This window comes from Corylus avellana, chromosome 11, assembly GCF_965113065.1.
Source record: "Corylus avellana chromosome 11, dhCorAvel1.hap1.2, whole genome shotgun sequence".
Taxonomy (NCBI): domain Eukaryota; kingdom Viridiplantae; phylum Streptophyta; class Magnoliopsida; order Fagales; family Betulaceae; genus Corylus; species Corylus avellana.
In genome coordinates, this window is record NC_142500.1 from 14,771,154 (window position 1) to 14,915,332 (window position 144,179).

At 35.5% G+C, this 144,179-nt stretch overlaps 8 protein-coding genes, 1 long non-coding RNA gene and 1 pseudogene across 19 annotated transcripts in view; 5 read left to right on the forward strand and 5 right to left on the reverse strand.

Annotated features, from left to right (window-relative positions):
• The first annotated feature begins 11,196 nt into the window (after window positions 1-11,196).
• Window positions 11,197-23,093, forward strand: LOC132166022 (crossover junction endonuclease EME1B). Of its 4 annotated transcripts, XR_009438534.2 has the most exons (13): window positions 11,197-11,591; window positions 11,758-11,913; window positions 12,075-12,148; window positions 12,558-12,740; window positions 12,812-12,965; window positions 13,092-13,201; window positions 14,906-15,081; window positions 18,655-18,718; window positions 18,845-18,963; window positions 19,347-19,436; window positions 21,736-21,850; window positions 22,373-22,609; window positions 22,714-23,093. XR_009438534.2 is itself a non-coding variant. In XM_059576758.2 (12 exons), the coding sequence occupies exons 1-12, from the start codon at window positions 11,309-11,311 to the stop codon at window positions 22,550-22,552; spliced, it is 1,704 nt and encodes a 567-aa protein (XP_059432741.2). In that variant the 5' UTR covers window positions 11,197-11,308; the 3' UTR covers window positions 22,553-23,093. The 4 variants fall into 4 exon arrangements, 3 of the variants coding, with proteins under 3 accessions (XP_059432741.2, XP_059432742.2, XP_059432743.2); XM_059576758.2 differs by having other exon boundaries at window positions 22,373-23,093; XM_059576759.2 differs by having other exon boundaries at window positions 12,597-12,740; window positions 22,373-23,093.
• A 2,343-nt stretch (window positions 23,094-25,436) lies between these two features.
• On the forward strand, window positions 25,437-56,545 carry LOC132165258 (uncharacterized). Its single transcript, XR_009438476.2, has 3 exons — window positions 25,437-25,490; window positions 25,676-25,750; window positions 56,310-56,545. It is a non-coding gene; the product is annotated as an uncharacterized LOC132165258 (long non-coding RNA).
• Window positions 56,546-57,367: 822 nt separating this feature from the next.
• On the forward strand, window positions 57,368-58,273 carry LOC148583143 (uncharacterized). Its single transcript, XM_088511959.1, has one exon. The coding sequence runs from the start codon at window positions 57,841-57,843 to the stop codon at window positions 58,114-58,116; it is 276 nt and encodes a 91-aa protein (XP_088368085.1). The 5' UTR covers window positions 57,368-57,840; the 3' UTR covers window positions 58,117-58,273.
• Window positions 58,274-58,366: 93 nt separating this feature from the next.
• LOC132166325 (putative serine/threonine-protein kinase At1g54610) lies at window positions 58,367-65,479 on the reverse strand (annotated as a pseudogene). The gene is made up of 7 exons (XR_015909456.1): window positions 65,069-65,479; window positions 64,058-64,318; window positions 63,124-63,435; window positions 62,668-62,892; window positions 61,617-61,708; window positions 59,363-59,465; window positions 58,367-58,614 (listed from the first exon to the last, which is right to left on the reverse strand). The product of XR_015909456.1 is annotated as a putative serine/threonine-protein kinase At1g54610 (transcript).
• Window positions 65,480-66,617: 1,138 nt separating this feature from the next.
• LOC132166716 (TSL-kinase interacting-like protein) lies at window positions 66,618-72,644 on the reverse strand. 4 transcript variants are annotated; one of them, XR_009438593.2, is made up of 9 exons: window positions 72,345-72,644; window positions 71,046-71,187; window positions 70,015-70,238; window positions 69,693-69,931; window positions 69,374-69,614; window positions 68,591-69,088; window positions 67,657-67,776; window positions 67,295-67,565; window positions 66,618-67,197 (listed from the first exon to the last, which is right to left on the reverse strand). XR_009438593.2 is itself a non-coding variant. In XM_088511995.1 (9 exons), the coding sequence occupies exons 3-9, from the start codon at window positions 71,170-71,172 to the stop codon at window positions 67,473-67,475; spliced, it is 1,542 nt and encodes a 513-aa protein (XP_088368121.1). In that variant the 5' UTR covers window positions 71,173-71,187; window positions 71,807-71,893; window positions 72,345-72,644; the 3' UTR covers window positions 66,618-67,472. The 4 variants fall into 4 exon arrangements, 2 of the variants coding, with proteins under 2 accessions (XP_088368121.1, XP_059433568.2); XR_009438594.2 differs by having other exon boundaries at window positions 66,618-67,213; XM_088511995.1 differs by adding an exon at window positions 71,807-71,893 and having other exon boundaries at window positions 66,618-67,565.
• Window positions 72,645-74,684: 2,040 nt separating this feature from the next.
• LOC132165922 (uncharacterized) lies at window positions 74,685-84,563 on the reverse strand. Its single transcript, XM_059576634.2, has 3 exons — window positions 84,183-84,563; window positions 79,687-79,767; window positions 74,685-75,260 (listed from the first exon to the last, which is right to left on the reverse strand). The coding sequence occupies exons 1-3, from the start codon at window positions 84,339-84,341 to the stop codon at window positions 74,847-74,849; spliced, it is 654 nt and encodes a 217-aa protein (XP_059432617.1). The 5' UTR covers window positions 84,342-84,563; the 3' UTR covers window positions 74,685-74,846.
• A 4,558-nt stretch (window positions 84,564-89,121) lies between these two features.
• On the forward strand, window positions 89,122-97,254 carry NST-K1 (nucleotide sugar transporter-KT 1). Of its 4 annotated transcripts, none has more exons than XM_059576252.2 (6): window positions 89,122-89,274; window positions 90,275-90,493; window positions 92,730-92,914; window positions 93,006-93,206; window positions 93,958-94,119; window positions 96,597-97,254. In XM_059576252.2, the coding sequence occupies exons 2-6, from the start codon at window positions 90,319-90,321 to the stop codon at window positions 96,924-96,926; spliced, it is 1,053 nt and encodes a 350-aa protein (XP_059432235.1). In that variant the 5' UTR covers window positions 89,122-89,274; window positions 90,275-90,318; the 3' UTR covers window positions 96,927-97,254. The 4 variants fall into 4 exon arrangements, with proteins under 4 accessions (XP_059432235.1, XP_059432234.1, XP_059432236.1 ...); XM_059576251.2 differs by having other exon boundaries at window positions 90,302-90,493; XM_059576253.2 differs by having other exon boundaries at window positions 89,122-89,224.
• A 9,400-nt stretch (window positions 97,255-106,654) lies between these two features.
• On the forward strand, window positions 106,655-110,638 carry BRI1 (Leucine-rich receptor-like protein kinase family protein). Its single transcript, XM_059576015.2, has one exon. It carries the CDS (start codon window positions 106,797-106,799, stop codon window positions 110,394-110,396), a length of 3,600 nt encoding a protein of 1,199 aa, XP_059431998.2. The 5' UTR covers window positions 106,655-106,796; the 3' UTR covers window positions 110,397-110,638.
• A 23,873-nt stretch (window positions 110,639-134,511) lies between these two features.
• On the reverse strand, window positions 134,512-135,087 carry LOC132164942 (uncharacterized). Its single transcript, XM_088511581.1, has one exon. The coding sequence runs from the start codon at window positions 135,085-135,087 to the stop codon at window positions 134,512-134,514; it is 576 nt and encodes a 191-aa protein (XP_088367707.1).
• Window positions 135,088-141,157: 6,070 nt separating this feature from the next.
• WRKY13 (WRKY DNA-binding protein 13) overlaps window positions 141,158-144,179 on the reverse strand; it is a 4,097-nt gene continuing 1,075 nt past the window's right edge. Inside the window, exons 2-3 of the mRNA XM_059576916.2 lie at window positions 143,906-144,133; window positions 141,158-141,552 (exon numbers count right to left, since the gene is read on the reverse strand). Of these exons, the coding sequence (XP_059432899.1) occupies window positions 141,381-141,552; window positions 143,906-144,133 (400 nt within the window). The 3' untranslated portion in view covers window positions 141,158-141,380. The remainder of the gene's footprint in view (window positions 141,553-143,905; window positions 144,134-144,179) is intronic.

Genomic DNA, 144,179 nt, shown 5'->3' on the forward strand with positions numbered 1-144,179 from the left:
CATATATACTAGCTAGTTAGCTAGAAAAGTTACCAAAGCATATATATATAAAATGACATACATATATGGCAGTTTTTCAGGCTTTACAAAATTGTCATATATATATATATATATAAATATATATATATATATATATGTGTGTGTGTGTGTCTTAAAAAAAAAATTCAAGTGTTTGAAATGTACTTATTTCCATGGTCTTACGATAGAAAATCTCATACCTTGTATAATATTATAGCATTCCTCAATACTAGGCCTATTATCTGCTTTCAAAACCACCTCCTTGAGTACTCTAATGTCACTCGGCCACTACTTGTGAGACTCCAGAAATTTATCATACAATTGTGCATGATTTATTATTATTTTTTTTTTGGAAAAAAAAAATATTTTAGCTCCATAACAAAAAGGTCACTCTGTTAGGAAAAATCGTTAAAATGGATAGAAAGTTATTACGTGCCCATCAGGTGACCTCACATTGGTGTCTTTATTTATTAAAAAAACCCTTCAAATTAAATTAATTAAAACTAAAATAAAGAAGTAAACAAAACTAAAGTGTGGGGTGGTTCGGCCACCACTTATATTTTTTTTTTCTAATTTTTTAATATATATATATTTTTTTTTTCAATTTTATTTTAAGTTTTCAATAATTATAAGGGTAATTCATTTTCAAGGGCAATTATGGTATTTTATAGTAAAAGTCAGGGTATTTTGAAAAGATAGAGTTAAAGGCCTCACATGACCACTTTTCCATCAATTTTAAATCCTTACTAATATAGTGACTTTTTTAATAACAGAATGATGGTTTGAGGTATCCAAATGTCATTTTTTAAAGTTGAAGGTGCAAGTCAAAGTGTATTTTTTCCTTTATCTTTTTATTCCACCGTTGTTAATGACCGCATTGAGGTGATATTATTAAGTCATGATTATGATGCTTTAAGTTATTTATGGGTTAGTAGTTAGTTGCTACTCTGGTTTATATTCGTGATTTAGAATTGTTTTATTGTGGTTGTAAAAGAAAAGAAAAAAAAGAAACAGGAAAAAAAAAAAAAAGAAGAAAAAAAAAAAAAGGAGTATACCTTTCTGTTGCATAATTACCTAACTATTGAGGAGTTATAAGTAACATTTCGGGTTGTTCCCAAGAAATAGCTCAATCGGTATAGGACCACGCCTTATAAAGTGGAAGTTACTAGTTCGCCTTTCATGTAGACATATGAAAAAAAAAAAAAAAAAAATGGTAACACTCCGAGTTATTTCTTGTTATATAATTGGGTGCATTGCTATAACACTCCAAACTATAGGTTGGTCCATCTCTCCAATGAACTTGCATGATTTGGTGCCTTCCCCCTGCCCCTGTTGTAATTCTGATTTTTTGTTTTTTTTTTTGAAAAAAAAAAGAAACTTGCATGATTCGGTAACTAGCATTTGTCCACAAGATCACTTCTGAAAAGCTCTCTTCTCTCTCCATAGAAAAATCCTTCTCCTTCTTTGTAGGGGTGTAAACCCGGTTCCGATTAAAAGTTATTGGCTAAAACCGTTAACTGGACTTGGGGTCATTGGTTGGTCAATTTTAAAAATGGGAACCAGTAACCAGCTACCGGTTACCCAGTCATGTAATAACCACCGGTTACCAGTTCATAGCCGGTTATCCGGACCGGTAATTGGGTCTTTAAAAAATTGGGTATTTTCAGCCTATTTTGGGTATTGTACCTATTTTTTGGGCTTAATTTAGCATTTTTTGGGCTTTTTTTTTTTTTTTTTTTTAAAAAAAAAAAAAAAATCCGAAAGTAAATTACGTCATTTTACATTTAAAAATAAATAAAATTTTATATATATAGACACACCCAGTTATCGATAACCAGGTGTATATAAATGCAAAAACCGGTAACTAGACCGGTAGGGTCGGTTACAGGTTATTTCCAACTGCTTTTAAAAGCGATTTGTTGGTTACTAGTTGGTGGCCAATTATAACTGGCTGGATCTACGAGTAATGTTAGGTAGCATCTTTTTATTTTCCTAAAATCCTCCTAAAGCTGATGTGGCTTTTAAAATCACAATTAAATTTTAGATGAATCATACTTGAATTTTGATCCAATGGTGATTTAAAAGCCACATCAGCTTTAGAAGGATTTTAGGAGGATAAAAAGATGGTACCTAGCATTACTCCGGATCTACACCTCTACCTCTTTGAGTCTTGTAGGATTCTAACCGTAGGATCTTGTAAACATTCTTCATAAAGGATTTCTCCCATTAGGATGGAAATTCGGTGGAGAAAAAGAGACTTTAGAATGCAGAAAACCAGATAGAAAGCTTAAGATAAAAAATAACATAAAAATGGAATAGGAATATCTGCATTCTCATGTGACTCTATTTATAAATAGAGTCCCAATACAACTCTTGGTCAAGAGTTGTTACTCTTGACCTGCTACCTCTACCTGGAAGTGATTTTACCTTCTTGTAAAACTCTGGTATGGGGATGACCACACTAATAATAGTGTGATCATCTTGTGCACCATCATCTCCCACTTGATCATACTATTATAATTAGTAATGAAACCTTAGTTGTACATGTTTACCTTTGGTACCACAAAACCATGTCAACTCCTTATCTGCTAATGCTTGAAGACAATAATCAGATCATAACATTTTCTTATGTGTGCGCACTTATGTTATTTAATCTGATTGAACCTTTTTACCATACGTGTCTAACTGACAACATACTAGTGGTGAATTTACTTGTCATATAATCTAGGCAATTAACATTAATTATCCATAGTTGGGAATACAGTCTACACCTAATGCTATAATTAATGATTTTTACATAATAACCATATGTAAATTGAATTGAATCTTTTATTCAATTTCTTATCTCCAAGGTCATCCTTATTTGAGATAAACATTGACACTTCTTTTCAATGATTTGTTACACTATTGGTATACAGATATTGTACCAAACTTTAACATAATGTCTTTGAGTGGACTTTACATTTATGTCAGTTTATAATATCTGTTATTTACAAGTGTCATTCACCTGAAAAATATTTTAATGAGACGAAGAAACACATACCATCATTCACTCAGGTGTCCCTGAATCCTTCTGATTATGCTATTCTTACCATGTAGCCTTTTCTTAAGTTTTCCTTAATTCTATTTTTGCTACATGCTCTCTAAATTTATCTAGAGTTAACCCTTTGGTTATGGGATCAGCTACCATCTGTGTTGAGGGAATAAATTCAACTTTTATTTCACTTCTCTCTACTATATCTTGAATATAGTGATAACTTATGTCAATGTGTTTGCATTTGGAAGTTTGAGCTCCACTTTTTATTAAAGAGATGACAAACTTATTATCACAAACTACATTGACAAGTCCATCTTGCATTTCAAGATTTAAACTTTTAATGAAACGCTTAATCCAAACAGCATTGCTTATCGTTGTGCTGCATGATATATATTCATCTTCCATTGTGGATTTTGCAACACAATTTTGTTTTTTACTTAACCAAGAAACAACTGTTCCCCCAAATAAGAATATATAACCGCTTGTAGATTTTCTGTCATCTACATCTCCTGCAAAATCTGTGTTAGTGTATCTTGCAATGTTTAGATCTTCTAATCCAAAACATAAACCAATGCTTTTAGTTCCTTGCAGATACATAAATATTCTTTTAACTGCTTGCCATTTGCCAATGCTCTTTCCAGGATTGGATTGATACTTACTAATCAATCCTACAACATGACAAATGTCAGGTCTTGTACTTGTCATAGTATACATAAGACTATGCACAGCTTGGGCATAGGGGATGGTTTCCATTTCAAGAATTTCTGTTTGGTCTCAAGGACACATTGTTTTGCTCAAATCTTGACCTTTTGAAACGGGTGTATTCAGAGGTTTACATTTATCCATATTAAACCTTCTAAGTACCTTTTCTATATATATTTCTCATGATCTAAGTATAACAATTTCGATGTCCTATCCCTTGAAATTTTTATTCCCAAGACATAAGTTGTTTCACCCATGTCTTTCACTTCAAACTTAGATGCTAAGAAATTCTTTGTTTTTTGAATCATTTACGAGCAATTTCCAGTTAATAATATGTCATCTACATATAATGATAATATAGTCAACTTGTCATTATCATTATATATGTAAAGACAATGATCTAGTGGACTTACCTCGAAACCGATCTCCATGATAGCCTCATGAAATTTTAAGTACCATTGTCTTGAGGATTGCTTTAGCCCATACAATGACCTCTTCAATTTATAAACCTTTTCTTCATGTCCATTCACATTGAATCCTTCAGGTTGAACCATATAAATGTCTTCTTTTAATTCTCCATTTAGAAATGCTATTTTTACATTTAATTGGTTCAACTCTAAATCCATCTTAGCTACTATGGACATGATTATTCTTACTGAGATAAATTTTGCTACGGGCGAATAAGTATCAACAAAGTCCACACCTGGATGTTGAGTGAATCCTTTGGCTACCAACCTAGCCTTGTATTTATCAAGACTTCCATCTGCTTTGAATTTCTTCTTCAGTACCCATTTACATTCAATAGCTTTTATTTGATGTGGTAGATTCGTGAGTTCCCAGACGTCATTTTTGTTGATAGAGTCTAGTTCATCATTCATTGCATCATTACCTTTTACAGCTTCTTTGAAATTAGTAGGATCATCTTGAAGATTTATGTCATCTATACTTAGTACATAATGATCTTTAAGTATGATTGATGGTCGTCTTTGTCTTTTAACTCTCCCACTGTTTTCATGATTAGGGCTATTGAGATCCAATCTCCTTTTACTTCCATTGTCTTGGAGATTCGTAATGTCTTCATTTTCGAGTGAGCTTTCCATAGGTACTGGTTGTGTAGATTTTTCATCTTCTGATAGTCTGATATCTTTCATAGGAGTGATTTGATCTGAATTTTTTTGTGTGTAGATTGTCCATCTTCTAATAGTCTGATATCTTCCATAGGAGTTATTTGATCTGAATTTTCAAGAAAAACAGCATCTCCACTTTCTATTAATCCCTTTTTCAGAATGGTAGAATCGATATCCACTACCATTCTCAACATATCCTATGAACTTGCATTTCTATGTTTTATCTTTTAATTTTTCCCTTAAAAGTTTTGGGATAAGTACATGGGCTTTGCATCCCCATACTTTTAGATTTTCTAAGTTGAGTTTCAAACCTGTCCAAATCTCATAAGGGGTTAAAGGTTTAAATTTTGTCTTAACCCTGTTGAGTATATAAGCTGATGTGGATAAGGCTTCTCCTAAAAAATGGATAGGCAAATCAGCAAATGCCATCATTGACCTTGTCATTTCCATTAAAGTTCTATTTCTTATTTTTGCAATACCATTTTGTTGAAGCTTATATGGCATTGTGTACAAATGTTTTATACCATTTTCTTTGCAGAAATTATCCATAGCTTCATATTCTCTCCTATCATTATTCAAGGTTTTTATAGATCTCCTTAACTGTTTTTCTACCTCTAATTTGAATTCTTTGAACTTATCAATAGCTTCAAATTTGTTTTTAATGAGGTAGATATATCCATTCCTAATCATCGATGAAGGTAATAAAGTATTCTATTCCTTTATGTGTCTTAGTTCTGAATGGTCCACAAATATTTGAGTGAATTCCTTCTAATAATTTCGTTGATTTTCAGCATTTTGAAAAAGACTTGTTAGTCATTTTTCCTTTAATACATGACTCACACTCACACACACACACACACACACACACACACACACACACACACATATATATATATATATATATATATATATATATATATATATATATATATATTAAAATATCCAAAATTAATATGAGGTAGTAATCCACTTTTGTTCATTCTTATCAATTTATTTTTGTTAATATGGCCTAATCTTAAATGCCATAAATAAGAACTACTTTTAGACACATGTGAGTAATGTGAAATGTAAACTTTAGTAATAACTTTAATTAAATACATATTATCCACTTTTGTACCCATTACAGAAGTATTCATTTTCCTAATATAGACCTTCCCAGATTTGAATTTAATCTCGTATCCTTTGTTATCTAATTCAGGAACTGATATTAGATTTCTTCGGATATTGAGAACATACAAAACATCATGCAAAATAATACTGAACCTTTGACAGAAATCTTACACTTTCCTTCTCCTAACACGTCACTATAGATGTTATTGCCCATGTAAACTTTATACTCTCTAGCACCTTTCTCTTTGAAGTCCATAATTTTTTTTTTTACTTCTTGTGATGTATTTTGTTGCTGTTGAATCTATCCACCATGAGCTTGAAGTTGGTTCTGCCATTATTGCTTCAGTAATCGTCATTGTAATCTCCTTTTGTCTTTTATCGCCATTAAGTTTTGGACAATTTGCTTTGAAGTGTCCAACTTTTCCACATTTGAAGCATGCTCCTTTAGGTTTAACCTTACTTTTTGGTTTACCCTTCCATTTTCTTTTGAACTTTTTGGGCTTGCTTTTGAATGTAGGAGCTCCAACGGTCTAAGGTATAGTTAGGGGTGTCAAAAATTACCGAGAAACTGGAAACTAGGAACCCGGTTCCGGTTTGAAAAATCCAAAAACCGGGTACCCCGGTTCTAGTACCCGGTTTTACCGGGAATACTGGAACCGGGTTTATATATATATATATATATATATATATAAAATTTTACGCTTAGGTTTAGGTCTCCGGTTCTCACTTCTCCTCTAAGTCCCCTAATGTTTGTGAACTATTTTTATTGTGAGTATATTTCTTTTGGTTGGTAGATTATTTAAATACTTGTTTTATTTTTTATTTTTTTGGGTTTTGAATTGTTGTAGAAAGGTGGTATTTATTTCTTGTGCATGTTGGTTTGTTTACATACTTGTTTTTACTTTTTATTGTTTTAATGTTTTCTTTATGTACCTAATTTAAAATGATTTTTAGGGTATTTTAAAAAATTGAATTTTTATTTCTAAGGCCCATATAGGCAAAAACATTGATTTTTTTAGGATTTTTGGGCTTTTTTAGGTTTATTTTTTAATTATTTGGAACAATCACAACAAAGCCTCTTTAATTTAGACAAAAAGATTAATAGATTTTTTTTTTAAAATGAGCTAACTTATGAAAAAAAAAATTGGCTTATTTTAGGCCAAATACCTAAAATAAGCCCAAAAACTAATTTTCTTCAAAAACCGGTTACCAGACCGGGTAAAACCGGAACCGGCCGGTAACCGGGACCCCGATTCGGTTCCGGTTTCCCAAAACCGAGAACCGGGGTACCCCGGTTCCGGTTTTGGCCAAAAACCGGGAAACCGAACCGAGTTGACACCCTTAAGTATAGTATGAGCCATCATCAAATTGCTTAATGTTCCGTCTCACCTTCTTCTTTTCATCGCTATTCTTCAAGTACGAGTAGCACTGGCAGAGAAATCATGGAGACTTCTTTTCCACCAAGTGTTAAAGAAGTCACCACATGTTCCCATGATAAAAGTATGGCGGTCACCTGCATTTTATTTGATACAGGATGACTAGCATTTGCAAGCTCCTTTGCAATTAATTCCATTTGATTAACAAATTCGCTCACATGATCATTTTCACTCATACGTACACAGTTGTATTTATCTAAAAACAACTGTACGTGTGTATCAGATCTTGGGGCATATTTTGCCTTCAGTGCTTCCATCATTTCGTTAGCAGACTCGTGACTTTCAAATAGAGGAATGATATTGTCCTTTATGTTGTGAAAAAGTGTGGCTCTCGTCATTAAGTCGTCTTCCGTCCATTTTTCATGCTTCTTTTTGGCTTCTCCATCATTTAGGTCAGCTGGATCGGGCTTCCCAAATGTAAGGGTGTATTGTGTTTTGTCATGTGTGAGTACATGAGTAATGTGTCGTTTCCACATTCTAAAATTCTTCTCATTGAGATTTTCTACTCTAGAGGAATCAATGCCACCTTTAATAGCCATTTTTAGAAAGTAGATATAACAACACAATAATAATAATATTTACTTTTATTATTTTTCAGTATAATTTTTACAATTGTCTGAATAACTGTACTAATTATTACAAACTAAATAATTTGTCTGCGGTTCTAATTATTATTACAAACTAATATTGTTTGTAAAAATAAAAATAACAATAATAACAATACTAATAACAGCAGCTCAATAATCTTCAGGATAAGTCAGACACGCCTTGTATTTGTTAGGGTGACCCCTATAATATCCAATAGTTGGATCTGGTGAACTGACCCGTTCACCCGTCCTCGGAAGAGTGTATTGGTGCATGCCTGTAGGCCACGGGTCCTTGGGGCTCTGCTCAACGGTCCTAACAATCCATAAAAGATGTGGACCCCTTAGGCGTCTGTCAGATGAGATCTTTGCTCTAGCCAAATCTTGAACAATGAACGCAACCTACTTCCATTGACTTAGAGCCAACCAACAAGGTCGAATGAACCTCTGGTTCACAATTCGATGGCTTTGATTAGAAAACTCACCTTTATCCCAATTATTTCTATGATTATAATGCTGAAAATTATTGTAAACAGAACCTGTAGAGTTGTCGCCCTTCGAATCTGATTTCCAATGGTTTTTGAATGGACAAAATCGGGGTTGAAACGAGCCAAAACGGTCGAAATGACTGAAATTGCCTTGAACTGAGCGGTCTACTGGTGCTGGACCGGGTCTGGTGAAACCAGATCTGTTGAACCGCAGGTTGAAGCCCAGGCCGGTATTTAGATACAGGCAGAATGGCGGATCGGGTTTTAGCGGTCTAGATTGTGGTGCAATGACTCGGACTTCAGCGGGTCGGGTTGCATTGGGTCGGGCTTCAACGTTGACTTGTTTCTAGGCTTTTTTAATCTGTGCTTGGGCTCGCAACATAGACTTTCGAGCCATGTGTTTCCACTTTAGGTCGAAGCGGAACGACTGACGAATTAGGTCATGATAAGCTTTTCAGGCGTGCTCCAGAAGGTGTCGACCCGATCTAGCACTGAAACGGCGTCGTTCTTGTCTATTGGAACGGTGTTGTTTGTATAATAGGCGCTGGAAGGCACTTGTTCTATGATACCCGAAACGGCGTTGTTTCGTTTACATGGAACATCGTCGTTTTTAATTACTTCGAATTCACTCGTTACTTGGCAACGCTGAACGGCGTCATTTGGTGTAATTGTCTTCTTACTTTGTAAAACGGTGTCGTCTGGGGCTGGGGAATTGTTAATTTTCTTCAACCCGTCGTCTTCTTCCTCCAAATTTCCTCTTTTCTCTGAGTTTTCTTCCTCTGCTTTAGGATGTGAGGTTTGGTCTTCTGGATCTTATTCCTCTAAATCTTCTTCTTCCCATGGAGCAGGATATGTGTAGAGATCTTCAGATGAAGACACATACGAAGTTCCTTCTTTTTCCTCACACTTTCCCGAAGCAAAATTTGCAGATGGAGATGCATTGTCAGAAACATCCAAAGTAGATTTTTGGGGAAAATTTTTCTTAGAAAATTTTTCTCGTCTATAGGGAGACTAAGAAATTTTCTCCAGTATTTTTGTTCTAAAAATACGTTCTCCTCAAAGCATTAATGTTGCTTGTATATCGCAATCCACCGATAGTAATGACAAGGGGTTTTTCCTCTGGCTTTTGCAAAGACTGATGCAAATTGTAGAAAGCCACAGAAGAGGCTAAACCAATGATTTGTTTGTGGATTGTCTGATAAATTTCTGACAAAAGAGTGTGAGGATCTTCTATAATTTCTTCTCGTTCTTCAATCTTCTCTTTTTCTTCCATAACCTGGCTCTGATACCACTGTAGGATTCTAATGGTAGGATCTTGTAAATATTCTTCAGAAAGGATTTCTCCCGTTAGGGTGGAAATCCGGTGGAGAACAAGAGACTTTTGAATGCAGAAAACCAAACAGAAAGCTTAAGATAAAAACTAACGTAAAAATGGAATAGGAATATCTACATTCTCATGGCACTCTATAAACTATTTATAGAGTCCCAATACAACTCTTGGTCAAGAGTTGTTACTCTTGACCTGCTACCTCAACCTGAAAGCCATTTTACCTTCCTGTAAAACTTACATAATCTGGTGTGGGTATGACCACACTAATAATAGTGTGATCATCTTGTGCACCATCAAGTCTCTGACTGCTAGGGGAGGAACCCCTCCTCCCCCACCTTTCCCCTCTACTCCCCCCTTCCTCCTTTCCCCACCCTTTCGCGCCTCTTTGGAGGCTTTATACACCTCTTCAGAGGCTTTATCCACTTCTTCGGAGGCCTATCTATTGCCTATGACGAGCTTTCTTGGTTTAGTAACTCCGTCGGCATCTCCCTTACCGCAGAATGCCCGATTTCAGCTCCTTTCCACCGTCCACAACCTTGGTTTCACCCTCTTCTTAAAGTTTTTGGATTTTTTCTTTTTCTTTTCAAAATCAAATCTATGAACTTCAGGAAGCTCCATCCCCTCACATGCGCCACTCCACAGTGATCCTGGGTCCCTCCGCTTCGATCCGCCGTCATTTGTGTTACCGTCCAACTAGCACGTGGACCACACGGGCAAACGCGTGGGTAGCCTTACGTCGTATTTGATAGCCTCTCTATTGTCTCTGGTCTCCTGTGGTGTTGCTCTGCCTCCTGGCTCCCACTAGTATTGGCGTGTGGTTTACACGTGCCAATCCTTCACCGTGTCCTCATTGCCTTCCTTTGCCATGCCGTCCGCTGGAGCTATTGTTTTGGGATTTTTTTTTTTTTTTTTCTATGACTTTCTATTCTTTGTTTTTCTTTTTCTAGCTAGTTTGTTGTGTTGCCTTTTTTTTTTTTTCTTCTTCTTTTGATAGAGTTTTCCATTTTTCTTTTGATCACTGATGGTCTTGTTTGGTTTCTTTAGTTGACTAGTGATGGTGCAACAAACCATTTTAGGTTTTGTTCTGTTTACGAAACTTTGCCTTTTATTACAACCTCTTTTGGTGATTTTAATTCATTTGGTGGGTTTGGTCATTTATTTGACCCATTCCCAACGGTTTTTAGAAAAACTATGTGTTTTTTTTTTTTTTATTATTATTATTTTTTTATTTTAAAAAAAAAACTAGCATTTTTCCACAAATCAAATGCCTGGATAGGGTCCTCCTTTGATCCAGACATGATATTTTCACTCTCCTAACCAAACACAACCTATCCTCGTTCCCAAACACAACGCTTTGCCCCAACCATCCCGCGCTTATTCGAAGAAGAAGAAGAAAAAAACTCACCACTGCCACCACCACTGAATCCACTCTCTCCTCCTATTCGCTTCCCTACAGTTCCTCCTCCAGTTCCCAAAATGCCCCAGCCAATCCTCCTCTCCGACGACGAAGAAGAAAATGGGCTCTCAACCCCAGTCCATATCTCCTCCAAGAAACAACGCCGATTCGAACCGGACAACCCTGCGGTTCTGGTCCTTCTCGACGATCCGACCCCGAAGAAACCGGGCCCTGCCTCCACGCCTTCCTTCGTTCCCGAGACCCCTATGTCCGCCTCAAGTTCCGGGGTCGCAATCGTCAAATGCACAACGGGCTCATCCCATCCCCAAATTAGGGTTTCAGATTCTCAGAACAAGTTCTCCGGTTAGTTCGATTATTTATGCATTTCAGCATTGTATGAACTGTTGAAAATTCTCTGTTTTATTAGCTGATTCGTTCAAAATTTTATTTTGACTGTTAGAGATTTGTGCATAGTTTTGGGTTTATATCGTTTTTGGACTGGTTTTAGCTCTGTTTGCTTGATTCTCAGGAATTTGCGGATTGATTTGCTTGGAGTCTGACAATGAGTCTGAAAGTGGTTCTGGAAGGGAAAAGTGGAAGGAGAATGAAACGATGGGCTCCGATTTTGACGTGGCGAGGGAGTCGGATTGGAGTTCTAGGATTAACGAGTCCACGAGTTCTCTCGGTATGCTAATATCGAATATGTATTTGATTTGTTTATGGTTGTTTTATGTGGAAGAAATACATTAGCTGTGGTCTTTTAAAATGCTAAAAAGTAAGTGAAAAGAATTTCGATCACATGGACTTTTTTTTTTGTTAATGGAAGTTACGGCAAATGTTCGTCAGGGAATGATAATACAATGCGAATGTTTGGGGACAGCTCTTTGCATTCGTACTCATTGCGAGATGATGTTGATCAGGTACTTCTTCTTGATGCATGGTTACAGGAATTTCATATTCTGTTGTGCATTTGTGTCGATGGCAATCAATTGACATCAAAAGCGGGGTAGGGTAAACATGTAAATTAATTTGCACTAATATGTTATTTTTTGACAAATTAGTGCAACTGACCACCTCACCTGTCCACTAATTTGTTAATTTTTACAATAACTTGGACAGTGACATGGGAATTGGAAGTTAATCTCGAATTAGGATGTTCATTGTAGAGTTTTGTAGTTTATGGGGACATTGCAAAGGACTCATATATAGGGTAGATAGCTACAATTAATCCTAACACCTTGATTTTTCTAATTATGGTGTTGTTGCACCTCCGATTTGATGTATCTTTCACTTTATAGGACATTCAATGACTTGATGACCCATTAGCAGGTCTATGATCATCTTGACAAAGATAATGTTAGTATGCAGCAGATCAATAACAATGTAAATCAGAAAAAGAGAACTGAAGTTGAGGCCGACAAGAAAAGTACTATGGACAGAGCTATGGGAAGGAAGAAGATGACGAAAGAGGAAAGGATTCACTTAATGGAAGAGAAGAAACTAAAGAAGGAAGTAAGTTTTAATGATGTGAATTACTGTTTTGTTTTAACATGCAAGTAGCTGACAGGGAATCCATTGTAAAGCAAGAGAAGTTGCAAAAAGCAGCCCAGAAGGCTGAAGCTGCAGAGATGAAAAAATTGCAGAAAGAAAAGCAAAAGTGGGAGAAAGGGAAGTTTGCTCTAAAATCCATTGTGGCTGAAATTGATGCTAAAGCAGTTGAACTGGGGTCAGTTGGGGGTGAGCTTTTTTCCCCACTTTCCAATATTCTTCTTATTATTCCCAAGTAGGTGATTGTGTTAAACTGTTAAGACATCTCAGTTAATCTTCAAACATCTTGTGCTGAGTTTTACCTCCTTACTTTAGGACATCTGCTTACAAGGTTCGCTGAAAAGGGGCTTACATACCGTATAACTTCGAATCCAATTGAAAGATCAATTGTGTGGACTATGACCGTTCCAGAACATATCTCACAGGTACAAATTTTCTGGAGTCCCCAAAATCATAATGTTTGGAGAGAGAAGACAGTAGTAAGTTCTTAGCATAGTTCTTACCAAAAGAACAGGGCCTTTACTCTTTTCCTCTGTTTAATCCTCTCTTCCATATCTGACTCTGCAAAGCTGAGAAGCCATTCCACCTTTTTGGGTTGGATTAGCCAAATCATGGGTTCACTGCGAGTTAAAATTGTGTTCAAGAGGAAAATAAGAGAATTAGAAAAGAGTCCTCTCACCTGAATAATATTTTAACCCCCATTATTTACTGACAACATAGTCAATCAAGGTGCAGTGATGTTGATTGTACTGGTTGAACCCACGGTCACATTGATAGTAAAATGAGAATCCCCCCCGCGCCCTCCCCCCTCCTGTGGGGACGGTGCAAGTATGATTCAGTCTTGAGTCTAGTTGGCTCCCACATCTATGATGATTTGGACAAGGGTAGTTCTCTGTTGTGTTTTATTTGATAGTTGTAAAGGGTCAATTGATTGGAGCCCACAAAATCTTCCTAGCATAGAATGTTGTCTTCTCTCTCTCTCTCTCTCTTTTTTTTTTTTTTAAATTTATTTTTTATTTTAAAACTATTGTAGAGGTGAACAGTGATGTTATCTCATTCTTCTGGGTCTGCAATTGAGAAAGCTGGTTTTAGGATTAGTGAGAGACATTCAATAGTCGATATTTTACTTACTGATCAGCAATAGGAATCATCAACAAGGGAACATTATCAGAACTTAGGGAAGAATGGGTTGGTTGTTGAGGTATCTAGATGTCTCCTAATGCGTACAAGCAGTTCCATTTTCTTATCAGCATTATTTTTCAAGGTGAGTGGTGCCTTTAGAGTTTACAGTCAAACATCAGTGAAAAAACAATTTAGTGGTGTCTGATTTGCATATTCTGATATATGGATTGACAACTGGCTGAAGATTATGTATGATAAAGGCATTTGAGAAATTCTGCAATTGTTGCTTCTATACATATTAAATTGGGCTTTGTGAGATTTTACCCTTCCTGGCATTGATTTGAGATAATTTTTCTTTTAAACTGCTAGATCTTCTATAAGTGTGCATATGTTCTTATTTCTTACTCCTCTTCCTTTAATAATATGATCTTATCAGAGTAGCAATGGTTAATGGTCAAAGGCTAGCTTAGATTGGGATTCTGAACTCCAGAATAGATTTGAAAGCTTATCAAGCATGTCAGCTTCTAGTTGCTATAATTTAGGAGTTTAATTTGCATACAGAACACTTCATATACAAGCATTCTCTTCATGAAAATGTAGCTGGATTCAATTGTTTTATTCCTGAATGTTCTTTCGCTGCTCATAATTCATCTTTGAAGATTGACTTCTGAAATTATCCCTATTTCTATTATGTAGAACTGCATTTTGTTAGAGTTTTCTCTATATATTTCTTGCTATTTCCTGCAAGTGTTACAAGAGTTGGCAGTGGTTATTTTAAATGGTTATCTTGTTTATCTGTTTTCTTTCCAGAAGGCTCTGATTAGAGACATTAACATATATTAATTACTCTGCTAATCAGAGTTTACTCTGTATCTATATTGGCCTGTTATAGATAATGTTTGCTACAGTGCACCTATATCCTGCACATAGTTGCTGTGGCAATTTTTATTTTTTATTATTATTTTTTTAAAATTTTTAACATAATTTAACCTTGTTGATTATTACAGATTTCTTCTAATGGAATGGAGATTCCCTACATATTGTTCGTATATGAAGCCGAAGAATTCTGCAAGCTTGTCATCAATGAAACTCTTCTCGATCATGTTTCCAGTGTTCGAAGTCGTTACCCATGCTACACAATTTGCTACCTCACCAGTAGGTTAATGGCATATATTAAGAAAAGGTGCGATTGAATTCTGCTCTAGTTTAGCAGTTCTCTTTTCTCTTCAAGAATATGATATGTATTATATTGGAGGGATTTTGGGTCCTTCACGACCTATAATTATGATCAATAGTTTTAAGAGATGAGGTAGTGCAGTATGTGCAATGCTTTTATATGATCACATTGAGATATTTATGATGGACAGAGGAAGAACACTTCAATAGTTTTATGACAAAATTAAATGCCACTATAAGTTATTTAGAGATGTAAAACTAGCCAGTTTTATATCACGTCTAATCTGATTTTGACCCTTAAAGCACAATGAATCCAAGTACTGGTAATTCTATTCTTCTTCAATTATTAATTGCATCTTGAATTTCAAGCTCACTCTTTATCTATAAGCTTTGAGCATTTGTATTTTAGGATAATATACGTCTATGAAATATCAACAGTTTTTTTTTTTTTTTTGATTTGGCACCGGGTGTCCGGAGCTTCGCTCTGACTAATCCCGGGGGTGCACAGGCGCTCGGTAAGGAAAATTCTTTTTCTTAAAAATAAAATAAAGCATTTTCCTTAATCAAAATATTATTTGAATGTATTAAGCTATTGTCAATCAGTATAAAATTATACTCTTTGGAGGATCTCAAGGCGTTTTTCTTCCACACGCTTTTCACTTGGACAGGAGCTTTTGGCTTGCCCCTGTAGTAATTAGCTATCTTGATTTCCTTGTTCTTTTTTCTTCTCCTAATTAGGCATTTTCTCTTGTATACTCCTTGTGTACTTGGGTTGCGCCCTTCTGCGCTTTTGATATATAAACTTTACTTATATAAAAAAAAAAGATCTCTCTATAATGCCCTTATCCCTCATGACAATGTCCCCTTCCCCTAGAGAAGTATTTGGCGGAATAAGGATAAGGTTCATTTGAGAGTGGCTTTCTTTGCTTGGTCGGCCACTTTAGGGAAGATCATAACTATGGACAATTTAAGAAAGTGGAATCTCATAGTGGTAGATTGTTGTTGCATTTGTAAGTAGAGTGAGGAGTCTGTAGATCACTTTTTGCTTCACTGTGAGGTTGCTAGGGCCCTATGAATTTTGTCTTCGGTCTTTGTGGATAGAGTGGGTTATGTCTCGATGGGTGGTAGATCTCTATGCAAGTTCGAGAGGGCCATTTGGTAGTTGTCAGAGTGTAGTAGTATGGAAGATGATTTTGCCATGCTAATGTGGTGCATATGGAGAGAAAAAAATGATATATGTTTTGAAGATTGTGGGAGGACGGTGGTGGATCTAAAGGCCTTCTTCTTCAAAACCCTTTACCTATGGATAACTGCCTTTGATGGTATACATATTACTAATTTTCTTGATTTTCTTAATCTTTTTTCTGATTAAGTGTGGGTAGTGCCCTTTCACTCTTAGTAAATTTCAATTACTTATAAAATAAAGTCATGTTTGAAATATCAATGTATTTTAACAGTTCTGGTTTATTATGGTTTTTCAAAAATAAGCTCTGAACAAATGTTTTGATTTGATAAAATTTTTGGAATATAAAAAAAAAATGATGATCACCTTGCTCTTAAGATAATATGCAAGGCAATCTTGTGATAGAATGCAAGGTAGAGTGTAATAATGGAATAGTAATTTTGCATGTAAAGGTTAAGAAATTGAAATTATACAACTAGTTTTACCAGTTTTGTATTTATTCGTTGGAAAATCATATGAAGGAACAAGCATCAAAGAAAATCTTGTTATTTTTCTGTTCATAAGAAAATGTTGTTATTTTTCTGTCAGCCATTTTTTGTTTCCCATGAATTTACTATCTTCATGAATACTTCTAAAAAAAAAAAAACCTATCTTCATGAATGGGTGTAAAGTCTAATGTTTCTAATCAAGTTCTGATTGAAATGTATGACATAATTTATCCTATATATATATATATATATATATTTTTTGTTTTCTATTTTTATTTCTATATAGGGAAATTATACTTTACCATTCTAGACTACCACCCCCTTTACAATCTTCCTTCTAAACTTTATATTTCTGTAATGAACTCCCTACTATATTGAAGAATTTGTTTCAATGTATTCCTTCATCAAAATCAGGTTTTACGAAAAATGCAACTTGTGCACTATATGTGCATCCTTTCTACAAAATCAATGAAATTACCCATGGTCAATTGGTGTAAACCAAGAATTAAATAAAGGCACATTAAATCTGACATCCATAACAGAGAAAATTGAGAATTTTGAATATCATATTCAGGCTTGAAAGAAACATGACTTTTTGGGGAATAACATTTCTCACACACCATAATTTCAGTTTCAACCACACTCTTCATGCTATTGTGTGCCGAGTCCATGGTTCCCATCCTCACTGCCTTGATGAGTAAGATGTTGTTCCAAGTCGATCTTGGACCTCATTAGAGCCATGAAGTAATTGGAGAAGGTAATCTCAAGGTCAACTCCGTTCATGTAAAACATGCCTTTATTGTGTCTCATAAGGACGTAGTCATGGTTGAGCATGAGGATGAACTTGGCAGTGGTGGCATGGCTAGCGAAGACCTGAGATTGTGGGAATTGCGAGGGAGAGAAGTGCAGCGACGACTGCCTAAAGGACTCGACCATGTGGCAGGGCTGCTCATGAGCATTGGAGGCGGAGCCAGTGGCTTGGGCCTTGGCAATCTCCTAGCCACTGGATAAGAACTTGCTGTGGGTGGTGGTTATAAGAGCCTAGCTGCAGCCAGCTTGGGATTTGGCTTAGGCAGGAGCCAAGATGAAGGGAATTGATGACAGTTGGACTGAGCTGTTTCTCGTTGTCTCCTGTCAGTATTGGGAAAAAGTGGTCACGTTTCTTTAATGTGCATGCGGTGGTGGTTAGCTGGTGATGATTGGGGCTTGAAAATTGTCTATAGTCAATTCCGTGATCACAATGTGTAAGTTGTCCAGGGCTTGTTCTTGTACTATGAGGCCTCGACAATAAAGGTTCTGCTCAGTTTTGAGATTGACTTTTTGTTATGTTGAGTTAGGCATGAATTTGTATATATAATCGTAGGATAATTGTATAACAACTTACTGTATGTGGTGAAATTACTAGTGGATAGAACAGAATCATACAATTATGTCCAGAGGGTTAATTTTGTAACTTTATTTACCACGGATGCACGTGTAGCGCATATGTTGTATTTTTCATCCAAATTTAATGTTTGATTTTGATGGAGAGAAGACATTAAACGAAATACTTTGAAAATTGGGGTTTGCTTGTAAAAATTTAAAATTCCCGCAAATGGGGTGGGAAACCCTTTTATATGTTTTCCTGTCTTTTCAGTTGTCAATTAGAGCTTGTTATCCTCAAAACCTATTTGGCTCATTTGTAACTAGTTGCATTATCTTGGGTGTAAGCTTTCAAATAAGGATATGCAACAATTCCTGAATTTGGATAGACTGGAGTTTTATTATCCTACTGCAGTACATTCTTTATTTTTCGTTATAGTATCTTGTGCTATATATATATATATATTTTTCATGGGTTTGTGCTTGATAATGCTGTAATACTAATTTCGTATTACTAATTGAAACATTGATCTTGGCACTACTTTAGGGAACAAGAACAGTACAAGAACCCGTCAAATAATAATGGTTGGAGACGTCCACCTGTTGAGGAGGTTGAATTGCTACCCCAAGTTTTACATGATTATGATACATATCTTTAATTTTAGATTTTCATAGGTCTTTTTTTTTTACCCTCAAATGTTTTGATATTTATTTGTTTTCCAAAAATTTTCTTACAGGTGATGGCAAAATTAACCACTCATTTCAGTAAGGTTCACTCCAGGCAATGCATGGATGAAGCTGAACTAGCTGAACATGTTGTTGGTTTGACCTCCAGCCTGGCATCTTGCCAATATAGGTAGTAAGTGCCTGTGTGTATTTTTTGTGTTGCATTTGGAACCTTATTATGGTTTCAATTATTGATTGAAAAGAAAACAATTTAATGATGTGCCACCGCATGGGATATAAGCATCAATCTAAGATTATCTACGTAACAGTTATTTTGGACGATTAATTACATTTTTGTAGATGTACTATATAAAGTGATGGATTACTAATTTTACATGGTTCTTTTATTGATATTTTTCTAAGATTCTACTATAGTTTTCACCTCCTAGATCCCATTCTTTTCAAATTTATTGACATGTAATCTCCCCTCCCCCTCCCACCCTCTCTCTCAGACTTATGAATATTTTGGCTGATCAATATTCTGAATGTACCTTTTGCTTTAATAAACTGCAGAAAGAAGTTGACGCGCCTATCTGTAAATGCTAATGGATCCCTGATTCCTAAGGATGCTATTGACCGGAATCTAATTAAAAAGAACTTATGGTGAGCATTTGTTTTCTCCAAATTGTATTAATCATCAATTTATTCCAACAAAAAGCTAAGTTAACATTTCAAATGTTGCATATCATTGATTTCATTCATATTGATGTGTTATCATTTTTTTTCTTCAAATTTTAGTTGTGGTTCAGCATTCAACTTCACTTGCCTTTTTGTTTTCACTGTCCAACAGTTGGTGCTAAGAACTTATAATGTGACTTTGTAACATGTGTTCGATTTTCTTTGCAGTAAAAATGTGTTGTCTTCATTGCGAATATATAATTTATGATATATTAAAGCAACACTTAATTGTTTGACCACAGTAGTTGCGGCATGTGTCTGACAAATTATGTTGTAGAAGCTGTAGTTTAAATTCCTCAAAACAGTGTGCGTATTAAGATCATTTTAACAGATCACCTAAGTTGCTTGGAATAGGAGGTTTGAATGGCACAGGAGTTGTGTGGTTTGAAAAGTGGTCTTTGTGCCCTATGTGGTGTGTATTGTATGGTGGAGATGGAAATGTTATATGTTTAAAGCTGTTCAGCTCCCAATTCATTGTCCCATGCTCTAATTTTCAGGATGAATTTGATACTCATTACTTCTAATTTTATTTTTGGATTTGTTTTGGGACAGTTTGACTTTTTAGACATTAAGCTTGTTTGTGTTTTCTTTTTGGTGGTTTCCTGGTATACCTTTCATGTTCTTGAGGCAGTCATTTGTTTTATGAAAATTGAACATTAGTAGTTTTTGAAGGTTCAAAACCACTTATCAAATCACTTTTATTATTATTATTATTACTGATAATAAATTGATTTGCATGGGCTATATTGCATAGGTTTGCTCCTTTTTGTTAGCTTTTATTTTATCAATATGTTGCCATTTTGAACACTCGTTTTATTTTAAATAGTAATGGCTATACGTTTTAGTTTTGTGGTGCCTATGATCTGTATGCATTTTTTCGGGGAAAGCCCGAACAGCAGCCTGTCTACTGTTTGCTTCTTTCTATTATTGATTATGTCTTTGAGATGTGGAATATTTGATTCATGGTTCAGAGATTTTGGTTTCATTTGTTTCGGCATTAATTTTCTTTTTTGAAAATGTTTTTCGCATTTTCCTATATTTGGTGCAACCGTGCAATTGGAGAATGATAGTCAACAAAAAAACACTTGTATGGTTATCCAAAAAACACTATTGGGGGAATGATTTATACCTAGGCGAAAAGAAAACGGCACCTTTCTTTGCTCTGCTCTCCTCTCTCTTATCTCTCATCACTGCCATTAACTACTGCATCTCTTGTCATGGATGGGCTGCGGCATCCTTCCTAATGGTTTGTCATTGATCCCCAGCCTCAATGACAATGAATCTCACTGGAAATCTCAATGGTCCTAATTATGTTGAGTTTGTCTCAGCCACACTAGCATTTCCTTGTTGAGTTGAGGCCTTCTGAGGCTGGAGTGACCCTCTCTGGCCTTAATCAATCCTGCTCTTGTCCTTTCCAGGCCGTCTCAAACCCGAATCTGGTGTTTCTCTCCAAAAATTGCAGGTTCACTACACCTGATCTAGTGCACCACACGCTCTACATCATCCGATATCTTCTTCAACCCTTCTCAAACCTGGGTTGCTATGGTCATTGGATGAATGGACTAATTGAATTTCTGCCCCTTATCTTTTCAATATTTGTTGTACAGAGATGCAGGAGATTGGGATGTTCTAGATTGTCTCTAGGAAGAGTGATTTGAAATGATTTTGGGATTCAGTGATTTTTTTTTTCCTTTCTTTGGATAAGTGATTCTGTGAAAATTTACTAACAAGGAAGTGGAAAAAGTCTTGGGGAAGTTAAGACTCTATTCTCTTGTATTGGTTGTACAAAGGTGAAGCTTCTAACTTTAAGAGGGGAGGGATGTCCCATGAGTAAAGCGTGCTAGGCTTTTTTTGTGTAGGGGTTTCTAAGGAGTGGATAAAAGGCTATATTAAGGTCTTTAACAGATGTAATATTCTTTTGCATATATGCGTGATGCTTGCATCTTGTTTATAATGCGGTCTTTTGATACTCCATCTGTATTTGTAGATTTAAACTTACTGAGTTGCAAAAATGTATTGGGTGTTCCACAGTTTGTGTACTTAGCCAAGAATTTGAAGCTGATTTTTAAGAAGTCAATGCCATAGAAAGAGGAGTATCATTATGTGGAGTTTAATCATTCCTCTATGCACTATTAATTTGCTTGTCTATATATTTTGATGCCTTTATTTATTGTATATGCAAAAATCAATTATATGTGTTTCTGAATTTGCTTTAAACATCCAGGTTGAAAGCTTTGATATCAATTCCAAAGGTTCAGCCACGATTTGCTACTGCTATTTGGAAGAAGTACCCCACCATGAAATCTCTTCTAAGTGTCTACATGGACCCAAGTAAATCAGTGAGTATTAGCAACTCCATTTTATCTTGAGCCCTTTGATTGATGTGACACTAGTCACACTACAAAGTGGAGAGGCCTTGAGTTCAACCACTGTTTCTTACCATGGGGGTGGGGAAGGGTGTGTTGATCTGAGGAGGGGAGAGCTCTACATTGTGCAGTTTTACCATACTAGACAAGAAAAAGAAAAAGAAAAGGAGGGCAAGTCTATTTTAATATTTACTGAAGTAATGAAATTTTTTACATGTTCTTAACAATAATATATAAAATAGAAAGAAATAGAATTATAAGTTTGCCAGGATACTGATATATCTTTCCACATTTCCTAGACATCTTGCAACCAGAACATAGAACAACATTGATATGAATTCTGATTGCTTCCATTAGGGCTATGGATGCTTCCTACTTGATAATTTAACTTTTGTGTTCTGTTGGCTGCCAAGAAATGACCCTCAAATCCTAGTTTGTTTTCCTCTATTTAAAGAAAAATTAACATCTTTAGTTGGATCTTGTATCAACTGACAGGTGCATGAAAAGGAATTTCTCCTCAAGGACTTGACAACTGAAGGGCTGCTGGGTGAGGACAGAAGATTAGGTGAGGTTTGTTCAAAGAGAGTGTACAGAATACTTATGGCACAAAGCGGAAGCATCAAAACTGATGATGTTGAGAATGGTGCTGATTTCTTCAGAAGTCGATCATCATAAAATCTCTACATTCTATTCCTTGCCAATCCTCTATAATTATATGTACAAATATTAGAGGTTTATATATGCCCCATCATCATGTTCATCATTTGCAGTTTCTCCGCGATAGTATTTTCCCCTCTGAGTAACTTTGTTGAATTCCCGAATTCCTGGATTTCTAGGAGCTGCAGCTGGAATTCACTCTTGCTGGTGGTCCTCAACCTCATTAGATAGGCCTGTTGACGAGTTGATTTGAATCAAATGCATTACCAGAATATATATATGAGAGTTGTACTTCAATGTATATGCAGGGATATTTTATTGAGTAATTGTACATATCATACAAACAGCTCACAAATATTCTACAAAGTTGATGTGGCAGGGAACGTGATATGCCACAAATATCCCACAAAGCTAATGTGGCAGTGAACTTCTTGTTACGTTCCCTGCCACATCAACTTTGTAGAATATTTGTGAGATGTTTGTATGATATGTACAAGTAATGTGCACAACAATGTAAATGATCTTTGTGATACAATTAACAAATATTCAGGATTTTTTTTTGGCATAGTTTTTCCAACGTGAATTGGATACTTGTTGATCAACCTGAAATAAAAAATCATTCTTAAACATTCTTAGGTTTGGGAGCACGTTTCATTCAGACTTGAGACTTGACGTTATTTAAAAATCAAACAAAAAAATGTAACTTTTATGGGCGCATTTCTTCAAATCGGGTTCTTTTATGACTATTGGCTGTGAAATTTTGAATTTAAAACGGTCATAAAGGCGTTCTAGGTTCAAATTCCACCCTATTGTCAAGAGAAAGAATTTAAAACGGTCATAAAGGCGTTCTAGGTTCAAATTCCACCCTATCAAGAGAAAGAATTTAAAACGGTCATAAAGGCGTTCTAGGTTCAAATTCCACCCTATCAAGAGAAAGAATTTAAAACGGTCATAAAGGCGTTCTAGGTTCAAATTCCACCCTATCAAGAGAAAGAATTTAAAACGGTTATAAAGGCGTTCTAGGTTCAAATTCCACCCTATCAAGAGAAAGAATTTAAAACGGTCATAAAGGCTTTCTAGGTTCAAATACCGTGGCGTCCTCGCTCTCTCTCTCTCTCTCTCTCTCTCTTTATATGAATATGAGAAAGCGTCCTAAACGATTAGCTCTTTCAATCCCGACTCTCACTCTCTCTCTCTCTCTCTCTACTCCAGTTTCTCGCAAGGCTCTTCCTCTCTCTCTCTCTATTAATCTGGGAAAGCGTCGTGAACGATCGGCTCTATCAATTCCGACTCTCTCTTTCTCTCTTCATAAGCGTACAACGTGAGTACTAAATGTGTTACCCATATAACGCAATCCTCTCATGTATTGCTTGAATTTTGGTTTGGTTGGGGTTTGAAAGTGATGCATGGAAAAGCAGATGATCCAATTGGGTTAGTTTTTCTTTTCTTTTCTTTTTGGGTATTTTAGATTTGTCTATGTGAACGATCGTCGTCATGGCAGCGATTTTTCAGGACCATTTGATATCTCATACTTTTGGAAAAAAATTACTAGATCAAAAGGCACTTGCCAGCTTCACCCATTTGATATCTCATGGTGAGTTTTTTAGTTAGAGTGGAATGGAACCTGTCGGTCTTGCTTTTCTGTACTAAATGGTTTGATATTGACTTTCAATGGGTAGAGAACAACTGTATGAATACATTTGGTTTTTAGGTTCTTGATTTTCCGATGCCTTGTATTTTATGATCGTCTGCAAAATCTTTGTCTAGGGGCTTGATTTTCTGATGGGTTCTGCTTTATATTTACAAATATTGCCGGTTGAGAGATTAGGTAAGATATGCAAAGAAGCTGCTATATAATATTATTGTGATGTTAGTTACTGAAGTAATATTTTTACTAATTCCACCTCGGATCACTTGAGCTTTAACATCTTTTTTTCATTCATTCATTAATTGTCTCATTCATATATTTGTCTTCCAACTGAATAGTCTCTCTCTCTCTCTCTATTTTTTTTTTTTTTTTGGGTTGTTGAATTAGTTTTCAGAATACAGATAATTCTTGCTAGGTTTGTGGCCCAGAAAAGAATATGGGGTAGCCAGAAATTCTCGGTAACCATTCATTTATTTTTATAATTGTTAATTTCTCAATTATGGTTTACATTCTTGAAATGGAGGAACCAACATACCCCAGATAACACGTTAGCATTTGTTTCAATTCCAAATGGAATGTCTATCTCAAGCATTACACTATCTGCCACCTTTTCCAATGTACTTTTGACTTTCCCTCTTCTTTAATAGCACATTAGGACAAGTAAACAATCAAACTGAATAAATCTTCTACTTGTTTTTTTAAGAGTCTCTACCGAGTCTACCCTATTTAATATTCTACTTTGGTTTTGATATATTCTTATGGATGGAAAAAGTTGCAGAGAAGCCCTTTCACGAAAAGGGTCTCAGCATGACAGTGAGAAAAATATTAGTCCTAGTGTTAATCTTTGACATGATATCTGAAATCAGTAGGTGTGTCAGCTCAAGTTGGGGGAAATAGTTACCACCATCCCTACCATTGGTATGTTTTCTTTGACATGAAATCTCAAATCACTAGAAAAAAAAATCTATATTTTTTCTTCTTTTCTTGTTTGTGATTAGTTCCTTAAAAGAAAGAAAGAAATTATTTAGCATAACAAGATGAAAATTGGGGTTTTTCTGTTCATTGGTACTCTGTCAATCTGGGTTGTTATAATTCTAATACCTTTGAAGACCACAAATATTTGGGGATTGTTTATTAATAATGTCCATTGATTAGTTCGATATTTGGTCAATATTCTCTAAAATGATTGGTGCATATACTTTAACACCGTTGTTTTCTGCAATGATATATTGTTTCTTTTCATTTTTTATTTCAGGATTTAATGAAAATATTAGCTTCACTGTATGGGACGTTGGTGGTCAAGATAAGGTGAGCAATATCCCGTTGGAAGATAGCATGTCTTAGTTATGCATCTTTGACTTTAGATTATAAATATTTGACTTGATTTTAACCAACTTGAGCAGTCTTGCTTATTCTCTCTTTTCAACTGCATATAAGGCTTTCAAATCATGGCTGGCATTAGTCCAATTTATTCTAGATTGTTATATATGTAGAGCCTAGCCATAACTTCTGGTTCTTGAAGAAGAAAATCAAAGAGAAAGTGAAATCTCCTAGCTGCCTACTTCAAGGTAAATTTCTTTTCCAATCTTTTCAATTCCTTTTAATGAAAGTAAGTCTTCTTTTCTATAATTCTTTCAAGGTTTTGAATATTTTTATAGGATTTTAAATTATAGAATATAAACTAGGTTTACTTAGAATAGAATTTAAATTCTATGGAATATTTTAGAGATTAGTTCTCTTTTCAAAATAAGGCTCAAATTCATTTGAGAATTTAGATATTCATTGTTTAGTTATTGGATTTAGGGAGATTACAATCAAAGAAAATAGGTCATTTCCCTAGCCTAAGAAATTCGGCCAGCCCAAGAATGGGCTAGATCTAAACTTTTGAAATCGGTTTTTCGGCTTGTTATCGAAGAATTCAGAAAGTAGAAGAAACTAGGATGTGTCCTTGTTGTGTTTTGGGCCAGATTTAGGGCCTTTGGGCTGAGTAAAAAGCCTGTTTTCTACCAAACTGGGCCAATCCGTAATTTGACAGATTTTTGCCCTTGAATAAGGGGAAATTTTGAGCCTATGTGTTTCTGACCCAATCCAAAGATAGGTACTCTTTATTTTTGAGTAAACTTCCCGACGGCGCAAACCGTTTGTCGCTTGAAGCTGTGATGAGTTCACAATGAGCCGAAAATCGAGCAGACGTTGCTGGATTTCTGGAAATTCCAGAACAGGGGCATTTTGGTTTGAGCCCAAATATGAGGCCATTGAGGCCCACTTCTTGGGTCAAGGCCAGGTCCATTTGAAAGGCCTTAGATGGGCCTAGAACCCATAGAAAGGATCAGCCTTTTGGGCTGTACGTAGCCCAATAGGATCCCCAAAGTTGAGGTGACACTTGTTGGACTAACTCAAGTGTGACTTGAATTAGTCCTTCAAAAAATATTTTTAGCTCAATGGGTCAGATATCATTAAACATGATAATCAATTTTACCACGTTTTATTAATATGAGATCTTTCTTAAAACTTCATGAATTCTATTTAAATTTCATATACGAATGATATACAATGAAAATCCTATTTTAAACCCTTTACTACCCTCAAAATTAATTTTTAGTATGGTACTATTGATAGGTAAATATTTTAAATGATATTTTAAAGCTAAATAAGCAGTAAACACTCCTTAAGAGACCCATTTTTGTCCAGGTTTTCCAAAATTTTTGCAAATTAGTTTTTAATTCTTTTTAGTCTCCTATACCTAGTAATGAAGACAAGGAAAGGACCCTAAACCTATAAAAGTCCCCTTGTAGCTTTGTGCCTCCATAGCCCCATTCTCTCAATTTTTCACAACTTTCTCAAGATCACACACACCCTTTTGCCCTCTATACCATTCAGCTGCCCCTTAGACTGGGGAAAACTCAACTTCTCTTCTCATCACACGACCAAGGAGGAGGTTGAACAACAACTTCTCATCAAGTTTTTCAATCTCAAATTGAGCTTTCAACATCCTTTGATCTCAATTCAATGATCTATGCATGATTATGATTATAGCTTTTGGTGTTTACTTAGGTGACATTGATCTCAAGGTTTCTTTTTTATTTCATAAACCATGTATTTGGAATGTAAATTTTATGTAAACAAAATTTTCCATGCATGGTGATACATTAGATACATAATGATTTATCAAAGATTAGAACCATACAATATAGTTTTCAAAATAGTCACGTATCAATTTTCATAAAGCATGAAATTTGTTTTGATAAATCATAGTAAAGCATGTAGTTGTGTTTGTTTTTCAATTAGGATCCATGAACTCATGATGTCTACGATAGTAGCAAATACATATGACGTCAAAAGTTTTCATGATTTCTCAATGATTTACATCATATAAACCAAGTTTTTACGTATTGTTATATGTTAACTAACCATTTACAAACTAGAAGTTGTTTTGTATCACCTTATGAAAAACCTTATTTCATGTTTTGTTTTCAAATTGATCTTATGTATATGAATTAAAATCATTATGTATCACTTGGCCATTGGCCTGGTTCATCCATATGGGTCCCTAAACTTGAGAAACAATGTTTCTCAAGTCTAGGATTAACTACATGTATTATAAATATTTGAATCACTAAAAAGAAGTTTCAAAAACTGTTTTAAAGGGTGATTTAATTGAGCAACAACTTCTCATCAAGTTTTTCAATCACAAAGTGAGTTTTCAACATCCTTTGATCTCAATTCAATGTTCTATGCATGATTATGATTATAGCTTTTTTACTTCATATATTGTTAGATTGATCTCAATTGATTTTTTTTATTTTTTTTTATTTCATAAACAATGTATTTGGAATGTAAATTTTATGTAAACAAATTTTTCCATGCATGATGATCATACAACTCATGATGTGTACGATAGTAGCATATACAAAATAACATGTGACATCAAAAGTTTTCATCAAGAGTTTTTACGATTTCTCAATGATTTACATCATATAAACCGAGTTTTTACATTTTGTTAAATGTTAAGCATATTCAAACTAGAAGTTGTTTTGTATCACCTTATGAAAGCGTTATTTCATGTTTTGTTTTCAAATTGATCTTATGTATATGAATTAAAAACATTATGTAATACTTGGCCATAGGGCTGGCTGATCCATATGGTGCCCAAAATTGATGTTTTTCAAGTCTAGGATTGACTACATGTTTTATAAATATTTGAATCACCAAAAAGAATTTTTAAAAACTGTTTTGAAGGGTGATTTAGTGGTCTGGACAGAACCTCCAGAGGCTAAGAAATCATTCCCCAAGTCCTCTATTGAATTTTAAGTCAAGGTAACTGATTTCTACATGTTCTATGCAATCTTTGGGTTCATATTGCATTGATGTTTCATGAAAAATCACACACATAGTTACTGATTTAATTAAATTGAACGAATTTCATATAAAGATTTATGATGTGTGTGAATATTTTTAAAGGAAGCTGTTTGGCTCTTACTACATTATGAAGAAAATATTTTTCTTTAGTTCCATTTAAGAAGAAATTAATTTTGAGTTTCTCTTTTTGCCTTAGTAGTCAATGTTTTCAAATATAGTTTCAAAGAATAATTTAAAAATCTTCCTTATTGTGTGTTGTATTGGGTATTTTCAAGGAAAAGGTTTTAAAGAAAATATTTTTAACCAACCGGTTTTAAATTGGTTGGGAGTATTACTTATTGGGCATTTTCGCTCATTAGTTTTGCTTTCATGATGGGAGATTTCATTTCATTTCATGTTTCATGATTTAAGATTAACCTATTTTTCAATACGTGCCTAAAGGTGTAAGAAAGAAAACTTTTCAAACACTTTTATGCCATGTTTAGTAGACCTCTGCATTTCCGCATTTATGTTTAGTAAAGGCTTGTAAATAGGCCCAAGGCTCTGAGGCGTCAAGTAGGGATTTGGTTTGTCCAAACATGTAGTGGTTTCGGAGCTCCACACCAAGTTTTGTATAAAGAGGGGTTAGAGCATTGGAGCTTGAAGCCTTACATCTTTGGTTTTTTGTCTAGGTGCTTTTGGTTTGTCGTGCTCCCTTTTGGTTCTTTGTTTACCAAGCTTCGAATGGTGCATGGCAATAGCATAGTCAATTTTCTTGGTCGCTTGTGAAGGTCCAAAGTGCAGACGGGTGAACCTACCGACCCTTCGATGGGCCTTCCACCTCTTGAAGGATGTGGGTGCCGTGAGGTGGTGAGGGGGTGATAGGTTATATTTGCTCCATTGAAGTTTGCATATCGAAGGCCATTATGCAAGTGAGCATCCCACTTCTCCAATCCTTGCGCAAGGTGGTTGCCTTCCTCATTTTGGCACCCTCATAACTTACCCCCAATTCATCGCAAATTCTCATGGTCGCTCTAAGCTCTCGATGCTAGAGTTCCTGTACTTGTATTAGCTGCATGCAATCCGCAACGGCATCTGGAGCTTCCATTGTCGCCATGGCCAATGGATTGTAGACAACATCTGTTGGGTCTCTAGTGTAAAGAAGTGGGATAGGAAGTTCTTTGTCTGCTGTAGGTTGGAATTTTTAGATCGGGAAGCGAATCCTATGTTCTCTCCTTAAGACGCAATGGGTGGGGGGCCGACGGAGGCACTTAGAAGAGTCCTTGCGAATTGGGACGTTGAGGACACACGTGGAGAGAATGATTAAATAGGAACATTGAGCGACCGATGCGAATTGGGTCTTTCGAAATGAGCACTTAGAAGAGTCCTTGCATATCGTGGGCAAAGTACCCGTTCCGCCGAGGAGTGAGCAGGAATGAAGGGGAGTGTCGGGTACGCTGTTGAGCATGCTGACGAAAGGATGCAGAGGTGCACGCGGTCTTGAGTGAGAACTGCAGACAACCCATGGGCCCCTATTGCTTTGATGGAGAGTTCTAAGGGCGAGACATCCAGGGTTCGTCAGGGGACTATGGAGCGGTACCTTTTCTGGATGCAACGTGGGGCCATCGATGTGACTTGCTCTGCGAAGATGGTCAAAGTTTGTTTTGGCCGCGATGTAGGGCGTTCTGAAATGAGCAAGCCAGGCCTGATGTTAAGCTACATTGCTGCCTGTGGTTCGGAAGAAGTTTTGGACATTACCCATTGTTGGTGCAGCATCGGAGGGGTTCTAGCAGCTCATGTTGTGGAGTTCTCCGATGATTCAGACGATCAACAACCCTTTGCTACGAGTTCATATGCATCAGGAGCAAGCGGACTGGGCCTTCTGAAGCCATTGCAAGCCAGATGGTGGTAATGCAATAGTTGTGAGCTCCAAAGGTTTCGCCATGGTGGGAGCGTACATGGCGAGAGTCTGTTTGGATGCTTATAGCTTAATGCGAATTGTCTCGGCTCTAAGGCAAACCACTTTTCTGGCCTTATGAAGCCTTCGACGCTACTTCTTTGACGGAGAGTTCTACTAATGGCAAGGACTCTGGAGTGGTACCTTTTCTCGATGTACCGAGAACCTTTTCTCGATGTACCTTTCTCGGTACATCGAGAAAAGGCAGAGCACCCATGCTGGGCCGTCGATGTTACTCACTTTGTGAAGATGGTCAAAGTTTGTTTTAGCCAACATGTAGAGCGTTTTGAAATGAGCAACCTAATGTTAAGTCGTACCCTTGCTTGTTCGGTAGAAGTTTAAGACGTTACCCGTTGTTGATGCAACATTCGAGGCCTCTAACGGCTTATGTTGTCGAGTCCTTAGATGATTTGGACGATCAACCACCCTTTGCTATGAGTTTGTCCGCATTGGGAGCAAGCTGCTTGTGCCCTCTGTTGTTGCAAATCTAGTGATGGTAGTTTGATTGTTGCGAGTTCCAAAGGTTTAGCTATCATGGGAGCATTCGTGGCGAGAGTCTGTTCAAATGTTGAGAAGTCTTCTACTTAAATGTTGGGGTGGATCGTCGGGCTCTGAAGCAACCCACTTTTCTGGCTCCGTGGGGCGTTTGGCAGCAACACCTTCCCTACTACTTTGACAGAGCAATGCCTTTTCTTAATGCTATGCGGGCCATCGATGTGACTCACTTCGCGAAGGTGGTAAAAGTTTGTTTTGGCCATCATGTAGGGTGTTTTGGAATGTGCAGGGGGGGATGTTAAGCAGTACTGCTGTATGTGGTTTGGAAGAAGTTTTGGACATTACTCATTGTTGATGTGGCATCCAAGGGGTTCTTGTGCCTTATGTTGTTATTGAGTACATTGATGATTCGAACAATGAACTGCTCTCTACTATGAATTCATCCGCTGTCACGGGCAAGCAGACAGCACCCTCTGAAGCTGTTGCAAGTCAGGTGGTGGCGAAGATGGTCAAAATTTGTTTTGGCCGCCATGTAGAGCTTTCTGAATTGAGCAGGCGAGGCCAGATGCTAAGCTGTACCATTGCCTGTGGTTTGGAAGACGTTTAGGACGTTACCCATTGTTGATGCAGCATTCGAGAGGTTATGGCAGCTTATGTTGCGGAGTCCTTTGATTATTTCGATGATCAACCGCCCTCTGTTATGAGTTCATCCGCATCGGGAAGCAAGTGGATTGCGCCCTCTAAAGCCGTTTCAAGTCTGGTGGTGGTAGTCTAATTCTTGCGAGTCCCAAAGGTCTCGTGGGAGTGTCGCGACAATCTGTGCAGGTGCCGAGGAGTCTTTTGCATAAAGGATTGGGTGGATCGCAACAGCTCTAAGGTGACCCACTTTTTTGGCCCCGTGGAGCATTTAGCGGAAACACCTTCGCTACTGCTTTGACAGAGAGTTCTACCAACGCGAGCACATCCAGGGTTTTGTCAAGGGACTCTGAAGCGGTACCCATGTAGGGTGTTCTAAATTGACTAGGCCGGGCTAAATATTAAGTTGTACCGCTGCTTGTAGTTTGGAAGACGTTTAGGACGATACCTATTGTTGATGCAGCATTCGAGGGGTTCTGGCGGCTTATGTTGTGGAGATATCTGATTATTCTGAAGATCAACCGCCCTCTGCTATGAGTTCGTCCAGGATTAGGCAAAGTGCGCCTTCTGAAGCCGTTCCAAGTCTAGCGGTGGTAGGCTAATTCTTGCGAGTTCCAAAGGTTCCAAAGGTCTCATGGGAGCATCCGTGGTGAGCATCCATGCTTCAGAATGCCTCGACTCTGAAGCAACCCACTTTTCTGGCCCTCTGAAGCATTCGGTTTCAACACCTCTTCTAATGGCAAGGGCATCCAGGGTTCGTTAGGCGACTAATGAATGGTACCTTTTCTGGATGCTAGCATAGCCATTGATGTGACTCGTTCGACGAAGATGATCAAAGTTTGTTTAGGCATTCTCTCTTTTTGAATTGAGTAGGCGGGGCCAGTTGCTAAGCTGTACCTTGCCTGTGGCTTGGAAGACATTTAGGACGTTACCCATTGTTGATGCAGCATTCGAGGGCATCTGGGGTTCGTTTGGTGGTGATGAAGCATCTGAGGGGTTATGGTGGCCTATGTTGTGGAGTTCTCCTCGTTGATTCGGATGATCAACTGCCCTCTGCTATGAGTTCATCCGCATCGGGAGCAGGTAAACTGGGCCATCTGAAGCTGTTGCAAGTTAGGTAGTGGTAGTCTGATGGTTGCGGGCTCCAAAGGTTTCACTTCGGTGCAAGCGTCCATGGCGAGAGTTTGCTTAGATGCTGAGGACTCTTCAGCGACCTTTTTTTCTGGCCCAGTGAAGCCTTCAGTGGCAACACCTCAGAGAGTTCTATTAATGGCGAGGGCATCCGGGGTACCTTTTCTCGATGCTACGCAGGGCCATTGATGTGACTTGCTTGGTGAAGATGGTTAAAGTTTGTTTTGGCCGCCATGTAGAGCGTTCTAAAATGAACAAACAGGGCCGGATGCTAAGCTGTACCATTGCTTGTGGTTTGGAAGACGTTTAGGACGTTACACATAGTTTATGTCTGGCGGCTTATGTTGTGGAGTCCTCTGATTATTACAACGATCAACCACTTGCTATGAGTTCATCCGCATCAGGGAGCAAGTGGAGTGCGCTCTCTAAAGCCGTTCCGAGTATGGTGGTTGTAGTCTAATTCTTGCGAGTCCTAAAGGTCTTGTGGGAGCTTTTGTGGCGACAGTTTGTTCAAATGCCGCAGAATCTTCTGCTTAAAGGATTGGGTGGATCGCAACGGCTCTGAGGCGATCCACTTTTCTAGCCCAGTGGAGCATCTGGCGGAAACACCTTTGCTATTGCTTTGACAGAGTTTTACAAATGGCAAGCGCATCCAGGGTCCGTCAAGGTACTGACTCTATAGCGGTACCTTTTCAAGATGCTACACGGGGCAATCAATGTGACTCCGTGAAGATGGTCAATGTTTGTTTTGGCCGCCATGTAGGGCGTTCTAGGTTGACTAGGCAAGGCTAAATGTTAAGTTGTACCATTGCCTATAGTTTGGAAGATGTTTAGGACGTTACCTATTGTTGATGTAGCATTCAAGGGGTTCTGGCGGCTTATGTTGTGGACTTATCTGATTATTGCAAAGGCATCCAAGGTACCTTTTCTACTTAAAGTATTGGGTGGATCGCAACAGCTCTATGGCGACCCACTTTTTTGGCCTCGTGTATCGTTTTGCGGAAACACCTTTGCTACTGCTTTGACAGAGAGTTCTACTAATGGCGAGCGCATCTAGGGTTCGTCAAGGGACTAACTCTGTAGTGGTACTTTTTCAGGATGCTACACGAGGTCGTCGATGTGACTCGCTTCGTGAAGATGATCAATGTTTGTTCTGGCTGCCATGTAGGGCGTTCTAAATTGACCAGGCGGGGCTAACTGTTCAACTGTTCCGCTGCCTGTAGTTTGGAAGGTGTTTAGGATGTCACCTATTGTTGATGCAGCATTCGAGGGGTTTTGGGGCTTGTGTTGTGGAGTTATCTGATTATTCCGAAGATCAACCGCCTTTTGCTACGAGTTCGTCCAGGAGCAGGCATAGTGCGCCCTCTGAGGCCGTTCCAAGTCTGGCGGTGGGATTCTTGCAAGTTCCAAAAGTCTCTTGGGAGCATCTGTGGCGAGAGTCTGTTCGGATGCTGAGTCTTCTACTTAGATAGAGGTTAGGGAGGATTGCGACATCTCTAAAGTAGCCCGTTTTTCTGTCCTCATGTGGCCTTCGGCGGCAACGCCTCCCGTATTGCTTTGACGGAGAGTCCTACTAATGGCGAGGGCATCTGGGGTTCCTCAGGCGACTAACGAGTGTTACCTTTTCTGGAGGCTAGCAGGGCCATCGATGTGACTTGCTTCGCGAAGATGGTAAAAGTTTTTTCTCGCCAACATGTAGGGCGTTTTGGAATCAGCAGGTTGGGCCGAATGTTAAGCTATATGGCTGCCTGTAGTTCAAAAGAAGTTTTGGACACTGCCATTGTTGATGCAGCAGCCGAACGGTTTTGGCGGCTTACGTTTTTGAGTCCTCCAGTGATTCAAACAATCATCCAACCTCTACAATGAGTTCATTAGGCACTGGGGGCAGGTGGACTGTGCCCTATGAAGCCGTTGTAAGTTTGGTGGTGGTAGTCTAATGGTAGCAAGCTCCAGCAGTTTCTACAGTGGGAGTGTACATGGCGAGAGTCTGTTCGGAAGCCAAAGGGTCTTCTGCATAGAGGTTAGGGCAGATCGTGACACCTATGTTGGGGCCGACTTTTTTGGCCCTATTTTGGATGCTATGCAGGGCCATCAATGTGACTCTCTTCGCGAAGATGGTCAAAGTATGTTGTGGCCACCATGTAGGACATTCTATATTGAACAAGCAGGGCTGGATGTTAAGCTATACCACTGCATGTGGTTTGGAAGAAGTTTTGTACTTTACCCATCATTGATGTAGCATTTGAGGAGTTCCTGTGGTGGTAGTCTGATTCTTGCGAGTTCCAAAGGTTTCGCTACGGTGAGAGTGTCCATGGCGAGAATCTGTTCGGATGCCAAGGAGTCTTCTGTTTAGAGGTTAGGGTGGATTGCGACGGCTCTAAGGCAACCCACATTTCTGGCCCTGTGGAGTTTTTGGTGGCAACATATTCGGCATCCAAGGCTCGTCAAGGGACTCTAGTCAACAAAAAAATTCACTATCGGGGGAACGATTTATGCTTCATGTCATTTTTTGTGTGAAAAGAAAATGGCACCCTCATGTGCTTTGCTGTCTCTTATCTCCCATCACTGCTAGAAACTGCTACAAGGCTAGAGTTGATCTCAGCCATATGAACATTTCCTTGTTGATTTGAGGCTTTCCAAGGCTAGAGTGATCCTCTTTAGCCTTAAATCAACCCTGCTCTGGTCCTTTAAAGGCCATCTCAAACCCGAATCTGGTGTTTCTCTCTGAGAATCCCAGGTTCACTAGAATCGAACCAGTGCACCACGTCTTCTACATCATCATCACCATCTTCTTCGACCTTTCTCAAACTGTTATACAAATAGGGAAAATACAGAAAACGAAAATGCCCCTTAGGTGTGTTACAACGTCACTTTGCTTAAGAAAATATTTGCCCCCACCAGAATTGGTATGCAATAGGGTTTTCAGCAAATTTTTCTCTAGTATACAATGGAACCCCGGAAACTTCTGTATTATAACTGTGTTCTGCACAAACAAAGTTAAAACCTAAAAATACCCCTAAGATTTTCTATTCTAATTAGAGACCAAAAAATAAAAGGATAATGCTTATTTTTTAAAAAATTCAAACAAAGATATTAAAGAGAATTGAATTATCATAGATAATTATCTATTTTAGATAATTTTGAATTTAAAAATAAAACTGCTATTTTGAATTTCGAAGATAAAACTGTTGTTTTGAATTTCGAAATAAAACTGCTATAAATTGATAATCCAACTGGCACTTAAATATGTCCGTGAGATTAAATAATTATCTTAATTATCTTAATTATTTAATCTCAATCGTTAGATCAACAATCCGGTAGATCCAACTACTGGATCTACTTAAGAGCATCCTACGGTTTAGATCAAACCACTAGATTGAACGATCTTGACCGACCAAAAATGAATGGTCTTGATCAGATTGCTCCGATGCTAAGTGCCAAGTGCGCCATCAAGGCGCCCTATTGCCCACGCCACGCACGTGCGTGTGCGTCCGGTGCTTCGCACCGTACGATAACATGTATTAGGGTGTACCCTAGCATAGCTCATTTAACAGCTTAAATTTGTTGGAACTTATAAATGCCAACAAAATCTTCACTATTTCCAATGTGGGATAACATTCATTCAATGCTCTTTAAAACTTTCAATTTAAAACATTCCCAACACACATAATAATATATATATATATATATATATATATATATATATATATATATATATATATACTCAGGGGGGGAGAAAGAGAGCAGGGTGTACATCAAGGCAGCAAAGAGATCGGAACTCTTATGGCTCTGATACCAAGGAGGGGTGGGGGTGGAAGCGCAGTATGCATATAGATGCAGGGATGAGGGGAGGTGATAATAGAATGCAGAAAATAAGCAGTTGTAAATCAAAGCAGTAGAACCGTCCAAAGTGGCGGTATGACAATTATATAATCAAAATATAAAACTGAAATTAAAATAGTTGAGAAGAAGCAAAACAGATAATCGTTATAGATTATATGATAAAACCTTTACAGAAGTAAGCGTTAGAACTTACTGAAGTAAGGGACAGGGAAGAAGAAGAAGAATCTGAAGGGGAATGGCTAGATAGTTTCTGGTGAGGGTAGAGTCACCTAAAAAACTTCTGCCTTACAAAGGGGGAGGGGAGCCCGTTATATAGGCTGAGCAAAAAGCATAAACAGTAAATTACAATCATGAACCGCGTTAATGCGATCAAAAGTAAACAGTAAAAGTAAACAGTAAAGGCACGTCTGGTGCCAGTCTGAACAGTAAAAGTAATCAATCTGAAACAGTAGCTGTCGGCACTGTAGTGTCGGCAGACAAATCTTGAACAGTGAGTGAACAGTGCATCTGAACAGTAATCCTGCGCGTGTCGTCTGGACATAAACAGTAAAAGTGAACAGTGATATTGCACAGTAACTCCAATTAGTGATGAACAGTGATCCGTCTAAGATCAAAGGGAACTGAAACGAAAAACCCGCAAACCAGCCGTTATAAGCTATAGCTCTGAACAAATCTGGCCGTTATGGAGCCAATCTTGGGAAAACCTGGGAAAACTAGCCGCTTGAGGGGCTAGATAAAACTGAAATCTGAGGGCCGTTAAGAGCCCAATAAATCACATGTCTTCAACCCCTGGATAGGGATAGTAGTCTTGTGAGTCTTCAAAATAAGGAGGGACCTGGATAGGCTTTTCGGAAGATGGTTTAGACGTCTCATCTTCTTCATCGTCCAAGTTATCCAGGGCAGCAAGTAAGGCTTCAATCATTTCTTTCTTCTTTGAAGAATTCTTCTTTGAAGAACTTGAAGAGGCCAAATGGGAGGAAGCAGGGGAACTTTCTTTTTCTCTTTTTGGAGAAGAGAAAGCACTGGGAGGAATCAACAAATTGGACAGGGCGGACGCCTTACGGGCAGGAAGGGTCTTGGGAGCGTGCACCATGTTTTTAACAGCAAGAACAATGGAATCATTTAGTGAGCATTTATCCCACCATTTGATATACCAATGTCTTTGAATTTTGTCTTCTGAAAGGTGATATTGTCATCTCAGAATCCAAGGAATTTTGAATTTTTTAACAAAATGAAGCATAGTGGGAAACTTAGCTCCATAGGAATCAACTTTGAAGTGACTTTTAAATATTTGAAAAGCCTCAACAAGTTGGAGAGGGAGAATATCTGGGAGAAGACCAAATTGGTTCCACCTCCTGGAGAACCAGAGGGGAAGGATTCCGCAGAAGTCTTTATCAAAACTGACAAACCAAGAATGTTCAAATTTCGAGGTTTGATGAAGCAAAAATTTAAAATAGGCATCAACGTAATCATAATAATTACAAGGAATGTTAAACCCGTTAAGGGACCTGGAAGCAGAGGGGTGATTACCCCATTCTTTTTCAGAAATAACTTTCTTGAAATAAACACTATGGTAAATTGTTTTCTGGGGATTAAGCCTGTCAGGAATGGCTTTGAAGAAAACAGAACCTGTTTGTTTCAGGATAGCAGAATAATAAACTAGATTTTTCAAAGGATGTTCAGGGATCCAATGAAAGTTTGGAGGAAAATAGGAGACGGCAATATCTCCGGGGGAAAGGGAAGAGGAGACCCGATTTAATTCAACAAAAAATAAATTTTGGGAATAAGGGAGGGCCATATATTCCGACGTCTTGTCGTACTTAATGAAACCTAGGAACCAGGATTGAAAGGAGTAAATCTGTTGGTTAAGGCAACAGATGAAAATGGTAAAGGAGAAGCAATGGGAGCAATGGAAGACTCTGACTTTATGGTCAAAGCCTTGGAAACAACTTTCTCTTTATCTTTTTTGCCTGCCATGGTAGCACTGCAAAATTTCAAAAGGAAAGAAATTAGGAATAAAGATGTGAAAATCTTTAAAATAGTACAAAATAACTTCAAAATTATTTTGATGCAAAGTAAAACAGTAATAATAATATGCGCCATGTGCTGGGGGTAGGTATGAATAGAAGGTAAAGGTACAACACGACCGTTAGTGGGAGTGTTTAAACAGGATAAAGTCCTAATGGGAATAGGGTACTCATTAGACTCTAGTCCTGGAAACCTATTACTCAACCTGTTAACATCAATTTCAAATTTAGAAGCAAATTGGAATTGAATATCAGAACAAAACTTAACAGTTGAAACACCAATTTCATTAACAGAAAATAGATAAAGTAAAGCAAGAAAAGGCATGCCAAGAATCACTTTTTCTTTCATATTTTTAACAAGAACTGCAGAAGTATGAAAATGAACATCATTTTGACAGACATGAACGTTACTGAGTTCATATTTGATATGCAACTTGTTTCCACTGGCCGAATTCAATTTTTCAGTGGAAGTTTCAAAATATTTTCCAGGAATAAAATCTTCTTGAATGCAATTCAAGTCAGAACCATAATCAATTAAAGTAATAACATCAAAAGCATATTCATCAGAAATACGGATATGAACTTTTGAATACCATTTGGGAGGAACAATTTTACTAATCATACTGACAACCTTAACCTCATCAGAGAGAGGTTTATGGGTGGATTCAGCTTCATCATTATGCTCAGATTTTTTAGTGTCTTCGTTACTGGAATCACTTTCTGAAAAACATTTGTTAAGATTTAACAGCAGAAGCTGTTGTTGTAAATCTTTGTTCTCAGTTTTAACTGCTTGCAAGTCAGTTTGCAATTTAACAATATCTTTCTTGATGTTACAAATCTCATGCTGCAAATCTGAGACAGTAAGCACTTTGTTTTTCGGATTTGAAAAACGTTTCAAAGTGTCTTCAAGAGAGATTTTGGAAGTAGCTGGTTTTTCAAAATCTTTCAACATGAGTTTCTTAAGTTTATTAAGATACTCTTCTTTTAATTCAGGATTATCAATTTTTGAAATCAAAGTTAAAAGCAAATCTTCTTGTTCTTCTGATTTGGGCATCATTGAACAAGTTTTTGTGTTGCAGCAAGAACCGGCACAGTTCTCAAATTTAACACAATTTTCATAACCAGAGAAATCAGAATGATAATCAGAACTGGAAGAAGATGGAAGATCATCATTAGAAGAATAATCAGAAATACGAGAAGTAATGTTGGAAGGAGTTCCAACAAAATTCTTGATGATTGTATAAATCAAAGTGTTAACACCATCAGGTTCACCCATACCAACTTCCTCGTTGAAAATGGGTATACCTTCTTCATCACACTTTACTGCTTTCCTGATTTGGTTTCTTCTATCTTCAGTGAGATAATTATCCCACCAATTTCGAAGGGTTCCAGAAAAACCAATAGCAAGTAAATCCACAATATCAGTCTGGCTTTTACTGTGGTTTGAGATATAGGCATTAGCAACCATGGCCATATGATTCATCTTGTTGAGCAATTCTTGCTCAAACAAACCATCAATGTTCCATTCATACAATTTATCATCAGAAACAAAAAATTGAGTTTGGAGAAACCTTTCCTCAAATTGTAAATCAGGAGGGGTTGGTTTTGGATAAAAATTCTTTGTCTGATTGAAAGTTCTAGATCCGTCAAAGATCCTTTGGAGTTTTGGCTCTATTTCAATCTTGCCAAAGTTTTGTTCAAGGACTCTGATGTCAGAACCAGTGGAATCAGCGGATGAATCAGAATTAGATGAAAAAGCTTTTTCCATGGCAAAATTCTGACTAGAGGTACTGGCTTGAGTCGTCTTTAACTCAGTCAGTTCAGAAAGCAATTTGTTTACTTTCTCAACGTTCTTTTGAGAAGTAGTTTTCAAACCATGAGATTTCTTTAAATCAGGGAGAGAAATCAGTGGTTTTTCAATTTTTGGGGAAACAGAGGAAAACTTTAAATCAGAGGAAGAAGAGGGAAGTTTTTCTTCAATCCGATCTAACTGTTGTCCTATGATATGAAGGGATTGGGAAACAAAATTGTTTTGCTAGATGATTCTCCTATCGTTAGTGACAGGGTCCTTATCATGAGTTTTGAAAGGGGAACACTTAACAACCATATTGTTACAATCAAGAAGAGTATTTTCAAGAGGAGGATGGGAAGCTCTGATGACAGATTTATCCTCTTTGACAAACTTCTTTTTGACAACATTCAAAATATTATCGTCAGGAAAATGTTTTTGGAGAAAATCAAAAGACAAAATGTGAGTTTGGGACTCGATCATAGTCTCGGTCCATTTGATCTTGATTTGATCTCGTTCCTTTTGAGAATATTTGGCACGGTAAGCATGCCGCAAATCACGATTTTCTTTTAAAGAAAAATCTTTGTTTAGAGCAGACCAATCAATGACAGAGAAGAAATCTCTGATATGAGCAGTGATAACATTACACTGATGGGGGAGATTTGAGGGAAAAGGAGCAACAAAATCAGAAGCAGAAGGAGAGAGAGATCCACGATCGTCATCCGTTAGGGGATGATTTTTGGTGGAATAAAAAGCAGAAGAAACTTGGGAATCGGTAGAAATTCCTTTGAGTTTCAAACCAGGATTAACTGTGGGATGAAGATGAGGAGAATCGTTAAGGGATTCGTCGACATCTTTATATTGACGTCGGAGTCCTTCTGAGGTCGTTGAACCAGCAAAAGAATTCCTTCGTTCGTTAATCAACAGGGGACGTTCAATTCTGTTTGAATATCCCAAATCAGCAAAATTGATCTTAACAGATCCATCCACATATTGTTGGATGTAATCAAGATTAGACGCATCGTTAACTACTCGAGAAGGTTTTGCAACACCTTCCAAAAGCCATTCGTTGGGGAGGTCAATCTCAGCCCATCGAATCATTTTTGGAGTTTTAATATGAGCATTCTGAGTAGAACTTTGAATCAACAGAGTCGATTCGCCTTGATTCTTAATTACAGCTCTAGGATCCAGATTTGTTTTCATCAATTTGTAATAAATACGGTAGATGATAGCAATAGAATGGCTACCTTCTTCCATATTATATCTTGATGTGAGTATATTCAGCATTAGAGCTTTCAGAATATGAACATCAGTTAAAGAAAGAGACATGTTGGTGAAAACATCAAAGTGGACAGGACCACCAAATAAAGATGATTGAATCATGCCAATAATGCTGGTTTTAAAATCAAGAAACCTAGCATCACGCAAAGAAAGCAAAACAGAAGCATTAATACCGAGTCGAGTCAAAGGCTTGACTGCAACTTGGACAAAACCAATATGCAAAAATCTGTATTTTTTAGCAAGAGCATCATTAACAAATTTCTTGTTGAACAAGGTAATAGTCTGATTATTACCTGAAACCGCAAAAGTTTGTTCAACAGTTTTGACAGAATATTGAATTTTAAAAGAAGACTGAAACCAAGTAGTATTGTAGACATCCTTAGCGTCCAGCTTAGGGATGTTCCACTTACTGAAATCATTATCACCATCAACAGAAATATTTTCATAGTTAACCACGTTCGGTGGCAAACTGGAATTAGAGCTAACAGAAGAATTAGATCTCCACATTATGACACACAAACTAAACTCAAAATCACACACTGGGTGAAGTCTTAGAGGATCTCATCCTAGGTACTCACTCACTGGTTAAACTTCCTAAGCATGTCCTTTCTAGACGCTTAACTATCCACACATACCCTTGGCCTAACATACAGGTTACGCAGACCCTTGGCCTAGCCCTCAGCACCTACTTAATGCCCTAACACGCCAAACCCAGGCTTTCAACGGGACTTACAGGTTCGCAAACTGAGGTGACGGGGTGGTAACTTGAAACTGTACTGACGGGGTGGTGGACTACCGTAAAGCAACTAGAACCTCGACACAGAGAAAGGATAACAGGGGGTAAGCAAAGAGGAGAAGAGCAAGACTATACTCAGGGGGGGAGAAAGAGAGCAGGGTGTACATCAAGGCAGCAAAGAGATCGGAACTCTTATGGCTCTGATACCAAGGAGGGGTGGGGGTGGAAGCGCAGTATGCATATAATTGTCATACCGCCACTTTGGACGTTTCTACTGCTTTGATTTACAACTGCTTATTTTCTGCATTCTATTTTCCTCTGTTTATGAAAATTGTGTTAAATTTGAGAAATGTGCCGATTCTTACTGCAACACAAAAACTTGTTCAATGATGTCTAAATCAGAAGAACAAGAAGATTTGCTTTTAACTTTGATTTCAAAAATTGATAATCCTGAGTTAAAAGAAGAGTATCTTAAAAAACTTAAGAAACTCATGTTGAAAGATTTTGAAAAACCACCTACTTCCAAAATCTCTCTTGAAGACACTTTGAAACGTTTTTCAAATCCGAAAAACAAAGTGCTTACTGTCTCAGATTTGCAGCATGAGATTAGTAACATCAAGAAAGATATTGTGAAATTGCAAACTGACTTGCAAGCTGTTAAGACTGAGAACAAAGATTTACAACAACAGCTGCTGCTGATAAATCTTAACAAATGTTTTTCAGAAAGTGCTTCCAGTAACGAAGACACTAAAAAATCTGAGCATAATGATGAGGCTGAATCCACCTATAAACCTCTCTCTGATGAGGTTAAGGTTGTCAGTATGATTAGTAAAAATGTTCCTCCCAAATGGTATTCAAAAGTTCATATCCGTATTTCTGATGAATATGCTTTTGATGTCATTGCTTTAATTGATTCTGGTTCTGACTTGAATTGCATTCAAGAAGATTTTGCTCCCATAAAATATTTTGAAACATCCACTGAAAAATTGAATTCTGCCAGTGGAAACAAGTTGCCTATCAAATATGAACTCCGCAATGTTCATGTTTGCCATAATAATGTTCATTTTCATACTTCTGCAATTCTTGTTAAGAATATGAAAGAAAAAGTAATTCTTGGCATGCCTTTTCTTGCTTTACTTTATCCATTTTCTATTAATGAAATTGGTGTTTCAACTGTTAAGTTTGATTCTGATATTCAATTCCAATTTGCTTCTAAATTTGAAATTGATATTAACAGGTTAAGTAATAGGTTTCCAGGACTAGAGTCTGATGAGTACCCTATTCCCATTAGGACTTTATCCTGTTTAAACACTCCCCCTGACGGTCGTGTTTTGCCTACAATTCTTGTTCATCCTTACCCTAAGCACATGGCGCATATTATTATTACTGCTTTACTTTATATTAAAATAATTTTAAAATTATTTTGTACTATTTTAAAGATTTTCACATCTTTATTCCTAATTTCTTTCCTTTTGAAATTTTGCAATGCCACCATGGCAGGCAAAAAAAATAAAGATAAAGTTGTTTCCAAGGCTTTGACTATAAAGTCAGAGTCTTCCATTGCTCCCATTGCTTCTCCTTTACCCTTTTCATCTGTTGCCTTAACCAACAGATTTACTCCTTTCAATCCTGGTTCCCAGGTTTCCTACTCCAGCACCCTTGCTGCTCCCTATGATCCCTTTGCGGACCCTTCCCAGAAACCATCCTAAACCCTTATTCCCAAAATTTATTTTTTGTTGAATTAAATCGGGTCTCCTCTTCCCTTTCCCCTGGAGATATTGCCGTCTCTTATTTTCCTCCAAATTTTCATTGGATCCCTGAACATCCTTTGAAAAATTTGGCTTATTATTCTGCTATCTTGAAACAAACATGTTATGTTTTCTTCAAAGCTATTCCAGACAGGCTTAATCCCCAGAAAACAATTTACCACAGTGTTTATTTCAAGAAAATTATTTCTGAAAAAGAATGGGGAAATCACCCCTCTGCTTCCAGGTCCCTTAACGGGTTCAACATTCCTTGTAATTATTATGATTACATTGATGCCTATTTTAAATTTCTGCTTCATCAAACCTCGAAATTTGAACATTCTTGGTTTATCAGTTTTGATAAAGACTTCTGCGGTATCCTTCCTCTCTGGTTCTCCAGGTGGTGGAACCAATTTGGTCTTCTCCCTGATATTCTCCCCCTCCAACTTGTTGATGCTTTTCAATTGTTTAAAAGCCACTTCAAGGTTGATTCCTATGGAGCTAAGTTTTCTACTATGCTTCATTTTGTTAAAAAATTCAAAATTCCTTGGATTCTGAGATGGCAATATCACCTCTCAGAAGACAAAATTCAAAGACACTGGTATATCAAATGGTGGGATAAATGCTCACTAAATGATTCCATTGTCCTTGCTGTTAAAAACATGGCTCACACCCCCAAGGCCCTTCCTGCCCCAAAGGCGTCTGCTTTGTCCAATTTATTAATTCCCCCCAGTGCTTTCTCCTCTCCAAAAAGAGAAAAAGAAAGTTCCCCTGTTTCCTCCCATTCGGCCTCTTCAAGTTCTTCAAAGAAGAATTCTTCCAAGAAGAAAGAAATGATTGAAGCCCTACTTGCTGCCCTGGATAACTTAGATGATGAAGAAGATGAGACGTCTAAACCATCAGCTGAAAAGCCTATCCAGTCCCTCCTTATTTTGAAGACTCACAAGACTACTATCCCTATCCAGGGGTTGAAGACATGTGAATGCTTGGGCTCATAACGGCCCTCAAATTTCAGTTTTTATCTAGCCTCTCAAACGGCTAGTTTTCTCATGTTTTCCAAGATTGGCTCCATAACGGCCAGAATTGTTCAGATCGACAGAGCTAGCTCATAACGGCTGGTTTTCGAGTTTTTGGTTTTGGTTCTCCTTGTTCTTAGACGGATCACTGTTCATCACTATTTGGAGTTACTGTGCAAAATCACTGTTCACTTTTACTGTTCATGTCCGGACGACACGCGCAGGATTACTGTTCAGATGCACTATTCACCCACTGTTCAAGATTTGTGTGCCGACACTACAGTGCCGACAGCTACTGTTTCAAATTGATTGCTTTCACTATTCAGACTGGCGCCAGACGTGCCTGTACTGTTTACTTTTACTGTTTTCTTTTGACCGCATTAACGCGGCTCATGATTGGAATTTACTGTTTATGCTTTTGCTCAGCCTATTTAACGGGCTCCCCTCCCCCTTTGTAAGGCATAAGTTTTTTATGTGACTCTACCCTCACCAGAAACTATCTAGCCATTCCCCTTCAGATTCTTCTTCTTCTTCCCTGTCCCTTACTTCAGTAAGTTCTAACGCTTACTTCTGTAAAGGTTTTATCATATAATCTATAACGATTATCTGTTTTGCTTCTTCTCAACTATTTTAATTTCAGTTTTATATTTTGATTATATAATTGTCATACCGCCACTTTGGACGGTTCTACTGCTTTGATTTACAACTGCTTATTTTCTGCATTCTATTATCACCTCCCCTCATCCCTGCATCTATATGCAGTCTGCGCTTCCACCCCCACTCCGTCGTCATCCGTTAGGGGATGATTTTTGGTGGAATAAAAAGCAGACGAAACTTGGGAATCGGTAGAAATTCCTTTGAGTTTCAAACCAGGATTAACTGTGGGATGAAGATGAGGAGAATCGTTAAGGGATTCTTCGACATCTTTATCTCGACGACGGAGTCCTTCTGAGGTTGTTGAACCAGCAAAAGAATTCCTTCGTTCGTTAATCAACAGGGGACGTTCAATTCTATTTGAATATCCCAAATCAGCAAAATTGATTTTAACAGATCCATCCATATATTGCTGGATGTAATCAAGATTAGAGGCATCGTTAACTACTCGAGAAGGTTTTGCAACACCTTCCAAAAGCCATTCGTTGGGGAGGTCAATCTCAGCCCATCGAATCATTTTTGGAGTTTTAATATGAGCATTCTGAGTAGAACTTTGAATCAACAGAGTTGACTCGCCTGGATTCTTAATTACAGCTCTAGGATCCAGATTTGTTTTCATCAATTTATAATAAATACGATAGATGATAGCAACAGAATGGCTACCTTTTTCCATATTATATCCTGATGTGAGAATATTCAGCGTTAGAGCTTTCAAAATATGAACATCAGTTAAAGAAAGAGACATATTGGGAAAAACATCAAAGTGGACAGGACCACCAAATAATGATGACTGAATCATGCCAATTATGATGGTTTTAATATATATATATATATATTTCAAATTTAGATTCTCTATTCTTTTTGGGAGGTTTTGAAAATTTAGGTTTATTAAATTTTCTTTTCTTGTGGCTATTGTAATATGGAGGGGGTGATTTCATGAAAGCTTTAGATTTCTTCCTTTGCGTTCTGGAGGGAGCAATAGGAGGTAATCCAAACTGTTCACATCCGAATTTTGTCTTGCCTAAACACCCCCCTGACGGTCGTGTTTTTCCAGAATTCTTTGTTCATACCTGTCCCCAGCACATGGCGCATATTATTATTACATTTGTGCAAAAACTAGTTTTGACATTATTTTGCATATATTTTATAAAAATTTTAACCATTCTGGTTCTGATTACTTTCCTTATGAATTTTTGCAGTGCCTAAATGGCCAGCAAAAAGGATAAAGAGAAAGTCGACTCCAAGGCTCTTAACTTTAAAATCAGAGTCTTCCCTTGCTTCTTCTTTGCCTATTTCTTCTGTTGCCATAACCAACAGATTTTCTCCATTCTTTCCTGATTCTCAGATGTCGTACTGAAGTACACTTGCCTCCTCTTATGATCCCTTTTCTGATAGATCAAAAAATCCCTTCATTAGGTATGATAAAACGTCTGCCTATATGACTCTCCCTTATTCTCAAAATTTATTCTTTGTCGAATTAAATCGTTCTTCCTCTTCTAAATCTGCCGGAGATATTGCCCTCTCCTACTTCCCTCCAAATTTTCACTGGATTCCTGAACATCCCCAGAAAAATTTGGCCTATTATTCTGCTGTCTTAAAACAAACTGATTTTGTCTCTTTCAAAGCTATTCCTGAAAGAAGTAATCCTCAGAAGATACTTTATCATAGTGTCTATTTCAAAAGGACTATCACTAAAAAGGAATGGGGTAATCATCCCTCTGTCGTAAAATCCCTTAACGGATTTTCTATCCCTTGCACTTATTATGACTATATCGATGCCTGGTTTAAATTCTTGCTTTATCAAATCTCGATTTTTTATCATTCTTGGTTTGTTAATTTTGACAAAAATTTCTCTGGTATCCTTCCTCTTTGGTTCTCCAGATGTGGAACCAATTTGGCCTTCTCCCTGATATTCTCCCTCTCCAACTAGTTGAAGCTTTTCAATTGTTCAAGAACAACTACAAAGTTGATTCTTATGGCTCTAAGTTTTCAACTATGCTTTATTTTGTCAAAAAATACAAAATTCCTTGGATTCTGAAATGGCAATATCACCTTTCAGATGATAAGATCCAACGACAGTGGTTTGTCAAATGGTGGGATAAATGCTCACTAGTTGATTCCATTGTTATCTCTGTCAAAGAAATGTCTCAAGCCCCCAAGGCTCATGCTTTGCCACTAACGGCTAAAACCCCACTCTTAATTACTCCCAGTATTTTCTCTTCCCCAAAAGAAGAACAGAAAATATCCCCTGTTTCTTCTCCCTCCAATTCATCTAGTTCTTCCAAGAAGAAATCTTCTTCAAAGAAGAAAGAGAAAATCAAAGCTCTCCTTGCTGCCCTTGAAGATGATTCTGACAACGACGATGAAGAAGAAAAATCTGCATCGTCCCAGAAGCCCCTTCAAGCTTCCCCATATTATGAAGACACACAAGACTACTATCCCTACCCAGGGATTGAAGATTTGTGAACTAATGGCCCCTTAACGGCTAAAATTCCTTGTTCTCAGTTTTGGCCCATAACGGCCTCGGATTTCCTAAGTGTTCCGACGAAAAAGAACTGCTACCATTATATTAACGGCTGGTTCTCAGTTCACTGTTCATAACAACAGAAAACTTTCCATTATTTAAAAGATCTTCAACGAATCACTGTTCATCACTGTTTGAAGTTACTGTGCAAAATCACTGTTCACTTTTACTATTCATTGTCACGGGGAACACTGTACAGGATTACTGTTCAGACGCACTATTCACTGTTTAAGATTTGTTTGCCGATACTACAGTGTCGACAGCTACTGTTCCGAATTGACTACTTTCACTGTTCCAGATTGGCGCTAAACGTGCCTCTACTGTTCACTTTTGACCGCATTAACGAGGCATCTGCTTTACTATTTGGTTCATGATTGTATTTTGTTTTTTTTTTAATGTAATTGGCCTATATAATGGGCTCCCCTCTCCCATTGTAAGGCTGAAGCAATTTACCAAAGACCAAGAGGAGAAGAACAAGACTATACTCAGGGGGTCAAGAGAGAGCAGGGTGTACATCAAGTAACAAAGAGATCGGAACTCTTAGGGCTTTGATACCAAATGGGAGCTCTCGTCCGACAAAGACTCGAGGGGCACGACGCCAGGTTGCTTATGCCTGACCAACCCGAACTCCAAGCGTGAGGGACGGCTTTCCCCGTCATGGCCCACACCCGTACCTACCAAAGCATCCGTGTCCTAGCACTTGAACGGACACGAACCTGCCGCAGGAGAGCCTCTCCGTACCCAACTGGAGAGTGAGAGGATCAGCAATCTATTTTGGCTCTGATACCAACAACGGAGGGAGAGGAAGCACAGTATGCATATAGATGCAAGGAGTAGGGGAGAGATGTACATGCAATAAGATAATTTAAAACAAAGCAGTAAAACCAGCCATGAATAGTTGTATAATCAAAATAAAGAACTGAAATTAAAGATAGTTAAGGAGTTTGATAAACAAAGCTTGATATAAGCTTAAATCGTTACAGATTAGATAAAGCTTACAAAAATACATGATAAAGCTTACTCAAGTAAGTGACAGAGAAGAAGAAATGATAAGAGTAGGCGAATGGCTAGAGAGCAAAGGAGCTTCAGAAGATGAAGGTCTCTGGTAAATTGCTTATGCCTTATAATGGGAGAGGGGAGCCCGTTATATAGGCCAATTACATAAAAAACAAAATACAATCATGAACCAAATAGTAAAGCAGATGCCTCGTTAATGCGGTCAAAAGTGAACAGTAGAAGCACGTTCAACGCCAATCTGGAACAATAGCTGTCGGCACTGTAGTGTCGGCAGACAAATTTTGAACAGTGAATAGTGCGTCTAAACAGTAATCTTGTACAGTGTCGTCCATGACAATGAACAGTAAAAGTGAACAGTGATTTTGCACAGCAACTTCAAATAGTGATGAACATTGATCCGTTGAAGATCTTTAGATAATTGCTGTTGTTATGAACAGTGAACTGAGAACCAGCTGTTAATGGAATGGTAGCAGTTCTTTTTCGTCAAAACTCTTGGGAATTCCAAGGCCGTTATGGGCCAAAACTGAGAACAGGGAAATTTAGCCGTTAAGGGGCCATTGGTTCACAAATCTTCAATCCCTGGGTAGGGTCTTCTCTGGGACGATGCAGATTTTTCTTCTTCTTCGTCATTGTCAGAATCATCTTCAAGGGCAGCAAGGAGAGCTTTGATTTTATCTTTCTTCTTTGAAGAAGATTTCTTCTTGAAAGAACTAGATGAATTGGAGGGAGAAGAAACAGGGGATATTTCCTTTTCTTCTTTTGGGGAAGAGAAAATACTAGGAGTAATTAAGAGTGGGGATTTAGCCGTTAGTGGCAAAGCATTAGCCTTGGGTGCTTGAGATATTTCTTTGACAGTGATAACAATGGAATCAACTAGTGAGCATTTATCCCACCATTTGACAAACCACTGTCGTTGGATCTTATCATCTGAAAGGTGATATTACCATTTCAGAATCCAAGGAATTTTGTATTTTTTGACAAAATAAAGCATAGTTGAAAACTTAGAGCCATAAGAATCAACTTTGTAGTAATTGGAAAGCTTCAACTAGTTGGAGAGGGAGAATATCAGGGAGAAGGCCAAATTGGTTCTACCATCTGGAGAACTAGAGAGGAAGGATACCAGAGAAATTTTTGTCAAAATTAACAAACCAAAAATGATCAAAAATCGAGGTTTGATAAAGCAAGAACTTAAACCAGGCATCGATATAGTCGATATAGTCATAATAAGTGCAAGGGATAGAAAATCCGTTAAGGGATTTTGCGACAGAGGGATGATTACCCCATTCCTTTTCAATGATAATCCTTTTGAAATAGACACTATGATAAAGTATTTCTTCTGGGGATTATTTCTATCAGGAATAGCTTTGAAAGAGATAGAATCGGTTTGTTTTAAGACAGCAGAATAATAGGCCAAATTTTTCTTGGGATGTTCAGGAAACCAGTGAAAATTTGGAGGGAAGTAGGAGAGGGGCAATATCTCCGGCAGATTTAGAAGAGGAAGAACGATTTAATTCGACAAAGAATAAATTCAGAGAATAAGGGAGAGTCATATAGGCAGACGTTTTATCATACCTAATGAAGGGATTTTTTGATCTATCAGAAAAGGGATCATAAGAGGAGGCAAGTGTACTTGAGTACGACATCTGAGAATCAGGATAGAAGGGAAATAATCTGTTGGTTATGGCAACAGAAGAAATAGGCAAAGAAGAAGCAAGGGAAGACTCTGATTTTAAAGTCAGAGCCTTGGAATCGACTTTCTCTTTATCCTTTTTGCTTGCCATTGTGGCACTGCAAAAATTCATAAGGAAACTAATTAGAACCAGAATAGTTAAAATTTTTATAAAATATATGCAAAATAATGTCAAAATAATTTTTTGCAAAAATGAAATAATAATATGCGCCATGTGTTGGGATAGGTATGAACAAAGAATTCTGGGAAAACACAACCGTTAGGGGGGTGTTTAAGCAAGATAAAATTCTTATGGGAATAGGGTCCTTATCCAACTTCTAGATCTGGGGACTGCCTAAACTTAATATCCAACCTATTAATATCAATTTCAAATTTTGAAGCAAAATGTATTTGAATATTAATACCAAATTTAACAGTTGAAACACCAATCTCGTCAACAGAGAATGGATAAAGCAAAGCAAGGAAAGGCATTCCAAGAATTACTCTTTCGCTCATATTTTTGACAAGAACAGTAGGAATATGAAAATGAATATTATCATAACGGACATAAGCATTATTCAATTCAAAATCAATGTGCAATTTGTTTCCACTTGCAGAGTCAAGTTTCTGCGTTGATTTTTCAAAATATTTGCTAGAAATAAATCCTTCTTGAATACAATTCAAATCAGAATCAATTAAAGCAAAAACATCAAAAGCATAATCAGGGGAAATGGTAATTTTGACTTTTGAATACCATCTGGGAGGAACAATTTTACTGATCATACTGACAATCTTAACTTCATTAGACAAAGATTTATGACTGGATTCAACCTCATCATCATGCTCAGTTGTTTCGTTATCAGAAACACTTCCTGGAAAACATTGGTTAAGATTTAAAAGCAAAAGTTTTTGTTGTAAATCTTTGTTTTCGATATTAACATTTTGCAAGGCAATTTGCAAGTTGACAATATCTTTCTTGATGATACTAATCTCATGTTGCAAGTCTGAGATAGTAACAACCTTGAATTTTTGTTTTGAAAATCATTTCAAGGTATCTTCAAGAGAGATTTTAGTGCCAACAGGTTTTTCAACATCTTTGGTCATGAGTTTCTTAAGTTTTTTAAGATACTCTTCTTTTAAATCAGGATTATCAATTTTTGAAATTAGGGTAAGAAGTAAATCTTCTTGTTCTTCTGATTTGGTCAGGACAGAATAAGTTTTTGGATTGCAGCAAGATTCAGTACAACCAAAATTGACACAATATTAGAGGCAGAGTGATAATCAGAATCAGAGGAAGATAGAAAATCATTATCAGAAGAATAATCAGAAAATGCATTGTTTTGAAAAATTCTAAAGATTTTTTGCTTATCATCGTCATTAAAAAATATAAGCAAAAAATCTTTAGAATTTTTCAAAACAATGCCTTTTCTGATTATTCTTCTGATAATGATTCTCTATCTTCCTCTGATTCTAATTATCACTCTGCCTCTGATATTTCTGTAAATTGTGTCAATTTTGGTTGTCCTGAATCTTGCTGCAATCCAAAAACTTGTTCTGTCCTGACCAAATCAAAAGAACAAGAAGATTGTCGATTTGAACCTGATTTTATCTTGAGGCCCCTTGATTGATGCGACGCTACATTGTGTAGACCTGTGTTGCACTGTTCAATATGGGTTTTTTGTACTTGTTTGTTAAATGTACTCATACGATTCTTATTTATAAAAATTAAAAAAAAAATACACAAATGGCATTAATTTTCTATATGCTGTTTGCAGAACTTTGATCAATCTCCACAACATAGATTATTGGATTAGAACTGCGAACTCATGGAATGCAGTTACATTACATTCCATCTATAAAACTTTCTGAGGCAAAGCAATACAGTTTAATACGCATGGGTGATGGGACATCTAAAAGAGCCCTTTTTTGTGCTTCTCTGACATTTTATGTCCATAATTATGTATGTCGCTGATAAAATATATGATATTAGAAGGACTTATTTTGCTACTGGCATATCTATTGCCTTGTTTGGAAAACCCTTGGGGGGTTTTTCAAAAGGGAAATTTTGTTTTAGGGTACCACTTTGAGTTAAGAGAGGATATTGCTATTTTTTTTTCTTTTTTTTAAGAACTGAATTTACAACTACATATTTCTGTTTACTGAACACAATCTAGGTGATCTGGACCCGCCTGGATAAGTTATTGGATTCTTAAATTGCCTTGTGAAATTGCCATACAGTTGCTGATGACAACTCAAAATATGATGGTCACCACCAGAAAAAGTTTAGTTCACAAACATGTAAGAATGTGCTTCCACATGCCTTTTATAGCCAAGTGGTATTTCTCCCACTTCAGAGGGGAGAGGCCTTCTTGTTCAACCAATATTTCTTTTCTTGGAGGGTGGGGAAGGGTGTTGATATGAGGAGAGTGATGCAGTGTGACGTAGTGGGTTGCAAAGACAAGCAACAAATAACTCAAAACTCTTCTCAACAACTAAGATTCTATCGAGGGGATAGAGGAAAATAGAAGAAAAACTCGGTATGAATTTCCTTATTGAAACTATTCAAATATATCAAAGCTCCATTTTAGGTTGTCTAACAAGTATTTATAAGCAACAAACTCCTAAACCTAGTAGAACTTTAAAATAAGTCGGTTTAACAAAACTTATACAACTCATTAGAAGAGGCTCACTTATTCGTCTGTACGTAGGAGTGTCAATGCAGGCGATTAGAAACCGCCCGCTAACAGCTAACCGCCTTTTTATATAATATATTTTTATAATTATAATTATAGTAATATTTATACTTATAATAACATAATCACTTATCATTAAATCACAATTTTTTTTTTTAGATAATTAAATCACAATTTGAGTATTAATATATTATCGCTATAATTTATATGATTATATCACATGATCAATTGATCATTAAATCATTTGATTATATAATAACAAATTATACATATATAATATGACATAACTCATAAGTATACCAATTCATACTAATACAACAATTAAGTATCTAGAGACTTAGTTCTAATGTATGTTACAAACTTATAAGTCTATATATGTTATAAATTATAATTATACATATATGCATATGAATAATATAAATGTATAAGATCAATACTCAATCATATGAATTTCAATGACAATTCAAATACTTTATTCCAGTTAACTCATAAGTATACAAATTCATACTAATATAACAATTAAGTATCTAGAGACTTAGTTCTAATCTATGTTATAAATTATAATTATACATATATGCATATGAATAATATAAATGTATAAGATCAATACTTAATCATATGAATTTCAATGACAATTAAAATACTTTATTCCAATTAATCAAATTATTAATGTACAATGATAATGTGATTCGTATAATATCAAATTAAGTAATTGGCATTAGATTCAATAATATGTTACTTATAATCACAATTGAAGTATTAATGTATTATCATTCTAATTTATATGATTATATAATAACAAATTATACATATATAATATGACATAAGTCATAAGTATACCAATTCATACTAATACAACAATTAAGTACCTAGAGACTTAGTTCCAATGTATGTTATAAACTTATAAGTCTACATATGTTATAAATTATAATTATACATATATGCATATGAATAATATAAATGTATAATATCAATACTTAATCATATGATTCAATGAAAATTCAAATACTTTATTCAAGTTAATCATATTATTAATGTATAATGATAATGTGATTCGTATAATATCAAATTAAGTAATTGACATTGGATTAAACAATGTGTCACTTATAAACACATTGTCATTATAATTGACAATGAAGTATTAATGTATTATCATTCTAATTTTAGTAACATTATCACTATAATTGATATGATTATATCACATGATGAATTGATCATTAAATCATATGATTATATAATAACAAATAATACATATGATCATATATAATATGACATATAATCATATATATCATATGTTTATTTGAACTTCTTTTATATGTTGTGTTGAATTTTATATATATATATATATATATATATATATATATATATATATATATATAGTGTTTGTGTGTGTGTGTTTTTTTTAAAAAAAAAAAAAAAAAGTTAACCGGTTATGATTTAATATTTAAGGAATTTTTTAAAAGTACAAGTAAATGTAAATTTGGGGTCAAATATTTTTTATTTTTCAATATGGGCTCTTTTATAGCAATTGGGCCTAAGAAGACACTAAAAATACAAAAAACAAATGAGGGAAAAAATGCTACAATAATTTTTTTAAAAAAAAAAAGCCCAAAAAAAGCTTAAAAAGCCAAATTTTGAAAAAGCGACTAGCGAGCAGTTATCTATTTCACTAGCCGCTAACCTAACCGCTAATTACCTAGCCGTTAGTGGTTGCAGTTAGTGAAATCTACTAACCGCTAAGGCAGTTACGGTTAGCGGTTATTGCAATAACTGCTAACCGTAACCGTATTGACACCCCTATCCGTACGAGCATAGAAAATAAAGAAAAATATGACATTTTATTCCTCGTTCAAACGAGCTTCGGACGAGATAGCAAACGAGAGCTACTGGAAGCCTTTGGGTTCATCTCGTCCAAACGGGACCTCAAACAAGGGCTTCTAGAAGTTTCTTGGGTTGACTCGTTTGCAATCTTGGTCAGACGAGATAGCAAACGAGCCCTTCTGGTTGCCTTGTTTGCAATTTTGTTCGAACGAGTTAGCACACGAGCCTTTTTGTGCTTCTCCTGCTGTATTCTACAATAGCTCGTTTGAATGAGCTTGTGATTTCGTTCTAACACACCTGTCTAGAACAGTCTTCTGGACACTTGAGTTTGCTCCCAACTTCCTCGTGAACTCCCATGCACCCCTCGATCTACATCAAGGGGAGAGCTCCCCTATTATGCAATTTTACCATACTAGAAATAGAAAAAAATGAGTAACAAAAAGAGAAAAGAGGGGACGTCTATTTTAATATTTACTTAAGTACTGAAATTTTACATGTTCTTAACAATAATACATAAAATAGAAAGAAATAGAATTATAAGTTTGCCAAGATACTGATATATCTTTCCACATTTCGTAGGCATTTGGCAACCAGAGCCTAGTGTTAGGTAGATATGAATTCTGCTATGCTTCCTACTTGATAATTTAGCTTTTGTGTTCTGTTGGCTGCCAAGAGATGACCCTCAAATCCTAGTTTGGTTTCCTCTATTTAAACAAAACTTAACATCTCTACTTGGATCTTGTATCAACCGACAGGTGCAGCTGAATTCCTCTCAGTAATTATGTTCAAGTCCTGGATGTCTAGGTGTTGCAGCTGGAATTCACTCTTGCAGGAGAGATTATTAACCATGTATAATCAATGTGCACAGCAATGTAAATGATGGTTATGATACAATTAACCAGTATCCAGGATGTTTTTTGGAATCGAGAGATGCATAGTAATAGCATTGGGTCATGCCGAATTGTATTTTGAAATTCCTTGTTAATTTATTCTTACAAGCCATAATGCAATCTGCAATGATTTTTTCAAACCCCATCAATGAATTGGATACGATGTTGATGATCAACGTGAAAGTATGTTTCAATCGAATAATTGATCCAAGATAAATACTTCCCAATGTGGGACTCGTCCTCCACAATCCAATTGGGCCTTGTGGGCCTCACCACCAATACTATGTAATTATGATGGGATGAGCACTTGGCAGACCTCCTCTTACGGCTGCTATAGTTCCACCACCCCAGCAAAACTAGACATGACCCACCACCACTGAAAACCGAATGAGACACATCAGTGGTGCCATTTTGTCATCAACAGCTTCAGCCACCACCTCCTGCTACCATTCATGAGGAGCATAGCCTCACGTCATATGATATAGAGCCATCAATGATTAGTTTCTTTTTCTCTTCTTCATTTTAAATATTCAACATTAAATTAGAGATATTTACAAGTGATCATATGTTTGTATGGTGCGAAATGAGTGAAAAAGTTATTTTTGTCATGACTGCCGTATCATGTGTTGGACCTGCCAACCTGAATACCTAGCCCATCGACCAATGGACCAAGATACAGCCACCTAGCTCCACACCGGATCCTATCTCTTTAGGCATCAACATTAGTCCCCGTGATCCCAAGAAGAAATGAGGGTTTGCAAGAGTCACGCAGCCTAAGGAACACCATGGCAGAACGACCTCCAACCAATGAGTGCTACACGAAGAGCGGCTATGACAAATTGATATCAAAAAGATGAACAACAGGTAAAAAAGGATCTTCGTTTCTTTCTCTCTATATACTATTCTCTGATATTATTCTCCTCGAATATACTAACTTAGAGATCAGAGCTATCTCCCGCCGGCCCACTCCAACCCGCTCTTTTGCTCATCTCTCACCTTTCTTTGCAAGTGCCTCAAACCACTAGTTCGCAACTGTTCTAACAATACAAAAATTGCATTTTTACGTTTTACCCACTATACAGATCATGTTTGCCCCGAAATACTCAGAAAACACCTACAATATCCCACACTACATTCAAGCACTTAAAAGACTCAAGAATTATTGTCTGCCACTAAATTAAACATGCCTATATTGCATCGAATCATCTCCTTACGAAGTATCTCCACAAATTCAATATTTAATCATCAACTAAAACGTAGTCATGGCCCGTGCACACCACTCATGTTGTGTATAAAAACATTATCCCAATATTAACATTATCCCAGAATTCTCTCTTCCTTTAAAATAATGATGTAAGTGGAAGCAAGGCAAAATCCTCTAGCATTTTTTGAGGCCATGGAAAAGAGCAAATCATTTTCAGGCTACTACTCCACCCCCTACACAGACATACGATCAGCTTTCGAGCTTGACAGGTCCAAGTCTTTCAGCTTCAATGGCGCAAATCGCAACAGAGATGCTGCTTTGGGGGCATCTGGGAATCCAGAGCTCAAGAGGAGGAAAAGGGTGGCATCCTACAACATGTACGCCATGGAAGGGAAGCTCAAATCTTCTTTCCGTAACAGCTTCAAGTGGATCAAGAGCAAGTTTAAAGATAACTTCGACGACGAGTGAAGAACATCAAATCATCATTTGTTCTCTTTCTCTTAATACATAAATAATTTGTCTCAAGAATGTTCTGTGATATCTAATCTGTTCATAAAGTTCATGGGAGAATCATTCTTACCTCTACTTGCAAGCAAACCCAAAACATATTTCCAAAATTTCGCAGATATAATGCAATATATATATATATATATATATATTGTTTCTGAATGAGTTTATTTTCTGCCAACATGATCTTCTCTTATTATTTTCCAGAAAATTATCTATATGGAACTCAGTTTATATAGGCCAGCTTACAAGTTAAAGATGGTAACAAAAAAGCTAAGAAAAGAAGAATGAAACGTACAACTCAGAATATTATGTATCATCTTGAGAATCTGTATTGAGTCGAAAGGATTTTGATATCTTATCTGGGTCGCGATTTCGGAAATCCATTTCAGAAAGGGACCTGCGATATTGAGCAAATATGTTGCCTTCATTGGGGTTGATGATATCTGTTATAGAGGCCTGCAAAAGGGTAAGATTCTTGATGTTCTTGAGAGCATTATGATGACCCTCAGTTTTTGGTGATAGTATTTTATGAGAACGAAGAACTGGGGATAGGGATTCATGCAGGATCCCTTGATGCCTAATCGTTTGTACACTAGAGGAAGTGCTGCTTGCACTGTAACCCATGTCTTGGCTATGCATGCATGTGTGGCTCTTCATTCTTCCACTGCAGAAGCTAAAGGAAAAGTAATAATAATAATAATAATAATTATTATTATTATTATTATAATGAAAGAGGAATTCAGCTTAGTTAAAGAAAATAATCTTTAATTGGTCTATTGATTAGATTAAAGATATTCTGTAGCAGCAATGAAAGGAGTGATGATTAGCCATTGCCCTATTACTATCTCCTTTGAAAGAAAAGGTCTTACTTGCTCTCTTAAGGATTTCTCCTATAGGGCTATAGGAAATGTTCCAAGAAAACATCTGACTAAAAGGATAATTTTAGTGGAGCCAAGGTGTAATTTAGCTAAAATAACAATCGGATAGTGTGATTTGGCTAAAACTGTTAACAGAAACATTATTTTGTAACTAAAAATATGACCAATGGTTGGAAGTTTGATGCATCATTTGAACTCAAATGAATACTTCTCTTCAATACCCAACAGAATTCTATTTTTCACAAAAAGAGTGAACACCCACTTAATGAGAATAGAAACCTCAACTGAAAATGTTGCTCGAAAGGTATTCCTTCAAGATGCTTTACCTCTTTAGAAGCGTCAAAATGTCCACTGGCGTGTGCAATTAGGGCCTTTGTCCGATCACCTTCATGACTTGTTTGAGATGGTTTCTTTGTTTTAGGCCTGCGCCTGTAAGATGGAAAAGCACAATGAAGTAACTCATGGTGTTTGGACATCCCATGGAATTTGATACAAGTACAACCCATTGTAATTTACATGGTAAAGTGCCTATGAAGGTTTTGGTAGCATTTTTTCTTTCTCTTTTTTTGATGAATGAATTTTTATTACCAACAAAAGAACGAATACTACACACTCCAGAAAGATGTTGGAACCCCTTATGCTAACCAGAGCATCAATTACAAGCAACCACTCTACAATCAACAACAATTACAAACACATTCCAGCAACCACTGAAAACACTAGTTCTAAACAACACATTTACCTACAAAATGCATCAAGATTCCCTTAACTAACAACAAATGCACAACTCACCTTTCTACAAACAACATTATCTGCTTTATACAGAAAAGCCCCCATACACCCATTCTATTAATAGACACCAGTAGCCATTAATGCAAAGCATTTTGAGAGATACCCAACTACTACAAATAGCCACATTCTCATCAGTTGCCTTAAATTTCCCCTTCCCCACAATTCTGCTCCTTACTTCCCAGCATATCTTCTGCAAAGCTTTCTCTTCTAAATTTATTTGGTTCCCATGTTTAACATCATTTCTCTGCCTCCAAATGTTATAAACTGCTGCAACCCTAGCCAACTTGCATACCACAGCTTTTAAGCTCTTATCCTCCATTCCCTAATCCCTTTACTTCAGATTTCCTCCCAACTAGTAGGAATATCAATCTAAAGGCATTTCTGCATCACTTCCCTCCATAACGTTTTACTAAAGCCACAATCAAAGAACAAGTGGTCTCCACATTCAATGAAATTTCTACAAAACAAACATTTTTAACTCACCTTTAAAGCCCCGCTTCAACATTCTACGCCTGTTGAGAATCAGTTTTTTACCGCGAGCCACAATACAAAATGCATGTTTTGGAATAGCCATGGAGAACCAAATCAACTTCCATAATTCAACCCTTGGCTGCTTCTCCCGAATTGCTTCCCAAGTTTCCCTGCTCGTATAACTGTTTGACTTTGAAACCATCCATAAAGGTTTGTCACTAACCCCTAGTGTTACCAAAGGCAGCTTAGCTTACCTTGTATGTTAATCAAACTTTCAGACCTAGCAGGTAGCCATTCCCACTCCTTCCTTTTAATAATACTTGATAATTTTACATCCAATTTATTCCTTGCATCATAAAATACTATATAACCATACTGATCATAGAGTATACCATCCGGATGCCAAAAATCCAACCATAAGTATATGCTGCTACCGCCACCTACCAAGAATTTTAGGACTTGTTTTGCTGTGTCCCTAAGCTTGAGAATCTTCCTCCAGCTCATGTAGCATTTTGCAGTACTTTAGGCAGCCAAAAACATCTCCCTTTTAAGAAGGTTTAATTGACCCAGGCCACCCAAAAAGAACCTGATCTAGTGTATAAATTCCAGATGTGCTTCAAAATTGCTGCCTCATTCCAATCCTCTATCCTCTTCAACCTTAAACCACCTTCCTTCTTTGGAACACAAATTAACTCCCAAGAAACCTTAGCTTTTGCAGGATTTGGTAGCTTTTAAATGAAATTAATTGGTATTTTTGATGATTTAAAAAGGCCAGTGGGATTCAAAAACACATTCCTTTGTGTTTCCAACTCTCATTAGTAGGGAGGACTTCACCTCTGCAGTAACTTAAATAAAGAGGATGAAGTTTTACCTCCAAAGTGCAGCTAAAAACATGATGCATTTTTCACTTCTCATTGAAACTTTTAGACATGCTACTTACAAATTTGGCAGTTAACACCACGAAAGAAATGAAATTCAGAAAATCTAATATCTATCATAGGAAGGAAATGGAAAATTTAGAAGGTGATGGACATAGAATATTAATACAAAAAGCATCAGTAAATAATTGTTAGGATTTTACTTGTTACAAAAAAAACAATTTTCCATGCTGCTAAAATCTTAATTAGAAAAGAAAAATTAATAACAAAATATAACACATTAATACATTTAAATTCAAATGCTTGATTTAGGTTTCCTGATCTTCTTTCTCTTTATTATCTTAAAGATCAGCCTGATGAAGACATCATGATCCCTACATAAAAACTATTCATCAGATTATTGAGGAAAAGAATTTCATGTTATGAACTAATAGCTTACTTCTTACGAGTACTGGTTCGAGATTCATCCTTTTCTTTCCCAGGTTCTGGTAGAGCTGAAAGGTCACATGCCAAGGGACTTGAAGTAAAGAACTGAAAGCAGAAAGAACTATTCAGAATACTGTGTGGAATATTTTGATGACATGTAATGCATATAAGCACCAGGAAGATCATAGAAAAGTTCATAAGGAACACTTTCTATTCCTCTTTTTCTATATTTGTTCAATTTGCTTCCAGAGTAAAAGTTCAATTTAAAGAGACAGCCTATACTTCATGTTTCAAATAACCTTCAATTTTTCCCATGTGTTTCTCTTAAATGTTAATCAAGTTCAGAAGCAAAGTATTCTTCATGGTATGTCATTTTGATTTAGCATGATGAACCACTTAAGGTTGCTAAAGCCAATGAGAAGACCCATATTGACCAAAGTCCCGGGTTCTTTTATTTTTTATTTTTATACCAAAATGATGTTTATTTTTGCTAACAAAAATGGCAGGTATAATAACCTGGGTCATTGAGCATAAAATCATCATGATACGCTAGTGAGTAAAAACTCAGAACTTTAGTTACCTACAAATCAGAGAAAGGAATAGGAAAATTAAAATAATTCAGACAATAACTCGTTTTGCTTTGTCTCTGGTTTTAACAAGGGTAAAATATTTTTGTTGTGACAAACTAAATTTCAGGATCACCAAAGAAGCAGAAAATAAGCACAATCACATAAGACACCAAGACTTATGTGGTTCGGCTTAGTAAGCCTATCTCTACAGGCGAAGACAATCCAGAGGAAATTCACTAACAAAATGATGGAGTACAAAGAGTAGTATAGAGAACATCACTCAAACCCAAAAGCTCCAATACACTCAAATCTCATTCACACACAAAAATATAATTGGACAAAAGAGACAATACTCTTAATTCTCTAAGCCTTTTTTACTGATCAAAAAAAAAAAAAATATCTGAACTTTTAGTCCAAAGCCTTAGTCAGCCAAAGAAAGGTCTGAGAACCAGTAATACCGCTAGCAACGACTACAGAGATGCTATGTTTACTTACTTCATTTTGGAGAGCAGAAGCAGCACTGCCACGAGAGGTTGGATCAAGAGCAAGAAGTGTTGTCAAAAGACCAAATGAAGAGGTAGGAAAAGCCCTGAAGGCTTCTTGGAAACTAGGTTTATAATGCGACGGTGGTCGGAAGGTTGTTGGCAGCTTCATTTTCTTCCAATAGTCCTCCTCCGATGGTTTACCACAAAGTTTGAAGATCTTATGGAGCTGCTCAACCTGAGTACAATGAAGAGTTAATAAACTTCAAAAATATGGTCAGTATAAAATCATTGCGTGCATGTCCCCTTGGAAAAGGTAGTAACTCTGCAATGCATGGAAACATGAGAATACCATTGAGCATACAAAATTTCATGGAATGCCCCCAACACATCTATTATAAATGGTTTTGGTTCCAAGTGGTGTCCAAAATGAAGTCTAAATGCATATGTGTCCCTGGAAGGATTCTACCTCTGTTCTCCCGGGCATAATTGGCCTCCCAACAAACATCTCCGCCAATAGGCATCCTGCACTCCAAAGATCAATACCAACTGCATAATCTGTGGAACCTAACAGTAGCTCTGGAGCCCTGTACCAGAGTGTCACAACTCAACTTGTAAGGGGGCGTTTTTGGTTAGGAACAAAAAGATTTGCAAGCCCAAAATCAGCAATTTTTAACACTCCATATTTGTCTATTAACAAGTTGGAAGGTTTGATGTCTCGATGTAAAACTCGATTCTCATGGCAGTGTTGGAGACCAGAAAGTATCTGCTGCATATAGCACTTGACATGCATCAGAAAATACCCAAATCATTGTGATACAGTTCGCCAAGTGGTGCAATTTATATGAACTATAGGAAATCTCATTAAGTGCATAATAGTTCATAAGTGTGTTATATAGTTATGCTTCTTTGTCACTTTAAAGTTTTTCATTCAAATCATAATATACTCTAGGGATATGATTCTAGTACCGTTTGAAATTGATGAAGTTATGTGGTTGGTCACAGTAAAATATTATATATGTTCATGACAATATTTGGATATTGTTGGGTAGAAATATTGCTTAACATTTTATGTTAAATTCACATTTTCTAAGTGTATTGTGAAGCCTATATTTTGGAAAATAAAAAGGTAAGTTGTTTAAAATGGCTTGCCTCACCCCCAGAATGTTGTTGACATACTTTGTTAGAATGTATCAGTTATAGTTAGCATCTGCTCAATTTTAGTTTGGGGCTTGATACAAATGGTTTCCCACCTGATCAATATCATTTTGAAACTTTTACCTACTATTCAAGATGCTGTTCTTATCACTTCAAGAATTCCCCACCTTTTTGGGCAGCTAAGAATTCAGGAATACTCAGTTGGGGAGGAAAAATGCCAACCTGTGCTTCATTGAGCCTGCCACCAGGACCTGAGATAATTTAGTTAAGTCTGACTGCATGAAATCGAAGACCAGATAAAGACTATACTGCATCCTCGATGTGGCTAGTCCTTCATGCTTGATGATGTTGGGATGATCTAGCCTCTTTAGCATCGTTATCTCTCTTGCCATAAACTTGACACTCTCCGGCTCCAATGTGTCGAACCGCACTTTCTTCAAAGCCACAATCTTTTTAGTGATCCTATCTCGAGCTTTGTACACATTGCTATAAGTTCCTTGCCCGATCTGCAAAACCAAAAATCCAAACCCAATTCAGACAACATCTTTCTATCTCCCTATCCCTTGTTAATTTGAGTCTTGTTAAAACATTAACTAAATGATTCAACTTAAGCTTTTGATATAACTGGTAATTTAACAACCCTTGCAAAGAATAAGGCAAAAGAGATGACAAATATTTGGAATGCTTAAGAAGGGTGACAAATGAAGCCTTTCCCACCCCTTGGAGTAAGATGTTCTTCTCTTGACTCTATGATTAGTTGTCTCCTATATACGAGGAATGTTACACACTCCCAATTGCTAATTCCCTAACGTAAAAGTAAAAATCACTATCGGATGAAATAATAAATTAAAGTACAAGCAACATTCTATAATAATTTTCACTGCCACATCAGAGTAGGCACTCCAGAGAAATGCATATGAGTATTGTCTATATCAGAAATTGAAATCCAAATCTCTTCATTTGAAATCCTAATTTGCAAATGCAGTTAAACAGATTTCTTTACTGAGAGTGCCACTTCTCATAGAATTGAAGCAACATCAATTTGACAATATAGTGAATATGAAACAAAAATTTCGCTCGTATCCTAATAAAAGAAAAGATCATGTAATATCAAAGTCAATAACAACTTTTACGATCATAATTGTCCCACATGGTTCAAGTACAATCGGAGAAAGTGTCCAAAAACTTATATATATATATATAAAAGATTGTACTTAAGCAGGTGGAACACTTGCTATCGCAACATCAACACTAACCTTAGCAAGTTTATCATAGGAATCAGCACTCGTGGGAACCAAACCCTCCAACAGACCTGCAGACACATTATCAACTAGCCACTTGGGCCACCCATCAACCAGCTCATCTTCTCCAATCTTCTTCGGCACAACCCTCTTCGACACATTCCGGCTGCCACCACTCCTCTCCCTCTCCGCCTCTCCTTCGGCACCACCACCACTACCAGCTGCCTCCACTCTCACAGTATGCTTATCTTTCAGGCCGAGATCACCCGATTGAAGAAGCCTCGTTAGCTCCTTACTGGCCTGAACCTTCCCAAGCTGTTTGTGAGTAACGGGTATCCCTCCGCTGGCCTCCTTAACATACCCACCATCCAATTTCAACTTCTCGATGCCCTGATGAGGAGAAGCCTTTGCCTGAACACATCCCATCGCGTCTCAGCTGAATCGGATTGATGCTTTTTTCGTTAAAAGCAAGGTGGCAATATTGTATGGACTGGTATGGTATGGAGTAGTTTGATGATATCAAGAGAAAGCAAGAAGAAGATGAAAATGAGAGAAGTCGATGCCCGCCGTCCTTGGGCCGGCATTTGTTTGGAATTATTGTAAAGGTGGGGGAGAAGAGGGAATTTTCGTGGAAAGAGAGTTCTTTGAGGTTTCCCTCCATGATCAATGTCTTGGGCTGTGATCTCGAGGAAGTGGCAGTTTTTGTAATTTATATATGTAAATTGGCGGGTAGAGACGAGTATTCAAGGGGAAAGGATGGTTGCGTGCCGTATAAGAAGGGGCAATTCGGGCCTTCTGCAAAGAAACGGCCTGGAATGACAAGAACGCCCCTCTAATTGCTTTACGAGGAGTTCAACTGTTCTTTCTTGTAAGACTCGCTTTTCACGATTTGCTTGGTAATCAAATGAATTTTTAAAAATTGTCTCCGGCCATAAGTATCCCGTCTTTCTTTTTTTTTCCTTGTAATATAAGCTAAAAAAAAATAAAAATCTAAATCCCACTAATCGCGTTTTAGAAATAAAATTTAATATATATATATATATATATATATTGGAGGCGACTCAACCACCCATTTGAAAGCCACCGCCCTTAAGGCACTCCATTTGAGGATAAATCGGGTAGCCAATTTATCTTCAAACACCAGGGAATAGTTCTAGTTCGATGATTATTCTTAGCTTTTTTTATAAATATATTTAATTCTTAATTTTTAAATTTTTTAGTTTTAAAATTTTTGTAATTTTTATTTGAAAGTATTTCCGTCCTTTTACGTCTAAACAATGCATACTCCGTCCGATTTAACGAGATTTCCTAACTGCAAAATTTTTTGCAACAAAATAATATTTTAATGCGGCTAAGTGTCCAAAGGGAACTAATAAATTAGTAATTTGAGAGGAGAATGTAATTAACCCAAAAAAAAAACTATAAACCAAGCAACAAGACAAGCAAGGAGAGCAATGTGAAGAAGATAAAGGGCGGGCAACCAGGACAAGTTACGGTTGAAAAACAAACTGTTTTGAACAACAAGAGATAGATGTGTTAGTCCCCAAAAGAACAGTTGTAGATCAAAAGAATCCGAAAAGAATCCAATAAGAAGAAGAGCAAGCGACTGTAAAACCCTAAAAGGATCGAATCCCATATATGCTAATGTTGTCTACACAATGTAAAAGAGCCTGCTAAGTTCTCCCGATCTCTCCCCTATACCTACCTGAATGCCAAGTATGACGAGGCAGTGAATTTACATAAAATTATTAACCTCATGGGCATTCAAACTGCAAGCCAATCACCATCCAACGGAGGAAAAAAAAAAAAAAAGGAGTGGATAGCCAATCTCAAGTACTAAAATAACAATTAATCAGCTACTACAATTTACAATCTGTGTGAATAAAATACTCATTCTCAAAAGAATTTTTTCTTTCACCCCCAAAGTAATTTCCTCCCGCAGGCCGCACTCATACAGCCGTTGTCAGATTACATTTTTCAGGAAGAAAAAAAAAATGCTAGCCATCTCCAATTTGATGATACACAATCTGAATCTGACAGAGGTGCACCTGATAGCCAACTGATGGTTTATGTTCAAGGCCAAATTCCCAGCAGAGGAGGACCAGCTAATACTCTTTGCTTGGATATGAAAAGCTGACAGCCAGCTGTCCAGATAAAATCCTTTCAGAGTATTAGTTGTATTGCCTATATATTACATTCCCAAGCATTTCACACACACACCCTGATCTGATAGCCAGGTACCTTAATGATGCTTCCAGATGCAGCCTGGGGTCACTTGCCTTAATATGCTATAATACTTGATCCACCCATCAAGCTTCACCTTACTCATTTGTTGGTTTCTTTGTGTACTATATTTTCTTATCTTCGACAGGAACCTTTCAGCCTCCAACGAAAGTCGTTTTGGAATGCATCCAGACTGCTATCTAACAAATCTGCTGATGTTAATACTGTCTCCATTGGTAAGCTTCTGAGAGGTGGGTAGACCAAGATCAAAGGGTCCACGCGAGTCAGTCTGATTCAAACCGTCAAAATATAATAAAATTTACTATTCAAGAAATCATTCATAAGAATCAATCAATTGCTTCAGTGAAAAATTCAAGTACCCATTTAATGCCTGACAGCCCAAGACTACTTTCATCATTATATGTTCGTGAACAAAGCAACAGGTCTGTTTCAGATTCTTGATGAGCATGATCTTGTGAAAACCCAGATTGACAGTTGATCTGCATAACAAAGTAACAGACATTAGAACACTCATTGGAACTTATTAAGGTGCAAACTGGGTTGATATTAGTATCTTAAAGCCCACTAGTCTCATGCTGTTTCAAGTCTCAACCAAGCCTTTGTCCCAGCTACTTGATAAAGCAACAACCAAAAATAGCCTACCAGATGATCTTAACTACAAATGACAAATTAGTCAAATTCTAAACAAGTTACATTCAAAAAGTTCTACCCAACAGATGTTTAGGAATCAATCCGCCCTTGCATATACTGTCAGATTCAAACGGTTGACTCCTAATAGTCCTGAATCCTAACAAACCCAAGGCAAAATGTCCACATCATTAGCAAGGCATCTTTCAAGTCCACTAGCCCTCCTCTTCCATCAAGAATCAAGTGATACCTCATCCAACCTTTGTATCAATGTAATAATTTCTAGAGCACCAATTACATTACACAAGAAACTTGCAACATTTAAATATATTAAACATTTCTAGATCAAATTTCATGTCTTTCAAAAAAGTTTCTAAATTTCAATTGTTAAACGAAACTGTGACTGATGTAAAAACCAAACTTCAATTAGATATCCTGTTTGCAAGAAAATCCAGAAATCCATCAATGATTAATATAGGGTATGATTTATATAAAAGACTGACATACATATTGCTTACATACAAGCACCGTACTTATTGGATGAATGGGATTGAAAACTATCTGAATACTTAAACCTGTTAGCATTTCAACCCCATATTTAAGCCATGTAAAAATTTCAAAACTCTCAGTAAAAGAATAAAACATGTAAAACAAAATTGAGCAAACCTCAGCTGCTTTAAAAAATTTGAATGAATTGGAGCCAGCATCCTGGCTGCAGCCCCCAGAACAAGCACTTGCATTCCAAGGCAGAACATCTTTTTCCGAAGATGAGAATTTTTGAAAAGGAAACGCCTGGCATGTTTCTTCAGCATCCAATATAGATGAGCGTGAATCTTGAGCGGAGAACCTTGGAACTTGAGCACAATTTGTTTGGGCAGCAATATAAGCATCAAAGGAATCAGATATTAGTTGACTCGGATGCAAGCCTGAAGTGCTCCCAACTGATTTTGGATCGCAGTTATTGGACTTGCCCTGTAAGGAGGCTACAGAAAAGAGTCCTCCAACGCTTATATCGGTTAGACCATTAGTGATGGGAACAGAATTTTTAAACTTTCCCTGTATGGATGCCTCAGAGAGGAGGCCTCCAATGCTTATATTAGTTAGACCATCAGCCCACAGGACTGATGATTGTCCAGGGCCAGCATCCATCCTCGGTTCCCTATCCTAGTTAGAACAAAATGAGTAAGTTTTAGAACAGTAGGAATATTTATGACCATATAAATTGCAAGAGAATCTCTAAATAGAACCACAGGGTATTGGCATCATAGCCACGCAAGCACCAGTTCAAAAGAAAAATGAGACTTTACAAAAATTATATGATCATTTTAATATCTCATCATTTTTACATCTTTAAAGAACTTACAACATGTACAAAAACAAAATGCTCATGGATATATATATTAAAAAAAAAAACAGAAACAAAACAGAAAAAGGGAGCATGAAATTTACCACAAGATCAACAGGTCCATTTGCAACCTCCTCAGCAACAATTGCAGCTGTTATTTCACTTACATTGATTCCTTTGAGCTCTTCACTTGTCACCTCAATTTGTTTCCCTTTGCTATATGTAACCTCCACATTATTGTTGCAACCTTTCCGTGTGCCCTCAGATTGCAAACAATCAATGGGGAGAGTTGATGAAGAAAGGTTACCTAAAGTTTTAGGTTCAGAATAAGAGAACCAGCCATACCTTGAAAGAGAAATCAAGTCAGAAATTTCACATAAACCACTTGATCTCATAGGAAGAGAAAATGGCCAATCCTTATACCTTAGGCGGAAAATGTCAGGGCTTCCAACAGCTTCAAAGACATCTCCTGCACTGATACCATTGTCATTCAGAGTCCATCTTCCGCAACCAGACACATTTTTAAGTATGTTGTATGGGCAAACCATAGGCTCCCCAAGAGCAATACTTGAACTGCCCCACTTGCTATTTAAATGCCTAAGCACCGATGAAATCTTCTTCTGAGCACTTAAAGTAAGTTCCAAGTATGGATAATGTCCATCCTACAGAAAAATTATAATTTGAAAAAAAAAAAATCAAAGACAACATAACTAGAAGGTCAACGCTTTAGGGTTCTGTATTTAACCTTTTCCAGTCCCATGCGAGTGTCTTCATCTATTGGGAAAAGCTGCAACTTTATCTTTGCAGACGGAAGAAGTCTTGGTCCAGGATAAAGCTCAAGTAGAGGTGACCTTTTTGTTTTTTCTGAAACACGCCTACTTTTGACTGGAAGTTCTGGACACCTTCCCTCAGCTATGCTAGAAAGTGGAGATTGCTCATCTTTTTCAGCCAAAAACTCTTCAGCTTTCCCTGAAACGTGAACTTTCAAGAACTTGAGCAGAATGCAAAACATAATATATGAAACTAATATCCCATATTTCTGTTATTGTTTCCTTTTATAAGCCAAGCATGTAAATGAGTCCCAGCCATGATAGAACTGACAGGCAGTCCATGAGCTAAATCTACAATACTCCATAAATGAAATGGTACGGACAGTTAATCCACTTGGACAATGATTAAATAAAGGGATAAACACATTTTACCCCATGTGCTTTAACTACTATGTTTTACCCACCTAAGTTTCATTTTGTATCGCAGATGATAAAATGGTACCTCGCTTATGGCTAAAAACGGAGATGGTACCTCCATCTAACTTCCGTCCAAAAATTGACGAAAATTCATGTCAATACCCTTAAAAACTCGACATGTGTCCCTCAAAATTAAAAAATTAAATTATTAAAAACGTAAAATAAAATTAAAAAATAAAATTAAAAATTAAAAATTAAAATAAATAAAATTGAAGCCAAAGCCACCCTGGCCAATTTTTTTCAATTTTTTTAATTTTAAAATTTTTAGGGACATGTGTCGAGTCTTTAAAGGTATTGACGTGAATTTCTGTCAATTTATGGACGAAAGTAAGATGAAGGTACAATCTCTGTTTTTAACCATAAGCGAGGCAGTAGATATCTGCAATACAAAATAAAAATTAAGCGGGTAAAAATAAAGTAGTTAAACCACATGGGCCAAAAATGTGTTTAACCCAAAAAATAAATATAGTTCAAAAAATAAATTCCGCTTAGATGAAATTCAAGTACAAAACTTAGAGATACGCCTCACCTGCAGATTTGTAACTTTGACCACCAGTTCTCTTTGTGGATTTCTTTTTTCCAGTGCAATCTATGTCTGCCACGCACTTTGAGGGAGCCTTAACTGCCTTCCTGATTCGCTGTCTAGCAGTGTTCATGATTAACTAGCTTTCCTGTTAATTTAGACAGCCGCTAAAGTCATCATTATCCTTCTTGTAATAAAAAATAATAATATTTCAGATCCAAGCTTCCAGACCATCGGAGATCAAAGATCATTTACTGCATAAGTATCATGCAGAAATGCTTCTAATTTGTCTGGAAACACTTTATGCAAATAGCGCCATATAAAAGGTCCAAAGGAGTTAGGATTTCTATGCTATAGAGCAAGATAATTTACGGAAAAATTCCTCACATTCGCAAATTGAATCCAAAACTAATTTAAAATAGTAAAGTTCAAACCATAACACATAATTTTTGCCTGCAGAATTAAGAATAAAACTTCCACTTCCTAGGGACAACAATTTTTCACATTCTTCACCACTTCCGCATTAACGAAATAGAGTATGAAACAACAAACCCACCTCTTTGTTTCTCATTAAATCTATCATCTATAAACTCCTTGAGATCTAACACCGTAACAGAAATCCATTATTATGGTTCTCTCTTTCCACTCCTTTGAGATATAAGTTTAGTAACTAATAAGCTTAAGCTCATGAATTGTGCAGGCTAGGACATAATATACTGAAAAATACATCACAAATTCCCAATACATATCCAATTGATAAACCATACCCCAAATTTTCAAATTCCAAGTCTTCCATACACTTCAAGTGATCTTCAACACACCAAAATTTTGCAATACCAGTTCAGAGTTCAGACCTTAGAAAGAAAATAGTTTCACCATTAAACCACCATACAAAGAAGCCCCAAGAAACCACATACTGATCTTCAAAAAAAAAAAAAAAAAATTGTATCGCAATACAGGAGCATATATAGAAAATCAAATGCCAAAACAAGGTCTATTTACGAGGTCAAAATTCGGCATATGGACAAAAAACCCTAACTTCAGGGACACGGATAAGAGTGCTCAATTTAAAAACCAGTCATATCCCGAGCTAGGGTTTCGGCCACGACATACATACAGAAATCAGAGTAGCTCAAACGTTTCAAAGACATATTTTCACTGAATTTCGAGTCAAAATCATGACCAACACTTACGAAATCAATTTAACTTGTCTCTAATGAAAAAATATATATATACATACGCACACACAAGAACAATTTGCAGCGAATAGGCAAAAGAAATTGAACAGCGCGATCGAATTCTCACAATCAAAGGACTTGAATCCTCGCGTTCCCGAGTCGAAGCCTCCTTTTGAGAGAGAGGGAGAGAGAGACAGAGAGAGATTTTGAACTTGGGAAAAGTGATTGGCGGGAATGGAATGCGGGAATTTATAGTGGTCTTTGTTTTTGGGCGAGAGTCGGTTTCTCTTTCTCACTACCATCCCCACAGAGAAACGTTGGGCTTCGCACTAAATACTTCTTTGGGCCCCTTATGTAATAAACACCAACAAAATGGGGAGTTTGGGCTCCTTATGAGCCCATTTAATTTGACTGATGATGTGGTAGTAATATTTAGCCTTTTAATTAATATTTGTAAAAAATATATATTTATATTATTTAGTAAATTGTTATACAACTGAGATGTAAAAATCAGCTTAGATTTATTTGTAATTTTGTACAAGTATTGATTTTTACTATCACGTCCTCAAGTTATATAACAGTCTATTAAACAACACTACTTAAAAAAAAAAAAAAAAAAGTACTAATTTTCACTGTTGGGTCACTTTACTTGTATAACAGTCATATAGCAATTTACTAAAAATAAATAAATGAAATGAATTATTAATTTCTACTACATGAAAAGTCGATTGTTGAACATATTTATCACGGGAAGCAAGAAACCTATTTATATTTTGCTTCGTATTAGATTAATTATTTCTGTCAAGGATTGTATTGCTATTAGTATAGGGTAGGCTAAAATTACAATTTTACAATTTGGGAGTTTGTATTGCTATTAGTATTGTAAAATTTTACAATTTTACACCCCATAAATCAATAACCAATCGGGATGGGTGTGCTTTGCTATTGCTTGTAATTCTTTAATTTCTTTATCTTTTGGGAATAAATGACTTCAAATTATTATTATTATTATTATTTTTTGTAAATACTTCACTTCATTCATAATAAACCAGATTACAACATAACATAACAAGAAAGAACCAAGAGGAGGGCACCTCAACAACAAACCCATAACGTAAAAGACAGTGCTAAATCTGGAAAATGAAAAACCGGAATAAACCGAACAGGCAATGGACGCATAAATGATCCCAAAGAACCATAAACTATCCGGACCTCTATAACTTGGGCAGAAGCCAAGAAATCGACCACATAAAGCGGTAAAAACACCTAAACAGAGGATAGGCAAGAACATGAATCTCAAAAGAGTCATACAGCATGAATCTCAAAAGAGCTATACATCTAACCTAAACCTTTGTTAGGATAAAACAACAACCACCGAAGTGATTGAGGAGGGAACAACACTACTAAAAACATAACAAAATTAGTAATCAAGGAGCAACAAACTCTTGATTCAAACAAAAAAGCCTCTACAAATAGAAAATCAAATACAGAAATAGAAAATAGTATGAAGAACTCAAAAAACAGCAATTGCGGTGGAGGGGCGGAAACTGTCTATGGAAGAGGCTAAAAGTGGCTCCGGGGAGCAAGGACATGTTGCACTGTGGACAGGGCCTGGCGGAGAAACGAAGATCTGATTTTAAAAAATCCAATCTTCAAGCCTTCACAGATCTGGGCAGTGAGGAGGAGAATCTATAACAACTACTGTTTTGTAAAGATTTTGGATAAATCTAGAGAGAACTTTAGATGAAAGAGATATTTCTCATGAAGAGAAAATCCCAGCAAAAAGAAAAGCCGAAGGAAGTAGATCAAAAGGTGAGGAGAAGGAAACCAAAAGGTTTGCTCTCCTCCTCTTACTCTAGCGGCAGGTAGAGTGGCGTTTAGAAGAGAGCTCCTACTTTTAAGGTTTCATGGAAATCCTATCAATATTTTTTTAAATCTGACTTCAAATTATTTGATTCGCCAACTTTCCTTCCGTATCATGAGCAAGTTTGGTTTTTTTTGTTTATCAATATTGGAAAAACCAAAATCCTATAAGCCTAAGTTTGCCAAATTCAGCATCTGATATGTCATATTTAATTTTAGGGAAAATAAAAATAAAAACTCACAAAAAATAATAATAATAATAATAAAAAGAAATTGGCTAAAAAGTATTGCCCAAATTATAAAAATTAAAAATTAAAAAAAAAAAAAAATTCTCTAAATTTTAGTCACCTTAAAATCAGTCCCATCAACTTTTCAGTCTAAATTGCTATAAGAATTTTTGTCACGCCAATCAATTGCCAAATCAACCGTCACGTCGGGAGGAATTTTATTTTTTTTTAACTATTAATGATTTTTCATTTTCTTTTTAAAAAATAGTGGAGCCTTTTATGGTAATACTGAGAAGAAACCACAAGAAAATTATTTCATTCAATATTATTAGCCCTATAGTCAGATTAAACTAGTGATTTTTAACAGAAACAATCAATAAATAAAAATTGAAATTAGCTAGATTTGCAGTGATTACAAGTTACAACATCTCTGAGCACACAATACATCTGACCAAACGGAAATTTCAGCAAGGAAATCATTTTATCCCTTTTTTTTTCTTTTTTTTTTTTTTTTTTTTGCCTTGCCCTCGAAAGTAATTTCAGTATGGAAATTCATGACCTGGAGTATCTGCATGCATATCCATGCAGTCATTGGAGCTTGGTGAGTTGGTATCCCGGTTTTGGAGATGAGTAGAGTTTATCTCATTATTCCGAGGTCCTCCTGTTCCATATGCAATAATATTATTTGAATGGTATCCACCTTGTGCTAAGTGATAGGACTGAATGCTCCGACGAACGGGGCTGGAGAGAGCATTTGAGAATACAGAATTCTTAACTTGATTATCAGATTGCCCGGAACGAACTCCCTGCGCAACGATTGCTGCTGCCCCGAATGGACCGGAAGAGACGGGGCCACCCAAATTGGACAAGTGCATTGCATTTTGGGCGTGCTGGTTCTGAAATGAAACCCTAGGGGACACTGGTGCCTCATCTGATCCATATTCAAGCTCATTCTGCAAAAATAAAGATCAAGAAAATCAACAAGAAGTCACTTTATTGAGCCATGGAGATCCAATCCTTCTTTTTTGACTGCCCTGCATTTAGGCACACCCAGAAAGACGCAGCGTCATCAAAGTAGTTAAGACTACCTCGCTGAAAAACAAATAGAAATGCAAGTGATCTCACTTTTTGAAACCCCCTTTTTTTTATGACGATAAACTCCTTCAAGGCAAGGCTATTCCGTGTACCCACCTTTCGGAACTTTTTGAATCCATTAAAATTAATCCATAGTAATATGCAGTAAAATCATTTAATATGGACTCTCGTATAATAGACATGACATAATGGAAATAATTATCTTTCCATAGCATGTCCAGTGGTTTAGTTACAAAAAGTAATTTTGTAGACATACATAGTTCCAATTACTTCTAAAAACACTTCTCTCTATGAAATTTTTCTCAGATCCTTCCAGGCTCCCGTTCGTGCTTGAGGAGGAGGGAATCCTCCCCTCCTTTATTGCTGTCTGCTGTTTCATTTACTGAGTTTCTATCTTCGAGAGAGAAACTCCATTTTCTAAGAGTTTTCTCTAAATCTGCTAGTCTCTTGTGAGGCTCTAACTACCGTCTTTGATGATCTATCATTGATCCTCATAAAACCGCAGCCTTAGTCTCCCCCACCTCAACGGCCACATCATCCACCTCACCATTAGTCCTCTCCACTGGGTCGCTTGCTCAAAGTCAGGTCTTCCTTTCTCTGCCAGTTCCAGCTTGCAACGTGCCACTCCACCGCTCTCTCCAGCATCCAAGCTTCTCGGTGCTATCAACCGCTTCTCCCTCCAACATCCACGAGTTTGCGCGTGGACCTCACGCACTAGACAGCCTCCTCACACTGCCTTCCTCTGCCTCACCCTCCGCCAAAGCTGCTGTTTTATGGGTTTTTCCGGTTATTTACTGTGTTTTTCTGTTGGGTGTTGTGTTGTTGTTTACAACTTAGCGTAAATTGTTTGGGCTTCAAACTCTTTGCCTGTGATGGAAATCCCTTTTTCGCTGTTCTTTCTCGTTTTAGTCTATTCGGTTTCCTTGAAAGCCAAACTAGATCTAAGTTGTTATTTCCTAGTCTATTCGGTTTCTTTGGAAGCCAGACTAGATCTAAGTTTATAGGGGTTCTTTTACTCCCTATGGTTTTATCCATCTTAGTGGACTGCGGCTCTCACAGGCTGCATTCCCAAGTGACTTTCACCTTCCTAGGTTTCTTTCTGAGCTCTAAGGTGCTTGTAGTCTATCTTGGTTGGGTTATTGAGTTGTTCACTTGTTTTTGTTTTGTCTTTCACTATATTATGTATATGTAATTTGTTTCTGCAGTATTTATAAAATTAAAAAAACAAAATAATAAAATAAATAAAAAATTGTATTCTTGTCACTAAAAGCTGAACTTTGAGATGATAGATGATAACAATATCATCCGTTTTGTACAAGGGTACTCAGTGTAAGACAAACCAAGGTCTGAGCCAGCACACATGATCTGATGGATACAAGGAAGTCAACACCAAAACGCCAGCCTCTAAGGCAAGACATGGCATAAGTGAGGAATAGCATCACTTGTTTTTTAACATCCTTAACACTTTTCGATAGTCACATAGTCATTGCCAAGTGATGAAAAAGGACAAAGATGGGGATAAATAAAGGAAGATAGTGTGTACAATTTCATTCCTGTAGATTTTTCATCTTTTTGGATAAGTTATCATAAATTGGACAACTGAAAGTAATAGAAAACATACAGAACGTCTTCATCGCAAGAAAAGATAATAGAAGACCATCTCTTAATGATTCCAGTATGGTTAAAACTACACGAGAGAAGATAGCACTAATGGACGATTCAGAACCATCTGACCTTTCATTACATTGTTTTCTTTCTTCTCCTTCTTTTGACTAAGACATAGATGGTTCAAATCTTGGCGGTGTTGAATCTTCGAATTTAACAACTCAGAGATGTTAAAATGGAAGGAGACAGCTAAATGATAGAACAACCTGAGGCAAAATGCGATGTCTACTAGGTGGGGTTTTCTGCTAAAGCCAAGAAATATCTTGGGAGGGGTATATTGGATACAATCCTACCTTTCAGCATTATTTTCGCATGAAGTAGCATTGTTTTAACTATACGAAAGCAGGAATCAATTGTTTTAAAATATATGACAACAAAGATTGTATACACTTTCTTTTGTCACTCCCAGATGTGGAATATGCATCTAAGAGCAGGGTGGCCCGATGTGCTCATGTTTTTTCATAAGCATGTATAATTCCACCACCTCCATGAGATTGAACCCACGACTCACCCCCATCCCTTGTTTACAGGGGAAGGAGATGCCACTTGCTCGAAAAACCATTGGCAGATATGCTCGTGTTTTCATGTCTGACATTGTTTGTTCATAAATTCATAGTGGCCACGTAATGGTTTTCTAAAGAGAGAGATAGTTGTGGCTCCTTTTAGAGCTGTGCCACACGCCCAGTTAAAATAGAGGACCCAACAAGTTGTCTAAGAGCTGGACAAGAACAATTTTTAAATCACCTATGCCAGCCTACCAGAGGAAGTTGCGTTGGTGGACAGAAAAACATCTCAAGCTCATTTTTCTATCTAAAATACAAGAGATACTCGTAGCTTCTTATCAGTGACTCACCAGGATTGCGCAATGGACTTATGCATGGCAATAGACACTTAAAAGAATTAAGAAATTTGCTTCTATTATGAATGATTTTCGGCACCTCCCACATGGGATTGTATGGCTCAAACTAAAAACTTCTTTCCTTACCAAACTTCATTACAAACTTAAATTTAAACCTTCGAATCTTCCTATAGGGCTCGTTTGATTCGCGGAATGCGTATTCCATTAAGAAATGTAATAGTTATTACTGGAAATAAATGAGAGTGGAATGGAATAGTTATTCCTGTTCCTTATTTTGGTAACAATACACATGCAAAAACTGGAATTTAACTAAAATTACAACAACAAAAAAAACCCCATGCTATTTATTTCTTTTTTTTTTTTTAACTCAAACTGAAAAAATAAAAAAAATAGAGTGGCAACCAACCACCCCCATAAACAGCCGGGGGTGGCTGCAGCCACCTCAGAGGCAGATCTGGGATGGCCATGGCCACCCCTGAAGCAAATCTAGGGTGGCCGAGACCACCCCAGAGGGGCTCCAAGGGTGACCGTAGCCACCCCAAATGCAACGGGGGTGGCCGCACCAGCCCCGGACGCCTTCAAGGATGGTCCCTGAAGGCGTCCGGGGCTGGTGCGGCCACCCTTGGCCTCTCACCCACTTTATTTTTTATTTTTATTTTTATTTTTATTTTAAAATAAAATAAAAAATAATATGGGTGTTTTTGGAAAATGTATTCCATTCCTTAAGGAATAGCTATTCCTCTCATTTTTTTAGAGGAATAGCTATTCCTCTATGTATGGGATTAATTATTCCCACAGGAATAACTATTCTTAGAAACAGACCTCTACCAAACAAAAGAATAACTATTCCATAAGAATAGTCATTCCATTCCAAGAGTTTATTCCACAAACCAAACAAGGCCGTAAAGTTTCCATTGTCCTTCAATGCAATTAATAAGCTTCACGGGCATACATAAATTAAATAAAACAAACCACCAACTGATTATGTAAACCTATCACAAAGTTGTATACTTCTAATTACACTTGTAATATTTCATTAAAATGATATAAATGAACTCTAATTGCCTTGATTTAAGTAAATAAAACCTGAAAAGTGATGACCAACCGCCTTCCTCTCATTCTCATCAAACTCTCCATCTTCCAACATGTAAAATCCATCTCAAATGGGAATTACATACTGGGAGATAGACCAGATTGCTTGCTGCACAATGTTTACTTTTCAAAACAATCAGCCCAAGAGATTAGAAGTATATGGCAACATGCACCGCAGAATAGTGACAGGATGGGGTTTCTAATATGCAAAATGCAAGCATTCCAGCAGTCCACGAGCAATGGAAAGCAAAACACAAGCTAGGGATATAACATTAGCACTGTTAAAGTATTAATTAAGCGATTAAATTTACCTATTTTTATTAGCTTAAGCTTTTGGGACAACTGATAATTTAACATGGTATCAGAGCCAAACGTCCTAGGATCGAACCTTGACTCTATCAATTCACCCCTCATTTAAATTAAATATTTCACGTGTTGGCCCTTACCTATTAAAAGCGAGTTTGAGCGCACAGGTAAAGGGGAGTGTTAAAGTATTGATTAAATGACTAAATTTACCTCTTCTTATCAGCTTAATCTTTTATGATAACTAATGATTTAATAAGCACAAAAGTAATAAACATTAAGGAAGTTACACCACAAATATATAAAACCAGAAAGCAAAGCAAGAGATAACAAAAGGACCACTAATTAATGGAAAGCTAAGAAACCTGCAAATAAGCGACTATATCCACCGTTGTCACTCTTGATCCTTCTTCTTGTTGTCTCAAAATCCATTGATATAGTTTATCCTGCAAGGAGAATTAGGAGGGAGAAAGAGAGAGAGTTATATATATATATATATATATATATATATACACGAAGGCTACAAGAAAAGGGCAACAATTGACAACTGATAAAACAAACAATGGAAATGAACATTTAAGGCCAAGGGGAAAATTATTGCCATTGAGTAACATCTCGTTTTTATCCATGATTGACAATTTATACAAGAATGAAATCCCAAAAGAATAAAACCAATATGAGTTAACAGCAATAATTTGAACAATAAAAGTCGCATATCAAGCAATGTAATTCACTGGGGGACACGACCCAAGTTTTCCCTTAAAACCAAGATGAAGTTGTCTATCAAATGGAGTTTGGGTCAGCCCGTGGATTTGGTTATGGGGCACACTTTAATGGGCTTGGACCCGGTGAAGGACAAGGGTTTGGGTCAACCCGATGTTTCTACAATGTTGTGCATGGCAGGTGGCTCAACCGCTGTCTCTCAACCTCCTCCAGCGAAGGTTGGTCTTCAACAGTTAACTCCCACCAGAGAGTCTATTGGGTCTATATCAGTTACTACTCTTAATGGTTCTATCGTATCACACTGACACACACAGTAGATGGCTCAACTGTCGTGCCTCAACTTCAGCCCAGAGGAGGGTGGGGGGAGGACGATTGCCGGTGGTTCTGGTTTTGGGTCAATATCGGTGACAACACTCGACAAGAGGAGCATGGCAAGACAAGTTTTTTTTGCGACTAGGCCTTCATCGTGCATCCATCAGCATGGCTTAGATTCTGCCGATAAGTCTAGGTGGAAGGTAGCGTTTTTGAAAATACATCTCCCCACCACTCTCAACAACTGCCGGCGAGGTTCCCAATTGGGTTGAGGTACCAGTTAGACAGCATTGGTGCTAGGTAGATAGCCTGGGCAATGATGCTTTTGTCCCCGGGCCAGTTGGGGGTTGTCTACCAGTAATGACCCTAAGTGGGCTCTTGCTATCAATAAGGGAAGAATTACTTCTTCACAGCTATTTGTTCCCTTCGGCCCCTTTCTTTTCCTCCGGTATAGTGGGGGAGGCCGATGTTTTTGGGGATAAAGAAATTGGATTTGCTATGTTTGTGTGGCTAGGATGGAATTGGGTTGTGATTGGGGAAATAGGCAGCTTGCTTTCAACCCGACTCTGGCTCGGTACATGAAGCTTTCCAATGGGGTGGTAGCCTCTCTCTATACCCCTTTAAGTTCCTATCAACTTGTTGTATTGGAAATTTATGGTAGCTCAAGTTTTGAGTATTCAGAATGGGTACTGCAAAGAGTGCAGGAAATTTATCTGGTTGTGGGGGTCTCGTGTGTGAGTTTTAAGGAGCAATTTATGGCAATTCTAACATCTATTGAAGCTAGCCGTAGTCATAAGGTTCCAGCCTCCGGTTCTAAACTAGGGAACAAACTATTGAGGCTAGCCGTAGTCATAAGGTTTCAGCCTCCGGTTCTAAACTAGGGAACAAAGGTAGCTACTGCAAAGAGTGAAGGAAATTTATCTGGTTGTGGGGGTCTCGTGTGTGAGTTTTAAGGAGCAATTTATGGCAATTCTAACATCTATTGAAGCTAGCCGTAGTCATAAGGTTTCAGCCTCCGGTTCTAAACTAGGGAACAAACTATTGAGGCTAGCCGTAGTCATAAGGTTTCAGCCTCCGGTTCTAAACTAGGGAACAAAGGTAGCAGGGAGTTAAGAATGTTGGAGTTCTCCATCAATTATGATTTAAAAGGTGAGACCTCAAGTCGTGGTAAAAGTAAGGAAAAGGGTTATGAACTCTTAATGATGCTTAAATTGTTATCCTAAAACGTTAGAGGATTGAATGAGGGGGATAAATGTCTTAGGGTGAGAAACTTAATCAGAAAATGGAAGGTTGATATTGTCTATTTCCAAGCAGCTAAGCTTCAAGTCAAGTCTCGTAGTGTTGTGCGTAGTTCATGGGGCTGTCATCATGTGGATTGGTGTTGTATGGATACCATTTGAGAAGCTTCAACGTGATTTCTTATGGGGTGGGCTAAATGAAGAGTTCAAATATCACCTGATAAGGTGGTCCAAGGTTTGTTTGCCAATCTCTGAGGGAGGGTTAGGGATTTGGAACCTGCAGATGTTCAATCGTGCTTTCTTAAGGAAATGGCTTTGGCGCTATTGGCTTGAGAGAGAGGCTTGGTGGAGAGTGGTGGATTTGGAAATTCATAGGGTGGATGGTATTCTAATGAGCCATTGGGCCATATGGGTTAAGGTTATGAAAGAATATTAGGAGGGGTTAGGGAAGCTTTCAAGTCATGCCAAATTTGAGGTGAAAGATGGCTCCAAGGTTAAATTCTTGCATGATATGTGGTGTGAGGATATGGCCCTTAAAGAAGCCTTCCCAAATTTATATGGTATTGCTTGCACAAAGGATGCTTCTATAGCGGTTCACGTAGAGCTTTCTAATGATTCCCTTCAGTAGAACATGAACTTTGCTAGAGTGGCTCATGATTGAGAGGTGGATGTCTTTGCCTAGTTCTTCGAGGTGTTGTATTTAGTGAGAGTGAGACAGGAAGGTGAAGACAAGTGGTGATGGGTCCCCTCCAAATAAGGGTTTTTTATGTCAAATCCTGTTGCGGTGTCATGGGTTGTAATGACAGCTTTCATTTCTCTTGAAAAGGTTCCATTGAGGGTGGCCTTTTTTACTTGGTTTGTGGCCCTAGGAAAAATCCTTATCATGGACAATTTCAGGAAGCAGCACGACATCGTGGTCGATAGGTGCTGCTATAAAAGGAATGGGAAGTCCATGGACCATCTTCTTCTACAGTGTGAAGTTACTTGTGCCATTTGGACTATTTTCTTCAGTCGATTTGGACTGTCTTGGGTTATGCCTAGGCGAATAGTCAACTGGTATGCTTGTTAGTGGATTGCCGCCAGCACTCAGTGTTGTTGTGTAGAAGAGGATACATTCATGCCTTTTGTGCTATCTATGGATTAGAAGAAAAGGAATGACAGAAGTTCTAAGAACCGTGAGAAGACTTTGGAAGAGATTAAGTCTTTATTCTTCAATACCCTGTATTTTTGGACAACTGCTTATGTTTCTCCTTTAATGATTAGTTATCATGATTTCCTTGTTCTTTTTACGCCTATTAGGTACGTGGTTTTTCGTGTATATTTCATATGTATATGTAGGTGCCTTATGCTTTTTATTTTATTTTTATAAGTAATATTGTATATTAAAAAAAGTGCAATGCGCCTCTAAGTACACATATAGCCTTATGCTTTTAATGATATCTTGCTTATAAAAAAAATACAGATTTTTCATAAACAACCGAGATTTTGTCCATCCCAAGGTTCTATATTTATATTAAAAGATGGAGTACTACTTAGAGTAGAAGCAAGGAACCAAATAAAGTTTTCAAACAATATTTATGGAAATCTGTTATATAGCATAACAATTTTTTTATAAGTTAAACTTTTTGTATAACATATAACCATTTCATATTGTAAGAGTATGCACCAATACATTGCTTATAGTGATGAAATGTTACATAACCCATTAATGGGTAATGCCACTTGAGGTAGTGAAAAGATTGGTATTATTTTCAGAACATGGTGTTAATGGTTGAGGGTTCAGAGACCGTAAAAGAGTTGCTACACTGATTGCTAGTCAAATCGCTGAAATATGATTCTTGAAACTGTCCAATCTTAAGCTTTTTGGATGGAACTTGCAATCCTAGCTATTAGCATAGCATTTTTTAAGAAGATTTTGACGATATAGCAAAAAAATTCAAAGAACATCATTACATAAGAAAAGAAATGCTTCAGATGCTGTACAATAGCAATGCAACGCTCAAATCAAAAGGCTCCATAATAGAAATATGCCAAAGCAAGTAGACAGGACAGGAAATTGAAGCACAAAGTGAAAATAACGACTTGAAGCTTTAAAAGCATTCTTAACCAAGCAAGTGTGACTCCATAAACAATAAGAAAAAAAAATGCAGAATTGGGGAAAAAATAAGAAGAGAAAACTTTTGCTATGAATCAAATATAGGTACAAATTGAAAACCCAATAAGCAAAATATCAAATAGCTCCGCTTGGTCTGTGAGAAAATCAGGAAAATTGTAAAAATGAAAACAAAATAATCCCAGTGTCTTCGTTATTTATACTCAACAAACCAAAAGCCACATACAACAACGCCATAGTTCAAACAAACCGAGAGCTCAAGAAAAAAAAAAAAAAAATCCGGAATTCATGATTTTCTTCAATTTTCTCGGTAACCAAGCGATGTGATATGCCGAAAGACAATTATATTACAAAACAAACCATCAAACAAACACAGTAATCCCATCAGATCAAACCCCTGACATGTATAAATACATAAAAATAAAAATAAAAACTATATATTATTATGTAAGAAAAGAAATGAAGAGGAGCGAACCAGCGCGTGACGTTCACCGGCTTGGAAGGAGAGGCGCTGGTGGTTCATGGTCTGGGTGTAGAGCTGGGAGAGGGAGTTGGCGGCGCTGCAGAACGTCGTGTACATGCTACGATCCACCTCGTCCAGGCGCGTGGCGTCGGACTTCCTCTTCTTCGCCATGGTCGGTGGGTGAAATTCGTTTTTTTTTTTTTTTTTTTTTTTGGTTTTTTTTTTTATTTCACCTGTAAATAGAAACGGATGGATAGGGAAACGTTCGTTGTGTGAAAGCGTGGCGGATGGTTAAAGACAATGATAAGGGGCTGAGAAGTTTTTGAAGACAAGTTGGGAGCAAAGAGATGGAAGTTGGGGGCTCTTTGATTCTTTTGGCACGTGGATTCTTTCTTTTTTTTCGTTTTTGTGTGTATGTGTGTGTTTTTTTTTTTTTTTTTTTTTTTTCTCTTGGGTCTAAAAGGCCAGAAAGCAAACACTCGTGAACAACAGTCAACACCGAGCTGAAGCTCTAGCCCAAATTAACATTAGCCCAAAAGATTTAAAGTTAAAGTTAAAGTTAAAAAAAAAAAAAAAAAAAAAAAAAGAGGCTAAGATATTAATCTCTTTTAAAAAAAAATTATCAAATTAATATAGGTACCTGACACGATCTAATTACGACCCACGGGTATCCGTTACACGATTAGCCTATACACGAACACGACCTGTTTAGCTAAACAGGTAACCGGGTCTAACACGATTATGACAAGGAAATAGCCGGGTAACCCGACACGACCCGTTTAACCATTTTACAATAACCGGGTCATATCGGGTTAACATGACCTGACACGACTCGTTCTCTTAACAAGTAACCCGACCTGCTAAAAACCTTAAACCCTAAATTTTTTTTTAAAAAAAAAATTGTAATAATAATACATTAATACCAATACAATTGTTAATAAAAACATTCACAAAATTAGCAATTTTCAACTCTATACATATTAGAATATTAGATAGTCCATTTCCATAATTCCATGTAATGCAATAATGATTTTAGTCTAGATGTTATCTGTTTTAATGTTCATATTAAATTTCACACACACACACACACACCAGTGGCGGAGCCACATTAGCCCTTGGGGGTGCCGTGGCACCCCCAAGGATTTTAAAAAAGATTTTATTTTATTTTCTTTTTTTTAGGGTGTCGTGGGTAGTAAAAAAAAAAAAAATTCCTTTTAAAATTTTACCTACCCATTACCTAGACACAGCAACCCTTCTCCCGCACCAAAAAAAAAAAAAACTCTAAGTCGCTCTCTCTCAGACTCTCTCTAGTCTCTTCGTAAAGTGCAGTTCTAAACATTTTTTTTTTTTTTGTATTTCTGTCTTTTTGATATAGTGTCGATATGTTACATTTCTAATATATCAATTTGAGCAAATATTTATGAACTTTTATAGATATTTTTTGTGATGCATATATTGTGTGAAGTACCAAATTTTTAGGGTAGAAAAAATTTTTAGGACGCCAAAAAAAATTTAACAGCACCCCCAATAGAAAATGGCTGGCTCCGCCACTGAACACACACACACACATATATATATATATATATATGTGTGTGTGTGTGTGTGTGTGAAATTTAATATGAACATTAAAACAGATAATATATATATATATATATATATAATGGTGTATATATGAAATGAATATGGATCAAATTAGATTTCCCACGACATCTCCATCATAGCAATAAAGAAAAATATAATAATAATAGTAAATAAATAAATAAAACCTAACAAAAACAAAATAATAAATAAAAAAATAAACAAAACTCAAAACTACCTCATCATTAGATTCATTACAAATTAAGTTCTCATGGGATGCCCGGTGCTATCCACTTGAAGTCTTGAATGATCCATGATCCATCCCATGTAATCAAATATATGAATTATGAAACATTACAAATATGTTCATTTTTTTACCTTTTTTTTTTTTTTTTTAACTGGGTCTGCTGGGTACCCGTGGCCGTCAGACCCGGTTACTGTTTAGGTCTGGCGGGTACCCGTCAAACCTGGTTAGTACCCGCCAGACCTGAATAGTAATCGGGTCTGACGGATACTAGCAAGACCCGAACAGTAACTGAGTTTGCCGGGTCGACCCGCTAGACACGAAATTAACCGGGTCTTAAACGGGTAGACCCGATTAAGACCCAAACTCGATAAGGCCAAACCCAATACCTGTTTTTTTCGTGTCGTGTTCGTGTTGGGTTCACGGATCGTGTTAAAATTGTCAGCTCTACTTTATATCACAATAGTAGAGTTATCATTTTACATATTTTTGACGCTTCTACTTTTGTGATATAAAGGATTAGATTCAAATGAATCGGAGAGAATCTTAATCTGTTAAAATCAATTTTTAGATCAAAATAAAAAATTGTAAAAGTCAAAAATCAAGAATTAATTTTCACTTTCACGTTATCACTATATATATATATATATATATATATATATATATATATATATATATATATATATATATATATATATATAGTGATGTTGCTAGAAAGAGCCATTTGGTAGTAAATGTTTGGCCATGGACCTTTTCATACTCCTTTGTGTTGTTCAACAATTATTTAAGGCATATTTGAAATTCCGTTTGAGAGATCTAAAAATGCTTTTAACACTCAAAAAGTCTGTTTGAAAAAAAAAGTATTCGTTTGGTAAAAAAATTAAAAACGTTTTTAATTGTTCAAAAAGCTTAAAAATTGCCAAAAAAACACTTTTGGCAAAAACTTAAAAATAAAATTTTTGCTCAAAATTTTTTTTTTGACTTAAAAGCTCTATTTCTCAAACACAATCTCAAATAAACTCTTATTCTCAGGACCATCTCATCTTCATGTATACAACTTCTTCACTATTTTCACAATCCATTCACATGGACCTCACTGTTGAACCAACCCTCCGCCATCAACCTTTTTTTTTTAAAAAAAAAAAAAGAAAAAAGAAAAAGGTAAACACAGTACTTTTTTTACTTCAAAGTCACTTAAAGGGTGATATACTATTTAAAAAAAATAAAAAATAAATAAATAAATAAATAAATTGAAGCGTAAAAAGCTATGAGCAATAGATTTAATGGGGCCTTGGGTCAAATCGTTGACATTAACCAACACTTAATGCTGCTCCAGGCATATGTTGCTAACAAGCAAAGTTAATGGTTACTTAGTGAACAGAAATTTCATCCGATTAAACTAGTTAATAAGAAATTTCCTCTAACCTAATTTAATAAGTGTAAAGTGTCATTTCTTATATTTTTTTTAAAAAAATATTTTAAGAGTCATTTATTACGATTCCACTAATTTATGAACACAAACATTAATTTTTGAGAAATCAAAACATATTGAATGGCACTTATTACTTATTAAACTAGGTTGAAAGAAATTTCTGTCATTTTTTTTTTTTTTCGGGTTTAAGAGTTTAAAATGGGTCAGTTTCATTTTGGAAACAAAGATTAAATCGTTTGTAAAAGTTTTTAATAAGGTATAAATAATATGGATAAAGTTTCAATGGGTAAGAAAAAAAATTCATTCAATCAAGTTTATTAAGTTTATATATTTTTAATCACATTCATTTTGGATGTATGTTATCTTAATAGATTTAATTCAAAGAATTTTTCAATTCAATTTAAAGAAAAATTATTATAAGCACTCGAAAATTCTTATAAGCTACCAATATATAGAGTATGGACCCTCAAAAAGAATGATACATAAAATTTAGACGCCAAAACTAAGGCTGTCGTTACACGATCTATGAATTAAACATGAAATTAGAAGGTTTGGACTGATGAGTCTGACCAGTTTGATTAAATGGATTAAGTTATAGTTGATTTATATAGTCTTATATATATATGTCTCGACATAGTCAAAATTCAATATGCGACACAAGAGTTGTCAATTTTTTACGCGACCTGCAAATTCGACATAAATTCAATACAAAATTAATAAATTAGGGTTGAAGAATTTAATTATATTATATTATATTATATTATATTATATTAATGTTTGGATGTAACTTGAACTCAACAAACAAAAATTAATTGTCATCTCGGAGGGGTAAATCAAAAGCCCCACTAGTTATGGATGTGTCATATAGTTGTTGTGACCAAAACGATCATGCGAAGAAGGAAAAGAATGGGAAAATGACTTTTGCGGAGCACATGAGCATGTAATTCCCTTGAAACAGAGAGAAAATGACACAATGGACCACCACTTAAGCAAATACACAAAATAATAATAATAATAAGGGCTAATTTCACTTTAAACTCTTGAATTACTACGCAATTTGACAAATCTCAAATTTCAAAACCTCTTAATTTGAACCCTTAACTTTTAATTGCAGTCAATTTGAACTTCTTCGTCAGATTAATACCTAAAAGACCAACAAAATATTCCTGATTTTCATTTTTATTTATTAATTTATTTTTTATTTTAATTTAAAATTAAGATTAAATTTATAATTTTATAAAAAAAGTTAGGAGTATAAATGTTATTGTCTCACTTTTAACGTTTAAAATTTGACGGAGGGGGGGTCAAATTTACTGCAATTAAAAGTTCTATAGTAAGGAGTATAAACTAGTGACCTCCGCTTCATAAGGAGTGATTTCTAACCGATTGAGCTACCCGTTAGAGACGGAGGTTTGTCTAATCTTGTGATAATTTAAGGGTGTAAAGTGAAGTTGCTCCTAATAATAAAAAACCTTTACTTTTTTTCAAATCAAACTGCAATGATCAAATTAAACTAAACAAAATCAAACCACATGATTTAATGACTTTTCTAAAGTCCACTCCTGAGATCCCGGAGTGGACATATCAACGCACACCCTGACACCCCCAGCCCCAGGCAACATTTTTCAGAAAAATAAAAAACGAATAAAAAGAAAAATAAAAACGTTGTAGTGTTGGTTTTCTCTCTCTCGCTCAGTGTACGTCTCTCTTTTAATGGAGAGAACGAAACTCTTAAATTCCATCCCCGCTTCTTAGTTCTCAACATTCTCTGTGCCTCCTTCTGCCAGCACGATTTTCGAGGTCGATTCTTCTCTCTCTTCCTCTTCATCTCCCTCTCCCTCGCCTCGAAGGTTCGGAATTCGAAATCTTCTTCATATTTTGCAAACGTCTTTCTCAGCTGTTGTTTGTTTCCGTGGAAACAAACGGAATTCCTTTTCGCTTTCGTTCCGTCTTTCGTTGTGTTGATCTGTGGTGGAATTTGCTGGTTTTTGTGCTTAGAATTGCAATAATTGTATGGCTTTATGCCTGGAGTTTTGCTCTGTGTTTTTGTGTAAGAGTGATTGATCTGTTTACAGTTTTTGGCAATTCTTCTTTGCGTGTTTGTGTTATTCATCTCAGAATCTTTTGCAAATATTTTGTTTTACGTTTTGTTCTTTTGGTATATTGTTGAATTTTGTGGATTTGAGGAGTTTTTAGTGGATGTAGGATCTTTGACTGGAATTACATTTGGTGGATAGATGAGTGGATAAGGTTTAGTGGCAGTTTTTTCAATGGAAAACAGCTGCAGGTCCAGGGTTCAAATCATTGAGCTGAAAATTGTTTACAAATTTAGATGGAAACTTGATTAAAACTTGTATAAGCGGGTGTGAGTTTGTTCATTGTTTGATTGATTGGTAAGGACGCCAATTTTGAGAAGGCCAATCAAACTACGAACATTTGGAAATCTCTGAACTCTATTTCTTCGATTAGTTGTGAGAAATTGAATGTAGCACTAAGGAGTATATCTGTTGAAGAACCTGAAGCATGTTGGAATTTTGCAAACAAATCTGTAAAATGAAAAAGTTTGTTCGTGCTGCACAATGGCCTTGAATATAAATTTTGTGAAACTGCTATTGTCTACCTACAAAATGGCCTCAAAATAAGCTGTTGAATTTTTTAAAAATTGTGCATGCGGATTAAGAAGAGATTTTTATGATTTCTTACTTAAAGGTTTCATAAATCTGTATATATTGATGCCATATTGTAAAGCACTCTTTCTTTTCTCTACAAGGTAGCATTTGTTACCTGCAAAGTGTTTTCTTTGGTTTTGTTTTATTCTAATTTTTTGGGATAACTTGTTTCCTAATGCAGATAAAGTTGTTTGCCTTTGATATTCAGGCGTAAAATTTGCTTCTATGAAGACTGAGAAAATACTGGTGACAAATTCATTAATAGAGAAAATGACTTCAGCAAAGATGGCTGATAGAAAGGCCATGCTTGATATTGCTTCATGGATGTTTAATGTTGTCACATCTGTTGGAATAATTCTTGTCAACAAAGCCTTGATGGCGAAATATGGTTTTACCTTTGGTATGTCACTTGTGATTATTTTAATACAATGATTTGATTAATTTTTCTCCTTTGCATTACTTACCTAACAAATCTTGTGCTTTATGCCTTGAATATTATCATGATTTGGATACAATCAGTCATGTTGTGTGGTCTGTTTTCTATTTGACCTTCTTAAAGAGGAAGAAATTGGGGAGAATTCTTGTTATGAACTTTTTGGATAAGTTAAAAATTAATTAATTATTTTGAATTTAACATAAACAATGCTGGCGTGGATTTTGGTTTCGCTTTAAATCTTGTAAGTTGAAGGTTTTTAAGTAATATTTACTTAAAATTATAATTTTAACAACGGATGTACTTGTGTGCCTCTTTTTTATTTATACCTTTCATAGGTTTTTTCTTTCCTTAAGAAAAATCGTAGCATAAGAGGCCTTCCACTGACTTTTGGCTGATGTTGCCTCCATAGTGAAATAACTTCCACATTGAAGGGAAACAAAAAGATATTAGATATTTGATTGTCTTTCTATTGATTGTTTTAAAGAAATGACATCATCTGCTAATGTGAGTCGTATGGTTTAATTTCTTCACTCTGATTGAAAATTCCTCGATAATGTTAAGATTAACACTGCTAATCATATAATGAAATCACTATGATTGATTAGAAAATGGTCAAAATGGATCCTATAGGTGAAATCTATTACTTCAAAGGAAACAACCTTTGGCAGTTCCAGTGATGGGGATGGAAAATTCCGTCTAAGAGATGCTCATTTTAATTTGTTTCAAATCCATTTTAAACCTTGATCAAATCAAGTAGAAAGGCCCAAGGGCGCTTCTTGGTATATTCAACATTACTTATTAAAAAAAAAAAAAATCAAGTAGAAAGGCCCGAAGGCGCTTCTTGTTGAAGATTTTGATTCTTTTTTTCTTTTGTGATCAATAAATTTCTCGAAGAGACACGAAACCTTTCTTTTTGCTGAAGATGGTTTTTGAATGTTAAAATATGTTGAGATACTGTTTTAGTATTATCTAGGGAACCACTCTTAATCTGATTACATTATTATTATTGTCCATGAAAGTTGCATGTATAATATTATAGACATTTAAAAAGGCTGCCTGGGAATGAAAAGTTTGTTTTATTGACATCTCTAAATCTTTAGGATTAGATCTCTGATAAAACTTTGCAAAACTAGTAATCTGATAGAAAGATGATTGGTCAAGAGTCCTTGGGATTTGTTTATAGTTGTATATTTGGTATGAGCAAATTTTGTTCGTGCATTATTTGCTTTTATCCGAAAATGAATCCTTTGAACACTTTGATTAGATACAGAGATACTTTGATGATATACCCATAAACCCTCCAAAAAAAAAAAAAAAGAAAGAAAAATTCTTGAAGCATCAGTTCATTGTCAATTACAATGCCATTTTTCTGACGTGTTTTTCTTTCTAGTGCTCTGTCCCTCCCCAAATGGGGCTTTATCCAACTATTCCTTTATTGGCCACACTGAAGGGAAATAATCCATCTATCGAACAGACCTAGGGATTCTATGTTGTTTCATTCTGACTTGTAGTCTTTCCAAGGCGCTAAATATTGTTTTGGGGTGCATTTTGGTTAGAGTAGAATTGGATAATGGATTTGAGAACTTGTTGTAAATGCTCTAACTTACAAGTTATTTTGAAGGTTGCACCAGATATCCTCATAGGAATCTAGCATTAATTTATAGAGAACTGGTGTATGGCCAGCTGATATAATGTTTAATTATGATGGATTGTAGTTGTTATAGCTTAACCCAAATAGTTGACCTAAGGCTTGCTGGTTTTTATGTTGGTCATGATGATGGATTCTGAAAAAGCTTAGGAACCCTTGTCAAAGATCCAAAGGCAAGCCAAGAAATTGCAAATTGTCTTTGAGGCCTCTGCATCTACCCATACTGTCGGAGAAGAGAACAAACTCTTACGAATAAATTTTTAGCCATATGTTAATGCACACTTTTGTACAACACAAGAATGCCATGAGGAAGGGCTCGTGTACAGAGCTTTCAACAAGATAATTCTGCCAAGATGGAATCTAATTCATATTTGCTTATGTTGTAATAAAATATATTTTGTTATGTTTGCAAACTATTTACCTATCAAAAAAAGTATATATTTTGTTATGTTTCTTAGATTAATAGTTGTGATGAAATAAAACAAGTTGCTGCAAATTGCTCCTAAATGTTTGCAAATCTGACATTGCATTCTATATAATGCCTCCATGCAGCTACAACATTAACTGGTCTGCATTTTGCCACAACAACCTTGTTGACCGTTGTTCTTAGGAGGCTGGGATATATTCAGGCTTCTCATCTACCATTTTCTGAACTTTTGAAATTTGTTATATTTGCAAATTTTTCCATAGTTGGGATGAATGTGAGTTTAATGTGGAATTCTGTGGGATTCTATCAGGTCAGTTTTGGTAAAACAATTTGTTGACTTTTTTGCTTTGAAAATTTTAGAAAGTATAATTAATATTTTCCTTTTCAATTTTCATGGTCAGATTGCGAAGCTGAGTATGATCCCGGTATCTTGTTTTCTGGAAGTTGTCTTGGACAAGATGCGATACTCAAGGGACACTAAACTTAGCATAATGGTAGTCCTCCTTGGTGTTGCAGTTTGTACTATTACTGATGTGAGTGTCAATGCAAAGGGTTTTATAGCGGCTTTAGTGGCAGTTTGGAGCACTTCGCTACAGCAGTATGTAAGTAATTCTTTGTTGAACCCGTGATACTTTATAGAGATGCAATTAGGTGTGAATGGATTAAGGGTGGTAAATTAAGTCCTGGGGCTAGGCTGGTTGAGTCTTAGGTACATTATGTTTGTATTCTTTGCATGTATTTCTTTCATGTATGTGCGTAGAAAGACATGCAACCTCATTCATGAATACAGTCATATACATGTGTTGCTCACATTATTTACCTATTGATAATTTGGTATCCAAACCATATTAGTTTCTTGTGTTTAATATGGGTAGGGTTTTCACATTGCTGATTTGGAATGATGTGGGTTTCATAATGTTAGAGAATATGTATGTGGGTTTGTCCCACATTACTCATTTGGAATGATGTGGGTTTCATAATGTTAAAGAATATATATATATATATATATATATATATATATATATATATATATATATATATATATGAAGAGGCTTTGATTATTGACCTGTATAAATAAGCCTCTTATGTAACTCTCAAATCAATCAAGAAAATATGTTGTCTATTAAGGCTTTAATAAATAAATGTAGGCTATTTGTCAGACCACAATAATCTTTGTGTCTATTTATGTTATTTCTTGTTGTTCTGCTTTATATTATGTGTTCTTACGCATAACGTAAGTTCCAAACTGAAGACTAGATTGAGTAGTGTTGGTTCATTTCAAAGGTCACATATTTCTTATCTTACTTATAACATAGAATATATAACGTTGTTTTGATTATTATGCTTTTGCAGTATGTACACTATCTTCAGCGAAATTATTCTCTCGGATCTTTCAACTTATTGGGGCATACTGCTCCAGCACAGGCAGCATCCCTGCTAGTATTAGGGCCATTTCTTGACTACCAGTTGACTGGTAAAAAGGTTTATGCATATGACTCTAGTCTCGCGTCTACGGTAAGTTTTTTTTCCTTCTCTTTTAGTCAGAATTATATAAATTTGGTTGGCATGATGAGGTGTACTTTTCTTTACAACCGTGACATATGGGAAATTTTCCAACATCGCACATATCATTCCATGACCTAATTCTTCTGTCTATGCCTTTATATGCATGTGATTATCAATATATTTTTATGCTTAGTTGCATGTCCTTTTTACCCGTATTCATGCTTGTATTTGTATCTTATGCTTTAAATGTCCATGATCTGAGTATTGTGGTTGGTAGCCTAAGTTTAGGGGCTGCAGTTACTTTTTATTACTATTCAAATAAAAAAAAATCATTATGAAACAAGAAAATCATTATAAAATCATTACTTTTTCTTTTTCTTTTTCTTTTTCAAGAAAAGTATGAACAGTGCCAAGGAAGGGGGTGATGTTTAACAATCACCCCCTAAGACTTTTCTGTTGTATGTTTTTCACACTAACATATTTTTCTTATGGAAGGTGGGAAATTCATCCTTTTTATTGCAAAGAGGGATAAGTCATAAGTTGCCTGCCTTATTAAAAGAAACATGCTTCTTCTTTCAATCTTTTGCGAAAGAGCATATTGCTTGTGACTCTTCATTAGGTATAGGAGGGGGAGATTCAATGGGTATTGTCCATGAGCTAGTCTCATCTTTTGTTCTTCCTCCATAGTTTGGACCAATGACATTTCTTTAATTTCAAACCCTAAGGGGAGAATAGCAGTGTAATCATTCTTCCTTGAAAATCTATCCCCATTTCAAACTGTCACCATTTTGGTCTTTTTTGTCATTTGGGGGATATATTGTTACAATTATAAGAAATTAGGATGCCAATTGCCCAAAGTCAAAGTTTGGTGGGGATGTACATTAAGTGCGATAGTTTGGGGTGGTAAAATTATAATTTTCCCCAAAAACATTGCCTCTAATTTGTTTGTAGAGAAATATCTTAAATTTGCAACAATTTACTCGATTTAGGTGGTTGCTTGATTCTTTTTTGAGCGAAGTTTCTTATAAAGCTTCTTAGAGCATCAAGGATCCCACTTTAACAAGTCAAGTGATGAGACAAAACATTTATTGTCCCATCCATATACAAGAAATATGGTCATGGAATAGCATAGGCTACCTCATATGCTATATATGGGGAAATATATTAATTGCCTTTATTTTATTTTTATTAAAAAAAAAAAAAAAAAAAAAAAAAAAAAAAAAAAAAACTATACATGTGAAAAAGCCCTAACAATTTGGAGGTCGTCAAAATTGACGGCCAAAATTGAAGATTAATGACTCTTAAAAATGCATTTAGAAGAAATAAAATAAATGCATATTTAAGTCTACATACCCTCTTCAAACTATCACTCGATTGATAATGTTCTCTCCAAACTACTAAAACATTATTAATATCCCCGCCAAGACTAGCAAAAAAATCAAAATGCTCCTATAAATTTCTCAATAAGACAAAAATACCCATATACATTCGAAAAAAACTAAATAAAAAAACTTCAATTTTTTTAAAAACCAAAGTTTTTAAATTTTTTTAAAAAAGAATTTTTTTTTTTTTAAAAAAAAATTGTTTTAAAAACGAAATATTTTATTTTTTTAAACGGAAATTTTTATTTAAAATTTGATTTTTTTTTTTTTAAAAAAAGAAATTTTTAAATTTTTTTTCTTATAAAAAGGAATTTTTTATTTTATTTTTAAATTTGGCCACCCCTTGGATTTATTTATTTACTTATTTTTGGTTGTAGGTTTTTTCTAGAAGTTTTAGTATTTTTTGTTTTTATTTTATTGAGGGTAATTTCGTCATTGGGGAAACATTGACAATGTATTTGTAGTTTGGAGGAAATATTGTCAATTTGGTAGTAGTTTAAGAGAGATATGTAGACTTTTCTCTATATAATAATTGTCTTATCATATTAATATTTTTGTCAAGCTCATCGACAAGTATATGTTTTCTCCACACCTGGCATACCATCATGCTTGCCAAATGTCAATATGGTTAGGAATTATTATCCTATTTATAAAATACCTAAAATTATAATCTTATTATTTTATAAAGAAACTCAAATTATGAGCTTATTGAATAGTAAATGATTTATTATTAACCTGAACTTTGGCATATAATAAGACAAGCTCAGGGAGAAAATGTAATCCAACAGATTTGACAAAATATATTAATCTGATGAACACTTGTTACTTTCATTTTTATTTTTATTTTTTTCTCTTTAACCCTCAATGATTTGGGTCACTTTTGTTTGGATGCAGTTATTCAGCTTATTGAATAGTAAATGATATATTATTAACCTGAACTTTGGCATGTAATAATAAGACAAGCTCAGGGAGAAAATGTAATCCAATAGATTTGACAAAATATATTAACCTGATGAACACTTGTTACTTTCTTCTTCTTTTTTTTTTTTTTTTTTTTTTTTTCTTTAACCCTCAATGATTTGGGTCACTTTTGTTTGGGTGCAGTTATTCATAATTCTCTCTTGCACTATCGCGGTAGGGACCAATCTGAGTCAATTCATCTGCATAGGCAGATTTACAGCTGTGTCGTTCCAGGTGCTTGGACATATGAAGACCATTCTTGTTTTGATTTTAGGTTTCATTTTATTTGGTAAAGAGGGTCTCAATTTACATGTAATTACGGGTATGATCGTTGCCGTTGTTGGAATGGTCTGGTATGGCAATGCCTCCTCTATGCCGGGTGGGAAGGAACGCCGTAGCCATTCTTCTCTAATCAACAAATCCCCCAAACACGGCAGCTCGACAGAATCCTCCGATATGGATGATAAGGTCTAGATTTCACTAAAAAACTCTACATTCCACTACTCAAAGAAAAGAATGTTGGTGAAAGGAATAGGATCCTCTCCAGTTCATTTGAACGAGAGAGTATTCAGTTAGTTATATTTGAGAAATATTTTTGTCTTTTCACTTTTTGGGGGGACAAAAATACTTTTCTAATATAACTAACTGAATATTTTTAGATTTAAATGAACTAAAAATGATCCTAATTTTTATTGAAAGGGTGCACTGTCCCCATTAAAATTACATTAATTGTTTCACAGATGATGTCCATTGTAATTTATTTCCTTGATAATTTTCAAGCCATCTGCTCTCTCTTCTTTTCTTCTGCCCTTTGTTTGTCAACCCTTCATATATTTTGTTTCTTTCTTTGCTATGGGCTGGAATATTAGGCCCAACGTTTCAAAATTATTATGCTTTGGCAATACGAGCCGACAACTTTAGATACAATCAGCGAATCCAAAATTAATGGATTATGATTGTAGACTTTAACTCGTTTAAGTAAATAAATTAGATTATAGTTGACTTATATAATCTTATAGCTATAGTTCAATTGGACTCAAATCTGCTACCCTTACCCTGCAGCCTAGGGACCTTCTTGGAGGTTCACTTATTGTGGTCCTAAATCGAAACACAGCTGGGTCTGGGTATTTAAAACAAATTCAACCACTGGTTTCTCCTCTGTTCAGGTTCCAAAGAGAGAAATAATAGAACATCTGGGAAAGCCAGAGCTGCAATAAATCTCCCATCTTCAGAGACCTGGGCAAACGATGCATTAATTCAATCATTAAATATTTTGGCTCTTTTTGTGGACATTTACGGTGTTTGTTTGTTTGTTTTTTTTTTTTTTTATCAACAAGTTTCAAACATGTTCTCTTACTTTAATAATACAAAATGACTATTTTTGGGCTCTGAAAAGCAATCACCCCCATTAAAGTAACTATATTGAAGAAGAAGAAAAAAAAGGAGCTAAATTGTTAGTATTATTGTTGTTGATATATATATATATATATATCCCCATTCTGAAAGGGAACATTTAAGATGCTATTTTCAGGGCCCTGCTTTTTGAGGTGTGAAATGCACTGATTACAAGTGTTTGCGTTGAATAATAATAACAATAATAATAATAATAACAATAATGAGATGGAAACCAAAAATTCAGAAATTCTGGCAGAGGCTTCCAAAAGAAAGGAGCATGATGTTGAGGAGTGTCGAAAGTTTGGTTCAATTACAGCTGCATTTGGGCCCCGCTTTTTGTTCCCATGTGTCTTAAGCGTGATCTACCCATTCCGGCCTAAACTTTCGGTGAGAAGACCGATATCTCAGAAGTACTACATTGATTTCCCTGTTTCGTTTTTTTTTTTTTTTTTTTTTTAACTTTCATTTTTTGTTACTACTATTTGTTATTGCCACGTATAACTATCAGTTGAGAATAATAAAACTCTTTTATGACGTATAAATGTTACACTCTCGAAGGCATTTTTTTTTTTTTTTGACGGAAACAGATGATCTTCGTTTCAAATGAAATTGAGACTATTTATTTAGTATATTTAGGAAGATAATATTGTCTTTTTCTTTTGGGAGTAAATTTTTTGGACAAATTTACCTTCCTAAATGAGCTAAATAGATACTCAATGGAAATGATCATTTTCCTTGACGTGGTACTTCAAAAATAAATGAATAGAATTTTATTTTTTTGAGAATGTTGAGACATAAAATGTGTCTTATTCAAAACCCCGATTATGAAATTCTTTCTCTACCACTTCACGCCTCAAAGCTTATAGTTATTACCTGCATTATTAGACTTTGAATAAGTAACTATTGGATTTTAGATCAATGGTGATTTTTAGTGTCGTATTACGAAGTGAGTGGCAATTCGTGTGTTGAGTTTAGGTCATGTCAAAACATGAGTATAAGATTATATATGTCAATCTAACCCGATTCTTTTTATTAAATAGATCCAACCCTTCAACTCTAATCAGTTAATTTCTTATCGAATTTGACTGTTTTGTCAAAAATTAATAGCTTTAATGTCGAGTGTTGAATTTGGGTCGTATCGAGTTATGAGTATAAGACTACATAACTCAACAAACCTATCTCATTTAATTATACAGATCAAACTCGTCAACTATATCTTACTCATTTTATATTGAGTTAACATTAAAAAAACAATTAACAATCCAAAACAAGCTTAAAACATGTAAAAGTTGGATCTCTCTCTCTCATAAACACATATTCATGAAAATCGTACGCAAATAATTTGGTAGGGCCACTCCCTCTCAAGTCATCTCTAGCCCGTGTGGCACTGATTTACATTCTCATTTCTCCCATGTACTTTCTATTTGATACAAAGAAAGACCAAAAAGAAAGTGAGCCCCACACCCCCTCTCCCCAACCCAACATTACCCACAAAATTAATCATTATAACCTTTCCATTAACTTTGCATTTTGCCCTATCCTCCGCACCCACTTCTTATCCTACGCACCCCCCCCCCCCACCAAACAAAATAATAATAATAATAATTAATTAAAAATGAAATCTAAAACTCACTCATAAAACGAGGGCCCCTCCAAAACCCTCCAATAATTGCCTACGCGTGTTTGTGCACGTGTGGTGTTTTCTTAGAGCCCTGTTTTGGGGTTTCGCTTTCCTTCCCCCTCCTCTTAATGCAACTCCCGAACGCATGTTGATGCAATAAATAGACGGGGACTTGAAATAGTGAAGATTGGGGGGATTGGATTTTGCAATTTGCAAAAATCCCAGCTAGAGTAACAGTGACGGCCCTGCCCAGGCTGTCGGTGACCGAGCAGTCAAACCCGATAAGCCCCTCCGTGTGTCATTGGGCCACGTCAGCATACTGGACATGGCCACGTGTTGATTGCAGCCCGTGGGTCCCTCTTCCCCTCTCTCTCCTTCTATCATCATCGTCGTCGTCGTCGTCGTCGTGCTCAATCAATCCCAAAAACCCATCTCTCAGTTTTTCAGTGCCCCCATTTATTCAAAATTGGATGAGAAGCCCATCATGGGCCGGGCCCACCAGGGAAATGATAGCCTGTGTGGGTCCCTCACATTGCCAAGAGTGTGTGTGTGTGGGAGAGAGATGGTGACAGACTGACCGTCATATCAGCAGCCCCCATCCTATAAGAAGAATTTTTCAAGTGACCGTGTGACATTTGAGTGAAAATCATTAGATTTTAAGGTGCTTTTTCTACTTCAGTAAAAAGCATTGTAGCCGCTTTTACCGGCCGACACGTGTCAGTGAGTAAGTGACGCCCCTTGGACGTGCACTACCCTCCATTTGGGGGAGCGAGTATCGTGTGTTGTACAGTCGAGGGAGTAAGGTGAGCGCTGTGTTTTGTTTTCTTTTTTTCGGTGGTAAATTTTGTGTGCGTCGTTAGCAAAGATTCACCTTTCTTTCCTCGACAATAAAATATCCAAATAACTGTAAAAACTGATTAACCGGTAAATCTTTTGCTTCACACGGCTATTTTTACATGTTTTTCGGGTGTACGTCAGCTTTAATGATTGGAAACTACTAGAAAGGGTCGGCAAATTAAATTGACGATATATTGGTGTCTTGCTCAAAACATTCTTTAATTAGCATGGATTGAAAAGGGCTAATTGTGTTCAACCATTCATTAATTGGGGAAGCTTTTCATCAAGAGAAAACTAATCAAATTTTGGTTTTAAAAAATTGCATATATCCATCTTGACATTCTTTTTGGAGAATTTGAGTGGGTTCATTTGATAAAATCTTTTAAATGGTACATTTTATTTTATTTTTAAATAGTATTTTGATGTGACATAAAAATAAAAATAAAAGTATTTTATTTAGAATTTTAATGCTTTTATTTTTATTATTATTATTATTATTATTTTTTTAAAAAAAGAAGAAAATTCTTCAAAAATCATAGGGAAACGAGGCTAATGTTTTTATGATTTGTAGTAAAATTAAGAAAATTGAATGCATACCATACCCTTAGGGTCATACTCAGGATTTTTGGTGTGAGGGAATGATTTTTTTTTTTGTTAAGTTAAGGAGATAGACTTATATAAATACAAAAGCATATATATATATATATAATCTCTCTATATGTGTGCTATATATATAATCTCTCTATATGTGTGCTTGTGTGTGTTTATATAGAATAAAAGCTTATACGTCTTAAATTTAATCCATTGGCATTACAAACACACAATAGCATAAACAACTAGCAAATAAACTAAACACGATCTATATATAGGGGACACGAAAACCAATGCTTTTGACCTTGAACTATTTTTCCTAATAAGATCTCCTGAAGCCTCCAACAACAATAATGTTGATCCGAGTCGAGCTAAAATAATGGTGCGCTCATAAATGATTAGATCATTTAACTTGTGATGTAAAGACAAATATTGTGAACTTAAATGATTGCAAAATAACCACTCAAAAGACGAGTAGCCCAATATGATGAAATATATATATTCATCATATTAGGCTACTTGTCTTCCCAATATGGGATTAAGGTGTTACAAATTCTCCACTTAAACCCTAACGTCCTCGTCATGGCCATATCATGTAGTGCTAATAGTGCTAATTGGTGCATTACTAAGTGGCGTTGATACCATTTGTAACAACCCAAAGAAAAACGTTAGCCACATCTGTGCTATCACCCCAAAATAACTAATCAATTTGAAACTTCTATAAAATCACTTATAAAATGTCAGTTTCACATAATAAATTAGTAATGTGAGATTTAGCACCCATAAGCATCTCTTATAAGGAATGTATGTTACTTGTGGGTTACTTGTCTTTTCTATATGGGACAAGGGCGTTACAAACACCACACACTAAATTAGGGTTAAGGACATCCTAGTTTATCCCTAAATGTGTTTAGTAGAGTTAGATTAGTCTTACATCTCAATAGAAGGAGAAAAGTGGGATTTTTGAATGCTTAGAGTAATTTATGCGTAAACTGTCGAACGATAGGTATCAATGAAATAGGAATGTCATTCGAACGTTCCATGGAATGTTCTAACTGTACACTTATACAAAAAGTTCGAACGATACTATAAAACGTCATAATTATGACATTTTGCCTTTGAATATCTAACGCTCCCAATATTAATTAACTACGATAACTAATTTGGAATTATCAAACACTAACCAAAAGGACAACCGCTCCTCTCACCCATACAATTTACATGTCATTGAGGCTACAATTGCCCATAAGAGTTGTCGCACACCTTCCACTCGTGCCTTTAGTACTACCTTGCACACCTTCCACTCGTGCCTTTAGTACTACCTTTCTTACTTTACGTGACAAATTTTGGTATTGGACTACTAAGCCTAAGTACAAGGACGAAACTAAAAATTTAGGTCTAGGACGTAAAAAAAAAAAAAAAAAAAAACTTTTTGAGAGTAAAACATTAATATTAGAAGGTAAATATGAGAAAAAAATAAAAATAAAAATGAAAGAGCTACTGCCTCACCCATACACCAAAGTGGTCATGGCCATTAACATGGTAAAGAGAATGTCATCCGTAATTGTCACCTTCTATGAACAAATTCGTTTAAGAGAAAATAGAATGATTCGGTAAAGAGAATGTCTGCCAATTACGAAACTAACCCTCAAAGCCTTTTGTTTTCATCGTGACGACAGTTAAATCTGTTCCCAAAACACTCACGTTTATCTACCACGTCACCTAAAAAGCACCTGAAATCTTTATATTCCCTTTCTACCCCCACTTATGTTTCTCGGAAGCCCTTACATGTACATCAGGTAATTTTATGATCTGGCAAAGGAATTACTAGATTTGCTGCCAACACGTGTGGGTCCTCAACTTCATTCCCTCTTACTCCAACAGTAAAATCTTGACCGTCAAAGCTAAGCAACGGTTACGATTGAGAGGAACCGTGGGACCCTTATGTACAGTACCACAAACATATATTTGCGTGCGCTAGTAAGACGCCGCCCCACCTGTCCCACTGCGCGTGCAGTCACGAAGCATGTACGGCAGGAGCGTTTTGACACGCGCTATGTGAGAGAGTATTAGAGAATTTTTAATTTTCAGTACCAAAACAGAAAATAAAATTAAAGTGTTGGCAGTTCATAAATCTATTGGTGTACAAAATTTACTATGAGAAATAGTACAATTACAATTAAAATAGTTAAAAAAAATATTTACTTTATATGGTTAAAAATGAATTTCTCTTTGCATTTTTAGATTTACAGTCAGGGTCCTTCTTAGGCTTTTATTATATTTGAACTATCTTAAAAATCATATATATATAATAAAGCTTGAGAATTATATTTAATGCATATCAGGAACTATTTACAGTTTGTTCAAAAAAAAAAAAAAAGGAACTATTTACAGTCAATTACTCAATAAAATTTGACAACAATGAGATCAAATATGTCAGGTCTCCAATCTCTCAAGGCATTTACACCATGAATACTCAATGAGTAATGCTATAATTTCTGCTCATTTATTACATTCATGATATACAGGCTAATACGACGTGTTTTAAGTGATTTACATTGTCACTTAAACACATCATGTTAGCGGGCATAACACGAGTGTGAAGAAATACGATACTTAAAAGAGTACGCTATAGATATGAGAAATGATTAGTATTAATATTTTATCAATATTTTTTTTCTTCATATTATCTTACGAATCAATCATTATATTTGTAGACTTTTATGGACCTTACATAAGTCAATTATGGGTTCCACAAATCTAATGGTTAATCTATTTAATTTATAAGAGAATATAAAAAAAAAAAAAAAAAACAAACAAACAAATTATTGACACCAATCATTTTTTATAAGGAAATGTTAGATGTTCTTTTAGTGTTCTCTTACTGGTTGGTGTTAACTGTGATGTGACTTTTAAAATAACTGTTGATGAGCCTTGGATGAGCCAGTCTTTTTTAAAAAAAGGTTGATCATAAAACGAAAGAGAAATCATTTCATGATTTAGAGTAGTGATAATCATAACATCATGAGTGAACAGTCAATCACACTGGTGTATTATAATATTATTATATTATTAAAAAAATAATATTATAAAATATACCAGCGTGAGTGACTGTACGCTCACTCACGTTGGTGTTATGATTATCACTACTCCATGATCTGATATCATATAGTTCAAAAAATTGCGATAATATATATTATATTAAATATTTTAAATTAAATTTGAATAAAGAAATAGTTTTGTGATTGGACTAATAAGTCCCCGACCATTTAGGGCGTTTTCCCGTATTTATTGCTGAGTGGTGATGGTAAAATAGTCTGTCCAAAATGCTAGATCTAGTATTAAAGACTCTACAGAAAGCCTCTATGAAAGTGTCGTATTTGTGTCATTAACGTACCAAAAAGTAGTATTTACATTTTTTTTTTTGAAAAAAGGGTACCAAAATGAGTACTTTCTTTGCTGTAGATGAAGGTGATGCCACACGGTCCACACCAATTTGTTTGACAAATAATTTTAGAAGGAAAAATGACGAAGGAATCATTGATGAGATAAAAAGTACAAATGAGTTTTAAATTTTTATGAGAGAAAAGTGAAAAAAAAAAATTATTATTTAATGCCAAGAAATGTCTCACGTGCAGGCTCAAATTTTATTTTTTATATAAATAAAGTTCAACACGTTAAGTATTTAAATGATTTAAATGAAAATGAATTGACATAGTCAATGTTCAAATTCAGAATTTTTGATTATAATACCATATTAAATCACTACTTATTATAAAAATTTTAGCTAATAAAAATAAATTAATTTAATCATTTAATTTATATTCTAACAAAAAATCATTTTTTTTAATATTCCTATTAAAAAAACCATGTTTTTTACACATGCTAATTAAAAAAAAGAGAAATGATATATACTGCACCTTCATTTTACTGCGTTGATGTGATCGTGCTTATCAACTATTAATTTTTTTTTTTTTAATAATGACTGATCCAAAAGTTAATGAGCACTATCACGTAAATCTGGTGGTATATAACATATATTACTCATTAAAAAAAGAGACCTACTATTTAGTACACTGATCTAACAATTGATTTTTAAAATAGAAAATTGGGAGAAGGATATAAGAATACAAAAAAAAAAAAAAAAATTCTCTTAAAAAATTATGTCCTTCTCACATGTTAAAAACACATGTGACAATTTCATAGTCGAAACTAAAAAGAAAAAAAAAATTATTCCAACCAAAATTGAAGAAAATTAATGTTGATAATAAATGGGTAGAGTACATTGTCATAGTAGGGAACATGATTCTCTCTCGTTCATTTATCAGTTAGAGTGAAAAGATATTTTTATCTTTTCATTTTTTAATAGAACAAAAATATTTTTGTACCATAACTAACTGAATTAAGATCCTCCAATACTATCATTAGAGGATCTTAATTCAATGCCTCTTCTGTTCAAATAAAATGGAGAGGCAATGAATTAGGATCCACTAATGATGGTTGTAAGATTTTCCCTGATATTTAAGAAATCAGTAAGGCGTAATAGAAAAGCACCACTCTCCAACAAGCTGCCAAAAAAGGAGTTAATTAATCCTCGTGAACAAAAAGACATTTAATTAAACAAAGGAATCTCCATTAATTGACAGTAATGGACCAATCCTTCATCACACGTACGCAGAAAGCTAGAGAGACAAAGAGACAGTTTTAGAGAGAGAAAGAGAGAATCAAAGAGCATATGAATGAATGAATGAATGAAAGAAAGAAAGAAAGACTTCTATAAAGAGAGAAACCACTTTTAGCATTAACAAATTATGCCCATCATCCCCTAATCTCAGCTATTTTGCGCACCACTAACACAACATAGTCAGACACAACATCCTTAAACAAATAAAATCCAGGTCTTGTTTTCTGATTCGGCAGCAATTTTTTACTAATAACAAAATCACTCGAAATCTCAATCCAGTATGAGAAATGCCATACATACTCTCAATACTTATTATATTTTCGTTGAGAAAGGCTAGAGGTACCAAATCTTTTATGACAAAAATGATCTGGAACGTATTCATTAGAAAGAAAAGAATAAAAGATAATTAATCAAAAAACATGTTACGACTACTAATGAAAAAACTTTATATCATTTTGGTACTTATCTGTTGATAAAAAGTTTAGTACTCTCACTATTTATTGTTTATTATTTTATCGATAAATTTTGTACTATCATGTCAGATAAGAGCATTTTAAAATGAGAAATGTTAGAGTAATTCTAGAAGTCCCTCTTGTATCCCTCTAAAAATTATGTGGCTCTTAAAATTACTATTTGATCAAAATGATCAATCACAAGCTCAATAGTGATTTTAAGAGCCAATCATCCTGGAAGAGACACAATAGGGACTTGTAGCATTACTCAAAATATTAGAGGTTAATATTTTTCTTATATTTAGTTTATCTCATCTTATAAATCAATTATTAAATTTGTAAATTTATATGGACCCTACAAATCTAATAATTTATCTATTAAATTTGTATAAAAATATTAGCTAAATATAAAAAACTTATTAACCCTATCAATTTTTTTTTTTTTTTAATATCATTTTGGGAATATCACTCTCATCCGTATTGTTGGTAAATTAGTGAGGAGGAGGAGGAGGAGGAGGAGGATGGGGGTCACATGGCATGTGAGCAACAGCTGTGTGTACTGTTCTCCACTTGATAAATACCCTTCTTACCTTCCTTACTCAGACTTTTGACTCCTTTGAACGCTCTCTCTCTCTCTCTCTCTCTCTCTCTCTCACTCCAAAGCACCAAGCCTACTTTCTCTTTGAAGATCAGAGCTTTCTCTAAGCTCTCTCTAATGGCAGCTCTGATAGCCTAAAACCACCTACTCATTTCAAAGCCTCAAAATGAAACCATTCTGCCCCTCAAACTCCCACTTCTCTCTGTTTCTTCTCTCTCTCACTTTCCTCTCTTTCCAAGCCTCGCCAGCTTCCACCTCCTCCGCCTCACCCAGCAGAGAAACCCAGCAGCTCATCAACTTCAAAGACGGTCTCCCGAACCCGGCCATCCTCCCCAACTGGCTCCTCAACGGAGACCCATGTGCCTTCAATGGCATTTCCTGCAAAGACTCCCTGGTTTCCTCGATAAACCTCAGCTTAGTCCCTCTGCACGCCAACTTCAGCCTCGTCTCCGCCTTCCTCCTCTCCCTCGACCACCTCGAAACGCTTTCTCTGAGACTCACGAATCTCAGTGGCGCTGTTTCTTTCGTCCCTGGATCCAAATGTAACACATTGTTGACCGCCTTAGATCTCTCTGAAAACGGCCTCTCCGGCTCTGTTTCCGACCTCTCCTACTTGGGCGGTTCTTGCTCCGGCTTGAAATCCCTCAACCTCTCCAGCAATCTCCTCGAGAACCCTTCTTCTTCTTTGAAAGACGCGCCCAAGCTGGATCTCCGGGTTCTTGATCTCTCTTTCAACAAGCTCTCCGGCGCAACCGTTATCCCATGGCTCTTTCCCGCCGGTTGCAGTAGTATGCAATGGTTGTCGTTGAAGGGAAACAAGCTCACCGGCGATGTAACAACACTCTCCACTTGCGAGACTTTGCAGTACCTGGACCTCTCCTCCAACAATTTCTCTGTGGGTATTCCTTCTTTCGGGGATTGCTTGGCTCTGGAGCACCTCGATATCTCTGCCAACAAGTTCTCCGGCGACGTCGCCCACGTTCTCTCATCGTGCGACCACCTCGCCTTCTTGAACATCTCCAGCAACCTGTTCTCGGGTGCCGTTCCGGCGCTCCCGGTCGGGAACCTCCGCCTCCTCTACGTCGCCAGCAACGGATTCGAGGGCGAAATCCCCGCGTGGCTTGCCGGCGCGTGTACTTCCGGCGGCCTCGTGGAGCTTGACCTCTCGTCCAACAAGCTCAACGGTACGGTCCCGAGCGGTTTGAGCGCTTGTGCATCGTTGGAATCATTTGATATATCCGAAAACAACTTCTCCGGTGACCTACCGATCGAAATCTTTGCAAAGATGAGCAACTTGAAGAAGCTGGACTTGTCGTTCAACAACTTCCACGGTCCTTTGCCGGATTCTTTGTTGTCGAAGCTAGTCAAATTGGAGACGTTGGATCTTAGTGCCAATAACCTTTCCGACCAAATTCCCAGCAGTCTCTGTGAAGCTCCTGATAATATCTTGAAAGAGCTCTTCTTACAGAACAATCAGTTTATTGGGTCGATTCCGGCGAGTTTGAGCAACTGTTCTCAGCTCGTCTCGCTGGATTTGAGCTTCAATTACCTCACCGGAACCATCCCTTCGAGCTTGGGGAGGTTGTCGAAGCTCCGGGACTTGATCATATGGCTGAACCAGCTACATGGGGAAATCCCACAAGAGCTCATGTACATCCTGACGCTGGAGAATCTGATTCTTGACTTCAACCGGTTGACGGGGGAGATTCCTTCCGGGCTAAGCAACTGCACCAGGCTAAATTGGATCTCCTTGTCGAATAACCAGTTGAGCGGCGAGATTCCAGGGTGGATTGGGCAGCTTTCGAACCTTGCAATACTCAAGCTGAGTAACAATTCTTTGTACGGGAGGATTCCGCCAGAGCTTGGAGACTGCAAGAGCTTGATATGGTTGGATCTCAATACCAATTACTTGAACGGGACGATCCCACCTGCGCTTTTCAAGCAATCTAGAAATATTTCCGTGAATTTCATAAGCGGGAAGACGTATAAGTATATCAAGAATGATGGGAGTAAGGAGTGTCATGGGGCTGGGAATTTGCTCGAGTTTGCCGGGATTAGGCCTGACCAGCTGAATAAGATTTCCACCAGGAATCCGTGCAATTTCACTAGAGTATATGGAGGTAAGCTTCAGCCAACATTTTACCACAATGGGTCTATGATTTTTCTTGATATTTCGCATAATATGTTGTCGGGTGATATTCCAAAGGAGATTGGGAGTATGTTCTATCTGTATATATTGAATTTGGGCCATAACAATTTCTCCGGAAAGATTCCACAAGAGCTTGGGGACTTGACGGATCTTAACATTCTTGATCTCTCTAGCAATAGGTTTGAAGGGAGTATCCCGCAATCCATGACTAGGCTTACCTTGCTTACGGAGATTGATCTGTCCAATAATCATCTTAGTGGAATGATTCCTGAAATGGGTCAGCTTGAAACTTTCCCAGCGTCTAGGTTTCAGAATAATTCAGGACTATGTGGGTATCCTCTGAATCCCTGTGGGGCGAATTCGGATTCGAGTTCAAGTTCCCAGCATCAGAAGAATCATCGGCGGCAAGCATCCCTTGCAGGGAGTGTGGCAATGGGATTGTTGTTCTCCCTTTTCTGTATCTTTGGTTTGATAATAGTTGCTATTGAAACCAGGAAAAGAAGGAAGAAGAAAGATGCGGCGTTTGATGGTTATATTGACAGCGGTTCCCACTCCGGCATGGCCAATGTCAGCTGGAAGCTAACTGGTGCCCGGGAAGCGTTGAGCATCAACCTTGCCACATTTGAGAAGCCCCTCCGGAAGCTCACTTTTGCAGATCTTCTTGAAGCAACAAACGGCTTCCACAACGACAGCCTTATCGGCTCCGGAGGTTTTGGCGATGTGTATAAGGCGCAATTGAAAGACGGAAGCATTGTAGCTATCAAGAAACTAATACATGTGAGCGGACAGGGTGATCGGGAATTCACTGCTGAAATGGAAACCATTGGGAAAATCAAACACAGGAACCTTGTCCCTCTTCTGGGCTACTGCAAGGTAGGAGAAGAAAGGCTCTTGGTTTATGAGTACATGAAGTATGGAAGCTTAGAAGATGTTCTACACAACCCGAAGAAAGCCGGGATCAAGCTGAGCTGGTCTGCGAGGAGAAAGATTGCCATTGGGTCTGCGAGGGGATTGGCTTTTCTGCACAATTGCATCCCACACATCATTCACAGGGACATGAAATCCAGCAATGTCCTGCTTGATGAAAACTTGGAAGCCAGAGTCTCTGATTTTGGAATGGCCAGGCTTATGAGCGCAATGGATACCCATTTGAGCGTCAGCACTCTTGCAGGCACTCCCGGCTATGTCCCTCCAGAATACTATCAGAGCTTCAGATGCTCCACAAAAGGTGATGTCTACAGTTATGGTGTAGTTTTGCTTGAGCTGCTAACCGGGAAACGACCAACGGATTCGGCTGATTTTGGTGACAACAATCTTGTGGGGTGGGTGAAACAGCATGCCAAACTGAAAATAAGTGATGTATTTGATCCGGAGCTCATGAAAGAGGATCCCAGCATTGAGATGGAGCTTTTACAGCACTTAAAGGTTGCCTGCGCTTGCTTGGACGATCGCCATTTGCGGCGTCCTTCAATGATTCAAGTCATGGCAATGTTCAAGGAAATCCAGGCAGGGTCTGAGATTGACTCTCAGTCTACCATTGCCACCGAAGATGGATGTTTCAGGTCAATTGAAATGGTAGAGACCATAAATGAAGCCCCTGAACTAATCAAGCAGTAGCTCAACAGTTTCAACGAATTTTCAAGAGCATTCTTTGGAATTAAGAAAGAAGAAAAGAAGGTGGAGATGATTTTGTCACCTCCCCCAATTTTTTCCCTCTTCTTTGGCATTTCAAATGGCATAAAAAAACTGCTTCTGTATCTTTTACCATTTAATGTATGTAATCTTTGTTATTTATACATAGAAGGTTGTTAACTTGTTATAAAAGGTGTATATAACAGTTTCAGTAGTCTTGCTGCTTTGGTTCTTTCTTAGATTTTCCTTCATAAGTGAAGTTTTCCTTCATATTTAATCCTCAAAAGTCCAGTGATGGTGACTGAGTGGAGGGTTCTTTTGGCCCTTTCTTCTGCCTGCTTGATTTGTTTTCTCTCTCCCTCTCTCTTTCTGTGATGCTCCAACTTTTGTTCCATTTTTGTAATATAACATAATCTCAAACCATGTCTCTTTATGTTTCATCCCACTAACTAATACACATTTTCTTGTTAAATTATTATTATTCTCCCAGTTTCATGTTCTTCTTTCTTTGTTTTCATTGGTGATCTCTCCTTTTCCAAAATGGTCTCCAACATGCATCCTTCCTCCATAGTGTTGTGGGGATTATTAGGCTTATGTTAACTCTAATGCCTAACCAGAAAAGCAGAAGCTCCAATCAATGATGAAAGGAAGAGCAATATACTTCCTGCCACCGTTAAATTTGGACAGTTGAAAAAATTACTGTTCAGCTTATGTCATATCATTCTCCTTCTCAACAAAAATATTAATAAAAACAACTTAAAACACAAAATACTCAAAACTATTTTTACTTTATGTTTCATTAAAACACTTCTTCAAACAAAAACAAGAAAGTATCTTTCAAAAAAGCACCTTATCTTTAAGGTACCTTCCAATTCCATGAAGCTTTTCTTGCATTCTAAGAATTAAGGGAACTTCAATATATATATATATATACATTCAAAGAAAATGAACCCTCAAAGGCAGGTCCAAACATAGAGATAATGACTGCCAAAAAATCAGTAGTGTTACATGATATTTGGACCATTTTCACTTTATTTTTATTTATTTATTTATGGTTGGTTTGGGCAGGGGAAAGGAGTGGACCATTTCCCTTTGAACCCTTCAAATATACTCTTCAAAGCCCTAACATCCATGGCTGGACCATCTAAACATTAAAGTCCCAATCTCATAATTGCAAATTGTACACAAAATTGGCATGCTCTCAAGTGTCCAGAATCAATCTTGGATTTACTATTTTCCTCCTTTCAATATAAACTAATAAACAATAAAATTTTGTCTCTGTTCCATCGACAATGTGCATCACACGTGCTCTTGACCTCGTAACCAATTTTTTTTTTTTTTTTTTTTGGTTATGAAAATGTGTGCCTCTTTTCTAAGCATGCAATAAACTAACAAAAAGATATTATATACTAATTTGTTTGCCCTAGATGAACACTATCAACTTGTTGCTTGAGATCTTGACTTTTAGCCCAAGTCACATGGTCAGGGCACATGGTGTTTAATATGTCTTTTGGGTGTGATATATAAGTTATATGTAATTAGTAATTTATAATCTGTTTCAATAGCTGGATTTGTTTTTAATTTGGTCCGTCAAATTTGTGTTATGAATCAAATTCGAGTAGTCCAATTATTAGAAAAGAAAAAAAAAAAATTGGACTTTATATTAAAGTCCATCACCTTTTCCAACAATAGAGGAAAAGTAATCATATTTGGCTCATTAAAATTACCTTTTATTAAAATAAAATAAAAATAATTAGTTTGATATATTTTAGAAGAAATATTGAAAATAAATTAAAGAAAATTGAATAACAATAGTAATATTGTCTTGTACACATATCAGGTACATAATTTTTGGAAAATACTAAGTGTTTTTTTAGTGTTTTTCTTTTGGTGTCCTCTTAACTATGATGTGACTTTTAAAATCACCAATAGAATAAAAGTTAATAATGATAATCTCAAATTTAATAGTAATTTTAAAAGTTACATCACAGTTGGAAGGACATCAGGAGAACACTAGAAGAACACTTAGCATTTCCCTAATTAAAATTTTTCATATATATATATATATATATATAATTGTGGACAAAGTTTTCCTACAAACTGGGTTGAAGGAATTTCCTTCAACCTAATCTATAGAAGTGACATGTGTCCCTTAAACATGTGAGATGCACATATTTCTTTAATAACATAGACAAAGTTGAAATTAATTTTATTAAAAACTCATGTGCATCTCACATGTTATTAAAAAAATGAACACATGTCACTTTTATAAACTAAGTTAAAGGAAATTCTTTCAATTCAGTTTGAAGAAAAACTTTGTCCTATAATTGTATTAAATAGAAATCATAACAAGTGAAAAACTCATTAAGTTATAAACATTTGTTTCAAAATTTGATTAAGATAATCTAGACTACCCAATAATAATATATATATATATATATTTTTTTGTAACAATATAATAATATTTCTTGGTTATCCTACGTGCGTTTGAATCTCAGATCCCAAGAAGGGGGAATGAGGTTTCATTTCAAATTCTTCCCTGCCAACCATGCTGACACGCTGTCAAATGTGTTACAAAGATTGGGACTCAGCTGTCATTGAAATTAACTATATATAATATATTATAAGAACTTATATATATATAAAAACTATATATTATAAGTAATAATGGATCGTTATTAATAATAGTCTGTTTCCTTTTGTTCCGTTTTGATGGGTTTTTTATTTTTTTTTATTTTTTTTATTATAGGTAATTTTAGTTAATATAATCCCTCAAATTAGACTAATACACAATGGCTGTCATGTACGATGTAAGTACATATGATATATATCGTACCTTAAAAAAATAAACATAGTATTAATTATGGTTTGGTGTTCAACTGGCACACACGAGTAACTTCCTAATCACTTTCCCAACAGCAATCAAACACCAAAGTATGAGGTTTCTAATTAGCTATTTATGAGCATTTTTCTTCCTCCATTTGTTAGGCCTATATTCTCTAGTGGAAAATAGATCAGAATTTGTGCAAACCAACATATTTAACATAAAAAATAAAATTTAAAAAAAAGCAAACATATAATTTTTTTAAAATCTTTTGACTGTTGTCGGGATGTGATTGAAAGGTGTTATCTGTTTACAACTTTTGGCTCCAGCTACACACGTGTCAAAAATTGTAAAAGAGTTGTATATATAGCATTATTCTAGGGGAAAAAAAAAATCAATCAAATAGGAGATCTAGAAGCTACAAAATGTTAGGCTTATCCATCTTGATGGGGGAACCCTAGTAGTGATTATGTGACTAAATGCAAGAAATCCATCACTAACTACTCTTGTTATGACTATGTGGCCCATTTGGCGTTTGCTATAAATGCAAACCATGCCTATTCCTCAACATATCATTATATTGAAGTAAAAATTGACAACTTGTCTCCGTCAGAGCATCATAGGATCGACAACAATTACTATCGCAAATACTTAAATTACAGACAAAAACATTATCGTCACGATGAAATTAGTATTCGCAACCACAAGAGTTACTACATGCCTAGATATGAGCGACAATAATTTAAATCGTTGATAGTATATTAATATTAGTGACAACTATAATGTCATCATGATGAAGTTAGTATTGGTGATGACTGTATTTGTTATTAATAGTAGGTTATTAGCGACCATTAACTTCATGAATATATATAACGACCGATATATAGTCGCTAGTAGTACTAGTCTATTAGTGACGATATCTAGATTCGTCACAAATATATTTGTGTTAGGCTATTAGTGAAGATATATGATTTCGACCACTAAGGTGGTCATTACTAATAACGTTACTTATTATTTAAGTAACATTAGAAACCAACTTTTTTTTTACACTATTGTTTTACAATGTTAATCTACCAATTCCAATCAATTCTTAATTTTTTTTTTAGTCAAGGGTTTATTAGGAGGATAATGTATAAGATAACTGTAAGGTAAAAATGTAATTTCCAACATTACTCTATCTATGTTATCATCGATGGTATATGAGGTTTCACCTCCAAGTAAATGTGTCATGTGAATCGTACAATTAGTACATGACATGTTAAACGAAATCCACATGACATTAATTATTTGGTCCATGTTGCTATAGCACACTGATCTTTAATTAAGGTTAAGTGTACTCTAATTATTGCCCAAGTATGTTAAGGTTCGTTCTAAGAGCTTAAGTGAGAGATTTGGATTTTTGAACTATAGTGAATTTTTGCGATGATTGATCGTTCGATGAGAAAGTCAAATGATCAATGTTGACCTAACCCTAACGAATGATCAATGATACCATCGAACGATCAATGATAGTTATGTGCAATAAAAATTGAACATCTCAGCATCTTGTACGTACGTGGGACAACTATCCAATAAATATAACCTTACGCTCCTTTATACTCATTTTGGACGCTCCTTAGCTTAGAAAACCTTAGAGAAAGAAAGAGGGAGAGAGAATGTGGATATTGAGGTTTACCTTCGAGGGATGTAACTTTCTACTCTAATCTTGTCTCCATTATTATTATAAGCATGATTTTTTTTTGATTAGCTACTGTATTAGTTATAAAAATCGTAGTTTACATATGGGTTATTAGTTCTAAGCTTCTAAGATGAATATTATAGGTTTGGTGTTAGTTAATGACTAGGTAAATGAAAGTTTTCTATAGGCATATGATATTTTGTTATTTCTTCATGATTAACTTACTGACTAGGAGTCCCTAAGAGATAGCTTAATCGGCTGGGACCACGCCTAATGAAGCGGAGGTTTCTAGTTCGAATCCCCCTCTCCTCTCTTGTGCGGACATGTCAAAAAAAAAAAAAAACTTACTAACTAGGAGAATAAATGTAGATATGTACATATTGATATTGTTTTATAGTAGATTTAATGAGGGTTATATGTTTGAGGAAGATGGATTAACTTTTACGTGTAGGTTATGTTAGGGCCTTATTGTGTTAGAAAGGGTGTAGTTAGGACTTTTTGAAAAAATAATGAGTATTTTGTCGGACCATTGAACATTTGACACGATTATCGATCAATCGACGTCGAACGATCGATGCTCGAATAAAATGATTCTTTTGACTAAAAATTAGGTTTGAGTGTATTTCCAGCTTAGATAGAGGCTAATAATGGGACCATTTCATAGATTTCAATGTCGGTGAATATTCAGAGGATTAACGGAAAGTTCCTTACAACCAAGATGACTAAAATCCACACGGATACTTGTTACTATAAATCTTTTTATAACACGGATTATTTCATTTATTAAACGTACATACTTATAACTCACATGAAATATATTTTATAATGATGTGAAACCACTTTTTCTGTCAATTGGGTGATGGAAAAGGATGTTGCATAGTATGAGTTTTACAAATGCATGCATGTAAAAGATAATGAATAATTGCATCTTGTGGCATGGTGCTTCATGTATGGATGACAACCATGAGCTTAGCATTATACAAGTTGACTCTATAGTATAGAAATTTATGTTTATTGTTTGCCTTTGGATCCAATGATTTTATAGGTGACCGGCAAAACTAAGTACGGATGGAGGTAAAAAAAGATGGCATCATTAGTGGTGTAGATCATGTTGCCCATGCGGGGATTAACTTTAGTCGGGCCACTAGTGATGATGGTATGCATGCTTCACTAGGACATCAATATTGTACTACAAGTTGTTCAGGACAACATAAACCCTACCAAGAAAGAGTTACGGGCTTGCATAGACTATATGGAATTAAGCTATGTCATGTTTACTTTAAATATCATATACTATATTTATAATGCATTATCATAATATTACTGTCATTGAACAAATTAATTAATTTTAATATTCCTGTATATGATTTATAAACTTTTTGCTAAATAATTGCGTTAACTATATGATAACACATTCACCTTGTGTATTCTTATCAGTTATCACTAAGTCGTGAACTTACACTTTATCTTTTCTACTTGTAAAAAATGTGTTTTTTTAGTTGATAACCTTGGTAGAGCCCGGAGATGCGAAATGGGTAGGACACCCTTAGGTTCCTGTAAATGGATGTTTGTTAATCCTTGAGTTATTGTTATGAAAGCTTAAACTTGGTATCGTAATAATTATATTCGACTTGATAACTGTTCTTAGACCGAAACATTTGATGTTATCTAAGTTATGATATGATGTTTGAGAATTGCTCTAGTATCTATCTATTATGGGTGCATCTTATTGTGTAAAGTGACAAGTCTTCCATTGTAGGTTCTTTGATGGGAGTTTTAAGATCTCATGGTCCTATTTATTTGGTAAGTAAGTTTGAGAAATAAAATGTAAAGTAAATTACCAATTAATTAATTTCTTGGGGCGTTATAGCTGCATACTGTTAATTAATTGGATTGTAGGTTTATAAAGGGATTTATTTGAAATCAAGGAGAAACCTAAAGACTTAATTGTCAAAATTTAAAAATTGTGGACTACATTAAAATCACATGAAAACTTAAGCATTAAATTTGATATTTTTTTTCCTTTATTTTATCAATATTCGACTTGCTACTTAAATTTTCCTTTTGGATCACAAGACTTAAAATTTTAATTTTAGAAGCATCAAATATATTGCAACGTTGTAATTTATGTAGTAAAAATGATTAATTTTAGAGAAATACTATATATCACACTTTTATTCTACCTTGTTGATGTGGTGTTGCCAATCAACTCTTGTATTTTTTATTTTGGGAAAAGTCTACATACTCTTCTCAAACTATCGTCTAATTGAAAATATTTTCACCCAAAACTTTCAATTGAGACAATATCCTTCTAGACTACCAAAAATTGTCAATATCCCCTCGATGACGAAAATACCCTTAATAAAAATATAAATATTTTTTTTACAAAAAAAAAAAAACTAAAACTATTATTATTATTATTATTTTAAAACCATGCTGTGGAAATTAAAAATTTTCATTTTTTTTAAAATTATTCTTTTTATTATTATTATTTTTGAATTTATTGGAGTATTTTTGTCTTATTATAAAAAAATTTATGGTCATTTTTGTCTTTTTGCAGGTTTTGTGAAGGACATTGTCAATTTTTTTGTAGTTGGAGACATTGTCGCAAGTGAAAGTTTGTGAGACATTGTCAATTGAATAATAGTTTGAGAGGAGCATAGGAACTTTTCCCATTTATTTTTAAACACCAATCAATCCTATGGCTAATTGATAATGCCAATAAAGCAAAATGTGATAAAAATATAGCGTATATCATTACTGGACTTTTTATCATTAAATTGAAAAAAAGTATTAACCGTTATTTATACAAATTGAAAAGTTGTGACTTTTCACAATTAGTTTATATATATATTCTAAAATAATTTTCTCAACAGAAAGATAGAGAATATATATATATATTCTAAAATAATTACTTATCAAAAAAAAAATATATATTCTAAAATAATTTTCTCAACAGAAAGATAGAGAATAGATAATTCTAAGAATATCAACCGGCCAGGGTTATGATTCCACGTAGAATGGTCTCTCACCATGGTTGTTCAAGTGACATGTGGGCCTCCTTAGTCAATGTTTTTTGCAGAAGATGGCTATGCATGGGGAGACCACATGAACAGTTGTTTAAGGTACCTTCATTTGTATTTTATGCATGCCATGATGCCAACCAATTAGCATGCGTTTTTATAAATCTTAAATTTCTATTATTAATTAAAAAAGAAAAATTGAGATAAATCATATTTTTATATTTTAAAATATGAAAAAAAAAGAGTGATTTCTATAAGTAGGTTAAAGAATGTTTATTTGAAAAAGTGCGAATTTAAATCAAAATTATGATTTTGCATAACAAATATTTGATAAAAAAAATAATTTTTAAAATCGCATGGTTTTCTCTTTAAGGTATGTTTTTGAAATCATTACTTTTTAAAATCGCATTTAGACCCTTAATCATTTCAAACCGGAAAAGTAAAAAAATAAAAAATAAAGAATCAATTATTAGTGAAAATTTTGTAAATATCATGACATGCAAAATATTATTATTGGTACGTACTATACAATTCATAATTTTGTAAAATATCATGAGGACTACAAAAAAATCAAGATTTTTGCAACAATTAAAATCGTTAAACACTGTTATTATCCTCAAAAAGAGTTTCTAAATATTTAGCAGCAATTTGATGTCAACAATTGAGATCATGCAGCCGCTACTAATTACATTCGCGACCGTTCAATAGAATTGATAATTTTTTTATATGACTCGTGAATTTAACATAAATTCAATACGAAATTGGCAGGTTATAGTTGATGGATTTATCTCATTTAATTCACTAGTTTGGATTATGGTTGACTTATATGGTCCTATACTTACATGTCTCAAATGGGCCAAACCCGACACGTTACGTAAGTGTTGACAATTTTTGACAAGACCTTCGAACATGACACGAATCCACTACGCGGGTTAAGATTAAGGAGTTTGACCCGTTTTATTAAATTGGTTGAGTTAGGGTTGACTTATATATTCTTATATTCAACCTGATACACAAACACGAATTACGACCTATACCAAGCAACAACAAATATTAGTCATATGGAGATATGGATTATTAGCTTATTCCCAAGTTTACACTTTTAAATGCTTACTTCTTAAGGGGTAATAAAAATTATCATCGAATCAAAAATTTAATAGTATTCAATTTAAAATCTAATGATAATCAATCTAAAATTCGATGATAATTTTCATTGCCATGTCACGAAATAAACGTTTGAAAGTATAAAATTAAGAATTTATATACACCATAAGAAATTATCAATAGTTTAGATTTAGTTTCACTTTCTCTTTTATAGAAAACTTGAAATTATGTCTAAATAGTTAAAAAAAATTACAAAAAATTCTCATATATATATATAATTTTGGCTTAGATGCCGTAGAAAAAAAAAATTATAAGATATATTTTGTAGTTTTGTTCATCGTTCTAAATTTAATCCACTCTCTTTAATTAAACCTAGACAGGCCATTAAAAACGTTGCAACATAATTCCATTATTTTTTTTTAGGAAAAATGTATATACACTCTCACACTTTTGGTATGTGGAAAAAATTATCAGTATATTTTGAAAAGATTACTATTAAATTTTAAATTCAATAATAATTTCTAATGGCATGTAAATTAATTTTTAAATGTAATTATAATATTCGTGGCACTAACAAAAAAAAAAAAAAAAAAAAACGCTTGAGAGTCACAAGCTAACAAACACTCATCTTTCCAAGTCAGACGTGGCCATGAAGAACAGCGCTACTCCCACACGTGGAGATCTGACCGGATAAGCCCTGGGCAGCAGACAGGTTTGGGGCAGTGTATGGTGGCAAGTGGGGCAGCCCCCTTTCTCTCTCTCTCCCGCTCTCGCTCTCAATGCTCTCTTGAGCAAAGCGTCGTCCTCGTCGTCGTCGTTTATGGGTCGATCTGCCCACGTGCGCGTACCCAGGCAGCGGGCCCCACCTTGCCTCATGATAAAGACGACGAAACGACAAAGCAACAAAAGAGACGTCACCCATTTAATACTGTAGCTCCGTCGCACTCTATTATTTCTTTATTTTCACGCGCTCGATTTATGGGTCGATTTTTTTTTTTTTTTAATTAATTAATCAATCTTCCGGTTTTATTTATTCAAAAGTTGATTACTCTCCCCACACATATTCCAAACCTGCTCGGTCTCCTCTCCGCCTTTTCCGAGTCCCTAATTGTCACGCGCTGTAATTTTTTTATTTGGTTCAAAGTTTCGGTATGAGTGGTAAGTTTTGAAACGTTTCGATTTTCGATAAAAACAAAAGGTGTAAGATGCCAAATTTGTTATAAAAAATAATACTAATGGATGTGTGTTTAAATTGACATTGGGTTCTTGAACTTGATATGAGATGGGTTCCTCGACTACGAAGATGTGAGGGGAATAGAAATGATTGGATTTTGTTGATTTAGGGTGAGACTTTACAAGACAAGGCAAAATGTCATTGGAAAATTAAGGGGCATCAAGAAAAATAGAATGAAAAGAGTTGAAAGAGGAGATGATTACTTGATTTGGGGTGATGACCTCTTTTAATATTAGAGGCTCTTTGAAGATGGTTTTTGAATGCTTGCCATGTGACAGGCTTGTAATCCTTTAATTACTTTTCATGTAGTAGTATGCTTTAATGGGTTCATTGGTAATTTACATCATTACTGGTAGCCCTCTATTTCCATTGCCAACTTGTCCAGCTGGTCAGACGTTTAGAATCTTGGATTTACTTTCAATTAAGGTTGCCTCTAACCTTAATTATTGAGGGCGAAGTGTTGGCCGTCAATGCCTAATTGGGACTGCGGGATTTAGAGATCCCAACACATGGTGTATGTAGTACCCATTAAGCTTGTGGCTCGGTACATGTCAAATCGTTGTCGATGAACTTATTGAATTATTATTCCTTGTCGGGTCATGCCTGAGGAAAGGTCTTCATATAGGTTCGTGGAACGAGGCCGCGTCTTTGGTGTTCCTTGTCTGGCCTAGCACTTGAAAGTTAAAACTGCCAGCTCAATATTGAGGGGCGGAGAGCTTTCCCAATAATGAAAAGCCTAGTATAGAATGATTTCATAATTTGGCTAAAAATCTTTAATAATACAAATTGAAGCTTGAAAGAGACAAACAATCCTCAAGGACAAAAACTAGGCCTAAAAATTATTGATAATGGAAATTAGTGTAACGCCCCAAATTTTATTACAAGTTATAAGTAAAAAATATTTAATTTTTCACCTGACGCTACTGCTTACTAAAACTCATGCAGTGGAAATTGCCAAATATAAAATTTTTCTTTAATTTTTGAAACCACATACTCACTTATAAAATTCACCAAAACTTCTATTTCGTAACATAATAATGTCATTACAAAATTAATCTCATTGTTTATACAAATCCACCAAAGTATGACACGTGCGGCATATCTACACATCTAACAAAACTGTGTTAACTCAAGTTAGCTCTTCAAAAGCTAGAGGCCACGTGCCAACTTGGCCGTTAGAAATCTAGGCACTCGTAAGGGTTGACGTTCAAAACTACCTCAGAGCATTTTCAGCAAGAGTTTTCATTTTACTACTCAAAATACAACTTTTTTTTTTATTTTAACTACTAGTTTTTCATTATACATTCCAACAAGAATATCTATTTTAACTATCTACTCTAATTAAATATTATTTTTCAGTATTATTTTATTAGTTTTTTATCATTTTTTTGTCTTCCCCATAAAAAGAGATAAACAGAGAAGGAAAGAGAAAATATTAAAAAAAATAGAAAGAAAGAGAAAATATAATAAAATATTACTTACAAGTTGCTACAATAACTTGTAAATATGAAAGTTCACTGTAGTAGTAGTAAGAAAATCTTTTATTTTACAGTATCTGTTAGAGTAAGAAAAATTAACAAAATAGCTAAATTTAACTAAAAAGCTAGTTTAGAAACTCTGTTGGAGATGCTCTCAGTGACACCTGTAAAATTACTACAATTTTATAGGTAGATATGTGAGTCCATGGATCAATAAGTGCATGAGTCCTGATTGGGAGTATGCGGCGTGCTATGCACGCCGTTAAGGAAAAAGTTTTTTTTTTTAATATTTTAATACAAAAAAAAAAAAAAAATTGCACTAGCGTGCTCTTTTGTTTTACCCTAAGTACATATACAACTACCTTAATGTGTGCGATGTGAGCCTATTTCCTTTAACATTTCTCTCCATATTATTTTGTAAATCACCGATCACAATGCATATTTTTCATAAAAGCAATTTATATAAAGTGTTAATAGACATTTTGCATGTCACACATTTTTAAAGAGGTTTATATTTATACATAATTATAAAACCATGCATTTTCTTTCTACATACATACATACAACTTCATACCCCCATAATATGAAGTGGTAAAACAACTAATATCATGTGGTAATATAAAACATCATTTAATCAAATATAAATAGCATAAATCAGATGCATATGCATAAACCATTTTTCAAACGTGTAAACCATGGGTTCAAATATAAAGAAAAAGGAATTTCATTGAAAAGGGATTTTAAAAGAAAATGAGTTTTAAAGGAACTCTATTAAAGAAAGTCTAATTTCTAAAAATGAAAGATCAAGTTTAAAGTTTTCTAAAAAAGGGTTTTGCTGATTTTATTTCTTGCACTCCTATTATTGTCTTTGTACAATTCAAAATAATGCCACATAAGGCATTTAAAACTAAGGTTGCTTTGACAAAAGCCAGCCTAACAAAACTGGAACAAGATCTCTCCATTTTAAATGAATAGAATAATATTCAGTTAGTTATAGTGTATGGGTATTTTTGTATTTTTATGATGGGACAAAAATACTCATTCACTATAACTAACTGAATATTATCCAAGTTCATTTGAAATGGAGAGGATCCTAATTCAGTAAAACTAGAGGCCTCTTGCCAACCTTATGGATAAAACAGACTCGCATATGGGTCTTCTTTGACCTCCTCAATGACACCTGTAAAATTTAAAAATTTTATAGATGAAAGTGTAAGTAAGCGGCTTATTCAGTATAAACAAATTACTGTTATCTGTGTGTAACTTGAGCTCCTACCCCCAATTTTCTCTAAAAATTTCTGAATATTTCTTTTGGAAAGTAGCTTTCAAGATCACAATGTTTCTAAAGCAGATCACATTGTAACACCTGCTAGTCCTTTTTTCCCTTTCTAGCATTGAGGTGTTAAGCGTCTTATCCCCCACTTAATCACTAGGTTGCTAGTCTTTTCTCCTTTTCATGGTATCGAGTTGTTAAGTGTATCTACCTTAGTTTATCGTTGGGATGGTGAGCCAGGTGGCATAATCGAAGGTGAAGCACAGCAAACAGTTGGTGTGAGTGAGAAACATATTATACACTCCCCGAAAGCTATAATCTAGTGTACAATCAAGTTTAAATGGTGGAGGTAAGGCCTTGAAATCAGGGTTTGAACGTGCGGGTCACGAGGCACCATGTGGTACCCTCCGGTCGCTACGGGGTGTGCGTTGAAGGAAGCTCTGTCGTTTTAGCTGCTTTACAAGATGGACCCGCCTTTTTACGTATTTACTATTATATTTATATTATTCCTTATTTATTGGTTCATGGGATTTTTGGAAGTATGTGATTTTATTAAATACTCTTTTTAATAATTTATTTACATGGTTTAGTGAGATTATATAGTAGGATTAACGTAGAAATTAGTAGACTTCACGTGCTTTGTTTTCCTTAAACAACCATCTCTTTTTCTTTCTTTTATTATTATTATTATTATTATTTTTACTTGTCTCTAATGTTGGAGTGACTAAAGTCGGATAAGAACGGATCAGGATTATCTCTAGTCCATAATAGACTAGAGGGTATCTAGTTCATGGCCGCCACAAATATGCCACGTGTCTTCCTAATAAAAAAAATAAAAAAAATATTAATTAATACTTAAAAAATATATAAAAAGTAAAATAATAAAAAAAGATGGGTGGCCAGCCCCTATGGGGTGGCCAACCACCCTCAAGGGCCAAAATGAAAAATATATATATATATAGGATTGGGATTTGAGGGTGGTTCGGCCACCCCCAAGGGCCATGGGGTGGTAGATCAGCCCTTAGGGGTAGTTCGGCCACCCCCATGGCCGAACCACCCCCAAATCATAACCCTATATATATATATATATTTTTTTTTTTTTCATTTGGCCCTTGCCACCCCCAAATCCCAATATATATATATAATTTGCAAAAGAAACAGCTTTTCAAGATACACCAACAAGCTGTAGAAATTCTGCCTCTTCCTTCGTTTGTACTGAACCTTTAAGAAGAGATAAAAATTTAAAGTTAAAAGGTATAAAGGTAGAATCACAAATAAGCTCCCCATGTTATATAGCTAATCAAGAAAATTTTGAAGAAGAAGGACAAAATTTCCCAACACAAACAGATATAGAAGAACTTCTTTTATACCCACAATTAATGACTATAAGTAAACCATTTACTTTAAACCTCAAACCCTTAATAAAAAAACTACAATTCTACCAAGAATGTAGAAATATATATATATATATATATATATATATATACAAAAGAACAAAAAATAAAAAATTCAAGAGTAATTTAATAAAAAATGAAACCAAAAATGAACCAATAAAATTTACAGAACCACAAATTAGTATTGATAAAATCCTCAATAGATTTAAATCAAAACAAAGAGAAGTAATCATCCAAGATTTATAGCATGAAGTCAATCAAATAAAAGTATAAATAAAAGATTTAAAAGCCAAAAACAAATAGTTGGAACAAGAAGTAATGATTTTAAAGATTGATAAAAAAAAATTAGGGAAAATTACATTTTACGCCCCCAAAGTTTGGGGCGATTTTCAATTTGACCACCAATGTTTCAATTTTTGCAATATACCCCCCCAAACTTGCAAATTTTTTTCAATTCGACCAATTTCATCCAAAAATTTTCATATTGCCCATAATTTTTTTTAAAAAAATATTCGGGGTGGCTACGTCTGGCCATTTTTGCAACCCCCAATTTTTATTTTTATTTTTTTTATATATATAAAAAAGTAAAAAAGTAAAAAGATTAGGGGCAATATGGAAATTTTTGGATGAAATTGGTCGAATTGAAAAAAATTTGCAAGTTTTTTTTGGGGGGGGGGTGCATTGCAAAAATTGAAACATTGGTGGTCGAATTGAAAATCGCCCCAAACTTTTTTTGTGGGGTGGGGGGAGTAAAGTGTACTTTTCCTAAAATTTTATGAACAAAGTCAATCTGAAAGTGAAAGAGACTCAGAAGAAGATAAATCTACAAAATCTTCAACTAAAAGTCTAATCTTTAAAGAAACTATAGATGAAAAATACTTAAACATAATTGATATAATCATTTTTCAAAAATGGAACTCTAGAGTAAAAATCATTATTAACGAGTTCGAGTTTGAAGTTATTGCTTTGATAGACTTAGGTGCAGATTTAAACTGTATGCAAGAAGAAATGATACCTATTAAATATTATTCAAAAGCTACAGAACATTTATCATCAGCTAATGGTAGTAAAATGCAAATAGATTACAAGTTGTCTAAAGCACATGTTTGTCAAGATAATGTTTGTTTCAAAACTTCATTTGTCTTAATAAAAAATATGCCTGATTCAAAGGTCATATTAGGAAATCCATTTTTATGTCTTTTGTATCATTTTACTACATATCACAAATGAATTACAACAAAAGTCTTAGGAGAGAAAGTAAAAATTAAATTCTTTAAAAAACCCATGCTAAAGACATCAATATGTTAAAAGACGTTTCAATTTTTAAAACAACTAACATTTTACAGAATAAGAGCAAGCATTTGAACTCCCTAAAAGAAGAAATTAAAAACAAAATAATTGAAGAACATCTATCAAGTGATATCCTCCTACAGAAAATTGAAAGATTGAAAAAAAAAAAAAAAAAAAATGAAGTCTGTTCTGATCTCCCCAATGCCTTTTGGCATAGGAAAAAGCATATTGTAAATCTCCCTTATGTAAAAGACTTCAATGAAAGAAATATTCCTACTAAAGCTAGACCCATCCAAATGAGCCAAGACTTAATGGAACTTTGTAAAACCGAGATTAAAAAATTGCTTAACAAATGAATAATTAGAAAAAGCAAGTCCCCTTGGTCTTGTTTAACCTTTTACGTACAGAAAAATGCAGAATTAGAAAGAGGATCTCTAAGATTAGTAATAAATTACAAACCTCTTAATAAAGTCTTATAATGGATAAGATATCCTATTCCAAACAAAAAAGACCTGATAAACAGAATAGGTCAAGCCAATGTTTCTTCAAAATTTGATATGAGGAGTCGATTTTGGCAGATCCAAATTCATGAACAAGATAAATACAAAATAACATTTGTTACACCATTTGGCCACTATGAATGGAATGTCATGCCCTTCGGATTAAAAAATGTCCCAAGTGAATTTCAAAACATCATGAATGAAATCTTTGACCCTATAGCACATTTCTCAATTATTTATATAGATGATGTCCTCATATTTTCAAAGTCAATTGATGAACACTGGAAACATCTTCATTCATTTCATAGTATCATCAAAGTTAGTGGTTTAGTTGTTTCAGTTGCAAAAATCAACTTGTTTCAAACAAAAATCAGATTTCTAGGATTCAACATCAGTCAACGAATGATTAAACCCATTGATCGGGCCATTCAATTTGTAGACAAATTTCCTGATGTCATCCTTGATAAAAACCAGCTTTAGAGGTTCTGAGGATCTTTAAATTATGTTGCTGATTTTTACCAAAATCTTAGAAAACATTGTAAACCATTATATGATCGTCTCAAAAGTAACCCTCCACCTTGGATTGATCTTCATACTTCAATTGTCCAAGAAGTCAAAAAATATGTCAAGACTTTGTCTCGTCTTGGCATTTCTGAAGTAAAAGCTTTCAAAATTGTACAAACAGACGCCTCCAACATTGGATATAGGGGTATTTTCAAACATAAAATCTCTCTAGATTCTCTTAAACAAATTGTTTATTTCCATTCAGAAATTTGGAATTCAGCACAAAGTAATTATAGTACTATTAAAAAAAAGATTTTATTTATAGTATTATGCATCTTAAAGTTTCAAAGTGATTTGTTAAACAAAAAATTCTTAATTCGAGTTGATTGTAAAAGTGCAAAACATGTTTTAGAAAAAGATGTTTAAAATATAGTAAGTGATGTGATATTTTTGTGACCAAAAATATCAATAATAAAATTACCACTCGCAATAGAACGAATCCCATAGGATAGGGCTATATTGAGGGTGTCGAACCTCAAGGACTGCAGGGGTTTAATTATCAAAATTAAAAGATCAAAATTAACTTAATTAAAAGAGAGTGAATTGGTTGTGAGAATTTAAAGTGCATAAAATAAACGGAAATAAAAGGGAGTAAATTTATGAAAGAGAGAGTAGGGTATTGACTTCACCACGATCCGCACATCAATGGTTAACCATAATTAACTCTAGTAATTCATTCTATGCATGTTATAATTTTAACAAGAAAATAATCTCATACAATCAATGGAATAGCATAACCCATCTTCGGTTGGCACGGACCGTCTACCTAAATTACACTAAACTAAGGTGTAGTACGATCCGTCTTCCCTAAGTATGGTCTATCTAACCCTATTGATTGCATGCCAATTAAATACCATTGTATAACCATCATTCTTATGATCACAGAAAATAAGAATGATTTGAGTTCAATAATAGTAAAATAATTTCTAAGACAAGATAAGAATTCTACTAATATTGATTTGGAATTTAAAGAACAACTGCATTTAATATGAAGAACAGAAATCAACTGTAGCAATCCTCAGGGTTATACAATCAACATGCATAAATTGAAAGACTAGAAATTAAATACAATCAAACCATTGTGCTTGGAAAGGGCTACATCAATACCCCACAATTGGGTTTAGCTGCTCATGATCTCCTAAACTCCACAGACTGTTTTACTGAGTTTTTGCTCTAGAAGCGGTGTGTCTTTTCTCAATGCTTAGAGGCCTATTTATAGGGCTTAGGAGAGTCCTAGAAGCCCTAGGAATCCTATAAATTTCGGAGATTTAAGTCCAAGTCCAATTAGGATAAAGAAAACCTAAGTCCAAATCGGAATAGGATTCGCCCAGAATTGCATTCCTATCTTGCGGGGCGATTTTGGCAATGCGGCGCTCCGAATTAGGAAAATGCTATTTCACAATGATTTGTAGACATTTGAGTTAGCTTTCCAGTGCCGCTTGAATCACCTCAATCGAATATTTGGGTTGAAAGTTATGGCCAAAATACTGAGACATATGCAAAATCCAAAATTGAATCCAATCCGATTTTGACTCCAATTTGAGAAATTCCGAATTAATCTCTTCCTTTATTTGATTAAACTTAACCATGATTGGTTAAGCTTAATCATATCTTCTAGGTCTTCTCAAAGTGTGCTTTTAAGCCCAAAATGAATGGAATTAATTGCATCTTTATTTATAACCTGAAAACACAAAAACAAAACAAAATCAAACAAATAACAATGCTAAGGAATTAACATATGCAAATTAAGGGGCTTGAATGTGCAACATTCGGCGCTTATCAGTAAGTAAACAGATTTTTGCCAAATGACAATCAATTTTAAGTATTTCTGATTTTGAAATAGAAGACATCAAAGGAGATCAAAATTCTATATCTAATTTCCTCACTCGTAAATTTTTGCAGGGAAAAGATGGCTGAAAACCTACAATCAAGTAAAAACAAAAATAAAACACCTTCTATCAAGTCTCAACCAAGTCAATCATATAGTCCTGAGTGCAGGAAATGTAAACCCCTATGACACATGTTCACCCATTAACATGTTGAATAAGTTTCATGTTCTTAGTAATAAGTTTCAGGTTCTTAGTTCTCCAAGACCTACTTTTTCATCAACTTTAGCATCTCCAAGCCACCCGAACCCTTACCAATTGGTAGAATGTCCTACAGCAACCATTATCCCTACCCAACAGAACTCTTCAAAATTCATACAGCAGCAAAAATTCTATACCAACAAACCAATTACCCATATCAATCAATCTAGGTTTGTCCAAAAAACATTATAAAAAACCTGTTCTTTGTAGAACATGACCAGCATCACCTCAAGAATCTTTTGAATATTGTAAAAAATTATTTCCCTCCTAAATGGAATTTCATTCCATTTCACCCATCTAAATCCATTAATTTCTACAGAGACATTTTACTCTAAACAACATCAATTACCAAAGACTCAGTCCCAGACAGATTTGATCCAGAACAGAAAAGAATAATCTTTGATAAAATGTACATCACAAAGATTATTTCTTCAAAAGAATGGGGTAACCACCCATCTGATCTCATAGTCCTACAAGGCCATCAAGTTCAATACAATTACTTTGATTACATTGAAGCATGGTCCAAAGTACTTCTTTATCAAAACAATAATAACAGTCACTTCTGGTATCTTTGTTTTGATAACAACTTCAACAGTCAGCTCCCGTTATGGTTCAACAGATGGTGGCAAAATCATGGTATTATCCTTGAGATTTTACCTCTAGAGCTTGCAGATGCATTAAAGCAGTTCTCTACAGCTGACAGAGTTAATGAAGTAGAGAGTCAATTTTCTTCCTTGCTCCATATGGTAAAGAAATATAAAATTACCTGGCTCTTCAAATAGGATTATGCCATTGACCAAAGAATTTGCAAAAGAAACAGATATGTCCGCTGGTAGGACAAATTCAACATTCAGAAAATACTTTCCTTAATACAGAGAGAATTCCCATCCTTCACAACTCAAAGCCAATTCCTGGCAAATAGATCACATTTACAAACAGAAATTGCAGCAGCCATAGCTCAAGTCCAATGTAACAAAGACCTTAAAGATCTTTGCAGAAGCCTTCTCCTTAAAGCTAAAGGAATTGAGGACCAAGGAGAACAAAGTCTAGCTTCGTCCTCCTCTTCAACAAACCAAGTACAACCTCTTTACCAAGAAGCCCAAGACCCTTATGATCTTGGTGAAGATTGAAGTCTGAAAAGCTCAAATACGGCGGACACTGTTCATCACTATTTTGGCGGTCATTGCTGTTTGTCGGCCATTACTGTTCAGCACTGTTCATGACGGTTAGCACTGTTTATGATGGTCAGCACTATTCATGTAGGTCAGCACTATTCGTTACTGTTTATGTCGGCCAACACTATTTATCACTGTTTATCCCGACAAGTAACTGTTCATCTGCAATATTCAACTTTTTATCTTTCTATTTATAGCATCCTCCGCTCATGTAATAGCAATTCGTTTCTTCCGGATTTTTAGAATACTCCTTTTCTCTTCTCCCTCTCTAATCATCAGTGAAATCTCACAAAAATGTATGTCAGAGTTTCATCCATGTATTACAGAATGTTTCATTCAATGAAAGCTTCTTCAAGCTAATTTTACAATCATATTTTTGTAAGTACTTATTTCTCATATATCCTATTTTCATTATGTATATTCTTGAATTTATGGTTCCAATTGAAATATCTTCAACATTTCATATTCATATTTATGTTTATATCTTTGTGTATCAATCTAGATATTTTGTTCATATTCAACCTAGAATCTTACAAGCAGTCTCTGTTTAAATACATCACTATGTCTTTAATTCTTCCACTTATGTCAACTCGTTCTACGAGTCCCCTCTTCATATGTGATTACTTGATTGTGGAAGGTGTTTTATTTTTGCTTTTACTTGATTGTGGCTTTTCAGCCATCTTTTCCCTGCAAAATTCACGAGTGAGAAAATCAGGTATAGAATTTTGATCTCCTTTGATATATTCTATTTCAAAATCAAAAATACTTAAAATTGATTGTCATCTGACAAAAATCTATTTACTTGCTATATTTTGAACATCTTTTTATAAAACATTTTTTGCACTTTTGCAATCAACTCGAATTAAGAATAAATGTCTCTATAGAAATTAATGGATTTAGATGGGCGAAATGGAATGAAATTCCATTTAGGAGGAAAATAATTTTTACAAGATCCAAATGATTCTTGAGGTGACGCTGGTCATGTTCTACAAAAAACAGGTTTTATGTATAGGTTTTTTGGATAAACCTAGATCGATTGATATGGGTAATTGTTTGGTTGGTATAGAATTTTTGCTGCTGTACGAATTTGATATAAACATAAATATGAATATAAAATGTTGAAGATACTTTAATTGGAACCATAAATTCAAGAATATACATAATGAAAATAGGATATATGAAAAATAAGTACTTACGAAAAATATGATGCTGTAAAATTACATTGAAGAAGCTTTCATTGAATGAAATATTTTGTAATATATGGATGAAACTCTGAAATACATTTTTGTGAGATTTCATTGATGATCAGAGAGGGAGAAGAGAAAAGGAGTATTCTGAAAATTCGGAAAAATCGAATTGCTATTACATGAGTGGAGGATGCTATAAATAGAAAGATAAAAAGTTGAATACTGTAGATGAACAGTGGCTTGTCGGGATGAACAATGACGAATAGTGCTGTGAACAGTGCTGGCCGACATGAACAGTGATGAACAGTGTCTGCTATATTTTGGCTTTTTAGACTTCAATCTTCACCAAGATCATAAGGGTCTTGGGCTTCTTGGTAAAGAGGTAGTACTTGGTTTGTTGAAAAGAAGGACGAAACTGAGCTTTGTTCTCCTTGGTCTTCAATTCCTTCAGCTTTAAGGATAAGGCTTCTGCTAAGATCTTTGAGGTCTTCTTTACATTGGGCTTGAGCCATAACTGCTGCAATTTCTGTATGTAAATGTGATATATTTGCTAGGAATTGGCTTTGAGTTGTGAAGGATAGGAATTCTCTCTGTATTGAGGAAAGTATTTCTAAATGTCGAATTTGTCCTACCAGCAGACATATCTGTTTCTTTTGCAAATTCCTTGGTCAATGGCATATTTGCTAGTAATCACATATGCCAAACATATGAAGCACATAACAGAGGAATCCCTGATGGAATTAATGTTTTAATTTACACCACAATGAAACATTTTATAGGAATCCCTAGTAATGTTAAAGCTAGAATTCATGACCAACTAAGTAACCTTTGGTGTCCAACCTTAAGTGATTTTAGATGGTATAAAAATGTTTTTATGTCAAGAGTAATGTTAAGAGACGATTGTCAAAATGCTTTCTGGAAAGTGAAATTGATCAATGGTCTACCTAACCTATTTGCCCATAAAATTCGTGAAGAATTAAGTAATAAAACTGGAATTATAATATATGATAATCTCACCTACAGATACATCATAAGTACAATAAGTAAAATAGGATTAAAAATGTGTATAGATATGAAGATAAATAAAAACTTGAACAAAGAAAAAAGAGAAGCAAAATATAAGATGAGAAATTTTTTTGAACAATATGGTTTACCTCCTATACCACATTCCAGAAGAAAACATAAGGATAAATACGTAAAAACTAGAAAACATTAGAAAAAGAGTTATAGAAAAAACAAAAACTTTGAACCAAATGAATATTATAAGAAAAATAAAACAGTAAGAAAATATTACAAAAAACCCAAAAACGAAAAATATGACAAAAAGAAAGTAAAATGCTTCAAATGTGGAAAGACAGGCCATTACAAAAATGAGTGCAAAGTAAAATATAAAATCAACCAATTAAAAATCTCCAATAAAGAGAAAGAAGATTTGTATAAAAGCCTAGAACTCAAAAGCTCAGATTCTAGTGAGAATGAAGATGAAATTTTTAACACCTCAACAGATTATGAGTCAAGTCAAAATTCTAGTAATTCAGAAATAGAACTATATATATATATATATATATATATATATATATATATATATATATATATATATATATATATATATATATATATATCCCAAGGGCCATGGGGTGGCTTCAACCTAACGGTGGTGGCCGGCCACCCATCCTTTTTTTATTATTATTTTAGTTTTTATTTATTTTTTAAGTATTAATTAATATTTTATTATTTTTTATTGGGAGGACACGTGACACATTTGTGGCACTAGGATTTCTTTAAAGAAATCACAGCTATGAACTTGATACCCTCCAATCCATTATGGATCGGAGAGGATCTGGATCTGATAAGAACAAGGGTAGGTTGGTAATATATGTAAATGAATGTGGGTCTTATAGGAATGATATCAAGGAAGAATTATGCTAATGTAGGAGGGCATATGTCGTATTTGGATAGTATCGAAGCATGGATATATGACTATATGAGTCAACTTAAATCTGACAAATTTAACTAAAATGAGCTAGTCCCCTGCATCCTGACAAGACTTATTTAAATAGGTAGGTGACACGATTCAACCCGCATTACTCATTTAAGAAGCAATTTGTGTTGAGTTTAGGAGTGTAAACGAGGCGAGCTTGGGCGAGCTTCCCTTGTCTAAGCTTGGCAGTAGCGGAGCCAGCTATTTTATATTGGGGGTGCCACTAAAATTTTTTTGGCGTCCTAAAAATTTTCTTCACCCGAAAAATTTGGTAATTCACACAATATATGCCTCACAAAAAATATCTATAAAAGTTCATAAATATGTGCTGAAATTAATATATTAGAAATGTAACATGTCGACACTATATCAAAAAGATAGAAATACAAAAAAAAAAAAAAAAAAAAAGTGTCTAGAACTGCATTTTACGGTCTCTTAGAAGTACAAAATCATCAAGTATCGAATCTAAATCGAAACTCTCAGCAATTTCCCTTTCAATATAGAGAACTAAACTATTTGCAAGAAAATTATCCTCCATTTTGTTGCGAAATCGTGTTTTAACAATTTTCATTACTGAAAATGCTCGTTCGGTAGTTGCTGTAGATATTAGAAAGTCAAAACAAGACGATCAATCTATCAATATGATCATGTCTTTGATTTTTTCGCCTTTGCCAATCCTTGGCATAATTCTGCAATGGAAGACAAATTTTGTAATGTCGGGTCAGTAAGCACATCAAGTTCAAAATACCTCAATTGATATCTCAAATTAATTTTGTCCTGCTCAGAAAAATCAAGAGGATGATACTTCTCCGCAAGGATACATATATCGTCAATTTTAAAGGATTTATAAGCATATTTTGGATTCAAAGCAGAGCTAAGTATCAAAAGTTCCAACGCCTTTTCACTAAACCTATTATCAAGCTCTTGCAATTGAAAGTCGATAATAGTATTGAATATGTCAAAATGATAATGATGCTCCAATGTAATGTGATTCTTTTGACTACGACCTTGACCTTCAATATAACAAGCACTCAAATCCGGAATGTCAATTTTAGCTTTCTTGGAGAAAGAAACAATGTTCTCAAGCAAATCATTACAACCATCATCTCTCAACTTTTGGATAAGTTTTTTTGCAATAGAAACTGAATTAATAGCATTCAAAATGTCTTGAGATTTTTGCTGCAAAACTTGACAAAGAACATCAATAATGCCCACGATTTCCTTTATTAAATGTAAAATAAATATGAACTCGAAGGATGTAAGCATTTTATAAGCAGCCTTAGCATCTCATCGTTGAGAGTAAGTACCTCATTCTCTTCCAACATCTTCAAGCACTGTACAAGTAGCATCAAACATCCTTATTAGGCTACAAATAGAATTAAAATGCGAACCCCAACGAGAATCACCAGCTCGTTTCAAAGTGCTAATTTGATTAGCCCATTTTCTAGTTTCAAGCTCACCAATAGCTTCCAAATGTGCAATTTGTGTTGCATGAACAACTTGTAGTTGATCACGACATTTACATGAAGCACTGGCCACATTGATAACAAAGTTCAAATTTGTGAAGAACACATGAACAAAAGACGCCTCTCTAGATGCAGCAACTAATGCTAATTGTAATCGATGAGGAAAACAATGAACATAGTATGCACAAGAACAATCCTTAAGAAATAATGCTTGCAATCCCTTCCATTCATCACGCATGTTATTAGCACCATCATATCCTTGTCCACGAATATTTTGAATATCAAGGCAATGACAAGAGAGAACATCAGCTATTCCATTATTTAGAGTCAATGCCGGTGTATCTTTAACATGAACTATATCAAAGAAACGTTCTTGTATAAAACCATCTTTATCAACAAATCTCAAAACAATTGCCATTTGTTCTCTCTTAGATTCATCACGTGCCTCATCAACAATGATGCAAAATTTAGAGTTTCAAATATCTTCACGAATTTTCTTTCACACTGTACTTGCAATGACTTGCAAAATCTCCTTTTGAATTGTATGTGAAGTATACTTCGCAGATTTTGGAGCATTTTCCAAAACAATACTAGCAACTTTATCATTATATGATGCCAAAATCTTAATCAACTTAAGAAAATTACCTCGATTTTTTGAAACAAGAGTCTCATCATGACCTCTAGAAGCACATCCTTGAAATGCAAGTCACCGAACAACATCAATAGAAGTTATCACACGTAATCGATTATTTTGAATTTGTTCGATACTTTGTGCATTCAATACTTTATCGATATGCCGTGATTGATTTCGTAAATCCTCATAAGATTTCATAGCATTATTATGAGGTGAACAAGGATCCTCCCCAATATGAGTCAAAAAGGCACAATTTTTTTCCCCTTGAACTTTTCTCCAATTTCTAAATCCCTTGATAGTAAATACATCCCATCCAGGACGTCCATCTCCTTTCATAGTAAAAAGATAACATGGTAGACAATATGCAGCATCCTTAGAACGAGAATACTCAAGCCAAGGAAATTGTGTGAACTAAGAGACTTGAAAACGACGAGGGTGATTTTCTGGTCTAGAAAGTGGATAATTTGCAAGAATAAATCGATTTGGACCATCTTTCAAATAAGGCCGTCGTATTTCATCACATCGATTGATTGGACAGTCCCACATTGGAGGACGTAATCCTGGATCTCGCTCTACAGAAATAGAAGAAACATCAACTTCATTAACATTGAGTGTGGATGATTTAAAATGAATCTCTTGTGTTTCCGCAATTGTGGATTCAAAAGGATGTTCTTCATCTTCAACCCTTGGAGATTTAAGATGACGCTCATTGGGATTTGAAGTTTCGGTATTAGATTCCAACAGTGTATTACTTTTCGAAATGTTGGCTTCTTTCCTTTTGAAGAATGAATCGATAGTTTTAAATTTTGATATGATTCATGAACCTAAAATTTTCAAGTTAAATCACGACCCTGTAAGAGACAATCAAAGTTTATAAACATTAAACAACAAAATAAGCAATCATACGGATATTAAAGTTTATTCAATTATTCAAATTAATAGTGAAATTAAATTAATGTTTAATCAATGTTTATATGGATATAAGCAACAAAATAAACATTAAAGTTTAAAACTCACAAATTAAACAGAGGAAAAACAGATGATGAATAAAAAATATAGCACAAAAGTTTAAGGTTTAAGAAATTACTAGTGTTGTGACTCACCTGAGAAGATAAAGAGAGTGTCTTTGATTTTGATTTCCTAAGAACCTATCGGACCCAAAAGGGCCAAATTAACTGAATTGTAAAAAAAACCAAAGTATTTGAACTTTTCTCCAAAACCCTTTTCCTGTAAAAGGAGCAAAATATAAATCTAAAACTAGAACATAAAACTACAAAAGCAATTGAGAAGCCAGGGAGGAGGAGACAAAGAGTTACCTGTGAATCTGACAATCTTTGATAGAAAGAACAGAGAACGAAGAGACTATAGAGAGTCTGAGAGAATGAGAGAGTGCGTCTTAGAGATATTTTTTTTTTTTGGGGGTGCTCCGCCACTGGCCATACTCACTCTAAGAAAAACAAGGGAAATTTGACTAACTACACATCATTAAGATATTACATCAAACATGTGATGCGTGTTAAGTTTGAGCAAGGCCAAAAAAGGAAACAAATGCTTATATCCCTCACAATCAAAGCTTAAACCATAATGACAATAAACAAGAGCAATTCAAGTCATGAATCAAGGTAAGTAGCTCAAGAATGTCACTTAGGCATTTTGTCAAACATGTGGTGTGCACAAATATTTAGTCATTTGCATAGAACTCACGGATAATAGAAAATCATACCTAAATACATCACAAACAATGTGTATAACACAACCACAACCAGAATCAAGCATAACAATTAACAATTAACAAGAAATGAGACGAGATTAAATCATGGGAATTATACTGTTCGGTTGCAGAGAAACTTGAAGAAAGTGAAAGAAAATAAAAATGTTAAGCACTAAGTTTATTCATTTTGCTTTCATGGTTACCTGTAGGCTGCAGCTAAAAATTTGACTGAGATCTGCAGCCGGCTTGTTTGGCTGTCGATTCGCTCGATATTGAGGCCTAACGGAGCACCAAAGAGGTGAGAAACTGAGAAAGGGAACATTTTTTTTCTCGATGGGACTGATTTATTTGCCGTCAACAGATTGGGTTGAATGGTTTATAGGGATGGGGGTATACAGTCGTGCGCCGTGCGGGAGAACTAGAGAACAAGAGAAGGGATGGGGGTGCCGGGGTGCGGGAGATTGCCGAAGGGTAGGTAAAATTGTAAAATATATATATATTTGAGGGTGTCGTGGGTTAATTTATTGATTTTTTTTTTTTAAAAAAAAATCCTTAGGGCACCCCCAAGGTACTACGTGGCTCCACCACTAAAGCTTGGCTCGTTTAAATTTTACTTGAGCCGAGCTTAAGGACAAGCCAAAAAATTGAGCCCATGCCACGAGCTGGCTCTTATATTTAATTAATTAATTTTTTATTATAAATTTAAACTTCAAGTACTCTAAAACGGCTCAAGAAGCCAGTTTGTATATGACCATTTGCTTAGCCTGGCTAGCTGAGTATGAAGCCTGAGTCAAGATAGCAAAACACTTGGTTTCGAAGAGAGAGGATATGCATCATTTTATAATAAAAGGATGCTATTAGAAAAAAAAAAAAAAAAACATCAATTTTTAATATTAATATGATCAACTATGTGAACAACTACCAATTCGAGCTTTATACGAGTTGCTCACGAGGCTAACTAAGTCGAGCGAACTTGCTTCATTTAAAATTCGAGCCACTATTTGTGTTCACAAAACGCTTCATTTAATAATCGAGTCGAGTACAAGCTGAGCTTATATGAGCCGATCCCGAGCTCACTCGCGAACGGCTTGCCTGTTTAACACCCCTAGTTGAGTTGATCCAACCTGTATAACGCATTTAATTAACAAAATTTTCAATTATTGAGCATGAAAATACTATTTTATACAAAGATATTGGAACAATAATTCTCAATTATTGGACATGAAAATAAATTCCATTACCGAAATTTTATCTTTACAATGAGGGATGAGACTAAGGGTAATTTTTTTGTCTTGGGCTCTAGGGTTTTAATTTGTAAATGGTAAAAATAAAAAAATATTTTAATTTGTACGGGTTATGTAGGTCATTTTAGTTAAGTGGGTTGACCCAAAATTTAGTCCAAGTATTAATTGGGTCAACCTGGTTTGACCCAAATTCTATTTTACTAAAACCTAACACACTAATTTTATGTTAAATTTGAATCAAATTTATGAGTCCTATAAAAAATTGACGGCATTCAACTTCTATATCTTGTTTTTATTTTTATTTTCGGCTTTTGGCCTCTCAAGTGTTTGAGGTTATAAGATTTGGATTCCCTCATATTCTCTAAAATATGAAAGTCTTGTATTCTAAAATCTTAACCATTCATTTCATTTAAGGGTTTAAACAAATGTAAAAATTTACGTTATTATTGAGACAAATGAATTTTACATATTAAAAACTAAAATTAATTACTTCGATAACATACAAACTTTTACATGTATTTAGACCATTAAATAAAATAAATAATTCAAATTTTAGAATACGCTAATTTTATATTTTTATAAAATATGAAGGGATCGGTTAAAAACCCTTCTATTCTTTTCTTTTAGCTGACAGATTGACGTCAAAGATACCAAAGAAGTAATTGGTCATTTTCAAAGACAAAGAAAAGGGCTTGGCAGAGAAAAGGAGAAAAAGCACGTACGTAGCAATCAATGATAACAATGAAGCACTGAATTCCTCATTCCATGAAAATAATGGAACTAGATCTTTTTGGGTCTATTTTAAATTTGAGAATATTTAGTTAATAGTTAAGATCTCTTTTGAGAAATTTTAAGGCCATAAATGAAAAATTATGTGGGCAAAAGCCATCCCATGGCCCAACGGAGGTGGTTTGACCACCCACAAGGGCCAAACAAAATTTTATTTTATTTTTAGATTTGTCCCTTTGGGGTGGCCGGACCACCCCAAGATTCATGGGGTGGCTTCGGCCACCCCAGACCAGCGGTTGGGAGTGGCCGAACCACCCCAACCCCAAATGGGGTGGTCTAGCCACCCCTAATGTGTTGCTAGCCACCTGGAGCACCCCATAATTTTTTATTATTTTATTTTTAAATATATTTATTATTTTATTTATTAATGAGACAGATGTCCTTTTTATAGCCTTAAGATCTTTAGAGAGATTTTAACCATTAACTAAATATTTTTCAGTCGAATATGGACCGGAGATGATCCTATTACGAAAAGAATTGGCCATTTTAAAAGGCAATGAATGAGGCACCCATAGACTTCCCAAAAGAACCGGAGAAAAAAAAGAATTGGCCATTTTAAAAGACAATGAATGAGGCACCCATGGGCTTTCCAAAGAACCGGAGAAAGAAAAAGCATGTAGCAAAGGTGCAAACCTTCATTCTGCTGCTTCAATGTTTTTTTTTTTTTTTTTTTTTTTTTTTTAAATGAAATAAACTCAAACCCACAACGAGTATATATACAAGTGCATGAATTGAATTCTGGTCAGCGTTAATTATTAAATTTGGCACACGTAATGGAGAATCCATTAGAGCTAGGGTCAAGTTGCCCAAATTGTATTTATGTAATAATTATTCAATGCATCTTAATATCTTATAAATGCGTATATATGCATGCATGCATGTCTTTTTTCTTTTTTTCTTTTTCTATTCTGACAAAGTGACAACAGATCAACAATATATATATATATATTGTTGATCTGTTGTCACTTTGTCAGAATAGAAAAAGAAAAAAAGAAAAAAGACATGCATGCATGCATATATACGCATTTATAAGATATATATATATATATATATATATATTGACACATGTTGCCTTTAGACTTTGGTAGGGATATTGTGAGATGTGTTTTGAATTGTTTAAATTAAATTAATAGTAGAAGATTTTTAAAGAGAATTCGTGTTTATTGGGATATGTTTTTATTTTGTAGATTATAGAACATCACACAAATGCTTAGCTCTTAACTGGGCCATGCATGGGCCTGTTTTTGGTCCTTTATTTTGGGGAGAGTGAATTTCTTACCTATTAGGAGGGCCCGTGGAGTCGTACAAAGATGTGGCAATAGCGATAGAGCCCCCAGCCCAAATCCATCTAAAGGCTTCAGGGCCTGTTATTACTAGTAAGCCCAAATCCACAAAGAACGTAGATTGTAGGGGACACTTTTTCTTCTTGCCGTTGGTGGACATAATTAATTAATTAAGGTCAAACCACATAAATTTTTGCGTCACTCTTTTCATTATTTTACTTAATTTTTCTATCTATATTATGCTTCCTGTCTCACCTTATATATGCAAAAGGTTTGGGCAAAAAAGACTCGAGCAAATGGCGTCCTTGGCAAGGCATTAACATCAGGGCAGCCTGATTTATTCCAACTGGTTTTTTTATTTATTTTTTTATGAATTTAGACAAAGAGTGCAACACAAAGACTTCCAAAGGGAAAAAGGTCACCCATCTTAATACTATTGATTATTGCTCAAACATGCTTAACTGCGAAATTTTGATAGAAATATTCAGTGCATTAGTGCTCGTATGAATATTACACCCTGCTCCAATTAAAGTTTCGTTGCACCGTCTTCATCATCCATTGTGTTTATAAAAGCCGTAACATGCAAAAAAAACCATGAAATGGAATTTGGGCAAATCTGGATGTTTATATACAACATATAGTAAAAAAAAAAAAATTTCCTTGAAAATTAGGGAGAAAAAAAAGGAAGAAGAATAAATTCAATGATTCATAAAGCCAAAAGTTCAGGCACATACACCAATTTGCGGCCGCTTGGCAAAGATCAAAGTTTACACACACACACGTGTATATATATATATACAAAAGTACAAAAGGGCAAGTTGAAGGAGACGAAAGTTTTTATTTATAATGCATTAGAGTAGGGGAGGGGGAGGGGGAGGGGGGGCCCTAGAAAGATGGGCATGTTACACAAAATAATGGTTTATTTTGGGTGTCCCCAAATACAAACAAAGGCACAGCAAAACTGATGCACATTAATAAGGAGCAGGAGCAGGAGCAGGAACAGGAACAGGAGCAGGAGCAGGAGCAGGAGCAGGAGCAGCATATATATTATTACCAGAAGAAGTTGTTTAGGTGGGATGGAGCCTGGGAGTCCTCCATGTCGTGTGAGGGGGAATGTATATGTCTCCCTTCGTACGTTGTAATCACCATCCTTGGATCCTCCGCCAATCGCTCCACTCGTTTTTTTACGCGACAATTATCTTGTGTGCATCGGTAGTAGCTCCTGCATGCATGCACCACACCCCAACAAATTAAAACACTCGTCAACATGTTTTTCTTTTTTCTTTTTTCTTTTTTTTGGATGAATAAGGTAGACAGAAGAATCATATATATGTTGATCGAAGTTGATCATGGCATTTTTGAAGCAAATTGACGGCGGGGATCATCATGTTATATATAGCTACAGCTTGCTTGCGTGCAGTTCTTTACGTGTTATGGCGCTGTAGTACACTCTATACTCGACAACATGGAATATTTTGTGTGATTTTCATGCATGCAGCGATCCATCTATATATATATATATATATATATATATATATATATATATATATACCACTGTTCTTCACAGGTAAAAACTATAGAAACGACATCGTGGGACACGGTGTGATGTGACTGGCTACATGTGGAAAGAAAATTAAAGCAAGAGAATGTTCTCAAAATTCACTAAAATTCGAATGAAAAATTGGACTGTTACACTGATCTGTCGTCATTAATATGACTTATAAGTTCATAAGTTAAAAATTATCATGGCAACATGAGTTTTAATCAAACACTACTCATATTTCTACGTAGTGCTCATCAATTTTAAACTTACGTGACACAAATATTGGGGTGGATTGGCATATTTCTATAGCTAGGCACATGCAATGTTATGGGGGATGAGACTTGTACCTATTAATTTCTACTTACAAGCTTCCGACTACCGTGCTCTCGGTGATGTTGGAGTTCATCTATGGTTCGATCCATTTTGAAAGAACCCTTGCGGATCCCCCGTACTACCACACGAGCTTCCTATATATTAGGCTATTACCATGCTCTTGGTGATAAGGAAAAAAAAAAAAGTTTATCACAAGCGCCATTCAAACTTTAGAGTTAGGATGAGACAGCCAGCCTTGGTACTTGGCAGATCATAGGAATAGACTAGGGTTTAAGTAATTATCACATCCAAGCATCTCCAACCCTTGTTTAAAACTTAGAAGGTCAAAATTGACCCTGTCAACAGTAAATACCCTAACCCTGGTTCATTTCTAAACTGGGGAAAGCTTGAAATTGGACAATTTCCTCTTGAACCAATGATTATTCTTAGACTTACAAAAAAAAAAAAAAATGATTATTCTTAGAAAATATGAACCGCAAAATGGGTTGTATTATTACACAGGGCATGATCGATACACATTCAGAGGTGAAATCATGATTTACCAGAAATTATTTTCCTTGACTTTGTGAGAAAGCTGGGATTCTTTTCTAGAAGTACTGATTATAAAGTCAAAAAAGTAATTTCCCATGCAATTGCTCGTGAGCCTATAACCTATTGTATACACAAGACATACATAGTATTGTACTGATCAGCTAAATATACGCTTCTCTCTCTCTCTCTCTCTCTCTCTCTATATATATATATATATATATTAATCGACACCTCAATTTGTATATAAAATCCTTTCTACCCTCCTCATCAACCACACGATCGATAATCCAAGGCCTGAAGAGCTTAATTAGCTAGATGAATGTACCAAGGCAGCAGCTTCAAGGCCATGAGGAAGTACTTATTTATATATACATATGCACAACTGTATACTTTCTTTGTTTTGAGTGAAAATGTCTGGCCTACATTCTTTGTGGGAAGGCTTAGTTAAAAGGAAAGCAAAAGCACTTTCAGGAGATCCTAAGCCGAAAGACAATTTTTGATGAGTAATATTACTTTCACACTACATTTTCACATCGACTTACGTGTCTTTCGGTGGTTAACGCTTTTTTTTTTTTTTAAGTGTCTGACATGAAAAATTACTTAAAATATATTACATGTCAACGGGTATAAAAATCTTTCCCGATAGTTTACTGAGCCCCTAGCTTGTACCCTAATTGATCAGAGAGAGCTTGAAACTATACTTTAATAATTTGTACCCTCTTACTGTCATCTTGTAATTTCAATCTTTTTGGCATAAGTGAACATATATAATCAATAAATTAAGCAATGAACACTAGCTAATAATGTCGTGTTATTTAATGGTACTTGCTCTTTCGTTAATCTTGATGGTCTGACTGTTTGTTGATCTTTCCGCTGTGATTACACCTCTTTTTAAGGTAATAATTGGTTCTTCTAGGCTTGCTTTAAAATATTTTGTCATTAATCATACTGCTTAAACATGTTTTCCCCTCTAAATCTCCTGCACCAAGCGTTCAAAAACAATTATGACTAGGATAATAATGAGATCGCGAGGGAACATAGCATGCATATGGGGCACACCGAAACTAGCTGAATAATCCAGTGCCGTATATATGAACTTTTCTTTCAAGAAGTGACTAAATAAAGCCAAAAAAAAAAAAAAAAAAATTAAGATTTTAATCTGTCTAACCTGGGATGCTGGGTGTTCTTTACCACTTTCTGTCCATATTTCCTCCACTTGTAACCATCATCTAAAACATCTACATCGCTCATGGTCTTGAAGCAAAACCGAGGCTCCCTCACCTTCCTCCTTGCCTTTATCTTCTTCATTTTCAGTGTAGAAACCCCTAGATGATGATCTTCTAGATCTCCACCACCTCGCTTGTTGCTCAAGCATTCACCAACGTCTCCCCATGCCCTAAAAAGCATTTCCAAACCCAATTCATTAGAGAAAGAGAGGGAGA

Bases quoted from the DNA above. Each gene is read 5' to 3' on its own strand.
- LOC132166022 (XM_059576758.2), top strand. From the start codon at position 11,309: ATGCCCCAGCCAATCCTCCTCTCCGACGACGAAGAAGAAAATGGGCTC. The intron at 18,719-18,844 runs GTTGAATTGCTA...ATTTTCTTACAG, and splicing joins GACGTCCACCTGTTGAGGAG to GTGATGGCAAAATTAACCAC. The intron at 21,851-22,372 runs GTGAGTATTAGC...ATCAACTGACAG, and splicing joins ACATGGACCCAAGTAAATCA to GTGCATGAAAAGGAATTTCT.
- LOC148583143 (XM_088511959.1), top strand. From the start codon at position 57,841: ATGGAAAAGAGCAAATCATTTTCAGGCTACTACTCCACCCCCTACACA.
- LOC132166716 (XM_059577585.2), bottom strand. From the start codon at position 71,172: ATGAACACTGCTAGACAGCGAATCAGGAAGGCAGTTAAGGCTCCCTCA. The intron at 69,932-70,014 runs GTTAAATACAGA...ATTTTTCTGTAG, and splicing joins CTCGCATGGGACTGGAAAAG to GATGGACATTATCCATACTT. The intron at 67,777-68,590 runs GTTTGCTCAATT...TTTGTTATGCAG, and splicing joins AATTTTTTAAAGCAGCTGAG to ATCAACTGTCAATCTGGGTT.
- LOC132165922 (XM_059576634.2), bottom strand. From the start codon at position 84,341: ATGGCGAAGAAGAGGAAGTCCGACGCCACGCGCCTGGACGAGGTGGAT. The intron at 79,768-84,182 runs GTTCGCTCCTCT...TTCTCCTTGCAG, and splicing joins CCGGTGAACGTCACGCGCTG to GATAAACTATATCAATGGAT. The intron at 75,261-79,686 runs GTTTCTTAGCTT...TTATTTTTGCAG, and splicing joins ATATAGTCGCTTATTTGCAG to AATGAGCTTGAATATGGATC.
- NST-K1 (XM_059576252.2), top strand. From the start codon at position 90,319: ATGAAGACTGAGAAAATACTGGTGACAAATTCATTAATAGAGAAAATG. The intron at 93,207-93,957 runs GTAAGTAATTCT...ATGCTTTTGCAG, and splicing joins GCACTTCGCTACAGCAGTAT to TATGTACACTATCTTCAGCG. The intron at 94,120-96,596 runs GTAAGTTTTTTT...GTTTGGGTGCAG, and splicing joins ACTCTAGTCTCGCGTCTACG to TTATTCATAATTCTCTCTTG.
- BRI1 (XM_059576015.2), top strand. From the start codon at position 106,797: ATGAAACCATTCTGCCCCTCAAACTCCCACTTCTCTCTGTTTCTTCTC.
- LOC132164942 (XM_088511581.1), bottom strand. From the start codon at position 135,087: ATGGCAATTGTTTTGAGATTTGTTGATAAAGATGGTTTTATACAAGAA.